At 39.9% G+C, this 144,179-nt stretch overlaps 2 protein-coding genes and 1 pseudogene across 3 annotated transcripts; 2 read left to right on the forward strand and 1 right to left on the reverse strand.

Annotated features, from left to right (window-relative positions):
- The first annotated feature begins 23,576 nt into the window (after positions 1 to 23,576).
- LOC104593820 (mraW methylase family protein) lies at positions 23,577 to 83,293 on the forward strand. Of its 2 annotated transcripts, XM_010253838.3 has the most exons (5): positions 23,577 to 24,232; positions 50,241 to 50,492; positions 63,741 to 63,809; positions 73,382 to 73,574; positions 82,601 to 83,293. In XM_010253838.3, the coding sequence occupies exons 1-5, from the start codon at positions 23,828 to 23,830 to the stop codon at positions 82,996 to 82,998; spliced, it is 1,317 nt and encodes a 438-aa protein (XP_010252140.1). In that variant the 5' UTR covers positions 23,577 to 23,827; the 3' UTR covers positions 82,999 to 83,293. The 2 variants fall into 2 exon arrangements, with proteins under 2 accessions (XP_010252140.1, XP_010252141.1); XM_010253839.3 differs by lacking the exon at positions 50,241 to 50,492.
- An 8,974-nt stretch (positions 83,294 to 92,267) lies between these two features.
- On the forward strand, positions 92,268 to 92,771 carry LOC104593998 (RING-H2 finger protein ATL52-like). Its single transcript, XM_010254120.3, has one exon. The coding sequence runs from the start codon at positions 92,268 to 92,270 to the stop codon at positions 92,769 to 92,771; it is 504 nt and encodes a 167-aa protein (XP_010252422.1).
- Positions 92,772 to 98,644: 5,873 nt separating this feature from the next.
- On the reverse strand, positions 98,645 to 99,167 carry LOC104593997 (metacaspase-9 pseudogene; annotated as a pseudogene).
- Positions 99,168 to 144,179: the final 45,012 nt, after the last annotated feature.

The following is a 144,179-nucleotide window of genomic DNA, read 5'->3' on the forward strand; positions in this document are numbered from 1 at the left end:
TGGAGAGGTTAGCCTCGGTCGACACCTACAAGAAAGCATAAAAGAAAAACAAAAACAGTACATGTTTGGCCCTAGTACAGAAATAGAGATAGTAATAACGTCATACTACTGAGAAGAAATTTCACCACCATTAATTGGCTAACAAATCTTGACAGTGAGCCTTGGGCCTTAGCTCACTACTTGGCTGAAGCAAGAGACGTCCTCTCCTACTTGCATGCACACTTGGGCTGGGTTATGAGGGAACTAAACTTTAAAGCTGGTTGTCTAGCTAAATCTGATGCTTACAGGGATTATTTATTCGGTGATAGCTTTCAGCATATATAACCAACTCTATGAGTGCTTGATCTCTATGTACATAACTCTCTTTTTTATGAATAAAGTCAACTTTTTTTTCAAAAAAATAAAAAATAAAAATCGACGATCATTTTAAGCAGTGCCCCTCCCCCCATAGGGCTTTTGAGATGCACCAGTTCCAAGTAGAAAGATGAGAAATTTCTTTAGTATTAATGAAGTAAAGGGAATTTCTTGGTATCATGTTAAAGACATGGGATATGAGCCGATCCCATATAGTTGGGATATGACATGGATGACGAGGATGATGACTACGAATGAAGTCTATTTTTTATTTATATTGTTTGAACGGATTGAAGTAAAAGGCTTAAAGTCAATATAAATACATTAAGTTAGAACGTGTACAAAAGAAGGCCTGAAAAGGCAAGAAATGGAATCTAACAGTAAATTTTCCTTTTTTTTCCTTCAAAGTACAAGAATGCCACTCTCTACCAACTCTCTCCCTTTTGCTTTTCTTTTCTTTCAAATTACAAGAATGCCAATTTCTTTCCTACCAACTCTCTCTTTTTTTCTTATAAACTATAAGAATGCCACTATCTTTTGTTTTTTTCCTTACAAATTATAAGAATGCCACTCTCTCCTACCAATTCTTTCTCTTTTTCCTTACAAATTACAAGAATGCCATTCTCTCTCTTATCAACTCTCTCTCTCTCTCTCCTTATAAATTACAAGGGAGACCATAGCTTGGCATCTTGGCTGCTAGGGAACCTACAATCAAAGGTAGTCGAGCTTAAGCCAAGCCGAGTTCGAGCTAGATGACACCTCGACCACTAAGGGAGACATCGGCTTAGCACCTTGACAATTGAGGGAGATCCCAGTTCAGCACCTCATCAACTAAGGGAGACCTCAGCTCGACACCTTGCCTGCTAAGGAAACCTCAACTTGACACTTCAGTAGCTGAGGGAGACGTTGGCTCGGCACCTTGGTCATTGAGGGAGATCTCGACTCAACACCTCGACAACTGAGCGAGACCTTAGCTTGGCACCTTGTCAACTAAGAGACCTCAGCTCGACACCTCGCCTAGTAGGGAAACCTCAGCTTGACACTTCAGCAGTTGAGGGAGACTGTGGTTTGGCACCTTGGCAATTAAGGGAGACCTTGGTTGCTAGAGAGACCTCATCTCGACACCTCAGGTGCTAGAGAGACCTGTAATCAATGGTAGCCGAGCTCGAACTTCTGAGCTTTTGACTAGAGCCGAGCTCGAACTCAAGTCTCTAATTCGAATCGAGCTCGAACCTGATAGTTTATGAGCAAACCCCTGCAACGTAGGGCCCCCTTCGCTAGTATTTTTAGATGAAGATATCATGGATGGATTGACTCCATTATTTTCCTACAAGGACAAATTAAATGATTGCTATCCTTTTTAGATTACAAAAATAATGCATGACTTGATATTTTCTTACTTAGACTACATGGAGTTTGCTCTACTTATTAAAATGCAAAAATGTCAAAAGACTGAAACCATCCTGTTGTAGGTAGAGCCCCTGAAATATAGTATATATCGAGAAGAGGCTATTGATACCATTACAATGGCTTTGGACCACTGCTTAACCGATAGAAGATTGCTGCAGAGATCTTTTCATCTTAGGGGGGTGTTTTTCTTTCTCAAAAAGGTATCGATAGAGAATTGGCTCCTAAGACAACCAGGATTTTGTGATTGGCGTAAAGCCAACTTCCTTGACAAGGATGTAGAGAGTGTGCAAATCGATGAAGATATTCAATGGGTGGGTTTTATATTTTGAAATACAATATCCCCTTCATTTTTTTCTTGCTTTGTCACATGTTAGAAAATACAACTAATGTTTTTCCAAAGTTTCTTATTTAAGGCCGTTAAGTTTGTTATCAATCCATCAGAGTTCTTTCTTAAGTTTCAAATTTGTAACATTCTGAAGTGCTTTCCATTCAAAAGTTTTTTGCTTTGCATATTGTGAAAACCATTAATCTAAAAATTAACAAAAGGCAAATGGCTACTAGGAGTTGATGCTTTTACTTCTCATCTAGATCTAAGAATATTCCTCAATTATGTAAAATGCAATATCCAACTCTTATCTTTCTAGCTCATCACTATATTCCAATTGTATGCATGAATAGTGATGGAGGATGATTTGGTCCAACCTACGAAATGATGACACGTGGACCTGATTCGGCACGAACAACAACTCAGCATCATAGCCTGGTAATGGCTAAGTCACAAGCTTATAAAGCAGCTCGCTGAAGAAGGAGCTCGCTACAACACAAGCTCCGGATTCCTCGAACTACCCCGAAGGGGATATTCCAAGGCTACCTTAGCTCGCGAGCTAGGGAAACCAGCTCGCTCAAGCCCCTAAGCAGATAAGTCATTAGAAGGGAAACCCTGAAGTATTCCTAAGCTCGCTACAAAATAACTCGCAACTGAGCAGCGTGGGCGTTTCTCAGGAAGCTTCTATCTGACAGACCGTACTGATCAGACTGCGCCACGTCCCTTGACTGATGGCGCAATCCCTGTCCTTTCAACAGTCTGCACCCACATCTCTCAACAGGCAGAGGTGTGCCTGCCCTTTGGAGACGTGTCACCCATCCGAGCAAGGGGTACGCCGCAATGGCCACCTGTGCAACCCTAGCAGCTAACAGCTGTGGCAGGGGCCCAGTGGCGGTTATGACCGATTTGACAAGAACGCCCCTATAAAAGCCCTTAAGGCAAAAGGGAAAAGGATCTTCAGACTTTTGAATACTTTCCCACTCTCATACTCTAACAGAGTACATCTTTGCTCGCGAGCTAATCTCTCGAGCACAATGATAAAGCGCGACCTACACTCTTAGCTTTCACACTCTTCTTTTCTCTTTCCCCTACGTTCTAACTTAAGCATTAGAGTATTCCCACTGGGTAAACCCCTGGGAATCCTTCTTTTCCATCTTCTCAGGTGCCATCCGTTGCCAGCAAGGAGTCAGTCCCCAGCCAGCTAGGAGTGCCCGGAACGTATCGCATCATTTGGCGCCATTTGTGGGAAAGACTTCAAAAGGCCTCCCCTTAGTTTCTGCAACTACCTTTTAAGACTTAGCACCCATGGCTTCTTCAAGCAATGCCAGACGCAGCATGGAGATGGACATCGCTGGGGAACAACTCCAGGTTCCCGTGGTCTGCATTGGGCAGTTCACTATTCCCCTCTCCGCGGACGGAGTCCCCAACCAGAACGTGCCGCAAATAATGGCACCTTTGAGCGTCCCCCAACCTTTTTCAGTCGGGACGACCTTCACTGAGCGTTCCATCGTCCCTCCAACGACAAGCCAGAGCCAACTCGACAACCTGGTGCAGTCCATCCGGACCATGCAAGCCCAGATGCAGCAGTTTTAGCAATTTCAACTATACCAGCAGCAAGTGTTGCACCAAGTCTCTCAATATAACTCTAAGTAGCAGTTCCCTCAGGTCCCTCCTCGGCACCTGGCCACGTGACAAGCTAGGCCTCACCGCCAAGATGAACACCCTTCTCGCCCATAAGAGGCTTCCCAAAACCCTCCTAAGAGTCAAGCCTCCTCCTGCGGCAAATAGAAAATACCAGCCACTCCGCTCTCGCCGCGGGTAGTCAGGTCGGGAGGATCCCAACTCGCCAGGTCTACATCACCCCAGCAATCAAAGTTCGAAGCTTCGCTTTTGGAGAACCGGTTCAAGATCCTGGCTGCGGACTCTAAGCAGAACCCCTCTGTCCGTAGCCATCACCAACAGCCCGAGTTACTTCCTGCGCAAGCTATCCTTGACAATACGGAGGTGAGCAGCACCAACGCGGAGCCCACCAAGAAGCAAAGGTGCCGCCGTCGAGCTCGCCGAACTGCCACCCACAGCCTGCCCAAACTCAGAGGCAGGGAAGAGGTAAGCTCGAGCGAAGTAAAAGCTCCCCTCCTCTCTGTTCCATCCCCCCTGTCTCCCGAGCTCCTGGCCATTCCAATGCCCAAGGACTTCAAGCTCCCCCCCCCCTCGATAAGTATGACGGGTTGTTCGACCCGAATGATCATGTAGACGCTTTCTAGTCGTAGATGCACCTGGCAAGGGCCAGTGAGTCTTGCATGTGCGTAGCCTTCTCCACCACTTTCAGAGGAGCGGCCCGCATGTGGTAACAGAACCTTGCACCCGGATCGATAAGAAGCTGGGCACAGTTCGCACAAGCCTTCACGTCCCACTTCGTCACCAACAAGCAATGTTTGCGAACTGAGGAAAGCCTTTTCAGTATAGTCCAAAGAGAGGGAGAGTCCATCCGGGGCTAAATCAAGCAGTTCAATGATGCATGCATGCAGATACCGCGCCTAGACCCCGTAGTGCGCCTTGCAGTAGCCAAGAAGGGCGTGACGCACAAGGAATTCAAGTGACACATGGTTGTCAACCAGCCGGCAACCAAAACTGAATTCCTCAAGCTAGCAGACAGGTTCATAGCCACAGAAGAGGAAATCAACCAGAAGGGCGAAAGCGCACCCAAAAAGAGAAAGAGAGAAGGGGAACCTTCCAGCCAAGGAGACAGCCGAAAGAAGAAGGACATAGCTCGAGGGGCAAAGCTGAGTCAGCCATTCCGAGCCCCTGTAGCGGACCGAACTAACTACACCCCACTGAATGCTAAGCGGGCCAAAATCCTAATGGCAATCAAGGAAGCCCCATACGTGAAGTGGCCACCCCGCCTGAGGGGGAATCCTAATGAAAGGAATAAAAATTTATATTGTAGCTTTAACAGAGACCACGGTCATAGTACCGAAAACTGTAAGAATCTCAGCGACGAGATTGAGGAACTCATTCGTCGTGGATATCTAAGGAATTTTGTACAAAATAATAATAATAATAATAATAATAATAATAAAGCAGCTCGGCAAGGGGAGCATAGTAAGGATGTTCACGAGTCCAGCAACAGGCCGGCAGAGCAGTCACAGAGGCAGCCCCCGAAAGAGAGGCCAGTTCGGGGCACCATCCACATGATAGTTGGAGGCTCGATTGTTGTGGGTTGTACCTCGGCGTTAGCCCGAACATCAGTTCATGAAGCTGCCTGAGAAGAACAGAATCCTCCAAAATGGCCGAAGATAGAGGAACCGATCTTCTTCACAGAGGACGATGCGCGTGGGGTCCACTACCCCCACGATGACGCACTCGTGATAAAAGTAAGGATCAATGATTTCGAGGTCAAACACATCCTCGTAGACTCGGGTAGCTCGGTAGATATCCTCTTCAAAGTCGCGTTCGACCAACTTCAGCTGCAGGGAAGTGACTTGAGGCCCACGAATACTCCCCTGGTAGCCTTCAGCGGAGAAGAAGTCAGTTCCCTGGGGAAAATAACAGTACCTGTGGAAGTCGGCACATGGCTTAGCGTAGTAAGGCTCAACCATGACTTCTTAGTGGTCGCAACCCCCTCCCCGTACAATGCCATAATAGGCCGGTCGATCACCCATGCCCTACGGGCGGTGGTTTCCACTTATTATTTGGCAATGAAGTTCCCTACAGACTTCGGAGTGGGGGTAGCGCGGGGCGACCAGCTTGAGTCTCGCAAGTGCTATGTTGCCGCCCTCAAGGGAAAGACCAAGGTGGCCGACAACTCGAACTAGAGTGACCTATGGAGCCAGGTGAAGAATGAGCTGCACCTACAGAAGAAACAGTTGCTATTCCAGGTTCAGCGGAAAACCCAGCTCGAACACTTCAGATCAGAGTTTCAGTCTAGGAGCCCCTGCGATCCGAACTAGTAAGTTTCTTACTTCAAAATTTAGATGTTTTTGCATGGTCCGTGGAAGAGATGCCCGGCATAGACCCTAATCTCATAACTCACAAACTCAATAATGATCCTGTAGTTAGGTCCGTTAGACAAAAGAAACGCAACCTAGCCCCAGAGTGATGGAAAGTAGTCGACGAGGACGTCGGGAAGCTCCACGCAGCCGACTTCATAAGAGAAGTCCATTACCTGAGCTGGGTAGCCAACCCTGTTCTAGTAAAGAAGGCTAACGGCAAGTGGTGCATGTGCGTCAACTACACCGACCTGAACCGGGCCTGCCCAAAAGATTACTTCTCCCTCCCAAGAATCAACCGCTTAGTGGATGCAACATCGGGGCACGAGTTGCTGAGTTTTCTATATGCCTATTTGGGCTATAACCAGATCAGGATGGACCCAGCGGACGAAGAAAAGACTGCCTTCATCACAGAGTTCGGTCTATATTGTTACAAGGTTATGCCCTTCGGATTGAAAAATGTTGGGCCAACCTTTCAAAGGCTTGTAAATAAATTATTTGAGCCATTAATCGGCAGAAAAATAGAGTGTTATGTAGACGACATGGTTGTCAAAACCCAATTCTCACATGAATTAATACAAGACTTACATTCTATCTTTCAAATTCTGTGACGATATAGCATGAAGTTAAATCCAAACAAGTGTGTCTTTGGTGTTACCTCGGGTAAATTCTTAGGGTACATCGTTGACCAGCACGACATTGAGGCCAACCCGGATAAAGTTAAGGCTATCGTAGATATGAGACCATCCCAGAAGTTGAAGGAGGTTTAGAGGTTGAATGGCCGCATAGCCGCCCTGAGCCGCTTTATGTCCAAGTCAGCGGACCGCTGTCTGCCTTTCTTTAAGGCAATTAAAAGCAAAGGGTTCGAGTGGACCCAAGATTGCCAGCTAGCGTTTGACGAGCTCAAGAAATACCTCGCTATTATACCCATCTTAACTTGGCCCGAAGAGGGCAATGTTTTAGAGTTGTACCTCTTGGCAAGTGAAGAAGTGGTCAGCTCGGTACTGATAAAGGAAGTAGATCAGGTGCAACGACCCATCTACTACGTTAGTAAAGTGTTGCAGGGAGCAGAGACAAGATATCCAGAGGTAGAGAAGCTAGCCTACGCACTGGTCATCATAGCTCGAAAGCTCCGCTCGTACTTTCAAGCTCATACTATTATTGCCCTCACCAACAAACCTTTGAGGCAAGTCTTACTTAAGCCCGAGGTCTCTGGTCAACTGACGAAGTGGGCCATTGAGCTCAGCGAGTACGACCTCCAATACAAGCCGCAAACTACTATTAAGGCCCAAACCTTAGTAGATTTCATTGCAGAGTGCACTTTCAGCTCCGAAGTCCCCAGGCCGGTCGAGCACGAGGCCCCCAGTTCGGGCAAGCCCGAAGCTCCCAGGCCAACTGAGTTCGAGCCTCATGAGGTAGCCAGTGTAGCATCTCTCCTAGTTAGGCCAAGCACGAACTAGGATGAGGAGCCCTAGATCCTTCACGTAGATGGCTCCTCGAACCAGTAGGGTTACAGAGTCGGAATAGTTCTGCACGGCCCGAGTGGCACAAAACTAGAGTACGCACTACGCTTCGAGTTCGCAGCGTCCAACAATGAATAAGAGTACGAAGCATTGATAGCAGGGCTAGCTTTAGCTAGAGAAGTAAGAGCCAAGCATATCATCATCTGCAGCGATTCCCAGCTCGTAGTCAACCAAGTCACAGGATATTACGAAGCAAGTGAACCGACCATGATTGCCTACTTAGCCAAAGTAAGAGTGGCTCTGCTCAACTTCCAGTCACTCTTCATCAGACAAATCCTGAGGTCGGAGAACGCTGAGGCCGACGCTCTGTCCCGGTTAGCCAGTGCCAGCGACATCACCATGAGGACCATGTACATAGAGGACCTGCCTCGGCCTAGCATTTTCGGGGGGGCAGGAGAGGTCGCTCCCGTCTTTCAAGCATAGCCAAGCTGGATTGATCCGCTCGCGAGCTTCCTGCTACACGAGACCCTCCCCATGGACCACAATGCCGCCAGAAGGGTAGAGTGTGAGGCGGCCAAATACGTCATGATAGACGGACGACTGTACTGAAGATCCTATATGCTCCCCTACCTGCGCTGCTTGCGACCTACCGAAGCCAAGCTCGCACTCCGCGACACTCATGAGGGTCTGTGCGGTGGACACTTGGGAGGCAGGGCCCTCGACCAAAAAGCACTACGACAGGGGTACTATTGGGCAACAATGAAAGCAGACGCCATTGAGCTCGTTAGAAAATGTGACAAATGCCAGAAGCATGCCAATATCCACCATCAACCCGCTGCCGACCTCAAGTATCTCACCAGCCCATGGCCTTTCGCACAATGGGGCATCGACATACTTGGACCGTTCCCGCCAGCGACAGGCCAGAGGAAATTCTTAGTAGTAGTAGTGGATTACTTCACCAAGTGGGTAGAAGCTGACCCTCTTGTAACAATCATTGCCCGAAACGTCCCAAACTTCTTTTGGAAGAACATTGTGTCATTTAGGGTTACCTCGGGTACTAATTTCTGACAATGGCAAGCAGTTCGAGGACATCAAATTCCAGAACTGGTGCCAAGATATGGGGATACGACATAATTTTACCTCGGTTGCACACCATCAAGCAAATGGTCAAGCAGAGGTCACGAACAGAGCCATCCTCCATTGACTGAAGGCACATTTGGACCGATCTAAAGGATTGTGGGCAGACGAGCTACCCAGTGTTCTATGGGCTTACCGAACCACGGAGAAAACTACCACAGGAGATACTCCCTTCAACCTCACCTACGGCACCAAAGTAGTTATCCCGGTAGAGATCGAAGTACATACGCTGCGACTAAAAAATACAATGACAAGACAAATGAAGATGAGCTACGTATCAACCTCGATCTACTTGACGAAGTAAGGGACCTTGCGTACATCAAGACGCAACTTACCAGCAAAGAGTAGCTCGGTACTATAACGCCAGGGTTAAGAAGCGGAACCTCCGCGTCGGTGACATGGTCCTCCGTAAAGTTATTGTACCTGAGCCTGGCGTTGGCAAGCTCGGGTCTAATTGGGAAGGACCTTATCGAGTGAAACGAGTGCTCGGGGAGGGAACATACGAGCTCGAGACCCTCGAAAGGAAACAAGTACCTCAGGCAGGGAATATTGTCAACTTAAGACGATATTACCTATAACAACTGAGTAGACCATGAGTCACTCCCAGAGCCTAAGGGCCGAAATGCCGAGCTAACGTGACCTCGGCGCAATAAGACCCAGTCGTCTCCATAGCATGGGCAAGCTTCAAGGGCAGACTATAAGTCACCCCTCCCAGCTTATGGGCTAAAACACCAAGCTAACTAAGACTTTGGCATCAAGAAAGACTTAGCCACTTCAGTGATGAAGGCAAAGTATGAAATATCAGAGGCGTAAACAGCTTGGGTTTAAACCCCACGAAACATAGCTCGTCTCAGTGCATTGGTTGAACTAAGGAATAACCGACAAGTGTATGGTTTGGGCACACATGGTAATCACTTCTTCATGCACCATATGATTAAGGGACAGTTTGAGATAGCGACTATCGAGAAGTCTTACTTCGGGTATGTATCTCTAATAGCTCGGGTGTTGAAATTGCCTTGGAAAAAATAAAGAGACCACATCATACTTGGAAGGAAAAAGAAGAAATTTCATTACCATTTAAAAAAAAAAGAGAAGAAAAGAAAGAAAAATAGCAAATGATAAAGCTATAGCTGAGCTAAAACAGCTCGGGAAATTCTGACAGAGTGAAAGGGCACAACCGCCCAACAAACGATCTTTTCAAGACCGGGTTTATGGCACCCGGGAGCCACCAAAAGTCCAGAAAAATGCCGCCAAAGCCTCAAGGATCCGCCTCCTCATCCTTGTCCTCCGAAGAGTCAGGCTCCTCTTCCTCCGCCTGGTCCGCCGTCTCGGGAGACAGACCTTTCATGGTGATGCCGTCAAGGTGGAGCCTAGAGAATTTCTTTCGGACCAACCATCGACAAAGCTTAAACCCAGAGCGGTACGAACTCGAGCCATATTCTACCTGGAGGTCATGATATTCCTGGGAATCTTTGAAGTCCCAGACCGCCTTCTCTCGCTCGGCCTCCACCATATTGTCAAAGTTCTGAGTTTGATCCAATAGAGTAGACTCCAAATCCCGAACCTGTTGGCCAAGGAGCTCCCTCTCCACTGACACCCTTGATGACTCCTCCCTGTAACGTGCGCTCTTTTCAGAGAGCCTAGTGATCTACGCCCTCTGGTCTCGGATGAGCAACTCTTGGGACTCTCTCCCCTTGCGAGTGTGAAGGAGCTCGCCCCGAGTCTGGCCGAGCTCGCCCTGGAGCTTCTGAAGGTTGACCTTCTGGATATGAGCATCGTAGGAATGGACGTGCATTTGAAGGGCCATGGCGTGTATGGCAGTGTTTACCTGCCAACAAGAGACATGAGTCAAAAGACAACAAAAAGGAAATGAGGGCAAAGGAAGATGGAAGGACCACTTACCACCATACAGTGAGAAGCAGCAAGCGCGGCAAGATCCCTAGGCTCCATCGCCTCCCACTTAGTGACCTCCTCGTTGCAGATCACTCTCCGGCTCCTCTTGTGAGCCACGACGAAGTCGTTTACGCCCTCCCACTTCCCCACTGGGAGCCACGGATAGGGAAATGACCGAGAGGAACCCAGAGGGGGTATCTCTTGCGTCGGGAGCTCGCCCTCCTCGAGGCTGGCCCCGCTGGCACCCCCTTCAGATGGAGGCGGCGGGACTTCGGGCGGCAGAGAGGTGAAACCCGGCTCGGCAGACCCGAACTCAGTACCCCCGGAGGGGGGAGTCTAGTCGGGGCACGACCTCTTTACTTTGCGCCTCTGGTTGCTTGACAGAAGGCGACGCGAATCAACACCTGACATGATGGCTGCCAAGAAGAAAACATAAAATGTCAGTTCGGTGAAAACGAAGTACGCGTATATACAACATTGTGATAAGGTACTACGCGACCTAAAGAGGCAACCTACCCGGGCTCAGGCCAGCCTGCACGAGCTTCTCCTCGGTCAAGTAATCCAAATAGGGGAAGCCAACTGATGCCCAGGACAACATCATTTTTTGAGTGTTGGGGTCCAGCTCGACCTTGGAGTCATGGATGGCGCCCCTCCAAGAAGTAGGGAAGGGCCACCCCTCAGGGTTACGAACCAAAAAATAATCCCGCTTCCAGGCAGGAATTTTATTCGGAAGCTCGTATAAGAGCTTATAGCCACGACGGGGAGAGAAGTAGTAGAAACGCCTCTCTGGTGGAGCCCTGGGAGTGGCATTCTTTATACAAAGGATGGTAGAAAAAATGTCGAGATTCAAGGGAATATAGTATTTACAATACAAGGATATAGTCCCAACCATGTTCCGAATGGCGTTGGGATGATGTTGATCGATGGTGACGTTAAAGTGGTTTAGCACCTCCACTATCAAGGAGTGCAGGGGGAGACGCAGGCCAGCCTCGAGCTGCTCCTGGTAGATGACTATCTCATTGGAACCATACTTCCATGGAAAGTTACTGGTGGGAAGACAGTAGATGAGGTCCCTGGTAAGGTGGAAATAGCTAATTAGAGACCTAAGTCTCCCCTCTGTCATGGAGGAAGGACCGAAAGTATCGGGCTCCCTTCCCCGGGAAGTAGAGGCTCCGTCACCGGAGGTCTCCCGGGCCCCCAGGCCTGTTCCCAAGCTCCCCCTGAGCTCGAGGGAGCATCATTATCCTGGTTACCGCCCCGATGACGAGTGTAGTACGGATACCCAGACATGATTGATAGTAATCAAGACTCACCGAAAGGAACTTGACAGATGCGCGACCTTAAAATCCAAAGACAGCAAGATGGCGTGAGGGAAAATGAGACCTAGAGGGCCCTTCTATTTATAGCCTCCACGCCTCCGATTCAACGGCCCAGATTAAGGCAGATCCGATGGTTCACAGGTGTACTGACCGCTCGCCTTCTAAAAATGGAAAAGCGATTGGCTGCACGTCTCCCACGATTGAGGTAATGACGGCTGCACAACATCCGGAGTTAAGAGCCACTACAACACGTTTTCAAAATTCAAAAAGTCAAAAAATCTCCTGATTCCCGCAAACGCATTTAATGTGAGTAGTCAATCAAGTTTGAATTTTGGTCAAATCAGTTCATCATACTTCGTGAATTCCTTGCGCTAAGGCAATGTTTTCGGCCCAAGGAGTGGGGGCAATTGATGGAGGATGATTTGGCCCGACCTACGAAATGATGACACGTGGACCTGACTCAACGCGAGCAACAACTCAGCATCATAGCCTGGTAACAGCTAAGTAACAGGCCTATAAAGTAGCTCGCTATATCGTAGCTCGCTGAAGAAGGAGCTCGCTACAACACAAGCTCCGGGTTCCCCGAGCTACCCCGAAGGGGATATTCCAAGGCTAACTTAGCTCGCGAACTAGGGAAACCAGCTTGCTCAAGCCCCTAAGAAGATAAGTCATTAGAAGGGTAACCCTGAAGTATTCCTAAGCTTGCTACAAAATAGCTCGCAAGTGAGTAGCGCGGGCGTTTCTCAGGAAGCTTCTATCTGATAGACCGTACCGATCAGACATCGTCACGTCCCTTGATTGACGGTGCAGTCCCTGTCCTTTCAACAGTCTGCGCCCACGTCTCTCAGCAGGTGGAGGCAAGCCTACCCTTTGGAGACGTGTCACCCATCCGAGCAAGGGGTACGCCGCAACGGCCACCTACGCAGCCCTGGCAGGTAATGACTGTGGTAGGGGCCCAGTGGCGGTTACGCCCGATCTGACAAGAACGCCCCTATAAAAGCCCTTAAGGTAGAAGGGAAAAGGATCTTCAGACTTTTGAATACTTTCGCACTCTCATACTCTAACAGAGTACATCTTTTCTCGCGAGCTAATCTCTCGAGCATAGTGATAAAGCGTGACCTACACTCTTAGCTTTCACACTCTTCTTTTCTCTTTTCCCTGTGTTCTGACTTAAGCATCGGAGTATTCCCACCGGGTAAACCCCCAAGAATCCTTCTTTTCCATCTTGTCTGGTGTCGTCCGTTGCCAACAAGGAGCCAGTCCCCAGCCAGCTAAGAGTGCCCGAAACGTGCCGCATCAAATACTACTTTATTCACCTAGACAATTTGTTTAGGTTATTCAAATAGTGTACTCTTATTACTACTACAATTTGTTGCAAAGCATAATTTGAACTCTAATCACATTGGTGAATTATTGGATTAGTTCTTTCCTTTCTCCTTCATTAGATGGTTTCTGATGTAATTGTTTCTGGTCACGTATCATTTTTTTTTGGCTAAGTACCTCGTTATCCCGTCTGCTCCCAGGTGGCCGATGACTCAGAGGCTGAAGTGGAGATCCCTAGTGTAATGCAACCCGACTAATCCCTGCAAGAGATGATTTGCTCATCTTTGTAGATGGCAGGAACTGAGGAACCCATTCTCCCTGCAGGAGATGATCGCTCATCTTTATAGACGGCGGGAACTAAGGAACCCATTCTTTCTACAGGAGATGATCGGCTCATCTTTGTAGACGGCGGGAACTGGTTGCCTGCAAGAACTGAATTAGAGAACCCGGGGTGCCTTACCCGGCGGGGACACTCCGATGGCTAAGTCAGCACTTAATAGTCAGCTAAAAATGATATTAGAGAATGGGAGAGATAGAAAGCAGAGATCACCCTTCATTTTCCTCCTTTCGCCGCTGGGGGGTGAGGCCTTTATATATTGGAGTCCTCGTGGGTTTGGTGGAGCAGTTCCTGGATTCCCGCTGTGATGGGACCTGCTTTCGTGTTAGGTGGGGATAAAGCCACCAACCGGTAAGGTTGCCCATTTCCGCCTAAATCAGGGAGTGGATGAGCTAATATAGCCGTTACAAGTCAATCCCGTAAAATGTGGGGTATGGTGGTGAGGTCCTCGGGGTTGTCATGCGGTGGTCGGTTTGACTAAGAAGCGAGCTGCCTGTAAGGTGCCAAGCTACATGATGGCAAGCTGTCTGTAAGGTGCCAGGCTGCATGATGGCGAGCTGCCTAGTGGTGAGCTACAAGTGGCGAGCTGCATGTGGCGAGCTGCCTGGTTGTCATGAGGTGCCCTATGTCATAATGTCATTGCAGGGACAAATCCACCCTCATCATTTGCCCCCCACTCCCGAGCTGAAAGTAATTCGGTGAAGGGAGTAGATTTCTCCTTTTGGCCCGGAGTTTGATGAGCTCGTATCGCTAATTCAGTTACTTAGGCTCTGGAAGCTGCTTGGAAGCGAGTTGCCCGTAAGGTGCCGAGATCTCTGCCAGTTTGGTAATGTAGCCCTTAGGCTCTAGGGGCAACTTATAGTCCACTTTTGTTAATTTTGTCCATGCCGAAGAGGTGATTGTGTCTTAAGTTCCCATGCCAAGGAGGCGATTGGGACTATCTCACCCATGCCGAAGAGGCGAGTGGGTCTTAATTGTCCATGCCGAAGAGGCGACTGAGACTTAGCTTGCCCATGCCGAAGAGGCGACTGGGACTTAGGTGCCCATGTCGAAGAGGTGACTGGGACTTAGCTTGCCCATGCCAAAGAGGCGATTGGACTTAGGTGCCCATGCGGAAGAGGCGATTGGACCTTAAGTGCCCATGCTGAGGAGGCGACTAAGACTAGCTCACCCATGTCGAAAAAGCGACTGGATCTTAAGTGCCCATTCCGAGGAGGCGACTGGATCTTAAGTGCCCATGCCGAGGAGGCGACTAGGACTAGCTCGCCCATGCCAAAGAGGGGATTGGGACTTAGGTGCCCATGCTGAAGAGGCGACTGGGACTTAGTTTGCCCATGCCAAAGAGGCGATTGAGACTTAGGTGCCCATGCCGAAGAGGCGATTAGGACTTAGGTGCCCATGCCGAAGAGGCGAGTGGGACTTAGGTGCCCATGCCGGAGAGGTGAATGGGACTTAGCTCGCCCATGCCGAAGAGGCGACTAGGACTTAGGTTGCCCATGCCGAAGAGGTGACTAGGACTTAGGTGCCCATGCCGAAGAGGCGACTAGGACTTAGCTCACCCATGCCGAAAAGGCGACTAGGACTTGTGAAGTACCGAGTTGCCTGTGAGGTGTCGGGTTGACCAGGTGCCGAGCTGCCTCTAAGGTGCCAGGCTGACCAGGTGCCGAGCTGCTTGTGAGGTGTCGAGCTGACCTGGTGCCAAGCTGCCTGTGAGGAGCTGAGCTGACAAGGTGCCAATCTGCTTGTGAGGTGTCAGGCTGACCAAGTGCCAAGCTGCCTGTGAGGTGACGAGTTGCCTAGGTGCCAAGGTCTCTACCAATTCGGTTCTTTAACCCTTAGGCTCTGGGAGCGACTCGTAATCCACTCTCCTTGACTTTGCCCATGCTGAAGAGGCGACTGGGTCTTAAGCAATATTGTAGCCCTTAGGCTTTGGGAGCGACTCATAGTCCACTCTTGAACTTTGCCCATGCCGAAGAGGCGATTGGGGTCTTATCTAGTGTTGTGGTCCTTAGGCTTTGGGAGCGACTCATAGTCCACTCCTAAACTTTGCCCATGCTGAAGAGGCGACTGGGTCTTATGCGATGAGGAACTCTTTTTATCAATTCATCAGTTCGCGCCTGGGCCAACCGCCAGGTCGGCGCAGGTCGCCAGGCCGCCGGGTAGGCGCCTTGAAGCTATGATTGCACTGCATTAGCTTCGTGATGTCGGTCACCCACTCCTATTAGAAGCTACTAGGAGCTCAACCTTCGGGGGCAGCACTACTAACTTTAGGTTGCCAGCTCGTACGGGAGCCTTGGAAGGCTCGACCAGCAAGGGCGCCCATGTAATCTGTTGGCTGCCAACTCCCGCGGAAGCCATGAAGAGCTCATCTTTGTAGAGGGGACTTCGCAAAGAGGACTGATGAGGTTTTATCTTATTTGAAAGTAGACCTGTTCATGGGCCGGGCCGGGCCGGGCTTGGGCTGGGCTTTGACTCTTTATTAACAGAAAAATGTTAGGTCCGAGCCCGAGCCCGGCCCGACCAACGGGCCTACAACTTGGGCCTGAGCCCGGCCCTGATAAAAAGCCCGAAGCTCTAGCCCGAGCCGAGCCCGAGCCCGAAGCCCGACCTAATAAAAGAAATTCAATTTTTTCCTATTCAAATAGACATTATCTATTTTAATTCAGATGTTTTTTCCCCTATTTAAATGAACAATGGGCCTACAAGTGAATCAACAACCTTCTCAAATCAAAAAATTTATTCAAATGGACATCACATAGGGTTTTTACTTAGGTTTAACTATAGGTTGGGGCAAGTTTACTTAGGTTTAACTATAGGTCGGGCAGAGCCGAGCTTGGGCCGGGATATTTTGGCAAAGCCTGAGCCCGGCTCGAATTTTATGCGAGCCGAACTTTTTGGCCCGAGGTTAAGCCCGCGGGCCAAAAAGCCTGTTCAAGCCCGTCCGGGGGTCGGGTCGGGCTGGGCCGGCCCGTCGGGCCTGAGGGGATGAGAGATCCATCGTATGGACGCCCAAAGATTGCGGAATAAGGGGGGAAATTTCAAAAATTTTTCTCTCCCTTCAACTGGGAATCGCATTCCCTATTTTAGAAAATCATATTTTCAAGGATCATTCTTGAACCATGAACTGAACCAGATCTGAACCAAAAGGAGTAGGAGAGGATTATACCTGATACGGAGAAATAGTATCTCCCAACAAAGGTGTTCACGCCCAAGGAAGGATCCAAAGACTGCTCCCACTGAAGATGTCGCAGTGCAGGATGGAGCAGAATCAGTAGTGTTTTTCTCCAAGAACTCTGTCCTTCGCAAGAATCAGCAGGATGGCACGTGAGCACAACTTCCTTTCAATTCTTTCTCAAAAAACTGATGTCAAGATCAAATCTTGACTTCTCCCACAACTGGAGATTGAATTGGCAAATAGGGCGGCAAGAACAGGAAGGCGGCAAGAGAGTATTCGCAGGGTGCAGAATTCTCTCTTCTTGTGATTTCAGCACTGAAGAAAATCTGATTGTGTGTCTTCTAAAGGCTGCCGCCCCCTCCTTCTTTTGTTAACCTAAAGGCTGCTGCCCCCTCCTTCTTTTGTTAACCTAAAAGATCAGCTCCTAATCCAATTAGGAGCTGCTTATCCAAATCATATTTGCATCAGCCCTCTCTTTAGGTGATAAGGATAAACCCTTATCTTATTTGCAGATTAGATTAGCTTTCTCCTAATATCATTAGGAGGTTTCTAGATCTGAATCACATTCAGATCTGGACTCTCTGAGTGGATAGGGTCAAAACCCTATCCTCTCTACTAATCCATCTCAGAATTCGCCCCATAATTAACTAATTAAATAGCCCAGTTCGAAATGGGCTTTAGGCCCATTAAGCTTATGTGCTCACTTAACCTTCCTAACTGCTGCCCAGTTGGGCTTCCTTGTATGGCATGGGACCCAAGCATTGATCTACACATCAGCCACATGGGTTCGGCCCAGCCTTTGTTACAAGGCCTGGCCGAATACACTGTTATGGACAGTGCACCCCCTGAAACCCATCAAATGGGCTCTATGGGCCCAACACTTACCCTAAGTGGTCCCTGGGCCAAGCCACCTTGTAACACCCAGGGCTGTGGGCAGATGCAAGATTAGCCCATCAGGTATTATCCTCAATGGTCTTACACATAACCTCTCAGCCCATAATGATCATACACTGCCCGACAAGAGAGGACCTCTCCCTTGGCTGCAAGGAACAGTGTTGCACTCTCTACTTCTATGGATCCCGGGAATTAAAACCTTCTTGCAAACATTTTAGAAACCATAATATATATATATTTTTATATCTCATATAAAATATACTTTGCAAAACAAATCTCAATGGTTGAAATCGGCTGCCGGCAGTCTTGGTTTCCATCAGTGAGAGTGCATCCCCGATCATTACCTTTGTCCGACAAAGGGGTTGATCCTATCACTATGATCACCCACTTAGATGAATTCTCAGATTGTTCCAGCATACCCAGGTTTTGACCCCCGCTAAGGATCTCACTGAATGGTACATCAAAGACAGCCCAATCCGACACCTAGTACAGTATCATAATCGAGTCTAGGGGTCGGGTGTAACTTTTCGGTTTTGCCCATCAGTCTCCAAGGTTCAGGGCAATACTAGAAATCTGGTCCAGTTCATAGATTCAATTAATCCTACACTGTATGTGCCTAGGGTCTCACCCTGGCAGTTGAGACAAGCCACCCCAACCGACTTGGTGGCACCACAGTGTCAGCCTTGTCAGGATAGGTCTCCCCAGACCGACCCACTGGTTGTGAACATTCTAAACTAACACAAGTCTCAATAAGTGTCCAGTTTAAGGGTATTACACAGAAACATACCAAGGGAACATGAATCAAATATGCACTTTTATTCATTTACAATAAACTCATAAAGTACATCATTCTGATTGAAGCTAAAGGCATACAAAACTGTCTAACAGGGCCACCCGACCCATGAACAGGTCTATTTGAAAGTAAAGTTGGTAGAACTGCTTAGTTGTTAGCTTCCTGCATAGTCTTTGAGTTCATAAAAAATGAAAATTATAAAGCGAGAGCTTTAGTTTCTAAAAATTGAGGACTTAGCTTTCTGGGAGATGAGGACTTAGCTTTTTGTAGGATGAGAACTTAGTTTTTTGTAGCGTTTCCCACAGAACCATAGAGGGTTCAGTGAATGTCTCGCTGACTACAGGAGGGAGTGGCGCGTTCACTTGTGCAGTCGCTTGGGGCATCGTCAGCGCTGGGACCCTAGCCGCAATAAGCAATATGGTGATCTGACCTATGCAGGCGGACGGGAACTGGGGTTGCCACCCGGAGATGTTCGCTTCGTTGTTTTGTCTAGCGTTGCTGGAGGAAGCCATGGATTTGATTTTGAGCTTGAGATTTTGGAAATAGAAACAAGGGCTTTTAGTAGCGATTTCCCACAGACAACACCAATTGACGTAACCATTTCTGGTTACGTATCATTTTTTTTGGCTAAGTACCTCGTCATCCCGTCTACTCCTAGGTGGCCGATGACTCAGAGGCTGAAGTGAAGCTCCCTAGTGTAGTGCAACCCGGCTACTCCCTACAAGAGATGATCTGCTCATCTTTGTAGACGGTGGGAACTGAGGAACCCATTCTCCCTGTAGGAGATGATCGAATCATCTTTGTAGACAGCGGGAACTGAGGAACCCATTCTTCCTGTAGGAGATGATCGGCCCATCTTTATAGACGGTGGGAACTGGTTGTTTGCAAGAACTAAATCAGAGAACCCGAGGTGGCTTACTCGGCGGGGACACTCTGATGTCTAAGTTAGCACTTAATAGTGAGCTGAAAATGATATTAGAGAATGGGAGAGCTAAAGAGTAGAGATCACCCTTCATTTTCCTCCTTTCACCCCTAGGGGGTGAGGCCTTTATATACTGGAGTCCTCGTAGATTTGGTGGAGCAGTTCCTGGATTCCCGTTGTGATGGGACCTGCTTTTCGTGTTAGGTGGGGATAAAGCCACCAACTAGTAAGGTTGTCCATTTCCGCCTAAATCGGGGAGTGGGTGAGCTAATATAGCCATTACAAGTCAATCCCGTAAAATCCGGGGTATGGTGGTGAGGTCCTCGGGGTTGTCATGCAGTGGTCGGTTTGACTAAGAAGCGAACTGCCTGTAAGGTGCCAGGCTGCATGATGGTGAGCTGTCTGTAAGGTGCCAGGCAGCATGATGGCGAGCTGTTTGTAAGGCGCCAGGCTGCATGATGGCGAGCTGCTTAGTGTCGAGCTACCTGGTTGTCATGAGGTGCTAGGTGTCATAATGTCATTGGAGGGCCAAATCCGTCCTCATTAGTTTCATTGTGTTTTGTATTGATTATTAGAGGCTGAGACTTGAATCTAAAACTTTGGTTTTTTGTTTTTTGTGAAGAATCTAAAATTTTAATTGATTCATGAATATTATTTTTCTATAGATCAACAATTTTTTGCAAGCATTTGAAGTACTTAAATTATGCAATTGTTTCACATAGCAACTAGTCTAACTATAAAGGCCAAACGAGGCCATTACCCAATGTATGTTTGAGCTATTTGGGATCTTAGGAGGGGTGGACTAGATTCATTTTTGGCATTTTTTTTGTAGTGTTTGCTCTCAGACAAAGCCTATGTTCTCAAGATTGTCAACTTGGGACTTTACCACCACACCAGGCATAGAGGTGTAAATCGGGCTGTGCCACCCATGGCTCAGCATGAATTTGGACAGGCCTGGCACGATGGTTTGCGGGCCATGCTAGGCCCGGCATGATCATGCGGGCCATGTTGGGCATGGGGTTTTAGGTCCATGGGCTGGGCTGGCACGACATGACCGAGCGGGCCGTGCCACCCGCGCCCTGCGTGATGGCATGGCCCAACCCGCAGCCAGGCTAGCACGGCCCAACACTACCCATATATATTATTTATATATATTTTATATATTTATATAATATTATATAAATTATAATTATATAATAATATATAGTATATAATATATTAAATAAATAAATAAATAATTTTTTAAGTTTTGTTATACTAATTTATTTAATTATTGTATATATAAGCAATTGTATACATCAAAATTAATATAAAATTAAAATTTTAAGTTTTTATCAAATTTTTTAAATAAATAGTTTTGGCCCAACTGACCTGGCCCAAGGCTTGGCCATGGGCCAGCTGGGCCGACCCCCCAAGTTATCCCAAAGGAGGGCGGCACGGCTTGGCACAACCTGCACTTTGTATAGACCGCCCACGGGCGGACCGTTTTACACCTCTAACCATGCAATGACCCCTTGCAACTAGCTTGACTCTACTAGTATTTTGTAGTTTACATTGAGCACCAATCTACTCATTTTCAAGGTTGCAATTACCAATTTCAAGAAGACGAACATGAAGCAAATGAAAATTGGTTGAGGCACTTGGTAACATCATTGCTTGGTAATAGAAAGAAAGCTTTTATGTAAACCAATGGATGAATCTATTGAAGGGACACTGATTCAACCTTATGGGTATTGATGATTGATGCATATCAGTCTTGGAGCCATGCATAAACTAAACAGGATCAATCAATTCTTCTAAATCCATTTTCCAATGACAAAATTGAGCTAGGAAGAAGTGAATTGTTCACAAACATGCATGATCCAACACACAAATACAAAAATACAATTTGAGTCACCTATGGCTATATATACGAACCAAAATAACAACTATATTTAAATCAAAAGTAGCCAAGGTACTTACCTTATGGCAAGAAAACCAAAGCAAGCCAATGGGGGCGTGCGACAGTAATCGAAGACTTTGGTGAGCTTATTGCGTTCAGAAAAAAAATATCTACAAGAAATAAGGAGATGAAATCAAATTGCCGGTAGTAATTGACGGAATCAACAACCGGTGGTAGAAAATATGAGAAGGGAGAGGAAATAACTGCCACTGAATAAAAAGAAAAAGAAAAATATACGTGTGGAGAGTGAGAGATGATTAACCAGAATTTTTGATCGAAGGCATTGTAGATTCAGAGAGGAGAAGTTTGGCTACTAACGGATAGGTTAAAAACATCTGTTTAGTTTTTTTTTGGATATGGTTGCTATACGATATGGCTTTGATATCATAGACGGACCCGTTTTAGAAATAAGGGTAACATACAAAAACCTTTTCTAAAGTTTTTGACAATCACAAAAATCTCCCTTATAGTTTCATTTTAATAAATACCTCTCTTAAACTTTTGAGGAATTCGATAAATACCTCATTTCCGTTACCTTCCGAAACAGAAAATCGTTAAAGTTACAAAATTACCCTTGATTAATTGTCAGAGTGTAAACCGCACCCGTTCACAACCTACAATGCTATATTATCATATGTTCATGACTCTATATATCGGTCCAATTAAAACGCGGCACAGCACAAAACGATTCCTCTACTGTCTGTTCTCTCTCCCAAAGTCATCTGCCTGTGTTTTGCAACTGAAAACCCCTCTCGAAGGTGTCTTTGAGAGGAGCAAAGAAGTCATCTGCGTCTGTTTGGTTCAGTGCAAATAATAGATGGGAGGCTATTACAGACACCATTTGTCATGTGAGGACAAAAAAACAATTTCAGCTATTTCATCCTTTCGATTTCTTTCTCACAATCCATCCCAACTAATGACATTGCTTTGCTTCTTTTGATTCAACCCTTCTCTCTAGAAGTTCTGCCCTATCACGTAGCGTGACAGAGGCCTAATGTTGAGCAAATACAGTAATATATATACATATATATATATATATATATTGAGTTTCCTATAATGTGTTTATTATAGCCATGGACCCCTTAACAGTTATTAGACTCTTCTTACGATTGAGGCTGAAACGAAAACAGAAAAATTAAAGTCAACTTGTTTGAGGGTCAAAGAGAAAATTATCAAGGTTCAATTTTAATTTCGAGGAGAAATAACACTGCATCTGCATGGCTGCATGTAGACTTTGAAGACTGACATTGAAAACAACACCCAAGAAAATGTGTTTTTAGTTATAGTTGAGTTTTCCAACTCTTCTGGTTTTCAAGTAAGCTCATGTCACAACAACCCATAATTAATATTTTAATTATCAAAAATAAGAAAATGAATTCAATTTCATCCTGATTATATACTAGTAGTTAGGTATTTAAAAAAAAGAGAAAAACAACAGGAATGCCCATGGTGTTGTAGGAATGGATATACTGTGACTGTGAGATGGGAGAAACTTCAAAGTTCAAACTTCTACTGTTCTAAACTTGAAAAATCTCAACTTAGTTTGTAGTTTGTACTAAAGTGATTGTACTATAGGATCTACGATTTTATAACCTGGGAGAACAGGGTCAGTTGCTGGTTGTTTTCACACTGGGTTGGTTGTTAGGGAATAGAGATATGGAAAAAGACTAGAAAAAACAAGATTTTTTTCCTCTGCAATTTTCCTTTTCATCTTTTTATTTGGTTCTTTTTCATTGAATCACAGGGAAAAAGATGTTTTTTTTTTTTCCTTCCTCACTATAGAAGATAGCGATGAGTCAATACTCTTTGTTGTGTCAGAGAGAGAGAGAGCTCGTCATCACCCATCTCAATTCAATCCATAAGCAAATAATGTATAAAATCCCAAACCCAGAGGAGAGAGAGAGGACCCAAACCAAGAGGTCTTCGTGGTGTGAATGGAGAGAACTAAAAGACTGAAAGTGTGATTGCGTGGGAAACGTGTATTTAAAGGATGTTTGTCCACTTAAAACGGGATTACTTCAGTAATTTTGTAAAGGGTAAAATGGGTATTTAAAAAAATAGTGCCTCAATTTTATGTTTTTCATCAAAAAAGATAACAAAAAGGAGATATTTATTGATTTTCTCAAAAGTTTAGGAAAGATATTTATTAAAATGAAATCATAGGAAAGGTTTTTATAATTGTAAGAAAATTCAGAGGTGGTTTTTGTATTTTACCCTAGAAACAATAAAGTAAGTTTACAACAAAAAAAAGAACCGTCCCAATTCCTGCAGGCTTCTGAAGTTTTATAAACGGGTCATAGCTCATAGGTCGGGACGGGTTGTAATTTTGTAAATGAGTCGTGTATCCCGCTTTGCCTCCAAATAAAAATCAGTGGAACTGTGATAAGATCTTTGATGCGCCTGTTTTCTTCTTTCTCCTAAAAAAACACATTCTAGTTCAGAGATCCAGCCAATCCACCGGCGGCCATGTGCCTACGCCGGAGAACTCGTCCTTTGGACCGTTGTGTTCGTCTTATCTTGTACTATTGAACAAAGGGATCCATAAATTGGCATGGCGGTGGCAACAAGTCTCCTTCTTGTCTCATTATGCCGTTCCCGTTGCTCGTTAACCCCACAACCATCATCAGCGAAATTGAAATACACTCCAAATCTCTTTTCCCGGGGCCTTGCTCACTGTAAAGTTAGTGTGTTTTGCAGTAACAAAAGCACTGAGAAGAAGGAGAAGAAGAAAAAGAATGGAAGGCTAGAACAGACTTCGAGGTCTGCTTCTGCGGAAGCAGTGGTGAAGAGAAGGACCCGTTCGGATAGGGAGTTCGATATGGAGCTTGTGGAGCACTACGGCATTTCTGGGGCCCACACCCCCGTTATGCTGGGTGAGGTCTTGGAGGTTTTTGCTGCTTCAACTCTACGTTCCTTTGTTGATTGCACCCTTGGAGCTGCCGGTCACTCTTCTGCGGTATTCACTTTCTCTAAAATCCAAATCCACCTCTTTCGCTTTGCTAGCACTATGCTAATCACTTCACTATTATCTTCGTTTCGTTTGATCACATTACTTGGGTATCCTCCAGTATACAAGCTCTTAAGAACCAACATTTGGGTTTCTTTCTTTTCTTTTCTTTTTCTATGTATAACCTGTAAACCTGTTATGCACAGATGGTCATGTGAAAATGCATGATCCTGTGGAAATTGAGAGACACTCGTTACAAGCCTTTTTGTTACTACAATAGTAAGTAATCTTATTTCCTGTTGCCAAATATGGAATTGAGAGAAACCAATCATTTATTATTTTGATCTCTGTATATAATATGTAAATCTTGTTCCCTTTGTTAACTGTAGAAATTGAGAGCAAAAATAAAAAAAAGGAAATTAAGAACAACCCATCACATAATTGTAACTAATTATGTAGAACTATATGACCCATCATGTGGAGGAAATTGAGAGAGACCCATCACTTGATGCTCTTTCTCCTATTATATTATATTGGAAATTTCCTCCCTCTTGTTAAATGTGGAAATTGAGAGAAACTAATTGTTTGATATACTAACGTATGACTGGCATTTGGAGTTAATTGAGAGAAACCCATTGTTTGATACTTTGATTTTTCTTCAGCTAATAACATGTGAAGCTATGACATCATAATATTAGTACTGCTTTTTGACTGGTTATGGGACCCTGACCTGGTTGGTTGAGTTGAGCATCCTTCTGATGGCCTTGCAGTTGCAGGTGAACTAGTTTTTCATGTTTTTGATCATTTGAATAAGTTATTTTTTTGGAATCCTGGAAGGCTGGATTGGCAATGTGGAATTCATGGTATCTTTGTACTTTCTAAATTGTTTGATGACAATGTTGAATTGATCCTTTCTGTTGTTTATGGCCAAATTATTTCTCTTAGTGACCAGGCTTCTATGCAAATTGAACACAGTAAGGCTAGATGGAGAAACACTTGGTTCTAAGATGATTTTAATGCTGCATTGCTTTGTGAGAGAGAAGAAAGGAGATCAGGATGAATAGTGAGTAGTGGGAGGAGTGTTCAGCCTATGGATAGTCTAGTGCATTGGTAGAGTATTAATATTGAAGCTGATTTTTTGGAACAATGCATGGAAGCTGGGATGCTAGCTTGGCAATTTTCCTTTTACATATTTAGGCATTCCTATAGAGGCTAAAGCTTTGGCATCTTCCACTTGCCATCCTGTCTTGGAGACACTTGAAAAAACATTAGTGCGGTGGAAATGTAGGTAGTTATCTTTTTGGTGAGGTGACCACTCTTTTTTAGGAGTGCTCTTTCTGGAATTCCTGTTTATTATTTATTACTGATATGTTTTGGAAATTATAGTTTCAGTGGTTGATCAAATTGAAAATATTCAGTAGATTTCTTTGGAATGGTGATTGGAAGAGTACAAAGCTTCATTTAATGTGTTGAGATAGGGTTTGCAGGCCTAAAAGGTGGAGAGATGAGGTTAAGAACTAGAGAGATGAGTACAACTATTAGGCCCATTAAGTGACAAGTATCCACAAAATAATAGCCAAGGTTCTTTCCTTGAAGATTAAACTGGTAAAATTCTCATTGGTAATGGATGTGTGGAGGAGTTGAGGAGGGCAAAGTATAAAGGATTTGTGTGCAAGCTGAATATACAAAAACCCTATGACTTCTTGGAACTTCCTTGCTGATATTTATGAAAATTTATGGATTTGGGGAGAAATGGTGAAATTGGGTTGGTTTCTTAAAATCTCACCACTATTCTATTTTAGTTAATGGGGCGGTAAAAAATTCTTTCAGAAAGCAAAGATTTAAGGCAATGGGATCTCCTTTCACCTTTTCTCTTTACCCTAATAGCTGATGTTTTTAGTAGTCTTATTTCCAAGGCTGATAGGGAGGGAAAGATTAATGTCTTAGCTACTCACCTTCAATTTTCAGCTGATATAATAATTTTTTTATGAAGGGGGAGACCATAGATTGGTAGGGAATCTAAAAGAGTTGGTGAATAAGCTCAAATTTGTTTTAAACTTGAAAATCAATTTTGATAAAAGTTGCATTGCAGGGATTAATTTGGAAGACAGTGAATTAGACTCTAGTGGCCTCTCCTAAGTGTTCTATCACCAATTGGCCTTTGATATACTTGGGCCTCCCTTTAGGAGCAAACTACAAAGAGAGTAGATTTTGGAACCTAGTCTTAGAGAGGTGCATGAAGAGATTAGAGTGTGGAAGAGGAATTGCATTTCATTGGGAGGTATAATTACTTTGGTAAAACCTATATTTGTAAGTTTGCTGATAGTATTTGCCGATTTACTATCTCTTAGTGTTTAAAATTTCACAAAAGGAAGCAAAAAGATAGATAAAAGTCACGAGGTATTTCTTGTAGGAGCCGTGGGAAGGGAAGAAAGATGATCTAGTCAGATGGGAGATGGTGTGTAGGAGTAAACAGGAGGGTGAATTGGGTATTGGCAATATAGTAAGATGAATATTGCTTTGCTAGGGAAATGGCTATGGAGATGGCTGTTTGAGAGGGAGAGGCTATGGCATGAGGTGGTTGCCAGCATACACGGTAGGTTGGTTATTGGTTGAAATGCAGGTATATCATATCAGGCTAATTTGGCATCTCCATGGTATCATCCTTCACTTTCTCAGTTTTATCAAGTATGGTGTATGTTGAAGGGACTAAGTTAGGTTTTGGGAGGATGTCTAGGTTGGCTCTCCTCTCATGGATCTCTTTCCTTCTCTGCACTTTATTTCCTTGTCTGAAAACAAGTGTATGTCCAAGTTCTTTTGCCACCTGTGGTGAAACTGAAAAATAAGAGGAAAATAGAGAAGAGAGAGTGGAGAACAAGAGAGGAAGAAGAAAGAAGAGAACAGGGAGATGAGTTGAATAGTGTTGAGTCACTTGTTCCGACTCGCCCATTTGGTTTTATATAATTGTTTAAAAAATGATAAAATTACATACTACCCCCATTACAATAAATACTTAAAGCAGTAAGTATTACTACACTCCCCAACAAGTGGAGCATAGATATCAATCATGTTCAACTTGTCCAATATAGTGCCAATTTACTTTTTACTAAATCTTTTGTCAAAACATCAACAGGTTGATCTTCAGTCCTAACATATGGAAAGCAAATCTCATTCATGTCAATCTTCTCCCTTATGAAATGCTTATCAACTTCCACATGTTTAATTCGGTCATGTTGCATAGGGTTATGAGCAATGTTTATAGCTGCTTTGTTATCACAATACAACTTCATTTGCTCATTGGATTCTATATCAAGTTCTTGTAGAAACCTTTTCACCCAAAACAGCTCTAATATCCCATTGGAAATCGAGCGAAATTCAGCTTCTCCACAAGACCGGGCTACTGCATTTTGTTTTTAATTAAATTACCTCCAAACAGAGTACAATAACCTGATGTAGACCTGTGATCATCAATTGGCCCTGTGCAATTTGCATTTGTGTAAGCCTCAAGTTGTAGGTTACCATGATCAGAGAATAAGAGGCTTCTCCCAGGTGAAGCTTTCAAGTATCTTAGAATTCTTTCAACTGCTTCAAGATTCGGAACTTGAGGGCATGCATATATTGACTTATTACCCCCAATGCATAAGCAATATTTGGTCCCATCAGAGACAAGTAGATTAGCCTGCCAACTAATCTACAAAAACATACATCGATCTTCCAAGAGATCTCCACCCTTCTCATTAAGTTGATGATTGAGATCAATTGGAGTGTCCACAGGTTTGGCACCTAGTTTCCATGTTTCCTCTAGAAGATCAAGAGTATAATTCCTCTGGTACAAAAATATTCCCCTCTTGGGCCTCGTCACCTCAATGCCTAAGAAATATTTGAGGTCTCCCAGATCCTTAATCTCAAATTCAGTGGCTAGAATTTTGACGGTAGTGAGGGCAGTCTTGGACCTTTAGGTATTGGAGGCGTTTTCAGATATGAAGATGGCTTCATTAGGGCTCTTTTCTCAAGCCCTATTGGAGTGGATGACTCATTGAGAGCTGAAATTTATGCTGTGTTGGAAGGAGTTCAGAAGGCCAAGGATTAAATATTTCCAAGCTAATAATTGAAGGGGAATCTAAGCTTGTTATTGGATGGCTTCAAAATGAGGAGGAGATGGGCTGGTGGGATTACATAAATGAAAAAAGGAAATTCAGGCTCCTGACTCAAGGCATGGAAATTCAGCCGCATTGGACTAAGAGAGATGCTAATTGTTTGGCTGATGTCTTGGGGGAGATAAAAGAGTTTCTCTCCCCTCCTCTCTTTGTAATTTCTTTATTTTTATTTAATGAATCTCATTCAGTTATTGATCCAAAAAAAAAAATCACTGGCTAGAAATATCTTCAACTGGTGATCACCTGTTACAGCTAAATCATTAACATAGACAATGAGTGTAGAAGTAATACCATTTTCAAGTTTAACAAATAAAGTATGATATTCTTGGCTCTGTTTAGTAACAAAATCTCTTGATAGTTGTACTAGATCTATCAAACCATGCTCTTGGTGACAGTTTTAAGCCATAAATAAACTTCTTTAACCTACAAATGTTCCCAGAAAGAATCACAACACCATGAGGAGGCAGCATATACACTTCTTCTTTCAATTCCCCATGTAGACAAACATTTTTAACATCTAAATGGTGCAAGGGCCAATACTTAAGCAGCAAAAGCTGACAAAACTCTAATGGAATTCATTTTAGCTATTGGAGCAAAGGTCTAAGTGTAGTCTATGCCATAAGTTTAAGTATACCATTTTAGCTACTGGGCCTTATATGTTATATCCTTTCATAGAACCATCGGAGGGCTTCATTAAACTAAACTTTGATGGAAGCAATGAAATCCAGGCCCATCTGGTGTGGGAGGTGTCTTTAGAAACATGGAAGGACATATTATTGCTATTATTCAGGATCAATTGGCCATGGGGACTCTACAAGGGTAGTGCCTTATGTTCATGAACTACAACAGGCAAGGGAAATTAAATCTAATTATAGAAGGTGACTTCAAGGTTGTAATTGGGTGGCTGAAAAATAGTGAGAAATCTGTATGGGGCTAGGGGGTGCAAATGGATTGGATCATGATCCAATCTGATCCGAATCCAATCATATTTTTGCCGGAGTCGGATAACCCTTTGTTGGATTTTCTGATCGGATAATGGGATCCGATTGAAAATTGGATCAAATTTGTATCACCCCCTATCCGATGCCAATCTGAAAGGACCCAATGTATACATTACTTATTTATTTATAAAAACATTTATATTGCACTTTTTGTAATTTTTTTTATAAAAAGACATGTATATATTAGTATATATGGTGAAAATAGTTGAAAAAAAGCATTTATATTTTTTGTTTTCCTTTATATAATCTGTTATGTTTTTATTAATAATTTATTACAATTTTCAGAATTTAAATCGGATTGGATCAGATGTGGATATCTGATATCCTTCACGGGTCTAGGACTGGATCAGATCTTCGGATCGGATCATATCTAGGATATGTGCTATTGGATTGGATTCAGATTTACCCTGATTTGGATCTGATCCGATCCATTTGCATCCCTAATGCGGCTATAGAAATGAAGTTAAACAGATCAAATGGCTGGTGAGGAAAATGAATATTAAAATACAATGGATCTACACATGGGCTCACTAATATTTTAGCAAAGCAAAGGGTTAACAGAAATCAACTGTATTGGGCTTGCTTATAATTTGTATGTCTATGTAGTGGTAGGGTAGTAATTGCTACCCCACCCAAGGGTTGATTGTAATGCGCTATAATATTTCTGATATCTATTAATAAAATGTTCAGTTATTTAACAAAGAAAAAAGCTTTAGAATGATTTGGAGATTGAGAAGCTGCTTAGACTCTTAATGTGCAGAGCTGCAGACCTTCCCAAGAATAAGAGGATAAAAGATGCTGGAGGTGGGCAAAGTATGGAGTGTTAGCTCTGTCAAATCATTCTACAGCTAGCTGATGAAATATGTGGTTTCTGATTTCCCTTGGAGAGGGAGGTATTGTTACCCCATGTCCCATCAAAAACAAATTTCTTGTGTGGTCTGCTGTGCTGGGGAAAACTCTTATAAAGGAGAGTCTCTGATGTGCAAGGGCATTAACCTCAACTCTCTGGAGTGCATTCTTTACAGCTCCCACTGAGTCTGCTCACCTCCTATTCATTGACTGTTGTTTTCCTAGAAGTATATTTGACTTTTTCTGCAGCTTAGTGAACTTTTGTTGGTACTATCTCAGTCTGGTTAAGGGAGCATGTTAGGAGTTGGAAGCTGCAGGGTCTGAGCAGGTAGAAGGTTCTCGTGGAGCACATTCCTCCAGTGGTGATGTGGGTGGTTTGGAAGTAAAGGAATGGCTGAATATTTGATGACATTGATGACAAAGATAAATCTGTGTCTGTTTATTACTGCTGGCTGCAGCCCATGATCTGTTTAAAGTAATTTCCCACTTTAAGTATTTTGAGCATCCAACACTCTCGGTTAAAGCTGTTTCATTAATGTTTATAGTAAAACATTAATGAAATTACCTTTTCTCAAAAGATAAAGGTTGTAGTCGTATGAGACTACTGACAGCCCAAGCTGTGGTGTATAATCAACAGGAAATTAAGAGGATGAGAGGAGGAAGAGAATAAGATTTCGAAGGAAGGATTTCAGAAAAGAAGAGGATGCTTAATCTGCCGCCCCCCTCTTTCTATTTATATTAATTCTGAAGTAAGGATAAGACTGCTTACATGGCAAAATTAAAATCCTAATAAAAGACAACAATTAAAGTCATAATAAAAGACTAAAAGACTAAAGTCCTAATAAAAGACTAACAACTAATTGTGGACTGATACTTAAATAACTAGTAGTTGTATACGAGTACAATAGAAAGAGGTGGGGACCGCATCAGTGGTTTCTACACTCCTCCTCAAGTTGGGAATAGATGTTTGTCATTCCCAACTTGCATAGATCTTCTTCTAACTTCTTTGAAACTGCCTTGGTGAGAAGATCAGCAAGCTGCATGTTGGAGCTGATATATAGAAGATAGACTTCTTGAGATGCAACCGTTTCCCTAATAAAATATCGATCGACTTCAATGTGCTTAGTTCTGTCATGTTGTAATGGCTTATGAGCTATATTAATAGCAACCTGATTATCACAATACAACATTAGAGGTTTTTCATAGGTAATACCCAATTCATCAAACAATGATTTCAACCATAGTATGTCAGCCACACCATTTGCCATGGACCGATATTCAGCTTCAACACTGGAATGAGAAACAACACTTTGTTTCTTACTCCTCCAAGAAACAAGGTTACCTCTTACAAAGGCACAATATCTAGAGGTAGATCTTCTATCATCAACACAACCGGCCCAATCTGCATCTGTGTAAATTTCTATCTTCATGTGATTATTATCCTTAAATAGTACACCTCTGCCTGGCACCTCTTTAAATATGCCAATATCCTCTCAACAGCAAATAGGTGGGTAGTTTTGGGAGAATGCATATACTGACTAACAACACTGACTGCATAGCTGATGTCTGGTCGTGCAAGACAAAGATATAGTAGTTTACCAATTAATCTTTGGAACATAGCTTTATCTTCAAGAGGCTCTCCACCTTCTGCACTAATCTTGTGATTCTGTTCAATAGGTGTATCAGCTGGTTTAACACCCAACTTTCCTGTTTCTTCTAACAAATCAAGGACATACTTCCTTTGAGAAACAAAGATTCCATGCTTGGACCGAGCTACCTCAATACCCAAGAAATATCGTAGCTCTCACAGGTCCTTTACCACAAATTCTTGATGGAGAAGTTTCTTAAGAGACTCAATTTCGCTGTTATCACTCCCCGTTATTACAATGTCATCCACATATATAGCAAGTAGAGTCAAGGAAGCATCCACTTTCTTAATAAACAAAGTGTGATCTGATTGAGCCTGCACATAGCCAAACTTTTCAAGGGCTTGTCTGAATCTATCAAACCAAGCTTAGGGGGATCGTTTTAGTCCATACAAAGATTTATTCAACCGACAAACCTTCTTACCTATCTCTGTACTATAAAAGCTAGGAGGTAGTTGCATTTACACTTCTTCTTGCAAGTCTCCATTGAGGAAGGCATTTTTAACATCCATTTGGAATAAGGGCCAAGAGTAACTGGCTACAAGAGATAATAACACTTTGATAGTGGTCATTTTTGCTATTGGTGCAAAAGTCTCCAAGTAATCTATACCATAAGTTTGAGTAAATCCCTTTGCAACTAACCGGGCCTTATACCTTTCAATGAAACCATTAGCATTATGTTTCACAGTAAAAACCCATCTACATCCAACTGGTTTCTTCCCTTTGGGTTGATCAACTAGCTCCCAGGTATTGTTTCTCAAAAGGGCATTCATTTCTACTTTCATTGCATCTTTCCACTCAGGAATGGTTAGGGCTTCCTGTACTGTTCTGGGAATGGGAATATCAATGATTGATGCAAGAAAGGACGTATAAGAGGGAGACAGGTGATCATAGGACAAGAGTTGTGAGATACAATGGGCTGTGGATGAAGTGCAACGGCGTTTGCCTTTACGGATTGCAATGGGAAGGTCAAGGTCATTCAATGGAAGTGAGGGCTCATAAGATGGAGAAGGCTCATCTGTAATGGGAGCTGGAAGAGATGTAGTACCTGGATTTGGATCTTCAGAAGGAATTGGGGCTGGCCTGGACTGCTGATGATCGAAATCAACCTGCCTCCATCATCTGTGATAAACTCTCAAATCCCGACATTTTTGACAACCCTCCCCATTACACCCCTCTTCACTCAATGGAACAGGTAAAGGGACTTCTGTGTTAATCCCAACCATACTACTCTCCCCCTGAGAAGAAACCCTAGAGTAATAAGGTACATCTTCAAAGAAAGTAACATCTATGGATACAAATCTCTTTCTTGAAACAGGTTCGTAGCAGCAATATCCCTTTTGAGTTTGTGCATAACCAAGGAAAATACATTTTGAGGTTTTAGGGTCAAATTTGGAATAGCGAGGGCTAAGAGTTTGCACGAAGCAGGTACAACCAAAGGTTTTAAGGGGGACAAAAAACAACTCTTTATCAGGATATAAAAGAGTGAATGGGGGTTTCATGTCAAGAACCCGTGAAGGAATTCGGTTGATGAGAAACACAGTTGTGAGAATGGCATCTCCTTAGAAATGTATAGGCACATTGGAGATGAATATGATACTTCTAGCTACTTCCAATATGTGCCTATTCTTTCTCTCAGCCACCTCATTCCGCTGAGGGGTATGAGGGCAGGTATTCTGATGGATAATCCAATGGTCAAGAAAGTAAGAGGCTAGTGATGTTTTAAAGTATTCTCTCGCATTATCGGATCTGAAAATTTTGATTTTTACCCCAAACTGGGTTAAAATCATCTGATGAAAGGTTTGGGTTAGGGTAGGGACCTCATCTCGAGAACGCATCAAGTAAACCCAAGAAAACCGGGTGTAGTCATCAACAAACAGAAAGAAGTATTTGTATCCCCCCATAGCAGTGATGTGATATGGTCCCCAAACATCGGTATGCACAATGTCTAAAAGAACACTACTTCTCTTATTACTTAATGAATAGGTTGTTCTACAATGCTATGCAAGCTCACAACTTTCACACTTTAAACTAGACATCTAGATAGATTCAAATAAACTAGGAAACAAGCTTTTCAAAGACCTAAAGGATAAATGACCCAATCGGCTATGCCAAAGCATGACTTGACCAATAGACTAAGAAACAAAAGACCCTCTAACTTCACTACCGTCCTACTGTGAACTTCCTCCAAGCAAATAGGTTCCATTTGTCTCATGGCCAGTCCCAATCACCTTTCTTGTCTCCAAGTCCTGAAAAACACATCGATCAGGAAAAAAAGGTTACTGAGCAATTTTGGTTTTTAGTAATGCTGCTAACTGAAAGTAAATTGGTGCTAAGTTTAGGAACATGCAGAACAGAGGACAGGGAAATGGCACTAGACAACTTGATGTCTCCCTTGCCAGAAATGGGAACAAGTGATCCATCAGCAATAGGCACCTTGTCTTTACCAGAGGATAAGTGATAGGTAGTAAATAGTGAAGGCAAACCAGTCATATGAGATCAGATGCACCTGAGTCTATTACCCAACAATGTTCAGTGTTACCTGGAGCTGAAGCATGATAAACTGAGGCTTGTGTACCTGAATGAGCAAATGCTAAGGTGGGAGGAGTTGATGTTGTAACTGGTTGAGATGATGATGCTGAATTACCAACCTCCTTTTCCAATTGAGTCAAGGCAGCTCGGTCAACAACTAGAGTGTCTAGTGGTGCTGCTCTTGTGCCTGATGAGGTTGCACAATCAGTAGTAATAGCTGTATTAGCATTCCCCTTTTTGTTCCTGAGTTTTACGGGAACTAGATGAGGATGTAGCTTCCACAGGTTTCTTTGGTATGCTTAGGTTTCTTGCAATGTTCACATATTAGGTCCTTCTTGTCTTCCTTCTTCATATTTCTCTCCTTATCCCCCCCAAACTTGGGTTTAGTTGCTGCCAAGGCTGATTCAAGTGGCGAATATTGTAACATAACTTTCCTTCTACTTTCTTCACTGTGCACTAAAGAGTAAGCTTGTGATAGAGTCACATTGTCTCTTTGTTAGACAGTTTTGTATGCCCTTAGCTTCAATCATTTTGATGTACTTTTGTTATTTAGTGGAAATAAATAAAGTGCATGTTTGATTCATGTTGTTTGGTTTAATTCTGTGTAAAACCCTAAAACTGGACATTTGTAGAGACTCATGTTAGTTTTAAATGTTCACAGCCGTTGGATAAGTCTGGGGAGATTTATCCTGCCAAGGCTGATACTGGTGTGCCACCAAGTGTTGGGATGGCCTGTCTCAGCCATCAGGGTAAGACCCGAGGCACATACAGCATGGGATTACTTGAATCCTTGAACCGGACCAGATTTCCAGTCTTGCCCTGGACCTTGGAGATAGATGGGCAAAACTGGAAAGTTACACCTGACCCCTAGACTCGATTATGACACTTCACTAGGTGCTGGATCAGGCTGCCTTTGATATGCCAATCAGTGAGATCCTTAGTGGGGATCAAAACCTGGGTATGTTGGGGCAGTTTGAGAATTCATCTGAGTGGGTGGTCATAGTGACAGAATCAACCACTTTGTCGGACAAAGGGTAATGATCGGGAATGCACTCTCTCTGATGGAAACCAAACTGCCGGCAGTTGATTTCAATCGTTGGAATTTTGTTTTTGCAAAATTAATATATTTACATATATATGTACGGTTTCAAAATGTTTGCAAATGGTTTTAATTCCCAGGATCCATGTGAGAGGAGAGTGCGGCACTGTTCCTTGCAGCCGAGGGAGAGGTCCTCTCTTGTCGGGCAGTGCTTGATCATTAAGGGCTGAGAGGTTAAGTGTAAGACCATTTAGGATAATACCTGATGGGCTAATCTTGCACCTGCCCACAGTCCCTGGGTTTTTATAAGATGGCTTGGCCCAGGGACCACTTAATGTAAGTGTTGGGCCCATAGGGTTCATACGATGGACTCAAGGGGTTCATTGAGATTTTCAGTGAATTTGGCTGGGCCTTGTATTAAAGGCTGGGCCGAACCCATGTGGCTGGTGTGTAGATCAATGCTTGGGTCCCACGCCATACAAAGAAGCCCAACTGGGCAGCAGATTGGAAACTAATTAAACACTAAATACTTAATGGGCCAAAAGCCCATTTCGAGGTGGGCTGATATGATCACCCATCCATGGGGCGAATTTGAGATTGAAGTTAGCAAAAAGGATTGGGCTCTTAGCCTTATCCACTCTTAGAGACCAAATTCAAATCAGGTTTGAATCTGGTAACCTCCTGATAAGAACAGGAGTAAGCTAACTCTATCTGGGAAAGGGATTAAGATTATCCCCTATCCAAATACTGATTTGGATTGGGATAACTCCTAATTAGGAGATTTCTTAATCAAGAAGAAAAGAGAGGAGATTTTCGAATGAACCAAGAGAGGGAAATCAGATTTCGATCCAAGAGGTTCTGGTAAGCAAGAAAGGTTCCTGCGAATTGAGATTAGATCTCATTCTCTCCAGAAAAGAAAACAGTTCAGCCTTTTCGTTTCTGGAAATCTCCTCCTGCCGCCGCCATCTGCATTGTTGCAAGATTTGATCTTTGCAGAAAAGAAAGTCAAGAAACCAGTTCTTGACATCAGTCTTGCAAGAAAGACTGAAAGAATTCAGTGTTTAGTACATCCAGGGGATTCTTGTGAAGGATCCAGTGTGTAGGACGCACCCTGCTGGTTCTGTTCCATCCACAGCTGTGTCATCTTCAGCAGGGACAGATCTTGGAGCATTCTTTGGGCGTGAACACCAACTTTGGGAGATACTGCTTCTCCGGATCAGGTATAATCCTCCCATTTATCTTTTGGTACAGATCTGGTTTGATTAGGGTTCAAGTAGATCCTTGAATATTGTATTCTAAATTCAGGGAATATGATTCCCAGTTGGGAGAAGGTAGGAAATTTTTGAAATTCGCCCCACCCATTCCGCAACCTTTATGGCGTCCATTAGATGGATCCTACCATTCTTTCAGTGGTATCAGAGCCAGGTTCGAATCTTGAACCAAAAGAAAATCAGATCTGACCCTGCGCAGATGGATAGAAGGTGTTCTTTCAAGATTTGCGCAGATTGTTTTCTTTTTTTCTTCAAGAAACTGTTTCTTGTTAAGGGCGATTGATCTGAAATTAATTTCTATTAAATCCAAAATTTATTTGGAATTGTTCTTTATTTATTTTGATTTAATGGACTGTTCAAACCTGGAGATCGCAGTGCAGTTTTAGCGCAGATGGTCTGCGCACCCTTTTTCTTTTCTATTTATTTATTTCATTCAATTCGGTCTGTAAATAATTTTTTTTTATTTTTAGACTGAATGTATAGGATTTGATCAAGAATGTAATTAATAGAAATAGGATTTCTGTTATTTTTCTTGATTAAAGAAGATGGAAGAAGATGGCGGCGCTGGAGATTTGCAGATGGAGAAATCGTTTTCTGCGATTTGCAGTTTATGAAACTGCAACCCTTGTGATTAACCTCTGTTTTGCAGGTGGTGCGAACAGTCCATAATTGTTTTGTGTTTGCTAGAAATCAAAACTATTAATTTCAGATCATTCAATAATTAATTCTTGAATTGAAAATCAGTTTTGGACCATTTCGGACTAGATTGGACGAAAACTGTTTGGACCAAATCTGGGTTTCGAAAGGGGCTGTTCTCAGTCCAATTGTCTCACACTTTTGTTCCAAATCTGATGTTCAATTACAGGGATTAATTCGGCCCACCTGTAAAGCCCAGTTTTAAAGGGTTAAAACTGCAAAAGCCCATTATTGTGAGATAAGCTGTATGGGCCGAACTGCTATCTGCGATTCAGCCCATACACCTAGTGGACATTAATCGTTAATGACTTGGTTTTTAAATGGGCCGTTGAATGGGCTTTACAGCAATTAATTGATTGGATCAATTCCTCCTTTACATGTGATGTTTGGATGTTTGATGTGCTGCGACCATGGGGCATAAGTACTTGGCCCGTGATGACTCGTTAGTGGCTCTTGCGCACACCATGGCTGAATGCACATCATTGCCATGGTGTCCCTGAAGGTCATTGGATGACCCCCTCTTTGCCTGGTGGGCCCCACAACCCTGAAAAGGGATGCGTACGGAACCCCTAGCCGATGAAGGCCCACCAGAAATCTGACTTTATGAAAGTCAGTGGGAGCCACTTTGGTTTGACCTAAATTAGAACTAGGCCGTGATTTTGTTCCCTCCAGCAAATATGAATGCAAGTGATAGGGAGATCCATATGATGGACTCTCTAAAGGCCTTCCGTCATTAGCACAATGATGGGTCCATCAGTAATGAGGAAACACACCATAAAATTGGGCTATCCATTTGCTGTTGGATCTGTTAGAGTGTTTCATAAGATGATAGGGGCGTTATAGACCGATGTGGGAGGGGCTTCACCAGAAAATGGGAACTCTCTCACGGTACCTTGGCGTAACCTGAATATGATGGGTGTGCACTCACTGACAGAAGGGTTTACCTGAAAACGGCTCTGAACCTTGTCTGACAGAGGCCAAAGGGAAACTCATTTGATGAGTGGATATGATCTGTCACAGAAAGGTGGTGGGGTTATGCAGCTGAAACAGTTGGCTTCACGCACCCCATGTGATTTCCCACATTTCTAGAGACATTTCGTCGTCTCCGTCACTGAGATAGGAGGGAAATCTCAGAGATGAACAAATGGGAATGGAACATAGATTAAAAGCCATATCTATGTAGGTGAACATGAATCAAACTAAGGTTGTGGACTAATGATTTTGCTGTTTTATCAGAAAATGGCAAACGGTCAATTTGCAAAGCTTCTAGACGATAACAAGCTTAAGGGCCCAAACTACGCCGACTGGTACAGAAATCTTATGCTGGTCCTAACTTCTGAAAAGTTAGACAAGGTAGTGAAAAATCCTGCCCCGGAACGTCCGGGTGATAGGGCTTCTGAGGCCCGTAGGAGGGACTACCAAGATTGGGAGGATAAGAACTCCCTAGCCCGCTGCTTTGTCATTGCCTCATTAGACAACTCAATACAGAGGCAGTTCGATCAGATCGAACTTGCCAAGGACATATTGGACAGTCTAAGGACAATGTATGAGGAGCAGAACCGTTCTACTCGACAGAAGGTCCTGAAATTGTTCATGACCGCGCAGATGACCAAAGGGCAGAAAGTTCATGACCATTGTCTTCGGATGATGGGATACATCAACGAACTTGAAGCTCTTGGATCCGGGCTAGATCTTGGCACGCAAGTGGATGCCATCCTAAATTCTTTGCCCTCTTCCTTCAATGCGTTCACTATGAACTACAATATGAATAAGCTGAATGTCAGCGTCCAGGAACTCAGCAATATGTTGCAGAGGGCCGAGGATTTACTCAAGAAGGATGAGCCTGTGGTTATGCTTGCTGAAGCTAACAAATCGGGCAAGAGAAAGAGAAAGGCAAAGAAGCCCCAGAAGAAGACTACCAAACCCAAGAAGCAGAAGAAGAACAAGGCATCTGATGTCTGTCACTTCTGCAAGCAGACCGGCCACTGGAAGAGGAACTGTCCTACCTACCTGGAATCTAAGAAAGGTAATATCGAAACTTGTGTCATAGAAACTAATATGTTAGTTACTTCTGTGTCCTGGTGTGTTGACTCCGGGGCTTCAACTCATGCGTGTAACTCACTGCAGGGGTTCAAAGTTAGCAGAAGGCTGAGTGAAGGTGAAGTGACACTGTTCTTGGGAACAACTGCAAGTGTTGCAGCTGCGGCAATAGGAACCGTAGAATTAGTTTTTAAGTGATCAATCTCATGCCACAAGGATTTCAAGGTGAAAATATAAACCGAGACTGGCTTCTCTCCTTGCTTAAGGTTATTCACCTTATATTTTAGCTCATAGGCCCTAGCAACATTGAAGGGTTGGGAGTAGGTTTCTTTCATGATATCCCAAATTTCTTTAGCTGTTTTTGCCCATAAATAATTTCGGCTGATATGTGGTTGCATGGAGTTACACAACCATGTCATAACCAAATAGTTCTCCTAAACCCATTTGGTATATATTTGGTCCTCCTTGGCTGGTTCCTTGACATCTCCCAGTAAATAACTTAGCTTTCCTCTACCCCTAGTAGCCATCATGGCTGATTGGGCCCCCTCTAGGTAGTTTGACCCATCAAATTTTACAGTGGTAATCTGAAAACTGTTCTCAGATATGCTACCAGCACCACCAGCCCCTAAATAGTGTTCCCCTTGGCTCTTAAACTCCATTCTTTTTCAAGAAAAGATTAACAAATGCCTTTTGTATCACTGAGACTGGGTAATTACACCTAGAATTTGCTATCAGCCGAACCTACTTTATCCTTCTAGGTCGGCAATCCACCCCAAAAAGATAACCTTCCAAGTACAACTTAGAGTGCACGGTGAGAGTGCAAGGCTGAAACTAACTGCAGCCCTAGAATTGGCGACAATCAAGAAACTAGAATCTTGTACCTAGAACCAGTCAAAGGTTAAGAAACAAGCCAAGAACACAACCAGTTCAGCAGCATCTCTTAAAGTAACCAAAAAACTATTCATTTAATGTATCAAGAACAGTTCAGGAGGAAAACACTTTCAGTCGAACCTTCGAAATAACCAGAAAAGGTAATCCTTTTAATAGAAAAGATTGACTTACTTCAGCAAAACTCTGGCCGCAACCTTCAAAGATAAGTCTGAACCCTAATCTTGAGGGTTCTTCCTTCTGACTCTTCCTAATTGCTGATCATCCTCTGATGCTTCACCAACAATCTCCAAGACTCTGCCGATGATCCCTTTTGCTGGAAATTATCCAACCCTAGGAAATTCTTATGTAGCCGGCCATGTTAGACTATCATAAGATTTCCTAGGTTGGCTCTGATACCATGTAGTTGTATGAGACTACTGACAGCCCAAGCTGTGGTGTATAATCAACAAGAAATTAAGAGGATGAGAGGAGAGAATGAGAGAGTAGAAAGCTTTATGTGCTGATTCGGCCAAGCTTCTTGTGAAAGGAAGAGGAGAAAGTTGGGGGTTTTGGCAATAGACAGAGGAAAGGGAAGAAAAGGAGAAGACGGTCGACTAGGATAATGATGCATAACCCTAGCCGCCAGCCCCTCATTCTATTTATAATTAACTTAAATATGGGATATTACAAAGATGCCCCTAAGTAGGGAGGCAACTCAACTAAGTACTTACAATTCTTTTAAAAATAAAAGACTAATGGGCCCAAGGCCCAACAACTTCTTAATTTAAAAGAAAACAAACTAAACGTAAATCGGCCCAACATAAATCAGCCCACTCAACACTCCCCCTCAAGTTGGGAATATATGTCACACATTCCCAACTTGCGTAAATCATGTTCCAGCTTATTCTTCGCAACACCTTTTGTGAGAACATTAGCAAGCTACAGATCAGAAGAAATGTATGGAAGACAAACTTCTTCAGAAGTTACCCTTTCTTTGATAAAACGTCTATCTACTTCAATGTGCTTAGTTCGGTCATGCTAGACTGGATTATGGGCAATATTGATTGCTGCCTGGTTATCGCAATATAGCATCATAGATTCTTCTGCCTGTACACCGATTTCTTCTAATAGAGAACGGATCCAGAGAAGTTCTGAAACTTCATGTGCTATGGCCCTATATTCCGCTTCTGCACTTGATCTTGCCACAACTGTTTGTTTTTTACTCTTCCATGAGACTAGGTTACCCCCAACTAGGGTGCACACTCCTGAAGTTGATCTTCTGTCATCAAGGCATCCTGCCCAATCCGCATCTGTATAGGTCTCTAGCTTCAGTTGTCCATGATCAGTAAACAATATGCCTCTGCCTGGATGTCCCTTCAAATATGCAAGGATCCTGTCAACTGCCTTCTAGTGCTGATCTCGTGGAGCATGCATGTATTGACTCACTACACTTACTGCATAGGAGATGTCCGGTCTTGTCATACACAAGTATAGTAGCCGACCCACAAGTCTTTGGTATCTCCCAAGGTCCTTCACTAGTTCACCTTCTGATGCATTGATTCTATGGTTCTGATCAATGGGGGTGCTAGCTGCCTTTGTTCCAAGCTTCCTTGTCTCTTGGAGAAGGTCCAAGACATACTTCCTTTGAGAGATAAAAATTCCATGTTTCGATCTTGCAACTTCGATGCCTAAGAAGTATCTTAGTTCTCCAAGATCCTTAATCTCAAATTCCTTATGCAGGTTCCTCTTCAGACTATCAATCTCACTCAAATCATTCCCAGTGACAACAATGTCATCCACATAAACAATTAGGATTGACACCAAAGATCCCCTGCGCTTCACAAACAAGGTGTGATCACATTGAGTTTGAGTGTAGCCAAAAACAATCAAGGCCTTTCTGAATCTATCAAACCATGCTCTAGGAGATTGTTTCAAGCCATATAGTGACTTCTTCAGCTTGCATACCTTTCCCTTTTTAGCATTATAAAAACCAGCTGAAAGATCCATATACACCTCTTCTTGCAGATCCCCATTTAGGAAAGCATTCTTTACATCCACTTGAAACAAGGGCCAAGAGTATGAGGCAACAACAGAAAGGAGTATCCGAGCAGAGGTCATCTTTGCAACTGGCGCAAATGTCTCTAGATAATCAATGCCATAGGTCTATGTGTACCCTTTTGCAACAAGTATTGCCTTGTACCTCTCTATACTTCCATCTGCCTTATACTTTACTGTGTAACCCATCTGCATCCAATTGTCTCCTTGCCTTCTGGTAGGTCCACAATTTCCCATGTTTGATTCTTAATCAAAGCCTCCATCTCTTCCTGCATAGTTGTCTTCCACTCAGGTTTGGAGAGAGCCTCACTAACACCCTTGGGTATAGACACTGAATCAAGAGAAGAGAGAAAAGCACGGTAGGAAGGAGAAAGTCCACTGTAGGATAAGTACTGTGAGATACAATGAGCAGTGCACTTTCTCTTCCCTTTCCTAAGAGCAATAGGGAGATCAAGGTTATCTGTAATAGTGTTAGTAGGATTAATGGAACGCAAAGGAGGTGGCAAGGTGGGTGACATCGGGTGGTGGTCAAGCATAGGAGTAGACATAGGAACTGGAACTGGGAGAGGGATAGACTGCTGACTAACTTCCCCAAAACACTCCCCTTGAGAAGGATCCTTTGAGAAGAAGTATGTAGATTAAAAAAAGGTAACATCCATAGTAACATACCGGTTCCCAGAGATTGGATCATAGCAGCGGTACCCTTTCTGATTCTCTGCATATCCAAGGAAAACACATTTCTTTGCCTTGGGATCAAGCTTCGAACAGTAAGGGCCAAGAATATGTGCAAAGCAGACGCATCCAAACACCCTTAGAGGAATATGAAACATCTCCCCCTGAGGAAAAAGAAGGCTGAATGGGGTCCTGAATCCGAGTACACGAGAGGGCACTCTGTTAATCAGATATACTGCCGTGAGAACTGCATCACCCCAAAAACGAATCGGAACTGTGGCTGTGATCGTCATGCTTCTTGCCGTCTCAACGATGTGTCTGTTCTTCCTCTCTGCAACACCATTCTACTGTGGACTATAGGGGCAACTGCTCTGATGGACAACACCATACTCCAATAGATATGAAGCAAGATGTCTCTTAAAATATTCCCTAGCATTGTCAAATCTGAACATCTTTATTCTTGTCCCAAACTGTGTTAGTACCATCTGGTGGAATTGCTTCACCAAGGATGGTACTTCATCGCGTGATTTCATCAGGTAAATCCAGGAATATCGAGAGAAATCATCCACAAACAGGAGAAAATAGCGATAGCCGCCCATAGAGGGAACATGATAAGGGCCCCACACATCCGAATGAATAACATCAAAGGGAGAAGAACATCTTTTATTACTAGGTTTAAAAGGGTGTCTACAATGCTTTCCAAGTTCACAACCCTCACACTTTAAACATGACAGATTCACAGACTTAAACAGTTTTGGAAACAAACAACTCAAAGAAGAAAAGGATAAATGACCCAGATGGTTGTGCCAAAGCATAATCTGACCCATAGATTTTGACTCACTATCTCTGCAAACATGATGGCTTTGGTGAAGAGGGAGAGCATCCAGGAGGTAGATTCCATTCACTTCACGACCACTCCCAATCATCCTCTTTGAATCCAGATCCTGCAAAATACAGCGTCTAGGAGAAAAAATTACTGAGCAGTTCAGATTCTTAGTCAGACTACTAACAAATAACAAATTAGTGCTCAATCTAGGAACATGGAGGACAGAGGGTAAGCAAATAGAATCATTGATCTTGACAGATCCCTTCCCAGCAATAGGAACATGGGATCCATCAGCTGTGGAGACCCTATCTCTGTCAGAACAGAGCTGATAAGAAGAGAAAATAGTGGAGCAATGGGTCATATGCTTTGAGGCTTCAGAGTTTATAATCCAAGGAGATCTCTCCTTACTTGAAGCAAAAACATAGTTTGCAGTGACATGTGAACTACCTGTGTGGGCAAAGGAGGTAGAGTGGGCTCCACCTGTGCTACCTGTACCTTGTTGTCCGCTTGCGGCTGAACTGGAACTAGCTGTATCCCTCTGATTCAGAAGTAATCCAAACCTCTCAAGCTCGGCCCTTACTGCAGCAGCTGCAACGGACTCCAAAGCAGCTATAGTAGGGGGGGCCGGAGTATCACCGGTAACTGCCATGTGCACATTTCCTTTCTTATTCTTCAATCTGGTCGGCACAAGATGTGGGTGAAGCTTCCAACAAGTGTCTCTTGTATGCTTAGGCTTCTTATAGTAGTCACAGACCAAGTCCTTTTTGTCTTCCTTTTTGTTTTCATTGCCATTCTGTTTAGATTTCACAACACTTACCATATAATTTTCCTGCACCCACCGGGAGTTGTCAGTTTCGGGTTTCACCTCTTCACCAGTAATATACCCCAATTTTCCACGAGCCCCAATGGCCATCTTTGCAGATTGGGACCATTCCAAGTAGTTTGTACCATCCAACCAAACTGTAGTAATGGTCCCAACTCCAAAGGGGTCTCCAGCACCTCCTCCCACTGGTCCCATTTCATTCCCGGGTTTATATTCAACTCTGTGTCCCTCCATATGTCTCAAAAGAGGTACAAAAAACAACCAAAAAATGCAGCAAGAACAAACAGAATACCTTCTGGAACCAACGACACTCCTTTGGTGTCTTGGACTTTCTTCCCATGAAAGATTCCTTTTCAGTGGGATGGGAGAAGAGAGAGAAAAAGCAACCGCCCTCTCTAGAAGCCTCCAAACCACATGGAACTTGAATCGCCCCTTACAAAAAACCCAGAGGAACCCTAAAAAATTAGGGCGCCACTACCTAGGTCAAAATTGAAGAGTCCAACAAAATCAAGACTCTTCCCCTTTCTCCAGTTTTTCTTGATTCTGATGAGAAACCCTAGACCAGCTACAAGGCATACAGATCCATCAAGAAAATCCAAAAATTGGGCTTACCTGAGAGCTTCAATCAGCTTCTTAAATCTCCATGCAGTTGGCCGATCTAGGGCTGCAGGAGTGAATCTCTTCAAGAACCTTCAACCTGCTCTGATACCAAGTAGAAAGCTTTATGTGCTGATTCGGCCAAGCTTCTTGTGAAAGGAAGAGGAGAAAGTTGGGGGTTTCAGCAATAGACAGAGGAAAGGGAAGAAAAGGAGAAGAAGGTCGACTAGGATAGTGATGCATAACCCTAGCCGCCAGCCCCTCATTCTATTTATAATTAACTTAAATATGGGATATTACAAAGATGCCCCTAGTAGGGTGGCAACTCAACTAAGTACTTACAATTCTTTTAAAAATAAAAGACTAATGGGCCCAAGGCCCAACAACTTCTTAATTTAAAAGTCAACAAACTAAACATAAATCGGTCCAACATAAATCAGCCCACTGAACAGAGAGGAGGAAGAGAAAAGAAGAGAAGAAGATTTCGAAGGAAGGATTTCAAAAAAGAAGAGGATGCTTAATATGCCGCCCCCCTCTTTCTATTTATATTAATTCTGAAGTAAGGATAAGACTGCTTACATGGCAAAATTAAAATCCTAATAAAAGACAACAATTAAAGTCATAATAAAAGACTAAAAGACTAAAGTCCTAGTAAAAGACTAACAACTAATTGTGGACTGATACTTAAATTACTAGTAGTTGTATACGAGTACAATAGAAAGAGGTGGGGACCACATCAGTGGTTTCTACAAAGGTTTTCTAAAGAGAAGAGGCTAGGTGCAAGTGGATTAAATAATGAGACGGAAGCTCCAAATTCTTTTCAATACTTACTAGTGGAAATAAAACAAATAATCCATCCAATCTTTTAATTGGTAGTTCATGGAGCCAATATCAAAACTGGAGGAGATATGCACTCTAGGACCACTCATCCCTGGCTCGAAGGCTGATTGTGGAGGGACTTGAATGTGGAATATGCATCTTGGTTGGAGAGACCCTTTGCGGAAGAAGAGATCAAGAAAGTTATTTTGGGTTAGAAGAATATTAAGATCTAGATTTAACAAATTCACCATGGGCTTCTACTAGGTGTATCAGGATATTGTCAAAGAGAACTCACTAGGTATCTTTGAAGATTTCCACTATAATGGCATTATCAACAAGAACATGGTTCTACATTTGTACTCTTATTCTTAAGAAGACCAGGGAGCTTGCAAGGATCTTAGAGTGTGGGATTAAAAACTGTCCTTTGGAGTAGGGCTGCAAGTTGGGCTGGGCTAGGTTGGGTTAAGGCCAACCGTAAGTTCTAAACTCCCAACCCTAATCTTAATCCAACCTGACCTACCCAATCCTAACCGTAACTAAATTCCTTCAACCCTAACCCAACCCAACCCGAAGTCAACTTCAGGTTGGGCCCAACCCAACCTTCTTCCTATCCCTTAAAATCTCGCAGAACTTTTCAATCTCAGATCTTAACTCAATTTTCAGTACATATATTAATCCTATGTTTTATTAGTGTTTGTTTGTTGATGTTTTTATTGGTTCTTTTAGTACAAAATTTAGAAAAAATAAGTGTTTGAAATGACTATAGTTTATTATGACTTATGATAGATCTTTTATGGGCAGCAACTAGCAGAAAGGAAATGAAGAATAAAGTATTCCAAAAACATAAAATATGTTATTAAGGTATTAATCTTTCCAAATAGGATTAAGTGATTATCTTAAAAGAAAGACATGATAGTATGTGGTGGGGGCTATACAACTATCATGCATATAAACAAATCAATGTATGATATATCACATATGCAACATATATTTATATATGACATGTACTATAGAGTCGGGTTCAGGTTGGATTGAGTTGCCCGAGGGGCAATGATTTAAAAGGCATGCCTAAGCGCATAGGCGAGGGCATTGAGGCGCATTCTAGGGTAGGCACCTTGCCTAGGTCATAGGCACAATGCTTTCAAAAGGCGCATGCCTGGTGTGCCTAGTGCGCCTTGTGCCTCAGCCTAGGCGTGCGCCTTGTGCCTCAGCCTAGGTGTGCACCTTTTGAAAATTTGACGCTTTTTCCTTTTTTTGAGTCTAGCAGTTGGGCTTGTTTGGGCTTTTTTTGGACTTGTTTGGGCTTGCCTCGAGGGGTGTGGCACAAAGGAGGCTCGTAGAATTAGGAATGTAATGTGTCACAATAGCTACTTGAAGTAATGTAATTGAGAAAAAGAGAGATTGTGGGTTTTATATGCTTGAAAATGTTTTATATGTTTGATTTCATTTTTAAATTCTCATGTGAATATGCTTTACATATTATGTTTATGTATTTTAATTTTAGATAATAGGTTTTTTAAAACATTTATTTTAAAATTTAAGTTTATATTTTTATTAATATTATGATTTATATATTTTTTTTTTATTTTTTTGAATTTTTTAGCATTTTTTGATTTTTTTTTTAAATTTTTGCGTGTTGCTTAAATAGGCGCGTGCCTCGTCTTGTGCCTTGTGCCTTGTGCCTTAGGTGCTAATTGACCCCTACGCCTTTTTTATTGCCTTGCGCTTTTAAAACACTGCCGAGGGGTCAACCCTAACCTAGCCCGAAGTAAAGTCGGGTTCATGAATTCCAACTCTAACCCTAACCCAAGCATCAAGCCGACTTTTTCAGGTTGGGTTAGGGTTAGGTTCAGGCTAACCCGGCCCAAGTTGTAGTTTACATTGGACTACTTGTGCTCCCTTTGGATGGAAACCCAAGAATGGAAGGCTTTTGGAAGCCTGTGGTGGAGAGGTTTGCTAAGAAATTGGTATTATGGGAAAGGAATTTTATCTCTCTAGGTGAAAGGATTATTCTAGTTCAGTCCAAAATGGTTAATTTACCTGTTTACTTTCTCTCTACCTTCTGTATGCCAGTAAAAGTGGCAAGGCTATTAGAGAAATAAATGAGGGATTCTGTTTGGGAATTGAGGGAGAAAGATCATTTGATAAAATGGGAATTAGTATGTCTAAGAAACATGGTAGGCTAGGGATTGTTGGGAATTTGATTCACAAAAATACAGCTTTACTAGGCAATTGGTTGTGACGTTGGGTGCTTGAAAGAGACAGGTTATGGCATAAGGTCATTGTAAGTATTTCATGGTGCTATGGACAATAGTTGGGACAAAAAGGTGGCCTCCTACTTCTTCAGCATCCCCTTGGAAATCAATTCATGATGTACTCCCTACCTTCCTACATCTTACTAGATATGATGTGGGGTGTGGGGAAAAAGTCCTTTTCTAGGAGGATCTATAGTTAAGCAAGTTACAACAGGAAGCTATGGTTAAACAAGTTACAACACAGCCCAAAACATATGTTCCCTTCCCACCCCTTGCTTAGCAAGTTCATCCGCAAATGAGTTGGCACTTCTCTTTATCCATTGAAGCTGAATCTCTACACCCTGAGTTAACCATTTGAACTCCCTATTTTTCATTAGCATATTTCCATATTCTGTTTGTTTCCTTTATGCAACATTCTATAATCACTTTAGAATCTCCTTCAACAACTAACTTTTGTAAAGTCAATTCCTTATCCTTCTTTAACTCTTTCAGTACTGCCATGATCTCAGCTCTAAGAGAATCCCCCACCCCAATAACTTACCTTTCCTCCTCTCTGAAAGTTCCTCCAATACCTAAAGGTCCCAAATTACCTTCACTACTCCCATCAAAGTTCAATTTAATAAGTCTAGGAGCTGGTGTAGACCAAAGGGGGCTAGTTTTCATTTGAATTGGTGCTGAATTGGCCACTTCCTTCAAATTTCTAACCAACATATCTATAGAGATATCTTCAAACATCTCTTGCAATTTTACCCATTGCACGACCTAATAGTTACAGCTTCAATTATAGCCTCTTTACTTATTCCCTTTTCGGAAAAAAAATCTGAGTTCCTTTCTTCCCAGATCGTCCAGAAAATGGCAGCCTGTATACATCTCCACATTACTCTGCCCCTCTTTAACCACCTAACAAAGGAAGAAGCAAATAAACCTTGTATACTTGATGGGAGAATAGAATCCACCTGCAACCAAACAAAGAGAAGAACCAATCCCAAATAGCAGAAACAAAGGTGCAGGAGATTAACAAGTGGTAACAGCTCTCAAGTTTCACCATTGGCAAAGGAAACACCTATTAGGGGATAAGAACCAAGTAGATCTTTTCCTTTGAAGCAAATAACAAGTATTGCACCTTTATTCCTGGGCAAAAAGCATCTGGGGTGTATTATTATAGTGATTCAAGAAACAAAGCTGTTAGAAGTTGACCTCAAATGGGAAAAAAAAAAGCATCTAGGGTGCTGAAAACAAAGAATTGAATTTACGATTCTTCTTGGGGAACACCAAGTAGAATATTGATCATCTGGGATGTGGATTGTCTAGAGGAAATAATTAGAAATTTCACCATCTCCCTTAAGATGGGGAATCTGAACAATATTTTTGAGTGGGTTCTATTGATTAAAAAAATAATAAATAGAGTACTCATAAAAAAACAGTCAATAGATTCTAACAAATGTTTATGATCTGTTGAATATATTAGTTTTTAATCACTTGGGTATTTTTCTAATTTCATTATCTTCCACTAGCAGGCATTTTCTTCTTGTTCTTCTTCCTCCCTTTCTTCATCTTATCTCATCCTAATCCTCCCCTACTTGGTAACAAGGCAGATCTATTCTCTTGATATCTTCTGCTGTTGAATGTTTGAGCTGAAGTCCCTGCTGACATTAGCAGGCCATACAATGATGTTAGGTTTTTATTTATTTATTTTCATGGTTGGGTTTTTAACTTGTAGTCAACTCTATATAGTTGGGGCAAGGCTTAGATGATGATGATGTTTTTATATTGCCCCTTTATTTCTTTGTTGTTTCATTTCCACTCTCATTCTTTAATTTTGACAATTAATTATAATTTCTCTTTCATTTTGTAATGAGAAACCTCCAGATAATTCAAGCCCATTCTGAATTGCAACTATACATTGGATTAGATGTTGATTCCATGGCACATGAAATGGCTCAAGCTCAGATAAATGCCATCTTAAATGCTAATTCATGCCGCTCAGGTTCAAATTTAAAAGCATATACACTCCTGAGAAATTTTAAAGACATCAAGTCTGTTCTTCATGGAGTTGATGGAGAACTCTTGATCCATGGAGTTGATGGAATCTTAATGGACTTGGGAATGTCATCCATGCAGGTTTGTCTTCTAAACTACCTTGTTCATTTGTTTGCCAAGCCCATGACTTCATGACATACTAGTAAAGGTGAACATGCAATGCAGATTGCATTTAAGGAGAAAGAAGATTTATAGAAGAAACCCGTATAATTTTCTATATGTAGAGAGACCGAGTCGAATGGGCCCAAGTGATTTATGTTTTGTTATTATTGTTTCTTACTTGTGCTTGGTTGATAATGGGCCTACTAATTCTTTTTTGCTTCTTTTAAGTATCATTATGAGCTGGCCGCTCACTTAAGCAGAATTGTAACTATCTCTAATTAAGTGGGATTAATAAAATTTTAGAGATTAAGGATAGAAGACATTGAGCTTCTTTCTCCTTCTCCCTTCTCCATCTTCTTCTTTTCTTTTCTTGCTGTACCTCTTCTATCTTCTCTTTTCCTTGCTGAAAATTGAGATTATTTGCAAGTTTATTGGACTGATTCACATCTTGGTATCAGAGAACCTTGTCCTTTCTTTTCTTTTTTTTATTCTTTTTTCCTCATACGTCCTTTGAATATAAGAGTGTATGGAGAGATGAGTTGCTGATTATTTAGAGAACATTTGTGTCTAGTTGGTAGAGGGTTTGGAGAGATAGAATTTGGTTGTAGATTGCCAAGAAAGTGAGGTTGCTGTTTTTTTTTTCCCAAAATCCTAGTCGACTAGAGAGTTCACAGTTACAGGTTAAAGAGATAGTTTTAGTGTGGCATTCAGAGCTTGGGGGGTTTCTTTTGATCTCTAGAAGTGGGCAACTGAAGTTGGAAAGAGTTTGGGAAGCTCTATTAGGAGCAGTTACTCTTTTCCCTTTTCTCCCATTTAGCCGGGTATAGTGAAACCCTAATTTTGGGACCTATTGGTATTGGATTGACCCTAGTTATGTCCATAGAAACAAAAAAAAAACTTTTTTTTGGATTTTCGTTTGGTCAATGGAGCAATCTGGAAGTGAGATGAAGCAGACCCCAGTGTTCGGGCTTGGTCCGAAAGTTTCCATTTTGGCTGGAGTGGTAACAATTATGCTAGATTGAGCAAATTACTTACCTTGGGCACAAATCATAAGGATTTGTGCTTGTAGTAGAGGTAAACTGGGGTATCTTTCAGGCAACAAGAAGAAATCGGCAGAGACTGGTCCTACATATGAAAAATGGATGTAGGAGAATTACATGGTGATTGGATGGTTAGTCAACTCTATGCAACTTCATATAAGTTAGCATTATCTCTAGATGACTTTTGCTAAGGAAATTTGGGACAGTGTTATAAAAACATATTCTCAGAAATTGAATGCTGCAAGAGCCTATAAGCTGAAGAATGATGTGAACAATTTGAGACATGGGAGAAGAGTATAGCTGTTTACTACTCTATGTTGAAGTCATTGTGGCAGGAGATTGATGTAATGGAGACAGTTGTATGGGAGAGCACCAGGGATGCAGAGACATTCAGAAAACTAGTAGAAAGAAACAGGGTGTTTGAGTTTCTCACAAGACTCAACCCTAAGTTTGACATTACAAAGCAGATTATTTTGGCCAGAGATGAAGTAACCCTTGCTCAGGCATATTTTATGGTGAGTAGTGAAGAGAGTAGGCAGTATGTACAATTATAGGGATCACCTCCAAAGCATTTTGCACATGCTTCGATAAAGCCAAAGGGGCCGACTAAGAAGAAAGAGGTGATGTGTGAATATTCTAAGAAATTGAAACATACTAAGGACACCTGTTGGAAACTACATCCAGATCTTTTCCCTGAAAGGTTTCAAAACAACAACAACAACAACAACAATTCAAAGAAGAATGGTTAGATTGGGAAGCTTAAGAATGCGAATGTTGCAATTGTACCTAAAGGCAGAAATAAAAACAATGAAGAGAAGTCTGCTATGTAGCAGTTCGTGGTCATAAAGGCAGAATTTGAAAGGTATGGGAGACTAATTAATCACTTGGAGACTACAGTTGCAACATCTAACTCCTCAAGCAGTAACTCTTCATCTGTGTTTGCTTACTGTATTTGTGCTTTTGCAAATCATACTACTATTTCAGGTAACCGTAAAATCCCTTGGATTATTGATTTTGGAGCATCGGACCATATGACTGACATATCTAACTGGTTTTGTTCATATCAGCTCCTTTCTAGTAGAGAGAAGATATCCCTTGCTAATGGGTTTCTTGCTCTCATCTCTAGCAAAGGAGATATCAAAGCCCTTGACTCCCTTGTTTTACCCTCTATTCTTCATGTTTCAAAACATAACACCAATCTTTTATTTATTAGTAACTTAACTAAATCTATGAATCGCAACATAACCTTCTTTCCTACTCATTATGTTTTTTAGGACCTGAAATCTCAGAAGATGATTGGGAGTGGTCATGAGGCGAATGGAATATACTTGCTGGATACACTTAATGGAAGTCTTGGACCACCTCATGGAGTAGCTTTAGAGTTTATTTCTTCAGTCTGATTGATAGAATCATGAAATGTCATTTATGTTTTGGTCATTTGTCCTTTGCTTTGAGTTGTTTGTTTCTAGAAATGTTTAAGGGAGTCTCTTTGTCTAGTCTTCATTGTGAGTCATGTGAACTTGCAAAACATTGTAGACATTTTTATTCAGTGAGTAATAAAAGATTAATTTTTCTTTTTCATATTGTGCACTCTGATTTATGGGAGCCATATCATATATCTGCGAAGGGGGGTTACAAGTATTTAGATGTGATTTAGACCAATAAAAAATAGTAGAATAATATATATTATAGCAAAAGAAGTAGAGAAGAAGAAGATAGCAAGAAGAATATGGAAGAATGGAGAAGAAAGGAGAAAGGAGTTTGATAATCTCTTATTTTCCCCACACTAATTTTTTATTAATCTTACTTAAGTTACATAATTTACAAGTCTGCCCTTAAGTGGGCGTCCACCTCATCATCATACTTAGAAAACATAAACAAGAGTTAAAGGCCCATAAAGAAAAGGCCCATTACGAACAAATAACAAGAAAGAACTAATAAATAAGACACTAATGGGTTAGAGCCCATTCAGCCAAGTCTCTCTACACTCCCCCTCAAGCTGAGCATAGATATCAATCATGCCTAGCTTGCTTATATAGCGAACTAGATTTACTTTAAGAACACATTTTGTCAAAACATTAACCAATTGTTCTTCAGAAGCAACAAATGGTAGACAAACTTCTCCTGAAGCAACTCTCTCTTGTATAAAGTGCCTGTCAACTTCTATGTGCTTAGTTTTGTCATGTTGAACAAGATTATGTGCAATGTTGATAGTGGCTTGGTTGTCACAATATAACATCATTGGCTTCTCATAGTCTATACCCAGTTCTTCTAAAAGTGATCTCAACCACAAAAGTTCTAAAACTCCACATGCCATTGCCTTGTACTCTACTTCAGCTGAGGATCTAGCCACTACAGACTGCTTCTTACTATGATACAATGTTCTCTATTACCATAGCATAGTAACCTGAAGTGGACCTCCTATCATCAATACATCCAGCCCAATCAACATCAGTGTATGCTTCCAGCTTCATGTGTCCATGCTTAGCAAACAAGATACCTTTCTCTGGAGTCCCTTTTAGATAGCACCAGTGTTTTAAAAGCCGTGGGAGGCGTACGCCTAGAGGTGTGCCTCCAAGCGAGGCGCTCCCAAAACATCCTGAGGCGTATGCTAGAGGCGTTGACACCTCTGAGACATATGCCTCTTGCACTTTTTTCATGAGGCGTGCTAGAGGCGTACACTTTATGTGCCTCGTGCACATCTTATATAAAAAGACAGAAAAAAAGAAAAAAAGAAAAAAAAGGAAAGGAAAGGAAAGGAAAAGAAAGGGAAGGGAAAGAAAAAGAAAGAGAAGAAAAAAAGAGAAAAGGAAAGAAAAGAAAAGGTAAGGGAAGGGAAGAAAAGATAAGGGGAAAGAAAGTGGTTTTCCCCTTGCCCTTTCGGCTAGGGAGCGAAGCCCCCCATACCCCCCCCCCCTTTCAACTAATGTTAATGCATCTTTATTCTTCTTAATATAAAAGATTTTTATTAAAAATAAAGTAAAAATGAGATCCCCCCTTACTCTTCATCCTCCTCCTAACCCCCCCTCCTCTTAAGGAGGCTTACACCTCCTTGTGTTCGGGAGGCTTGTGCCTCTTGCGTTCTGAACTACGCCTCACACCTCTAGGTAGTGGAACACCTCGCGTCACGCCTCCGCATTTTAAAACATTGGAGAGCACAGAACCCTCTCAGCCGCTGCTAAATGTATATCTCTAGGAGAATGCCTAAACTAGCTAATTACACTAACTGCATAGGAAATATCTAGTCGATTCATGCAAAGGTATAATAATTTCCCAACCATTGGAACACTCCTCTATCAGTCAACAGTTCACCATCAGTAGTTGATAGCTTATGATTTAGGTCTATAGGAGTTACATGTATAGAAATAGAGGCAAGGAAGGAATAGTAGGAAGGGGAAAGAAGGTTGTAGGACATGTGTTTGGAAATGCAATGAGCTGTACATTTCCGTTTGCCTTTGCAAAGAGCAATAGGGAGATCAAGGTCAGGGAAGGTATCCAAAGTGGTAGAAGAGGGCTGACCTGCTACCTCAGTGGTGATAGGAGGTGCAAGAGGCTCATCTGAAGATGTGGAAACAACTTGCATGTCTCTGAGTTTCTATCTCTGGTACCACCTTTGGATAATAGGATGGGAAGAAAATGTGGGAGGAAGAGCCAATAGAGGACTCAATTAGTGGAGACTCAATAGAAGATTCAATGGGAATTGGAAGAGGGATAGATGGTGACAACGCAAACAACTCCTCTGAATGTTCCCCCTTAGGAAAAGTACCAAAGAAAGGAACAAACTCTGCAAATGTGACATCTCTAGAAACAAGGCTGCCACGAACCGGATCAAAACAGCAATACCCCTTTTGTGTGGAGACATATCCCAAGAAGACACACTTGTATGCTTTAGGCTCAAACTTATGTCTTTGATGGTTGTGAACATCAACATAGCAAGCGCACCCAAATACTCAGAGAGGAAGAGAGAAGAGATCCTCATTTGGAAATAGGAAGGCTAAAGGGAGTTTTAATCTCCAGAACATGGGAAGGCATTTGGTTTATCAAGTATGTAGCTATAAGGACAACATCCCCCCAAAACTTAACAAGAACATGGGAAGCAAAAAGGAGGCTCCTCGCAATTTCAACCACATGTCGGTTCTTCCTTTCTGCTACTCCATTATGTTGTGGAGTGTAGGAACAAGAACTCTGATGAATAACTCCAAAGGTATCAAAGTAGGAGGAAAGACTTTTCAAAATATTCCTTTGCATTATCAGATCGAAATATTTTGATCCAAGTGTTAAATTGTGTAAGAATAAGTTCACGAAATTTTTGTACAATATTTGGCACTTCATCCTAGGATTTCATTAGGTAAATCCATGTGTAACGAGAGAAATCATCAATAAAAATGATGAAATATTTGTAACCCCCCATAGCAAGTAAATGATATGACCCCCACACATCAGAGTGCACAATATGGAAATGAGAAATTGATCTTTTATTACTCAATGAAATAGATTGTCTACAATGTTTTGCAAGTTCACATGACTCACAATGAAGACTCGATAAGGATATCCCTTAAACATTTTTGGAAACAAATGACTCAAAGTTGAAAAAGACAAATGACCAAATCTCAAATGACATATCATGACTCTATCAACTGACTTTGATGAAATAGACTCCAAGGTTACTCCACTAGGTGATCTAGGACTTTGAGATTTGGTCATTTGTCTTTTTCAACTTTGAGTCATTTGTTTCAAAAAATGTTTAAGGGAATATCCTTAATGACATATCATGACTATCAACTGACTTTGATGAAATAGACTCCAAGGTTACTCCACTAGGTGATCCAGGACTTTGATCAGAGACATCCAACAAATATATCCCACTTGCCTCATGGCCACTCCCAATTGTCCTCTGAGATTTCAGGTCCTGAAAAACACAATAAGTAGGAAAGAAGGTTATGCTGCAATTCATTGATTTTGTTAAGTTACTAACAGATAAAATGTTAGTGAGTTTAGGAACATGAAAGACAAAGGATAATACAAAGGAGTTAGGGGCTTTAATATTCCCCTTGCCAGAGATGGGAGCAAAAGACCCATCGACAAGAGAAATCTTTTCTCTACTGGAGAGGAGTTGGTATGAACAAAAAAAGGTTAGGTATGCTAGTCATATGGTTTGATGCATCAGAATCCATAATCCAAGGAATTCTACGATTACCTGAAGCTATAGCATGATTTGCAGAAACACATGAGTAAAAGCGGATGAAGAGGGGTTGCCTGAGGAGGAAGTTGCAACAGTAGTCTCCAAGTGATTAATCAACCTCCCATATCTCTCAAACTCTGCCTTCTCTGCTGCCAACTGCTTCACAACAGATGTTTTTTCACCTTCAGATGCTGTAGCAACATTTGCATTCTTGGGCTTTCTAGACTGACCATCTTTTTTAAAGTTGTTGTTCCGAAACCTCTTTGGAAGAAGATCTAGATGAAGTTTCCAACAAGTATCCTTAGTACGTTTCGGTTTCTTGCAATATTCACATATCACCTCTTTCTTCTCATTTACCCCCTTTGGTTTTATTCCAACATCTGCAAAATGTTTTGAAGGTGGTGGAGTCTGTAGTTGTACATGTCTCTTGCTCTCTTCACTGCTCACCATAGAGTATGCCTGAGCAAGTGTTACTTCATCCTTGGCTAGAATATTCTGCCTCGTAATATCAAATTCTGGGTTAAGTCTTATAAGGAATTCAAACACCCTGTTTCTTTCCACAAATTTCCTAAATGTTTCTGCATCTTTGGTGCTTTCCCATACAACTGTTTCCATAACATCAATCTCCTGCCATAGTGACTTCAACATCGAATAGTAGACAGCTACACTCTTCTTCCCCTGTTTCAAAATTTTCACATCATTCTTCAGTTTGTAGGCCCTTGCAACATTCAATTTCTGAGAGTATGTTTCTGTAACACTATCCCAAATCTCCTTAGATGAAGTCATCCAAAGATAGTGTTGACTTATGTGGGGTTGCATAGAATTTACCAACCACCCAATAGTTGTGTAGTTATCCTACATCCATTTTTCATATGTAGGATCAGTCTTTTCCGGTTTCACCTTACTGCCCGTAAGAAATCCTAGTTTACCTCTACTACAAACATGAATTTTTATAGATTGTGGCCAAGCTAAGTAATTTGTTCCGTCAAGTTTAATTGTAGTCACCCCTGTCAGAATGGAATCTACGAGACCAACCCCCGACATCGGGATCTGCTTCATCTCACTTCCAGATTGTTCCATCAATCAAACGAAAATAAAAAAACAATGTTTTCATCCTTTATAGACCTAGCTGAGGTCAGTCCAGTATTTAAAAAACTCAAAACTAGGGTTTCATTGTACTTGGCCTTCGGGGAGAAAGAGAGAAGATGTAGCTGCTCAAACCAGAGCTATCCAAACCACTTCCAACTACAACCGTCCACTTTGGAGATAAAAAGGAACCATCCAAGCCTTGAGTGCCACACCCAAACAGTCTCTTTATCCTGTAATTGGAAACTCTATAGTCGGCTAGGGTTTTGGGTAAAAATTCTGCAGTCCCACTTTCTTGGCAATCTACAGTCAGATTCTGACTATCCAAACCCTCTACCAACTAGGCAAATGGGCGTCCACCTCATCAGCATACTTAGAAAACATAAACAAGAGTTAAAGGCCCATAAAGAAAAGGCCCATTAAGAACAAATAACAACAAAGAACTAATAAATAAGACACTAATGGGTTAGGGCCCATTTGACCTAGTCTCTTTACATATTTTAACCTTTTCATTGATGATTTCTCTCGCTATACTTAGATTTACCTTATGAGATCCCGGGATGAAGTACCAACTATTGTGTAGAAATTTCATGAACTCATTCTTTCCCATTTTGATACTCGGATCAAGATATTCCACTCTAATAATGCTAAGGAATATTTTGAGAAGAACCTTTCATTCTACTTTGATACTTTTGGGGTAATTCATCAGAGTTATTGTTCCTATACTCCACAACAGAATGGAGTGGCAGAAAGGAAAAATCGTCATGTGGTTGGGGTAATTCATCTCATGTTCCTATTAATTTCTAACAGCTACATACTTGATAAACCGTATGCTTTCCCAGGTTTTGGATTTCAAAACCCCCTTTAGCCTTTTCTTTCCTAATGAGTATCTCTTCTCCCCCCTTGAGTTTTTGGATGCATTTGCTATGTTCATGTTCACAGCCACTAGAGACATAAATTTGAGTGAAAAGCACACAAGTGTGTCTTCCTAGGATATGCCTCTACATAGAAGGGATATTGTTGTTTTGATCCAGTCCGTGGCACCCGATTTGTTTATAGGAATATCACATTTGCAGAGTCTATCCTTTTCTTTGGCACTTCTCCTGAGGGGGAGCATTCAGAGGAATTGTTTTCTCTGTCCCCAGTTGTTCCTCTTCCAGTTCCTCTTGACTCCTCTGTTGAGTCTACTTTTTGTTGGTTCTCCTCCCATTGAGTCTCCTTCACGTGTTCCAACTCCCCTCCTCCTCATGTTCATCCTTCCACATTCATTTCTCATCCTATTCTCCAAAGGTGGTACCAAAGACAAAGACTCAAGTATGAACAAGTTGTTTCCCCTCCTTTAGTTGAGTCTCTGCCACCTCCCATTACTCTTGAGGTAATAGGTCAGCCCTCCTCTACCCCTTCTGATACCTTCCCAAACCTTGATTTTCCTATTGCCCTTCGCAAAGGCAAACGGAAGTGTACAGTTCATTGCATCTCCAAACACCTGACCTATAGCCTTCTTTCTCAACCTATTATTCCTTTCTTGCCTCTATTTCTACATATGTAGTCCCTAGGTCTATCCTAGAAGCTTTATCTAAACATGAATGGAGGGATGCTATGGTGACTAGACTAGATGCTTTGCATAAGAACAATACCTGGGATATTGTGGACTTGCCTAAGGGGAAGGAACCAATTGGTTGTAAATGTGTGTTCACTATCAAGTATCATTCTAATGGTACTATTAAGAGGTTCAAAACTCGGTTGGTTACTAAAGTTTGAGTTTTTCTATCTTTGGCTACTATTTTTGATTGGCCACTTCATCAATTTGATGTTAAAAATACCTTCTTGAATGGATACTTACGTGAAGAAGTTTATGTCTCTACCTCTAGGGGTGTATGGGAAGGAAATGCAAGGCAACATGTATAAATTAAGGAAGTCTCTTTATGGCCTTAAATAGTCTCTTAGAGCAAGGTAAGGTGTATAAATTCAGGGCTGCCCTTGTTGCCTTTGGTTACACACAAGCTCAGTCTGGTCATATTTTATTTGTTAAGAGGAGAGATTCCTTGGTGACCTTTTTGATTGTTTATGTTGATGACATTGTGGTTGCTAGTGATGATACTCAGGAAATGGCTAACCTCAAAAGGTTTTTTAACACTGAATTTGAAATTAAAGACTTGGGTGAACTTAGATATTTCCTAGGCATTGAAGTTGCTCAGTCTAAGGATGGTATTTACATTTCTCAATGCAAGTATGTCCTTGATCTACTTGTAGAAATTGGCAAACTTGGTGCTAAACTAGCTTCCACTCCTATAGATTTGAATCACAAGCTCTCAGCTACTGATGGTGAATTGTTGACTAATAGGGTAGTGTTTCAAAGATTGCTTGGGAAGTTGTTATGGCAAATATTTCCTATGCACTGAGTATCATTAGATAGTTCATACATTCCCCCAGAGATACACATTTAGTAACTGTAGAGAGGCTTTTGTATTATCTGAAAGATACTCTAGGGAAGGGTGTCTTGTTTGCCAAGCATGGACACATGACGTTGGAAGCATACATTGATGCTGACTAGGCTGGATGTATTGATGATAGGAGATCCACCTCAAGATACTGTGTTATGGTGGCAGGGAACATTGTTTCATGGAGAAGTAAGAAGCAGTCTATAGTGGCTAGATCCTCAGTTGAGGCAGAGTACAAGGCAATGACACATGGAGTTTTAGAACTATTATGGCTTAGATCACTTTTGGGAGAATTGGGTATTGATTGTGAAAAGCCAATGATGCTATGTTGCGATAACCATGCAGCTATCAACATTGTACATATCCGGTCCAGCATGATAGGACTAAGCACATAGAGGTTGATAGACATTTTATACGGGAGAGAGTTGCTTCATTGGTCTGTTTGCCATTTATTGCTTTTGAAGAACAACTGGTTGATGTTTTGACAAAAGGTGTTCTAAAAGGGAAGTTGATACATTATATAAGTTGGTAATGATTGATATCTATGCTTAGATTGAGGGGGAGTGTAAAGAGATTGGGCCAAATGGGCCCAAGTGATTTATATTTTGTTATTATTGTTTCTTACTTGTGCTTGGTTGATAATGGGCCTACTAATCCTTTTTTGTTTCTTTTGAGTATCATTCTGAGCTGGCCGCCCACTTAAGGGAAGAATTATAACTATCTATAATTAAGTGGGATTAATAAATGTTTAGAGAGTAAGGAGAGAAGACATTGAACTTTTTTCTCCTTCCCCCTTCTTCCCCATCTTCTTCTTTTTTTTTTCTTGCTGTTCCTCTTCTATCTTCTCCTGTTTTCCTTGCTGAAAACTGAGATTATTTGCAAGTTTATTGGACTGAATCACATCTCTATATAACAATAACTGAAATTCTTGTACTAATGTGACATCTGGTCAGACACTATATGCACCTGATTTGAAAGCAGATCCTGCATGAACTTTTTGTACATTATAGCATAGGCAGTTCTAGAAGAAAAATATGTAAATGGTATTGCCTAAAAATTCATACTATTAAATGTGAGCAAGGATTAGCTGAACACAATGGCTATTCAGTGGGCTGTGGAACCAATGATAATGTTCCATGCCAGTAATAAAATACTTGGGACTTGCACCTTTCACAGTGGGGCCCATGAATTTATTACTGGCATGGAACATTATCATTGGTTCCACAGCCCGCTGAATAGCTATCACGTTCTGCTAATCCGAATTCATTAAATGTTAGGACAAAAAGTATGGAATTTTGGTGGTTTACAAGGTAATGGTGAGCTCAGTAACATGTTATCCATGAGTGCATAGAAAGTCACAGGTGGCATTTAAATAGGATTGTGTTTGTTTCTTTGTAGATATTAGCAATAGTTAATATCAACAATATTTTATTAAATAAGAGTTTTAAATGTTAAATTATGAATTCTAAACTATATTTTATTAATTTATGAATAATTAAAAAATATTTTATGAAGGAAAATAAGAAGGAAGGAATCATCTATATTCTACAATGATAAAGTCAAATGTAAAACAGGTTTAAATGTTGAGATGGTTATATAAATGTATGGAGGATATTTGGGTATTTCCCTTGTATTGGACTTGTAGGGTATTATTCATGTTATTGTATTTTTGTATTGGCAGTTATGTCATTCATGCTATTTTCTCATAATGAATAAAATATTGGAAAAGAGGGTTGTGGTACATATATGCCCAACCCTTCCCTTTTCTCTATTTCTTGTTTTTTTTTTTCTTCACTCTCAAACCCTAAACAAATAGTCTAATTATCCTTAAGTAATCAACTTGGTATTAGAGCAACATCCAATCAAACTGAAGTTCTATTGTTGGATGGCATATTGATGTTGTCCATACAGATTGGTTGTGTCAACCATTGTACCTGGTGCCCACCCAAGGTATGACACATTATACTAGGTGATAGTGTGTGATTTACAGAGTTTTTTTATCATTTTTCTATGAAAGTCTCATATGCAACAAATGAAGATTAGTACTTTTTCAATAATTTTTCTAAGAAATGGCAGGAAATCGTTTTGGCAATTAGACAGCCCTAAATCTCAATTGGAGTGGATTTTTTTTTTTTTTTTAATGAGGATTGGTTTGTTTATCCCCTAGCATATTTTTCTACAACCCAGAATTGGTTTGGTATTTTTTGGAGTGGCAGAAAATTTTCTGTGACATTTTCTTCCTCACCTATTTATCATCCAACTGGTTTTTCTCCTCTTTTGGACTTTCTTTGCACCAGCCTCCCAGGATTGGTTGGATGTATGGTGGTTGTGTTTTCCATCTGGTGAGGGTTTAACTGAATTTGTTTATGGCATTGGTGGGTTTTCCACTTTTTTTCTCTTTCCATACAAGTATTTTGGAGGTATTCTATATTTTGGTTGTTTATGGAAATTGTTTCTATTGATCGGCTGATTAGTTGATTTCCTGGACTTGGTTTGGCAGACCCTGTGATTATTTTTTTATCAGTTTCAGTGACTGTAATCAGTTAATATCCTTTACCGTGCTTGGAGCTGTGTGTTCTAAAGTTGTCTTCCTAGGATGTTTCTAGAAGTGTCAACACTATCATCAACATTGGAGAATACTCAGATTCTGTTTATTGGTTGTGAAGCATGATGAAACAATTATCTTGAGTGGTCTTAGTTGGTTAAGATGTTTTTTGATAGTAAAAATGTAAAATTGAAATTTAATTAAAAGAAAAAAATATATTACAAGAAAATGACCAGAATGCACAAGAAAGAAAGAAAAAAGCACCACTTTACCACCAACAAATCAACTCCAAACCGTTTAAATGCAATGTACTTGGTTGGGCACTTATGACTACTTGATAGTTTTCTAAAGTTTGTCTTAAGTATCTGATATTTCCATAGGTTTTGTATTTTATAATGTTCCTGTGGACTTCCACAATTCCCACCAATTAACTCTACCCCCATGGGTTCCTTTCCATGCTTATTCCAATGTTTTAAATTTTCTATTATCTCTATTATCCTGCTTTTCATTTCTTCTTATTTTATTTCATTGATATGGCTGCAAATTTTTCTGTGTATATTTACCAAGTGTTGGAGCATCATCATGTTATTTTACTAGTAATTCTAACTTAAGATTTATAAATTATTTTCAAGCAGATGTCGATATTCTTATCTTAATAGGGTACCTGGAATTTTTATTTTATTTTGTTTTATTTATTTCGATCAGAAATAAAGAAAGGAACTCATTCATTAATAAATTAAAAGAGTTACAACAAGAGGTTGTGGATACAAAAGAAAAGAAATACACTACAATCTCAACCCACCACCCTTTTTACAATTGATCCTGAAATTTCTCTATCTTTAGAATTTATTTTGAAAACCTTATCATTTGGGCAATCTTGAAATATGGACCAGATTTTTGGTCTTCTTTAATGCTTTTTGTTTTCTATGATAGGTAAATAATGCAGAAAGAGGGTTCAGTATTCTCAATGATGGACCTCTGGATATGCGGATGAACTTTCAGGTGACAACTCCTGTCCTGTAACTGTATTTATCTTCTTTCTCAAAATGTTAACAAATGGTGGAGAAGCATCTCTAAAATATTTACAACTATGACATAATATAGTTTTTAAAGTTTTCTAGAAATATAAATTTAGTGCTGTTGACATTTAATATATTTTTGATCAGCAAAGAAAGAAATTCATTAATTAATTAAAACATAGTACAACTGTTGGAACATTCCACCAGTCTTAGATACAATAGATTACAGTTTTGCCTAAAGTAGATCTATCAACTCCTTGTTTTGCTAATACAGCTGTCATCCCTTATGCAGATTCTTCTCACCTAGATGAATGAAGAATTAAACCTCTTTGCTAGGAGGTCATTTCCCTGAAAGCATGTCTTCCAAGGTGCCAAAGTGACTTGCTTGGTCCAGGAAATGACTAGTTTGTGAATCTCTTTCTCAACTTCCAAGTCTCTAACATCCAGCTGTTTTGCTAGTCTCAAGACTCGTAAGTTGTAACAGGGCCATTATTTCAGCCTTAAATAAGTTGGTAACGGATCCGGATCCCGTCCACTCGCCTTGATCTGATCCAAAACCACACCTGCCAGAAGATCCAAAAAAGATCCTTCGTCTTTCTCTTCCAAACTATTTAAATTTTGAAAAGATGCTGACCTCATCCTCGAGCTAGACCAGACCGCCTTTTTACCCTGATTGTCCGATCTGAGGTCCATCCTACAGCTCTGAAGCTTTCTTCCTTTTCCTTCCCCTGACCAGCTTCCACCCATCTTCTTCCTCATCTCCAGTGCCGGTCTGTGCACCAAGCACTTCCAGAGTGGCCAGGAACTCCTCTGACAACTAACCATCGGCTCCGGTTCTTTTCTGACTGCCTTTGAGGTCTTCCTCAATGGAAAACCCGACCAAAGCTTGTTGTATTGTTCTTGGCTTAACCTGCACTGCTTCGGCAAAATTGGCCGGAACAGACATCCTTTCCGGCTTTATCTCTGGCCAAATGGTGATCACATACATTGCGCTCCTGGCCACTTACATTGACTGTCAGAGGGGGTGGGGGGAACACCACTTGATACGAAAGAACTCAACACTGCCCTTGTCAGCATCTGCATTCTCTGCTTCCAGAAAATCTCTGCAAAGGTCCCCTATTCCTCTGGCAAGTTTGTTACTCCAGAGGTGTAAAGGTAGCCCATATACTCTTACCCACACAGAACCAGGTAAGTCCTTGGGGGATTTCCTGGTTCCAGTCAAATCCGTCCAAGGTTCTAGGTGCAGTAGCACTCCTTTGAAACACATAGAGCCAGAGTTTACCACTCTTCTGGCGTCTTCCGAAGAAGGGAGAAGAAAGAGCCAGAAGTCGTTGTCAAGCCTTCTCACCTCCATCCTTTTTGAACATCCCCATGTTTTTGAAGCCCACTGACGTACTTCCTCCACCCTTAAATCTTTTTGGTCGAAACATCCAACTAGGCATGCTTCAAAAAAATTCTTCCGCCTTTCTACACCTCTAGCTTTGACCTCCAGGAAAAGGTGTCAATGATTAGCTTTGGTACACACCTTCCCTTCTGATAGCCAAGTCACCTGGGAACCTTTCTGTCAGCAGAAAAAGGGTTCCTCTTCTATCACCCAACCAGTCCCCTCTCTTCTCTTGCAAGAAACCTTTTTGGTCTCTGTTTGTAGAACCTAGACCATGTCTTTTGCTGCCGAAAGGGGCCAATACGTCTTAGTTATTGGGCCCTGTTGGAATAATGTTAAAATAACTTAGTTGCAGATGTTAGGGCCTGTTTGGCTAATTAAAGTGTTTTTTTATTTCGTTTTTTTATTTCTGTTATGTCTGTTATTGTACTCAGGGTTACAAGGGTCTTTTCCCTTGTTATTTCTGTCGCCCTATATATAGTAAAATAAACACTGGCGCCGCCAGTACTGTTACATTGCAAACCTTCTCTCTTCTCTCCTCTCCTCTCCTCTCTTCTCTTCTTCTTCTCTTCTTCTTCTCTTCTCTTCTCTTCTCTTCCACTTATCTCTGGCCGGCTACACTGTCAAGATGGTATCAGAGCGGGAATGCTGATTAAAAGAGAGCAGATCGATCAACCCTACTGTCAAGAGAAGATCGATCAACCCAAAGAACAGATCGAACAGACTAGCAGAAAAGAAATCTGATTCTGAACTACAGAATAGCTACAACTGGTACAGTTCTCCCTATTTTTTCTCTTCTTTACTCTCCTTGGTCATGTGCCGAGTGAAAACCCTATGAATCTGGGGTGGCTGAATGCTGTCGAACCTATGTAACCCTAGTTTTCTTGGATCGTGTGATCCTGTTCATGTGTTAAGACAACTGTAGGTCAATGCTGACCTGTCTTCTCAATGGTTTGAGTTGACTATAAGTAAGAAGGATCTCTCCTACTGATTAGTGGCTGTTAGACATTCTGGAATTCTGGTAGGTGGGGACTGATAAAACTATACAGGCCTGAAATCTGCCGAATATTACCTCAGTTTTTGTCCGGAATTTGGTACTGTTTGTGCTCAATCTGGGTGGTAAACCCGAGTGTGTGGGTGTGAACTGAGTGGAGCATTGTTTTGTGGAGTAAGGAGGGGTCCTAAGTCCGGTGTTTGGGACTGATTAACTGCTTGACCATGTCGACTGAGAATTCTGCTACTTCAGAGATCTCAGGGAGCCACAATGGAGTGAGTGGGGGAATGGATATGAGCTTTCCCATGGCTGTCATTCCCTTTGATGGTCTGAATTACCTTGAGTGGTCTAGGGGGATAAAACTCTACATCACTGCTAGGGGGCGAATAGGATACATCAATGGGAGAGTAAAGGAACCGAAGTATGGAAGTGCTGAGCATGATAGGTGGAACCAAGAGAACAGTATGGTGATGTCTTGGCTATTGGTTTCAATGCTGCCACGAGTAAGGAAGACTTTTATGTGGGCTGAAACTGCTTGTGAGATATGGGAACAAGCGAAGTCCACTTATTCAGAACAGAGACACTATGCCAAGATATATCAACTACAAGCTGAATCTTCTACTTGCAAGCAGGGGGAGAGGAGTCTCTCGATGTACTATTCTGATTTGACATCAATATGGAAAGAACTTGATCACTATCAGAATGTGAATTGAAAGTGTGATGAAGATGCAAAGGCCTATAAGTCACTTGTATCACAGCAACACGTGTTTGCCTTCCTCCTAGGGCTGAATTCGTCATATGAGTCCATCAGGGTACAGATCTTGGGTAGTAAAGACTTGCCATCAGTCTAGGAGGTGTATGCCTTGGTGCAGTCAGAAGAAAGCAGAAGAAGTGTGATGAATGGTGTAGAAGGGGAGTCAGTTGCCCTAGCGGTTCGGGGAAATTTAGATACAAATGTCGGAGGTGGCTTTAAAAGGGGTGACACTCAGAAAAAATCAGAAAATAAAAGCAAGCTTTGGTGCACTCACTGCCAGAAGACACGACACACTAAAGATACATGCTGGGATCTCCATGGAAAACCTAAATGGGCACAGGATTTGGGTAAGAAGTCAGCACCGGATCAGGGCAAGAAACCAGGCCAGCAGAATCAAAAAAGGTATAACTCAGCTAATATGGCATTGACAGAGACTAGTCCTTCCGTAACTCAGGAGAGACATCACGGTTCTGACCCTAAGGAAGATATTATCAACTCCTTCCGTGAACATTTGGAATTGTATGGTAGGACTCTCCGCTGGGTGGATTCTGTGCTTACTCCTTCTACCTCATTTGCGTCTACATCAGGTAATGCCACAGCCTTCCATGTGTCATCTCATACTACTGATTCACCTTGGATTATTGACTCTGGAGCCTCAAATCACATGACCGGTAAGTTAAATTTGTTCCAGACATATAACCTTCTCTCTGGGAGAGATAAGGTAAGACTGGCTGATGGTTCTTTTTCTACCATAGCTGGCCAAGGCACCATATCTCTCCCACTTGGCCTTACTCTTCCTAATGTCCTGCATGTTCCGAAATTACCTATTAATTTGCTGTCCATTAGTAATATTACTCATTCTTTGAACTGCTCAGTCACCTTTTTTCCGTCTTCGTGTGTGTTTCAGGATTTGACCTCGGGGAAGACGATTGGTAGAGGAAGCATGGTGGATGGTCTCTATGTGCTGGAGAATAATGTTGGTCTAGTGGCGACTGAGTCCACAAGTTCGTCGAGTGAGAGTCAGGCCTATTTATGGCATAGTCGTTTAGGTCATCTTTCTTTTGAGTTGTTAAAAGTTATGTTCCCAAAGTTGTTTGAGTCCTTGTTAGTGAGTCAGTTACAATGTCAAACTTGTCAGTTGAGTAAGCATTGTAGAAGTTCTTTACCTTTAAGAAATAAAAGATCTGAATTTCCATTTCATATTGTTTATTCTGATGTTTGGGGCCCTGTTACTCTACCTACTGCGGTTGGCTATAAGTATTTTGTTACTTTGATTGATGATTATTCTCGATACACTTGGGTTTACCCTATGCGATCTCAAGATGAAGTGCCACAAATTGTGAAAGATTTTCAACGCATGGTGTTCACTCAGTTCCAAACGGAAATTCATATTTTCCAGTCGGACAATGCAAAGGAATATTTCCATAGTGATCTCACGAAGTTCTTTGCTTTGAGTGGGTCACTTCAGCAAAGCTCTTGTGCCAGGACACCCCAACAAAATGGTGTGGCTGAACGAAAAAACCGTCACCTTCTCGAAGTTGCTCGTGGCTTGCTGATTCATATGAATGTGCCAAAACAATTCTGGATAGATGCAGTAGTGTGTGCGACATATATCATCAATCGCATGCCCTCACGACTACTAGAGTATAAGGCCCCACATCAGCTCTTGTTCCCTACAGCCCCGCTGTCCACCATTCCGATGCGTGTTTTTGGGTGTCGTTGTTTTGTCCACAACCTGTCACCTACTCATGGTAAACTTGACCCTCGGGCTATTCCTTGTGTTTTTCTTGGTTACCCTTCATCTCAAAAGGGGTATCGTTGCAATGATCCCATTGCCCGCAAGTACTATGTTTCCATTGATGTCTCATTCTTTGAGAGTCAACCATTCTTCTCGGTTTCTCCTCAGGGGGAGAGTAGGGTTGAGGAGAAACAAGCGACAACTCAAATTCAACTACCTCCTTTACCCGATCCTCCTCCGTTCCGGGTTTTTCATCGTCGCCATAAGAGCCAGCAAAGTTCAAGAGCCGTGGAGCCAGACACTATGCAACCAACATCATCGGATTCACCCGAGGCAGATCCGTCTCATCAGCCAGGTACACTTGCTCCCATTGCTCCTTTAAATGTTGATTCACCTGTCCCCAATGATCTTAATATTCCTATTGCTAAGAGAAAGGGTGTTAGATCTTGTACCACTAATCATCCTATCTCTAACTTTGTGTCCTATGAGCATGTTTCACCTTCGTACCGTGCCTTTCTCTCTTCTGTGGATAGTGTCCTCATCCCTAAGACCATGGCAGAAGCTTTGTCAAAACCTGAATGGACAGATGCAATGCAGGAAGAAATTGATGCCTTACACAAAAATGGCATGTGGGAGTTGGTAGATCTTTCTGAGGGTAAGGAACCAGTGGGGTGCAAGTGGGTGCTCACAGTGAAACACAAAGCTGATGGAACTGTTGAAAGGTACAAAGGCTAGACTAGTAGCAAGAGGCTTCACATAGGTATATGGAGTGGACTATGCAGAGACTTTTGCTCCAGTAGCGAAGATGAACTCTATCCGGATTCTCCTTTCCTTGGCAGCAAGTCTTGACTGGGATCTTCACCAATTGGACATCAAGAATGCCTTCTTGAATGGTGACTTGGAAGAGGAGGTGTACATGACCCAACCCCCAGGGTTCTGTGCCAAAGGCAGTGAACAAAAGGTGTGCAGGTTAAAAAAGTCCCTATATGGTTTGAAACAATCACCTCGGGCTTGGTTTAGTAAGTTCCATTTAGTAGTCCAACAGATGGGATTCAAACAATGCCAGTCAGATCATACCCTGTTTGTAAAAAGAGGTAAAGGTAAAATTACAGCTCTTATTGTGTATGTGGATGACATAGTGATCACAGGAGATTGGGAGGCTGAAATCCAGAGACTAAAAAAATTCTTAGCCACTAAATTTGAGGTGAAGGATCTAGGCCCCTTACGATACTTTCTTGGAATTGAAGTTGCCCGCTCTCACAAGGGCATCTTTATTTCCCAACGGAAGTATGTACTAGATCTACTAGAAGATATAGGCAAATTGGGGGTAAAAGCATTTGATTCACCTATTGAACCAATACACCATCTGGGAGACAGTTAGGGAGAATTTTTGAAAGATGTAAAGATGTTCTAGAGACTCATGGGGAGACTTCTGTATTTGTCTATGACCAGGCCTGATATTGCCTATGCAGTGGGTGTCCTTAGTCAATTCATGCACAGCCCGAGGACAACTCACTTTGAGGCTGCAGAGAGGATCTTGAGATATCTCAAGAAGTTTCCTGGAGCTGGTTTGTTGTTCCAAAAACACAGTCACTTAAAAGTGGAAGTATATACTGATGCAGATTGGGCAGGAGCAGTCAATGACCGAAAGTCTACCAGTGGTTATTGTGCCTTTGTAGGAGGAAACCTTGTCACATGGAGAAGCAAAAAACAAAGTGTGGTGGTTAGATCCAGTGCTGAAGCAGAGTATAGAGCGATGGCTCATGGGGTTGCGGAAATCATGTGGATAAGAAATCTGTTAGGTGAACTGGGTTTCGCAGTAAGCAATCCTATGTCACTCTACTGTGACAATAAAGCTGCCATCAATATTGCTGCTAATCCAGTTCTGCGTGATAGGACGAAACACATTGAAGTGGACAAGCATTTTATTAGAGAGAAACTTGAAAGTGGAGAAGTGTGCACACCATATGTCAGCTTGGAAGAGCAACTTGCAGATATCTTCACCAAAGGTCTTCACCATGTGCGGCACAAAGATTTGTATGACAAGTTGGGCATGATTGACATTTATGCTTCAACTTGAGGGGGAGTGTTGGAATAATGTTAAAATAACTTAGTTGCAGATGTTAGGGCCTGTTTGGCTAATTAAAGTGTTTTTTTATTTCTGTTGTCTGTTATTGTACTCAAGGGCACAAGGGTCTTTTCCCTTGTTATTTTTGTCGCCCTATATATAGTAAAATAAACACTGGCGCCGCCAATACTGTTACATTGCAAACCTTCTCTCTTCTCTCCTCTCTTCTCTTCTCTTCTTCTTCTCTTCTCTCCTCTCTTCTCTTCTCTTCTTCTTCTCTTCTCTTCTCTTCTCTTCCACTTATCTCTGGCCGGCTACACGGTCAAGACAATACACCTTTTAAGTTATTAGCCAGCTAGGACTACTAACAGAGGGCGTAAGTCAACCACTATGCCATATTGTAATTGCTCGTCACAATTATATGCATTTTGATTCTTAAGCAAACTTTATCTTCTTAGGATATTTGTCGATAAATGCTAAAATTGATTATTAAAATTTATACTAATAAAGATTAATACAAATTATATTGATTTTCTGAAAGCTAAGGTATGTACATATAGATTTTAGTTCTCTCATTTTTTAATAGTTAAATTGTGTCCCGATATCTCAGACTTTATATAAACCATTAAAAGCATGACTTTTTATGTGTAAATAACTTATTAAAAGTCATATTAAACTTATATTTGTTGTTATTAATGTATATTTTTTAAGATTTATTTGAATTTGCTAGTGTATCCACGCGTATCTTGATTTTTCATTTGTATCTATATGTATCCAAAGTGTATCTCAATATGTCCCTTAAAATTGCTTTTCCGATACACCTTGCATTTCCAATACTTTGAACCTTGGATTCTCATAAATCCCCCTCAAAAATATCTATTTACACTCTTCGGCAGAAAGACATTTTCTCCCCTTTTTAGTGTTGTGGCTTCCTCAAATCATGAGCCTATCCTTCTTTTAATCGCTTGAGATTCATTATCTCACACCTAAAATAAGGCAATCTAAGGAGATCTATAAAAGTCCATTTTAACTTGATTTAGATTCAAAAGTAACTTAATTTGGGAAGGTTTAGAAACATTTTTCTGCTCCTAGATTGAACTATTTAGGGTTTAGGACCAATCCTAGACAGGGAAATAGATGAAAAGAACTCCTGAGTAACACTTACAAGACGGGAAATCTAAAACTCAAATTCTGCACTCCAATTGACAGGCTGGACTCCTGAGCAAAACCTCCTATCCAATCAATGAGTGCTTGAAAGACAAGAAATAATCTCAAGCAAGCAACATTGGAAAGCAATAAGAAGCAGGTTTATATCACCTGGGAGCAGTAGTTGAAATGAAAAGCATTTTAAGGGACCTGACTCACAAGTTTCAGATATGTTGATGAGCAAGAAGAAGCAAGTTTTTCATATGTTCGCAAAGAGAAGCTAAGGAATTCCTGCCCAAACCTGGCAGCGAGAATTTTCCCAACTCTACAGCTAGATTTTGCAGTGGAGATGGAAGGAGAGAAATGGGGACGGGGGGGGAGGGGGGGGTGCAGGGCTGGATGTCACTCTCAGTGTGTTAACATGCTTTAGTTTAAGGAATGCACATTTTAAAAATGTGAAGAATAACTAAGGACAAAAGTGTCTTTTGTCCAATTTAAAGGCCCAACCTAACGGAAAGTGAATATACGAAACATTAGTGGTACTTTAAGTAGGTTTTTAAACCTTAGGGGTACTTTTAAGTAATTGTAGATAGTTCAGGGGTACTTTAAGTAATTAACCCCATCTATTTACACTCTTCGACAGAAAGACATTTTTCCCATTTTCTCCCCTTTTAATATTGTAGCTTCCTCAAATCATGAGGCTATCCTTCTTTTAATCACACAAGATTCATTATCTCATTCCTAAAGTAAGACAATCTAAGGAGATCTATAAAAATCCATTTTAATTTGATTTAGATTCAAAAGTAACTTAATTTGGGAAGGTTTAGGAACCTTTTTCTGATCCTATGTTGAATTAATTGGGGTTTAGGACTGATCCTAGGTGGCTTGAAGTGAAGCAAAAGCAGAAACACCTTTCCTAAATCTGCAATTCACAGATTAGAAAACAGGGCCCATGTGCTGTATGGCTGCACAAGTTGATATATGGCAGTCTTTACAAACTTACAGCTGTAGGGCCCATCAAGATCATATGAAAACATGAATTTACTGATGTGGAACTTTCTTCTAGTGTTTTTCCTGTTCAATCCCTCCAGATCCTCTGCTCAGTTGACTGGCTCTTTCTGCTTGATTTTGTATCCCTCAAATCCAAGTTAGCAAACCCTCAAAGACTCTTAATCAGCCAGGGGTCAAAATGGGTTATCTACATTGATGTGAATTAATGTTCAAGTCCAGTAGTTTTAAGAGAGAACTTCCATCTTTTTGTCAATCCCAAGGTGAAAGGTTCCAATATAGAGGGGATTTGCTCAGGTTCTATGGCCCTAGATGCATACCCTGGGCCTTTCCATTCTTTGAACAACTTCACATGCTATTAGTGTATTGTAATATGCCTGAAACTTTGACTAGCCAACTGTATGTTCATGTAGTTTCCACAGATTTTTCCACTATTTAACTGATTGGAACAGATTCATAACAGGGAAGTTTGAAAGCAGAAGACATCTTGAATTCTTGGCCAGAGGCTGAAGTTGGACGGATTTTGCGGGATTATGGTGAAGAGAGCAACTGGCATTGTCTTCAGACAAAGATTGTGAATGCTCGTTTATGTGGTGGATTGCATTCCACTGGTGAATTGGTAGATCTTGTTCGGAGTATGACACCAAAGTCGGCAGGTAAGTTTTATCCACCTTCAACCCCAACTTTTATTACTATCTACTAAAAAAATTAAAAACCTAAGGAAACCTATTTTTATTACCCTTGAAGCTTCTAATTTGTACCAATTATGACTCTGAAATGGATTATTCATTCATTGGATTTAGGTCACCAAGAACTCACGTCTAAAGTCTAAATAAAATGTAAAAATAGGCAAGGTGAACTAATATCCACTCAATCAGAATCTCCATTTGAATATTGTATGCTCTGTGAAATGTAATATCAAACCACTAATGGAAATCATATTTTTGGAACCAGAAATTTGAGAACATGTTTTTGGTTTCAGTTTTGAAAATAAGGAAAGCACTGCATAGCCAAATATGTGTTTTTGTTTTAAGAAAATATTTTTTTGAAGGTTAAATTATTTAAACTTCCCCTGCAGTTTCTGACAATTGCTTTAACCTCCCCTGAACTTTGACCTTTGCAAAAACCTCCCTCCACCTCCACATTTAGGGTAAACCATGCTTACCGATCCCTTCTGCTAATTGAGTAGACAACAAAATACCTCCTCCACTCTTATTCTTGTTTCCCTTCCTCTTCTTCTCTGTTGCCGGCAGCTGAAACAGTCACTGCCCCCTCCCTTTCTTTTCCCATTTATTCAGTTGACAACCACAACAGCATTGCAAGAGAGGAAAGTCCTGTCGAAGTTGAGGTGATAGAGGCCTCTTATGAAGGGGAAGATGAGCATGACGATATTTTGTCAATGAAGAGGGATTCCTCTGATTTTGATCTCCAAGATCAGGTAGCTAACAAAGAGGATACAAAGCAATCAATAAACAAAGAGATGACATCTCTTCTCATTCAATGGATAATGAGAGTAGTAATCAATCTGAGAGCGAATCGTATAAGATGTCGAAGTGGTACCGAGATGATTGAAAGAAGACATGTTAGTGATTTAGGGATTGCAAAGGCAAAGTTCTGGGAATTGCCAAAGCTTAAGTGCTCATGCTCCAATTTTGAAACAAGCAACATCCTTAGGAGGATGACTAATCAATTATCCTCATTAAGGACACATTCTTTTGAAAATTTAAATCATTTAATTGGGGTTCCAAGTTTTCAAAATCTTCTCACTTTCTAATCATAATCTCTCTTTCTCTCTCTTGATTGTTAAGTGGGTTTTCTAGGCAAAGAAGAAGAAGAATCAGGTTGAGAAGAGACAGAGCATATAGGCATGGTAGTTGTGGTGTATCTATTTGCTTCTTTTCTTAATTATACTTGGTTTAGTTGCTACTTCCTAGGCAGAGCCAAGGGGCAGCAAAACATGCATACCTACTTGAAGATTTACAGGGAGCCCATCTAGCCACTAGTCTGTATTACTTCTTTTCTTTCACCTCCAACAACTCACATAAAGAGGCCAGACAAGAGGAAAAATATTCGAGTATCCATGTGAAGAAGCAACAACAGCTCTCTTAGTCTAAATCTATACCAAGATAAAGATAAAGAGCTCTCCTATCTATTTTTTGAAATTTGAAATTTGAATGTATTTGTCTCCTTTTCTATCTTTAGTTGATTACAGTAAAGGGGTTTCTATTTATTTTTATTATATTTATTTTCTCCACTATGATCATCATCATCCAACCCTTATCCCAATTCCCAACTATATGGAGTTGGTTACATGAATCTTGTTTTGCCATTCCATTCTGTTTGAAGCCATATCTATTGTTAAACTATTGCCACTTGAATCTTTTTTTTTTCCTACTACTTGCAGTAAACCACTTCTTATAGGTGTTGTTGATGGTCTTCTATTTATGTAACCAAACTATCTAAGTCTACTTTTATTTTCCACTCATCCATCTTAGCATACACATTTATGACACTCATTTTTTTGACTGCCTAAGTTATGAATTATTGAACCAAGGCACTAGAAAAGGTCACATTGAGCTATCTCTTGGTCTTCAATCCTAAGTTACCATGATTTGCACTGTTATTTTTAATAAATTTATATATCATATATTCCGTTTTAGTCCAACTTATTTTAAAACCTCTTGTTTATAAGGCATTTGTCCATAAGCTTAACTTTGCATTTAATCCTTAATTAGTTTCATCAATTAAAATTATGTCATTTGAAAACAACATGCACCAAGGGACCTCCACTTTAATATGTTTAATCAATTCATCTATGATTAGTTCAAATAAATAAGGGCCAAGTGCTGAGTCTAGGTGAATACCCATCGTAATTGTAAAATCTAATGTCTCTCCTATAGGTGTTCTAACATTAGTTGTTGCTCCTCATACATATCCTTAATTATTTCTACATACCTATTTGGAACCCTTTCTCTTCCAAGAGCCACTATATTCCATTATATTTTCCCTCTAGGAACTCTATCATAAGCTTTCTCTAGATCAATTGAACACCATATGAAGATCTCTCTTTTCTGCTATGAACTTTTCTATAATTGTCTCAAAAGTAAGACAAATTCCATGGCTGATCTCCCTGGCATAAGCCTAAATTGGTTCTCTAATATATTTGTTTCATGTTGTACTCTTTGCCCAATTATCCTCTCCTAGACTTTCATAGTATGGCTCATGAGTTTGATCTACCAATAGATATTACAACTTAGTATATCACCTTTGTTCTTAAATATATGCACCATACTACTCTGCTTTCATTCATTAGGCATCTTCTTTTCTTTCATTAATTAAACCTACTTCTCTCATACCTTTCCACATTTTTATTGAAATCCCATCCAATCCTAATGTCTTTCCTTTTTTTTTCTTTTCTTATTTAACACTTCCTTCACTTTGCTAGTTTCAATTTTACGAAGGTGCATTTATTTTTAACATTATTAGTATTATTACTCTCTCCTCCATCAGCGCCCTCTACATGTTCATTTAATAATTTTTCAAAACAGCCTTTCCATCTTTGCTTGATTTCTTCAGCTTTTATGAAGACTCTTAGATCTTCCTCTTTAATGCACATAACATGGTTTAAATTTGTCTTTTCTTTCTCCTATCTTTACTAGACTTTAAATTCCTTTTACTCCCTCCTTAGTGCCTAATTTATGATAAAGCTCATCATATGCCCTAATTTATATTTTTCCTAGTTATTTTCCATCTTTGTAATAAGCTTGTTTTTTGATTATATTTTGAATCTCTTCATTCCACCAACGAGTTTTTTAGCATTTTTCCATTGTCCTTTAGATTCCCCTAAGACATCCTTTTTACTTTCTTTATGTAGTTTGCCATTTTAAGCCATATATCATTGGTCTTTCCATCAAAATTCCATTTTCCTTTTACTTTCAACCTATCTCCAAATTGAACTGATTTTCCTCCTTTTAGGTTTTCTCACCTAATTCTTGGACACTTATTTTCTACCCTTTTTCTCCTTCATTTCCTAATATGCACATCCACCACCACTAATCTATGTTGTTTGGTTAAGCTTTCCCTTAAAATAATTTTGCAATCCTTACACATCATTTATTTTGTTTCCTTAGTAAAAAAAATTCTATTTGACTTATGTTTGATCTACTTTTAAAAGTTATTATGTGTTCATTCTTCTTTTTGAAAAATGTGTTTAGAATTGTCATATCGTAAGCTATTGCAAATTCTAGGATTGTATCTCCTATTTCATTCCTCTCTTCAAACTAAAATATTCCATTCACCATATTATATCCTACACTTTTTCCCCACATGCCAATTTAAGTTCCCTCCTATAAAAATCTTTCTTAATTAGGAATTTCTTAGCATAGTTGTCAAGGCGACACCTAGGTAACAAGACGCCCTTGGAGGCTTGCCTTGCCTAGTCGCCTAGCAGTTTTGTGCACTAGGTTATAAATTACTTTTATATTTTTAATGTTTTGACATTATAATTATAAAATAAACATTATTAAACTAGAATATTCATTTTGTGTGTTTATATACTAATTTCTTATTATTATTTTCTTATTTTGTTAGGGTTTAATCAATGCAGCATTGCTAACTGTTGTATTGAACCCATGGTTCACAGTATCGATACACCTCTGTGTATTGGTAGAGGTGTATCGGTACTTATAACGATACTTTCCCTATTTTTTTATTTCTTTGGTTTTCAATTTCATTTTTAAATATATTATTTAAAAAAAGGGTCCTCGAAAACACCTGTAAACAGGTATCGGGACCCCAAAGGTACAATCAATACACCCGATATGGGGCATATCATATTGAAATTTTGATCCTTGATTGAACCCTCAAAAATTTCAAAACCTGAACCTATAAGCAAAGGAAGAACTTAAAATTGTCTAATCAACACATTTTCTTCCTACCATGTCTTCTTCTTCCACCTTTTCTTTTCTTCTTTGCTATAACAAAAGTAGGGATTCAGCCCCTATATTTTTTGAATTTTCTTTACTTTGTTCTTTTTCTTCTCATAAAATGTTGATTTTCTAGACTTAAACATGAAATTTATACTTTTCTTATGAAAATTATGAATCATTATTAAGGAAATATGGCTATGGAACCTAGGGAACTACCCTAGGATATATGATTTTACATAAAAAAATTCATCGCCTAGGCAACTAGGCGACTAGGCACCCCCCTGTCGCCTAGCCTCGCCTTGGTGCATTGAAAACTATGTTTCTTAGATTAATCCTTTTATGTTTTCCCAGAATTTCCTTTTAATGTGTACTTCTAAACCCACTTGAGGTGCATAAGCATTAATTATGTTAATGATTTTCTCACTTAAAACAAGCCTAATGATTTCTTGTACGAGTGGCTATTAATATTTTATACTTTTCATTGATGATTACTCTAGATATACATGGCTATACCTAATGAAGAGTAGAGATGAAGTTCTTGCCATTGTTCAAAACTTCTTCAAGATGGGGGAAACACAATTTGAAAAGCACATTAAGATAATAAGGTTTGACAGTGTTGAGTATTTTGAAAAGCATCTACGACTAATCCTTGAAGGAAAGGGAGCAATTCATCAAAGCTCATGTTCTCATACTCCGCAATAGAATGGTGTAGCAGAGAGAAAAAATAGACATGTGTTGAAGCAGCAGTATATCTCAATAACAAACTTCCTTCATTAACCCTTTCTCTTCAATCCCCTCATCAACTTTTGTTCCCTAAAGATCCCATTTTGGGGGCTTAAATCCATCAAATGCATATTTTTGGGCTACTTTCCTGTCCAAAAGGGGTACAAGTGCTTTGATCCCCACTCTAGTCGACAGTATGTATCTGAGGGTGTTACATTCCTTGAGTCTATCGCGTATTTCTAGTCCTCTCGTCCTCTTTTGGGGGAGATTGTTAGTGAAGATCGGACTCCCTTTTGTTTTCTTGTTCCTACTTCTATGGATATTCCTGGCCCATCTTCATCTTTTCCCACTTGTAGTAACAGTGTTCATACTTCTCCCATTCCTCTGCAGCGGCCTTGGCAACAGTGCTTCATAAGGTGCAGAAGGAAGGATACTCCTGAGGCTGAATGTCCACAACAATCTAATCACCCGCCTCCAGGTAATTCTGAAAGCAACCATGAACTTCCTATTCATATTGTTATTGAGCCTTAATATCTCACAATCTGACCTTGACCTTCCCATTGCAATTAGAAAAGGAAAAAGAAAATGCACTGCCTACCCCATCACTATGTTTCTTGTGATTCTCTTTCACTTTCCTATTATGCCTATATTTCTGCTATCTCCTTTGTTTCTGTTACGCGCAATGTTTTAGATGTAGTGCAGTCACCTCATTGGAAGGATACTATTAACCAAGAGATAGAAGCCCTCTTAAAAAAACACACCTGGGAGCTCATTCCTCTTCCTGAAAGCAAAGTCCCAGTGGACTACAAGTGGATGTATACTATTAAACTTTGGGCTGATGGATCAATTGAAAGATAAAGGTTAGGTTGGTGGCAAAAGGATGCACCCAAACATATGGGATTGACTATCAAGAGACCTTTCCTATTGTAGCCAAAATGAATTCTATTTGAGTCACTACGTCTCTTGCTACTCATTATTCATGGCCTCTTTACCAAATGGATGTGAAAATGCCTTCTTAAATGGAGACCTTCCCTAATGGATCTACCCCCAGGGGTAAGCTTCCTTAATGGTAAGGAGAAGGTTTGCCGTCTAAAAAAATCCCTTAATGGGCTTAAGCAGTCCCCTAGAGTTTGGTTTGATAGATTCAGGAAATTTGTTCTCAAAATTGGGTTTACACAATCACAAGCAAACTATACTTTGCTCATAAGAAGGGTTAATGGCCTAGTAACCTTCTTGATAGTGTATGTTGATGATATTGTTGTCATTGGAGATGATCACTCTGGGATAAACCAACTAATGTCATTTCTTGCTTTTGAATTTGAGATCAAAGATCTTGGGAATCTCAAAATACTTTCTTGAATCAAAATGGCAAGGTCAAAGGGAGGTATATTCATCTCGTAGAGGAAGTATGCTCTTGATCTCCTTCATGAAGTTAGGAAATTGGGGTGCAAGCCAGTTGAAACTCCTACTGACTCCAATCATAAACTAAGTGTTGATGATGGAGGTATTCTTCTAAACAAGGGTGTCTACCATAGACTTGTTGGTTGACTTATTTACCTGTGCCTGACTCGACCTTATATATCCTATGTTGTAAGCATGGTGAGCCAGTATATGCACAGTCCCAGAACTTCACATATAGGGGTGGATTCGAGCCAAGCTGAGCCGAATAGTTAGCTATTCGAGCTTGGCTCGCCAAGGTATTACGATGCTCGAGCTCAATTCGAGCTAGAACCTTGAGCTCAAGCTCGACTTGAGAAAAATGTTTTATAAAAATAAAATATATAGTATATTTTATTTGGTATTTAAAAAATTAAGAATTATAATAATTAGTTATTATTATATATAAAAATAAAAATATTATATATATAATATTTTTATTATATATATTATTTTCTATAATTTATTATATATATTATTATTATTATTATTTAGCTATTTGAGCTCGGCTTGCGAGCCTCATGAGCCGAGCTTTTCACGAGCTGAGCTCGAGTAGCTAGTGAAGAGCTTGGCTCATGGCCAACCCTATTCACATATGCTAGTTGTCAATAGGATTCTTGCCTACATAAAGGGATGTTCAAGAAAAGGAATGTTGTACTCTAACTAGGGACATCTCAAGGTTGAGGCTTATACTGATGCTGATTGGGTAGGTTCTGTGGATGATAGAAGATCCACCTCCGGTTATTGCACCTTGGTAGGAGGTAATGTTGTGTCTTGGAGAAGCAAAAAAACAATTTGTTGCTGCCTGATCTAGCACTGAAGTTGAATATAGAGCTATGGCTCATGGTGTATCAGAACTAGTATGGTTGAAAACTTGTTATCGGAGATTGGGATCAAAGCTGAAGCCCAGTGAAACTATGCTGTGATAACCAAGCTGCTATAAGCATTGCTCATAAACCTATTCAATGTGATCACACAAAGCATATTGAGCTTGACAGACACTTCATTAGAGAAAAGGCAGCCAATGGAGAAATATGTGTGCCTTTTGTCAAGTCAGAAGACCAACTTGCTGATTGCCTCACTAAGGGTCTCAACAAGCCAAAACTTGACAGAAATCTAAGCAAGCTGGGCATGATAGATATCTATGCTCAGCTTGAGGGGGAGTGTTGAGAATATGTATTTGGCTTAGGGTTATTGTTGCCATTTCATTTTATTTGTATTTTGGGTGCCCATATAGGGACATAAATGTAATTATTGTCTTTATTATAAATTGAAATGTTCTGATTATGAACAGTAACACACCCTCTTCCATCTCTTTCCTCTGATTCTTCACTGGTTTCTACTACTGAACCAGTCACAGGACTCTTCTTGTCTTCTCCATCACCAAGAATCCAGCTTCCCTTCTACTAATTTTCATTATTTTTTGTTTTATTTATCTTTGTAATTTTATATTATTTTTTGTAATTTTCTTTAATGCAATATCCATATTGGTTAGGTTCCTAACATCAAAGTAAAGGAAGGGATCAATAAGTATAGTTTACCCTAAATGTGGAGGGAAGTTTTTCAGAGGTCAAAGTTCAGGGGAGGTTTAAGTAATTTACCCTATTCAAAACAGTTTGTGGGGCCCAGTTTTCTTGAAATCACAACATAATAGACAATTCATGTTGGAAAACACCCCCTGGGCTAGAAGACTCGGTCTAACTGTTTGTTTCTCCCTTACTCTGCCTCTCCCATGCTTCTGTCTCTTGTATTTTTTAGGGTCTTACACGTTTAGGATTGATTAGGGCTCTTGTCATTCGACTTGTGTTTAAAATTACAACCCTTCCTGGGATCAAATCCCACTGCCACCAGGGTTGGGGGGTTAAGGGCGGGGCCACAGGGGATGGGCTACCCCCCATTGTAGCCCCATGAAACCAAAAAAATAAAAATAAAAACTACAACCCTTCCTGGTCTTCCTGGTAGTTGCAGCAGCTTAAATAGGTTGAATGGTTTGAGGCTTAACTGTGGTTCGACCCTCATTTGACCAAAGGGTGATTCCTATTTGAGAACTGGAAAGACCTAAAGCAGTTAGGTTGGTTCAACTGGGTGGTCTGGTCTCGTTTCCTTTTTTTTTATGATTAATGAATGATTTTATTAAAAGATTAGGAGCATAAAAGATGCACAAAGAAAGTTCCCAAAGTGAGGCACGAGATGCAGCCTCAGATTAAAACAAAGAATTACAGTTTAGCCCAAAACATCCGATTCCTATGCAACCCTTGTTTAGCTAGTGAGTCTGCTAACCCATTTGCTGATCTTCTTTCCCATTGGAATTGGACTGACATGTTTGTAGTTAACCATTTGAATCTTCGTAAAGCCCCCTTATAGGACCAGGCAGCTGTTTCTGGTTCTTTTAACCACTGGATCACCAGCTTGGAATCACCTTTGGTTAAAAGCTGTTCATAATTCAGTTCCTTGGCAAATTCAGCTCCTTGTAACACTGCTTGAATTTCTGCATTTACTGAATCCCCTACTCTTATACGACCAGAATATAAAGTGATAATTAACCGCTCTGTATTTCTGAACACTCCCCCAAATGAATTTCTGATGAATTGCAGGTAGACAGGGTTGGATAAAGACAGCCACACGGGTCTTTCAAGCTTTGAGGATAGCAGTTAATGATGAACTCCAGACACTGAAAGATGCACTTAATGCTTGTTTTGACTGCCTTTCTTCTGGAGGCAGGCTTGCGGTCATCTCTTTTCATAGCTTGGAGGACAGGATAGTCAAACAGACTTTTCTTGATATAATCAATAGGGAGGATGAGGATAGGGACAAGAGATACGAAGGTACACAGAGGAATGGTAATGAAAATGAAGAAGCATGGATTAAACAGATAATTAAGGGAAAAAATGGGACTATACTGACAAAGAGACCATTGACACCTTCCGAAATGGAGGAGAGATTGAATCGGAGGAGCAGAAGTGCAAAGCTCAGAGTTATTCAGAAGTTATAAAATCACAAATCATAGCAGCTAACAGCTCACCAAGAAGGCATTTCATCTGGCAAGGAGAGATCCAATGGTCAAATTACCTTGGCTTCTGTTGCTGGTATTATTTACAGGAATTTAGTCGCCCAAAATACTTTTCTATCATCACTCTTATGAAAAGCTGTCATCCATTTTGCCAATTATTCATGAAACCCAAGGATCGCCGTCAATTCTGAGGCTGCTTTGTATATCTTCCATTCTGCATGAGTGAAATTCTATTGAGGCATCCCCTACTCTAATTTATTTAGCCTTTTTTTGTGCATATCTGTGTACTAACAGAATCTTCACGCATAACATTTCACCAAATTTGTCGTTTTTTCTCAAAGAATGAAAAGCCATCAAAACAGGCAGGTTGCGATTAAGAAAATGCATATATTAGCTGCAACAACTGGAAGGGATACAAATACATTATTCAGAAATTGGTGTACCTGCAGACTCTTCACACATTGCATTCCTCATAGACTTGCTATTGTATCTGTTAAGAATCAGAAGTAATTCAAGATGCAGTGTGTAATCATGGGTATACAGAGACATTAACTGAACGAATTCAGTGACAAAATGCAATAATGTATCTTTAAGAATCTTAAGTAATTCAAGATGCAGTGTGCAATCATGGGTATACAGAGACATTAATTGAAGGAATTCAGTGACGAAATGCAATAATGTATTTCCCATTTATGGGGACTGGAAGAGAAAATGCAGATTACAATGCCACCACCATTATTCTGAAATATTGAACCAAAACTCAAGACTAATTTCTTTTTAGTTCATGACGAAGCATCTTGCTAAACTATGGGAAGTATCTAAGATAATCTACTTCCATAAGATGTCAACAGGATTTTTTTTTTTTTGGATAATTATGTCAACAGGAATAGTTTGATCAAAGAAGTAAATGATTGAGTAAAATGTAGAAAAAAATGTTGCGCGAGTGTAAATGTGTAATAACCAAGGTTAGGAATTTCTTGCTAATTGAACTGAACCGGGTCTCTGTTCTAGGAGAATGGAAATAAAAACTATAAAAAAATAGCACCTAGACCTGCAAATAAACAATGGATAACCTGAGCCATGAGTTGGTCATTTTTTTTTTATTGTTACATGTTTTGTAAGATCTGTCATGTGGTGACTTTTTTTTTTAATTCTTTTGCTTTTTGTTTGGTTGAATCTAAGTAACTGTAGTCTTAACTTTGAATTGTTGACCAAGGAGGTTCTCATTGTACTTGGCTCCATTTGGAAGTACAAATAAAAATATGTAGAATGCAAAATCCTGTATTTTGTATAATTTTATATATCTATGTACATATTGAATTTGCACTCCTTTCAAACTTAGCCTAAACAAGGATTTGAAATCGGATTCAGTCAGTGCAAAGTCTGTTCGAACACCCATGATAGAGCCTTGCATTGGGAATATCTCCGCATGAAATAAAGCACAGAAGTGAGAAAATGTGGCATGAAATTTGTACCTTTCACTTTACGTGTAACATTGAACATGCTGGCTTTCTGCTGCAGGTTTTCCAGACTTGCCATAGGATGCAACTCGTATTTTCTACAATACTAATCTGATTTGCACGTTTTTGTTTTTCTTTTTTTTTTGCAATTGAAAACCTTTGGCCACACAGTTGTTCCCTCCTATCTTCGCACAGGTTTCCCGGAGTTTTGGTACTGGTCTTTTGCTGTTTTGCAGGTTCCTTTCCCGTCTATGTTCCTTTTACACACTCTGTCTTCTACTGAATCTAGTTATGGCAGATGATGAAATCATTCGGGATTTTGTCCAAGTTGTTGCTCCCGGCTCCCGACTCCCGAGTACTGCCGATCAAGATGATATTCTGCCAAGTGAGGAGTGGTGACGAAGTCTTATTTTCACAGTTCTCACTGACCGCACCGTCAAGATATCGGGCCTGAAAGATATGCTTTCCAAGGCTGGATTGACCAATCAGCAATCTCTGATTTTACACATAACTCATACATTTTTAAATTTCCTAGCAGTTTATGATCGAGATCGGGTTTGGGATGGGGGGCCCTGGTTGTTTAAAGATGATTTAATAGTCATGCATAAGGGGGATTCGAACAAGCAGCCTGATATTTATGGGTTCTCAGGGCCCGTTTTGTTCACAGTTGGAATTGCTCATTTGGGCTGATTTGGAATTAGAATTAGAATCGAAACGATTCTAATTCTGATTCTGAAGGGAGGGGTGTGAGCGTCGGGAAATTGCTCATTTGGGCTGATTTGGAATTACAACCTATCATTCAAAGGAAATGGAGGTAGTGGGTCCTCTATGGATTAAGCATGAAATCATTTTAGTCCAAAGGTGATTTCAAACCCAAAGCATCCGTTGAATCAGTCTAGGTAAGACTTGGATGAGAGAAGAAAGGGATTAGGCACTCCTCTCCCATTTCAATTGGTGGGATCACATGGAATGTGAACTACCTAACAACTTCATTCAATAACCAAATGAAAGCCATATATACATGATATAGCATGAAACAATGTAAAAAAATAGAATTTTTTTTTTGTTTTTTTTGGCTCTAACAACCCCTGAACCAGGGCACAAGATGTTTAAAGGCCTAAGAATGATATGAAAACAACGTAAAAAGATAGGATTTGGCTCTAATAACCCATATAGACTTTGCAAAAAGGCCAATTTTGACCCCAAAGAATAAGAAAAGGTCATTTTTGTCCCTAGACTTTGGTGAAAAGGCCAATTGTAGGCAAAAACAAATGACATTTGCAACGACGTTGATGTTTTCGATTGAGACCAAATAAAAATTTCAAAAATCTTGATGTTGTACTTACTAGTGGGTCTCACACATTAATCCTACCCATTAGAAACAAGTACACGTCACCACCTAATTGAAAAAAAAAAGAAACAATTGAACCATTTTTCAACTCCAAATTTTGATAAAAACTCTTTGTGAACGGGATCAGGACTCTAATTGTCTTCTTCACCTCCGATTGCCATTTGATCTCACTCCGATCGTTTTCTTCACCTCCGACTGCCGTTCAAGCTCGCTCCGGTCAGAAGCGAGCTCCTTTGACACTGATCTTTTAGGTCTTTGCGTTCACAAAGATAAAGAATAACCCATCCGTTGTTTCCATTAAAGAAAAAAGAGAGAAAAGCATGCTTGTAATCAACACTTTAATTTGTTCGATACATGAAGAATATTGGTTTAGAAGTTTTGTCTTTTTTTTTTATTATTTGCATCAAATGCAGGCGGTGAAACCATTTTTTTATTGATTATTTTGTTTTTCTTATTTTTTTTATGAAATAGCAAGCAAAATGGGTATGAATGTGTCTGTGGAATTATGATGGTTTGTTTACTGGTGGAAAATTTGGGAACAGTAACAACGGATTGTTGTAGGTTGGGGGTAAAGTGAAGCTTATAGAAAAAATAGATGTAAACAAAATCTCATATTGGACACTATTAATTATGGTAGAATACTAGATATTTGAAAGACGAGGTTAGTAAAATATACTATAAGGTACCCAATTTAGGGTTAATTAATGGTTTGAGGGAAGTGTTTGATTGAGATATGTACGCGAATGCCATCCTTGATGGCATCACATATTGACGATTGAAAACCTGCGGGCCGATAAACGAGCCGAAGCATTCCTGAACCAATTCCGTGAAACGTTCACAGGGTCCCTACACTTGTCCAATATCCACTCTGAGTGGTGTTGACATGTTTTGGGTCTATCGTACGGGCCCAAGGATAGCAAACTGTATGATGTATTAGACCCAGCATATAATGCAGCAAGGTGCATTGGCAAAGAAGTTGGTAAGGGACCCTTAATGCACAACTTGTTAAGCTTCCATTACTCGACTCCATTGATTCACCTTGTTGATCCTGCATTGTTATTGTGGAATCAGAAAAAAAAAAAAAATTGCGTAATGGTGGTGTCTATGTTTTATCTAAACATGTAATATCTTGTGCCCATGCCCGTTAGTTGCTCAATTGCTCCATTACTCCTGCAGAAAAAAAAAAATTCTAGGGTGCCTATTCACAAGCCATGAATTATCATTCTTGACCTTGACTATTGATATGTCTCATAATTCATGCATAATATTTAGATGGATTATTTAGGTCTCATCTAGTTTGCAGGAATAAGGGTTTGGAATTGGAATCGAAGGCCATTCCAATTCTAATAATTTGGTTGAGCAGAATCGAAATCTTATTCCCATTCTTGGTGAAATTGTTTCCCATTGAGAGAATGGCCATTCTCCCTCCCTCTCCCTTGAGAATAAAATCCCATTCCAGATTATTCTAATTCCATTTCAATTCTTATCTAAACCAAACAGAGTATGGGAGTAGACCATTCTGATTTCAATTCTGATTCTGACTACAAACCAAACAGACCCTTAATTATTCATGCCATATAACATGAAATGTTCATTAACATTTTGGGATGGTTGCTGTATTGACCTGACTACATTTGATAATAAATCACAAGCGGTTGAATTGAATGACCGACTTATTGGTAATAAATTAAATAATTAAATAATCAAAATATTTGAAGATATAGTAATCAACCCAATAGTTCACAACCTCCTTAAGACATTAAGCAATAAGCCATTCAGTTAAGCCACTTCTATTGTGATTGATAATTGGTTATGTCACATAGTATAGGCTGCAATATGGGTGGGAGCCAACTCAAGTTGGGCACTTTTCTACCTATTCCTTTTGCACAGAGTGGGTTGGGTTCTAGGATTTGAGTTACTTCAGTTTGAAATATCTTGCCTATTCTTGGATCATGTTGAGCTTGGGTTTATGCCACCAGAAGCCTGAGCCAGCCAGTCCAACCTTTTCAAGGGGGGCTCCACATGGACAGCTTATATGTTGAGCTTGGATCTCTTACCCACAAATTCTTCCAACATTTCTACCAACAGACACTTCAGGTGCACATTGGGAATATCTCCCTTGCCACTCATGGAAAGATATTCCCAATACATGGCAGCAGTATCTCATGAGTAAGGATATAGAAAATGTGTGGGTAGGAGATCCGGAGTGTTACAAGTTACGTTTAATGAAATTCTGGAGATCCATAATCCATTGTCAGTTAGTCGTTTGAAAGGCTGTCTACTTTAACCTCTTTAGATGGTTTATCCAGAGTGATTCAAATCCAGTTTGGATCTCTTACCCGGAATGGGATCTACTCCTCACAAATGAGTGCTTCACAGGAACATCCACCATGCATTGGGAACATCTCCCATGAATAATAACTAATAAATATGGAAGATGTTCCCAATGCATGGTAAGATGTGTGTGTGAAGTGGGTGTGAGGCGCTCTGTGTGAGGAGCAGATCCTGTCTCCTCTTACCCATGCCTCATTATAGCTGTACATTAAGAACATCTCCTATATTTGTATGTTACTATTCATGGGGAGATTCTCAATATTACAGATGTAGTGTCATGTGGGTAGGTGTGAGTAAGATTCTTGTGGGTAGGAAATCTGAATTGCTTCAAATCATCTATTCCAGCTTACCTGAATCTTCAACTCAACCCTCCCAAGCGGATCCATAAATTTATGTTGGGCTTGGGTTTGAGATCCTTTATTGCTTGCCTTTGGCAACCTGCTCCACATTTGTGTAATGGGCTGTGTGTTTACTAGCTAAGTTTGGAGTTTCTCGGCAGGCTTGTTTAACAAAAGTAACATTTCTGACCATCGATGTTTAGAGTTAAAACATCAAATTGATGTTTAAGTAACAGAAGTAATTTGCATTGATCAATTCAAAACATTTCTGATTATCTAACATAACAAAACATATTTTAACATCATTTTCTACTGATCAACCCCAAGCGTTTTATGAGGAAACGCCAATGGTATCAAACACAACCAAAGGTTGTCCCGTGCCATTGGTGTTTCGTCCACCACTGTTTTCAGCTGAAATATCATTTATATCTAAAACACAAATACCACGGTTTGCACTTGAATTTTGTTTTTGTGAGAAATATGTGTTTTCATTCATCTCAGCACCATGTCATCACCACATGAGAGTGTAGAGTCTTAAGACTTTACCTCCCAAAACAACAAACATCATACTGATTTTTCTTGAAACATTCCCTAATTTATCTTTCAAGTAGAAACATTTCATGACTGTTTTCACTCAAAATAGTCTTAACCAAATAGAAAATTTACCATTAAACTCAAAATGCATAGGTGGTGCTGATGTCGTAGCATTTCAAGTAGAAATTGATGCTACTCGATTCGAGGTAGTGCACGAATCGAGGTCATAGTCAGATAATCATTGCCAACTAGGCGGAGCCAAGATGGAAGGATGAAGCCATGCAATGAGATCTGAAACCAAGAAAAGGTTAAAGGCTCGATGAGTTATCCACAGGTAGATACTCCAACGCTCAAGTCAGTAGAAAGTAGTGGGCGGTTGGGCCGAGCAGTTGGAGAACGATGTTGGTTCGAGCAGAATCACAGTATGGGAGTCAAAATTTGGATCCTTTACCTTGAGCGAGAGGTACCTTTTTATAGTCGATGATCCGTGTCCTGATCGGATGAGGCTTCTGGGCTTGTCAGGATGAGGTTACCCGCTGAGATCTTCGAGATAAGACCTAATCCCTAGCGGTGCCGACATGGCTGAAGAGATAAGGTGGGTCGCGAAGGTGATGCGGTGCTAACATAGCTGAAGAGATAAGGAGGCCACGTAGGCGACACGTGGCATCCGGAGCCAGCTCAACCATAATCCGAACACCACTCCCCCAGTTCTGAAGTCGAGGAGTGCAGTGCACAGCCGCGGTGTGGCGTGGATGAGTTTCTGTTCTCAGCTGAGGAATTTGAAGTTGAAGTTTGGTTAAGCGTTTGATTTGGACCGTACGGCTCAAGGTTGGACTGGTTTTTCTAGACAAACCGATTGGTTCAACGCAAATCTCGTTTCTGAAACTGGTTGCTAGAGATGTCGTTTCGCTTCTGGCCACTATGGTCTTATCACTGGCTACGTCACACAAATGGGACATCAAATAGTTGGATGTTCACAATGTTTTTCTAAATGGTTTTATTCAGGAATATATATATATATATATATATATATATATATATATATATATATGAGAAACAAACTCGTGGTTTTGAGGATCATACACGTTCAGATTATGTTTGCAAGTTAAATAAAGCCCTTTATGGTCTTCGTCAAGCCCCTCGTGCTTGGTTTTCTTGACTCAGTAATCAATTACATGATCTTGGTTTCAGAGGCTCTCAATGTGATCTTTCTCTCTTCATCTATAACAAAAATAATATTTCTCTATATATTTTAATATATGTTGATGATATTATTATTACTGGATCTTCTGCTTCTCATGTTTCTCAACTTATTATTGATTTGTCTCGAAGTTTCTCTATTAAGGATCTTGGATCTCTTCATTACTTTCTTGGTGTAGAGGTTCATTGAGACAAGAACAGATTATTTCTCTCTCAACGGCGCTACATTCTAGATCTTCTATAGAAGACCAACCTTGCAGCTTCCAAACCTTTGACCACACCTATGGTGCCTACATCCAGGTTGTCAAAATTCTAGGGCGAGCCTCTACCTGACCCCACTCAATATCGCAGCATTGTTGGTGCCTTACAATATGTCACCCTGACTCGGCCAGATGTGGCATTTGCTGTGAACAAGGCATGCCAGTTTCTTCAAACTCCCATTGATGATCATTGGACGACATTGAAATGAATTGTGTGTTATCTCAAAGGTACCATTGATTTTGGGATACTCTTTGCTGCTAATTCTCCTGGATCTTTAGTTGCATTTTTAGATGCTAACTGGGTAGGCTGCCTTGATGACCGTTGGTCTACTGGCGGCTATGGTATTTTCCTTGGTTCTCACTTGATCTCCTAGAGCGCTAAGAAACAGTCCACCATTGCTTGTTCCAGAACTGAAGCTGAGTTTCACTTCTTAGCTAATACCATAACTGAAGTGTTATGGTTTCAGTCTCTCTTACGGGATTTGGGTGTTCATCAGTCCTCTCCACCTATTCTCTACTGTGATAACATTGGTGCTACGTATCTGGCTGCGCACCCAATTTTTCATGCTCAAACAAAGCACATTGAAGTGGATTTTCATTTTTTGTGCGACCATATTCTTCGCAAAAACATGGAGGTCCAACATATTCCTACTAATGATCAGTTGGCTGATATATTTACCAAACACCTTTCTCCAGTTAGATTTGACTTCTTAATTATAGTCCAAGCTTCATGTGCTTCCGGCCTAGTTTCGCTTGAGGGTATTAAGGAAAGCTCTAAAAATGGTGACTCTACAATAATGCAAAGTTACCAAAGGAGGCTCTCACTTAAGTTTAATAGTTACCAATGGAGGCTCTTACTCAAATTTAGAAATTACCAATGGAGTCTCTCACTCAAGTTTAGCAGTTACCAATATTGGAGGCTATCACTTAAGTTTAGCAGTTACTAGTGGAGGTTCTCACTCAAGTTTAGAAATAGCTAAATTAGGAAGAGAACCATTTAGGAAATATTGTACATAGGCAACTGCTCTCCTTGATTTCCATTATTATTTTATCCGTTTGTGTATATATACTTTACCCAAAACATCTTGGTTGACATATACAAGTAATACAAATTCTTTCATTCTTTAAAATTGCTCTTAGTCTTTCTTTAACTGCTACAACTCATCCCCATATGTTTCCATTAACTGTTTCCATATGTGCTATGTGCCTATGTCAGTTAAGGATGGGGAGGAGGTCAGGGAGTTTTGCCAGGGTGCAAACAGTCATTTCATGTGCCTTGTATCGATATGTGGCCCTTTTCTCACGCCAATTTCCCTTTATGTCGCACTGCCATCACTGTTTCCTCCGGCCGGCTTCCACCCTAAACAGGTTGCCGGAGTTTGGTGGATGGAGACTGATAGATACTTGTAATAAATAATAATGGTGGGTGTAGTCCTTACTCTCAAGTTATATAAAGTAACTTCCATGTTTATTTATATTTAGGTGCTTCTTTCGCCTTAGAAATTAAACTGATTTTATACACATCAGATCTATATATCCATGCAGGCCTTGTGAAATTTTATATATATCGAGTGGAGCATATTAAATAACTAGAAGCAATTGAGCCTCAAGTGGCGTACTCATGGCCCACCAATTCATCGACCCCAGTTCCCAAATAATACACATATACACCTATTCCAAATTCTGTTTGTGTAGAGTGCAGACAGCACAAACCCTTTGCAATTCAACACCAACCTCGCCTGTATTTTGAAGGCGGTTTCCTGTCTTCCAGCTGATGGATGAGAACCGTCCCCGACCCCAAGAAATTGATTTTTATCTTTCTCCGGCTACTCTTGCCATCGTTGGTATTCTATCGGCCATCCTCGTGCTCACAATTTACCATTGCATTACCGTCGGTTGGTGCAATCAGCGGCAGACTACTTCAGCAGGCTCAGAACGGCGACGAGAGGTTTTCCGTGCAGAACAAGAAGAGACGACTAATAGCGTAGGGAGTCGTATGATACAAATCATCCCGGCTCAAAGGTATACCAAAGAGGTGAGGGAAGACGGGACGTGTGCGGTGTGCCTATGCGAATTCATGGAGGGTGAGGAGGTTCGGATATTGCCTCAGTGTATGCATTCATTTCATGTACCCTGTATCGACATGTGGCTCTACTCCCATTCAAATTGTCCACTCTGTCGCAACCACATAGTGCGGCCTCAGCTGGAATCCGAGATATTACCACTGCCGGATGCACAGAGGGTGCCGGATTTTGGTGAACGGTCTACAGCATTATGACAATGGTGGCATGGTGCGTGTGTCGACGGTCAACCTACCTTATCTCTCTTTTTCTCTCTCCCTATAATGTTTCTATTATTTATTTGTTTATAATTTGGCATTTGGTGAGACTGAGAGGTGCAAGAAATCAGATAATGATGTCTGCATGTAAGACAGACACAAGCTGATGTTAACGTTACAATACGCAGAGGATGTGATTGGATTGCAGGGGTGGAAGTGGGAAAGGGCGCAGATTCCATGGTTCAGTTTCAGTGGATGATGGAACGACTAGTCCCTCTGCCTCTGGTCTCCTCGTTATCCATGGAGTCTGCCATTACTTGTTTTTCAGAGCTCAATAATTAATGGAGGATTTTTTTGGGGTAAACAATTAATTAGAGGAACTCAGGAATTCTTTTCCGTCCCGTCGCTGTAATCCAAACGGGGACTTACTTTCTTTGAAATTTCTGATTGGTTGGGTTGTTAGTTAGCCGGTCAGGGCCATAATGTTCCTTGCCTAATGGTGTATTTAATTTATCAAAAGGGAGGCAATCCTTCATATCACATTCTTTCATCTCATCATGAGATACACCTTAATGTATGTTATAAGCAGTTGAATAGCAAATATTTAAATAAGTAAATATATGACCAATCAACTGGAATTCTCCGATATTTATTTGCATTTGAATATGGCGAATGTTTGTTTAAAATCGATTCGTATTGTCTACCCATTACATGGAGTGGACCATATATAGGCCCGCTACGAATCATTTGGTATGGGAGGTGCACAAAGGGAGATCTTCCGTATGGTGCCAGTGGGCCGTATTTTGTGACTAAACAATGTGTTTGAATAATTTGCTCCCCACGAAATTTGTTTCCGCAAAGATTGTAGTCCGGATCTTCTGCCCATGCAACATTGCAGTTCCACATCGAGAACATCTCATATCATATTATGTAGGGAAAGACATGGCAGAGTTATGGTGGGAATGAGATCTAGAATTTAAGTTAAAAGTCAGCAAAGCAGGAGGGGAGGGGATTTTGGGAATGAAACACCTCAGCTTCCTTTTTTTTCCTGTTAGTGAGCGTGCAATAATAATAGTACTAGGCCAGACCTTGATTGATCATCGTTGGAGGAGGGGAGGGGATCCCCTTTTAATACTACATGCGTATACATATAGTGGTTTTCATCCCTTACAATTGTGATGAGAATTCTGTATTTTTGTTCTCAGTTAAGTTTAGTTAAGACAAAGGTTCAAAGTAACAACATGTATTCGCCCGGATCGGCTGATATGTATTGTTTTTGGAGCTCCTTAATATGTCCCTATAGAGGGTGCATCAGAGTTTTGACTGGTTCAGGGTGTGGAGGAGCCTTAAATTGGCCTCTCTGGACTAGTTTTAAAAAAAAATAAAAAAAAGTAAAAAAATACTATTGATATCGCCCGATATGCTCCTATCAGTGTATCGGGCATATCGATATTTAGAACCTTGATTAAGACCACTCATCCATGTGGGGATTTTGTAGTTTAAGAATGGCAACGGTGTGGGGATCATATTCCCCGTCCCTGCCCCCGATTCTGAAATTAATCCCATTTCTGTTCTTGATCCTTGCTGAGATAAAATTTGTCCTCCATCCCTGATCTTCGATGGGGATGGGTTCCTTGCGAGAACCCGAATCCCCGAAATTTTTTTAGATAATAATATTTTTTTGAAAAAGAAATTTACTTAAGTAAATAAAAATTGTAAATTATAAATAATGTTTTAAATATATTTTGATATATATAAATAATATATATTTACTATAAATTACATTTAATATATATATATATATATAATAAGGGTCGAGGTGGGGCAAGGACCTCAATCCCAATCCCTGACCCCATCGGGTTGGAGAAGTCTAGTCCCCATCGGGGATGGAAAAAATTGCCGCCTCTTATGTAATTGATTTGAACGAAGCAACATGTGTGGAAATGTCCGAGTGAAAGTAAGCTCTTTTGAATCAATTTTTCTTTCCTTGTTTCTTTCTTCATTTTATACTGTTTTAGGTTCGGGCTTTTGATTGGATCCATTTAAATTTTGAGAAAAGCACAACCCGAACCCGTTCAACTTGCACCCATAATGGTAACAGTAGGTTTGGCCACTCTTAGCAGCAGGTTATAGATCATTAAAAAAAGGAAGAATATATGTTTAAAAATGGAACAATTGCAGGTTTGGCCACTCTTAGATTCCAACTCTTCATATATTGGTGATTGTACAATCACACTTAACAGTAGGTTTGATTGGGGGGTTGACCCTCAAGAAACCCACACATATGGGCTATGGCGGCATATATAGGAATGGGATGCATGCCTCATACAACCGAAGATGGCCTTTTGATCTATCTCAATTATAATGTTCTCAAAAACTTTATAGAGCTTTCAACAAATCACTTTGGCTCCATGCTTTTGCTTCACGTCAATGTATATTTTGAATGCTTTGATGATCAATTATAAGTTCCTTATTTAATTAATTAGTACTACTTTTTTCAGTTTTCTTTTACTGTTTCAAGGTATGGGGCTCTAGAATTTTCTTCTTCTTCTTAATAAAAGCCTGCCTTCTGATATAGCGGAACCTGATATTTGTCAGTATATTCGTTTCAATAGCTAATATGTCCATATAGAACTGGACTTTCCTCCTCACAAAATTTGGTCCTCACACCCACCACACTGCCCTCACAGTGGCATATGATAACATCTTTGTAATTGGATGTTTATATTCATGGAGAGATGTTTTCAATGTACATCAGAACCAATTTTTTGTGGAAATCTCAACTTATCCACATGAAACAAAGTCGATATATTTGCATACAAAATACAAGGTTTTACACTCTATATATTTGCATAAAAATAGATTTCTATTTCAATAATGATATGTGATTGTTTAATATTTCTAAATCCCAAAACCACCCTTAATTTATTGGACAAAGTCGGCTATGCATAAAGAAATAACTTGCTTTGCCTTGTCCATTTTTATCATTTCAAAATGTCATCCTTTCACATATACAAAACTTAAAAGCGCATTTTAATAAATTAATTATTTCATCAATTCAATCAATAGAAAAGGGGACAAAGTGCTAAATTCTGAAAGTCCAAGGGCTCTTGTCGTAAACGAAAGTTCATGAAACTATTCCTAAAGTATACATTGATAATATGCAATTTACCCCTTTTTTTAGTACAAGGGAAATATCAATCCTCAAATTTTAAGAAAGAAGCATCATTATCTTTTTTAAGCCATTTGAACTCTATTAATTATTTTAATAGAATAGTTAATCTAGATTCGTTCAATAAATCCATTGCTACCAAATTGAATTCGTTGAATTAAATTACTACAGAAAAGGCACAGAATAATTTTTATCAACTGAATTATATTAATTATTAAAGAACAAAAAAGAAAGTAACCAACAAAAAAATGATTAAATACGTTGGATAGCATTGAGAGTTCAATCAACATCAACCAGCTCACATGAAAATAGCGACAAATATATAAATTAAAAACAACCAAAGCAATCAAATAAAGATAATTTATAAATAACAGTGATTAGTATAGATATCCGTGATCCATGATAAGTCATCCCAACAAATCAATCATTTTTTTATTGGGTCCCAGCAGCACTGAATGGTCAATGGATCCTGCAATTTTTTTCAAAAGGGAAAAAAAAAGAATGTATCGTGCAATAGAAATGGTGAATGGTGAATGGATCTGCCTCTCTTCCAATGGATGAAGAACATTTGGTAACTTCAACCGCATATCGCATTACTTGTCAATGTTTACAAAGAAAAAACTTACACATATCAAGAATTTAAGATTTAGAAGTGATGAGGCTTCCAAATTATATCACGATACGTGGCTTCCAAGTGATATCTCGGTGTTGAGCAAGTAGATCACCTCGGCAAATCGGCTTGTAGCACCTCGATAGGGTTGACCTAAGGTACCTTGGTTTGGCCGACCTAAAGGACCTCCGAGCAAGGAGCGACCTACCTCAGGGACTGACCGAGCCAACAAAGGTACTATCGGTGACCTACAATGCATGCTCGCTAACTTATCACATAGATTCGTTGACAAATCGAGTTCTCTGGAATATTAATGAGTTGACCATTAGGTCGGCCTACCTGCATCATGCGTGTCAGAGTCAATCGGACAGACTTTAGCCCTTTGCATAGATTACATAACCGACGTCATTACTCTCTCCCAACTTAATGAAAACGATTCTATGAGAATCTGGGACCCGTTACAGAAGGTCTCTAATCACTCACACCTATATAAAACCACAATTCCACTCAGAGAAGGTATGCACAATTAAGCTCCCGCACTCTCTAATCTTTTAAGCATCTCAAAGAACTCTTCGCTAATTTAAGCATAGGAGTGCCCACCCTAGGTAAAAGCAACTTAGGCACTCTAACTCTCTCTCTTGCAAAACTATACAACTTGGCTAGACCTAGCTCGGCCATCAACAGAGGAAAATTCTAGTTCGGCATCCGAGTCACCTGCCAAGTGCGAGCACCAGATCGCACACCATCAATTGGCGCCATCTGTGGGAGTCACTACAAAAGGCTAAGTTCTCACCACTCAACACTTTTTAACAACATCCATGGCTTCTTCAAGCAACCAATTAACCAACACAATAACAACAATATGGTCACCGGAGGACACGACCAACTCGGACTAATCCCATAAGTTCCTTCAGTGACAATTGGACAAATTAACGTATCTTGACTCCACCAGGCATCCCTCTTACCCTAAACCCGACCTATCCACCACTTCAGATGAATGCGCCTCCTCCAGTGGTCAAGCCCTCCGTGGCTCTTGCTGGAGTTGATGTGCACTAGTTCTATGACTTGGTGCAATGTGTCTGAGGGATGAGCAATCAAATGAGGGCTCGTGAAGATAGGTTTGCCACCCTAATTGGGGAGCAACAACAATAACAACAACAACAATAGACTCACTAACAGAACCAGTGAACACAGTAGTAGTGGCTACAACAATGTCAAAATTTCGAGCTGAACCTTAACCTAGCTCCTGATCGGGTTCCTAGTTAGGTTCCTAACCAGGTTCCAAACCAAAACCTAAACCATACCCCAATGGAAAGTCAAGCTACTACACCTATTGGAACTGAAGTCGCTAGTTCATCCGAGGGATCCAGAAGGAGGCATCGCAAATGTACCCATCATGCCTCAAAGAAGAGTCAGCTTGCTCCGTCTGTGAGTGAGGTGGACAAAAGAAATGAAAACAAGGAAGCTAGCCAGCTTGGCAACTTGTCTGGGCAGCCAATATCTCGTACCTCGCCATTAGCCCCCAAGATACTAACAGCTCCGCGGCTTAAAGACTTCAGGGCCCCCAGCCTCGAATCCTACAACGGAACAACTAACCCTGTGGACCATGTTGACAGTTTCTAGACCTTAGCATTTGTATGGGGCCAATGATGCAAGCTTGTGCATGGATTTCCCAACAACTCTTCGAGACACAACTCGGTTGTAGTACTTAGGATTGGCCCCTAGTTCCACAAAAAGTTGGGATCAGTTCACCAATCTATTTATCACTCACTTCTCCACTAGTAAAAGGTTTCCTAAATCTACAACCTACCTACTGAACGTCATGTAGCAACCAAATGAGACACTCCGTGAGTATATCAAAAGATTCAATCTGAAACGTCTCCAAATTCCCAACCTCAACCCGACGGTACAGCTAACCGCGACAGTGAACGGTGTCCACCACCCTGACTTGCACTAGGAGATCGAACTGAACCCTCCAACACCTATGGAGAACTTCCTCGCCGAAGCAGATAAGTTCACCAAGGCGGAAGAAGCACTGGGATCCCGGTTAGAGCTATCCGAGAAAAGGAAGCGAGGTTGCTGCTTTAAGCCTTATTCCTTCAAAACATCTCTTGCCATGGTCACCAGCTCTCTGTTACTAAGTTTGGTCTTGTGCTCCTTCAACACCATCTGAACAACATTACTAAACGCTCCATATGCCATGTCTTCGTCGTCAGTCGGATTCATGTCTGTAGATGTCTCGTTCACCTGGCAACCACTGAGAAGAATGCCTGCATTTGGGTCCAGAGACCCCACTACACTGCTCTGAAGCTTTTGTAGGCGGAACTTGATGCTTGCATCACCGTCGAAGACTTGGCACAGGTGGGTGCCAATGTCTAGTAAGTCGATGTCGGTGAGTGAAGTCAGGTGTTGCAGGATTGAGTCTAGAGGGATGATCTTGGGGCGGTGGGCTGGCGGTGCGCCGTTGGCAACAGAAGGCCCGATTTGCTCTTTCTCCTTGTCGATGGTTGCCATTGTGGTAGGAGTCTGAGATGATGGTGAAGCTTGCTCCCTTTGGCAAGAGATTCACAAGGTGTCAGAAATCGACATCTGTTGTGGAGTTGTAGTCAGTCATGTTTGTTACGTTAGCTACAAATCTCAGGTTGACTCGATATCTGGTCCTATATCCATATTTGGAGGATTTAGGTTATTAAAATGGCCCAAAGTCAATGCAGTTGGGAGTTTGACTTTAGTCTAGGCACCTTTAGCAAAGAAGACAATACCTTAGGTTGATCCCACCACCGGTGATGGTAGTTTATTGCCGGCGGTAATGGTTGTTAAGTTGCGGTCGGGTGGATGGGGGGAGAAAGAGGGAGAAGAGACCTCCGATCGCCGGTAATGGTTGTTGGATGCTGGTATCCGGTGATGATGCCTGCCATCCAAAATGATTAGGGTTAGTTTTCATGGAAAAAGAAGAGATGCAAAGAAGACAATACCTGATGTTGATTTGTCCGTTAGTGATGGTTGTTTGTCGCCGACGGTAATGGATGTTAAGTTGCTGCTGGGTGGATAGGGGGAGAGAGAGGGAGAAAAGAATGAGTCACTCCCTTGTGACACTCAAGGGAGAGGAGAGGAGGGTACTCGAAAAATGGGTTTTGCTTAACTAAGGGCGTGATATAGACCTGTTCATGGGTCGGGGACGGTCTTGAACATGAGTTTTAGCCTACAGGCTTGACCTCGGGCCTAAAAGCCCCATTCAATTTTTTTCGGGCCAGGCTCGGGATTTGTCAAAAAATCCTGGCCTGACTTTTATATAGTTTAAACCTTAAATTCCTAAAGCGCCTAACCCTTTACCATTTCCCTGTTTTCAACAATGTTCTATCTTCTCACTTTTATTCTCATTCTTAGTTTCTCACTCTCAAACTCTCAGAACCAGCGAACCCAAGTGCACTGTTTTCACTTTGCAAACTCAGTTACCGATGACCAATTCCACCACAACTAGGTTCTCTCTCTCCGGCGGTTAGCTCTCTCTCTCTCCGATTGGCACTGTTTTCATCTTCTATCTTCTCACTTTCTCAGTTTTCATTCTCACTCTCAGACTCCCAGGAACCGGCGAACTCAGGCACCATTCTCACTCTTAGAGGCAAACTCAGGCACTGATGCCACCAGTTAACTAGGTCGTCTCTCTCTCTCTCTCTCTCTCCCTCTCTCTCTCTCCCTCTCTCCCTCTCTGGTTAAGTTTGCCCTTAATCATCTTCATCTTTAAGTCGGGCTTTGGGCTTTTTATGAGAGATAGGCTTGGGCCCAAGTTGTAAGCCCATTGGTCAGGCTGGGCTCAGGCTGGGCTCGGGCTCAGGCTCAGGCATGAAAAATTTCTGTTAGTGAAGAGCAAAAGCCCAGCCCGAGCCCAACCCGGCCATGAACAGGTCTAGGCGTGAAGCATCCCTCGAATGTTTCAACTATTTACACGAATTGGAGGACGCGCGCCCTCCAATTGCACAAATGGTGCCTTGACTGAGGGTGCTTGGACTGAAGCCAAACTCTTTGAAAGCATGGTGGAGATTGGAGAGCAGCTAGGAATAGGTAGGTTCGTCTTGGTTGGACCATGCATGCATTGAAACACGATTCTGCCCATGTGTTTTTTTTTGTCTTGAATAGCGAACAAACTCAGCATCTATCCTTGGGAGTGAAATAGGTACAGTAGGATCATTAAGTGGGAAGACAAGGGTATGTTTGTCACTAAGGCTGCATTTGGTTGCAATGCAAATGCAAATATGTACATTACATATTTACCCATTTTTTCGGTTCATGAATGCAAACACGGTTCACATTTTAAACCATTTTTGCATTCATCTTGTTTTTTTGAAATCAGTGCAAAAGTGTGGGCCTGTCATTAAATGCTCCAACTATCTTATACACCAATGCATTAACTTTGGTCAAAATGTTAATTATCAAAAGAATACAAAATTGTATCCAAAAAATAAGTACAGTAATGCTCTCTTCTCAGAGTACAAAACTATCAGAAAATATAATTTTACTCTAATAATCATTACTTTTTTATGTCTCAAACAAACACTCACAAATGTCAACTGGGGTACATAAATACCCCGGTTTGGCATTTCTATCGCAAACAAACGAAATCTAAAGAAAAGTTTGCCTTGCTTGAGGATGTAAATGGGTAGTAGGATCATAGGAAGTGTATGTAGTAGGTTTTGGGCTAGGCTTCGCGAATTGGAGTAAGAACGATAGAGGAGAGGGTGATGAAGCGGCGTTGCCGCGTGGATCCATGGTGGTGGCAAAAGTTGCGCATTTTAACACATCAGGAGCAGCTTCAGTTAGAATCAGCTGCCTTGGCGTCTCCCTCCCTCTCCTCCTCCCCTTTAAGCCGCCCAGCTTGCCTGGGTGGATGCATTGGGAACATCTCCCGTGAATAATAACAAATAAGTACGAGATATGTTCCTAATACATGATAGGATGTGTCTGTGAGGCGCTAGTTGTGAGGAGCAGATCCGGTCTTGCTTGCCTACCTGCTTCTCTCTCCCTTTCTAGTTTTGTGCAAATGTATTGAAAACCAGGAGCATTGAATCGATTCGTCAAAATGAAAAATTATGAATCAGACAAATCAGTTTCCATTTAAGGCATAAACGAGAACAAAAAAAAGGGAAATTCCCGATAGGTACCTTGTACTTTAGGCTGAGTTCCAATTTAGTACCCTGTAAATGGACTGTTAGTTATGTATATCATGTGACCTCATGTGCGATTTAAGACTTTTGAAAATGCCAAAATTACCCTTGAAAACAAAACACTGTTCATCATCTTCTTTCTCAAGAAAATGAAACAGAACCTAAGCCAAGCTCTTCAATTACACCATTCTTTAAGACACAAAGGATGTGCTCATCGTTACAGGGAAGCAGTGCCGAGATTATTCTGTTCTTGAAGACTTGGGTGAATTTGCATATGACTTAGTGGGGTTTTAGGGATCAGGTTCCATCTCATACCAAACCGCACTAGTGATAGTGTTAGTGGAGGGCTGTATTTTTTCTTGTGATAGCTGCATTTGATTTCATGCAAGGCCTATGAATCTCATTCCTCTGCCGCTACGGGCATCGTCCTTTTCATTGCATTTGTCGGCCTTCAATCTCAACAAGGCATTGGCCTCGTCGGGTTGAGTTCTTCCACCTTGGTGACCCTCACGGCTTTGCAGTCACTGATAATAGGTGGAGTGTGATGTACACCTATAGCAGGTAATGGTGGGCCATTGAGCCTTTTGTAGTTTACACAATTCACCGAATGGCTACGATTCACCGACAATATTCTCCCACCTGAAAGTTCACCACAGAAAAAAACTAGCGGTTCTAACTGAAGTAGCATATATTCGTCTTTCTCGGGTCCATATTCTACCTAAATTTGCGATTATAGCTCGGCGTCTTCCGTCCACATCCAATATGGCCACCACCACCATACTCTTGCCTTCTGCTTTCACTACAACTCCTTTGATTTCAAGAACCAAAACCCTCCCGATACGAAACGCTTCTACTGCTACAGGTGTACATCACACTCAACCTATTATCAATGAGTATGAGAATGGAAAGATGCAAAGCCCCACATTCTGGCTTGGCACAATGTGAGTTAAGAAATAAATAAAGGATAGAAAGACTAAATAAATTGAGAATGGTTTGATGGAATGGAGAACCGTTAGAACCCTGCATATTTATAGATGAAGAAGTACATTTTGAGTACAATACATAGTTGGAGAGAGTCAGATAACATTGAACTCAATCAGATAGAGTTTATCTTAGGTTTGAACTCTATCTGATAGGATCTACCTAGTTAGTTGAGTTCTATCTTAATCTAGATAGAGTTACATTTGTGGATGGAGATCTATCTGATGACATGGGAGCATTTGATGATGTGGCAGTAGAGTTATCCTCAATACGCCTCCTCAAGCGAATGGGCACTGGGAGCACATGTAGCTTGTGCATAATGGATGAAAACCGAGGGAAAGCCAACAATTTGGTGAAGATGTCAGCTAGCTAATGCAATGACTGAATGTGGTGAAGTTGGAGAGACTTCTTGAGAATATGATCCCATAGGAAGTGAAAATCAACTTCTATATGATGAGTCTGAGAATGAAAGATCGGATGAGCAACAAGATAACATGCTCTGACATTATCACAGTAAAGTGATGGAGTAGATGGAAATCGGATTCTGAGATCCTATAAGAGAGACTGCAACCAAATTAATTCGGTAGCAGTATTTGCAAGAGACCTGAACTTTGCTTTTGTACTTGATCTAGCAACAATCTGCTGCTTCTTATCACTCCAGCTCACTAGATGAGAACCAAGATAAACATAGTAGCCACTAGTGGACCGGCAGTCATCAGGGCACTCGCCCCAATCAGCATCAGAGAAAGCCATGAGACTGGAGGAGGACTAAGAGGAGAAGAATAAAGTGTGGTCTAGGGTATATTTGAGATATCAAAGAATATGCTTAACTGCCATCCAATGTTCATCTATGGGATTATGTAAGAACTGACAAGCCTTGTTGACTACAAAACTAATGTCAGGGCGAGTGAAAGTGAGATACTACAGCCCTTCCACAATACTCCTTTATTGAGACGAGTCAGAGAGAGGAGGCCCATGAAGTCTAGAAAGCTTAGCATTCACCGCCATAGAGTAGAGAGAGGTTTCACACCATCAAGACCAGCACGATGAAGAAGATCAATAATATACCAACATTAATAGAGATAAAGTCCACTGTGATCCCTATAAGCTTCAATACCCAAAAAATAGTGGAGGTCACCAAGGTCCTTGAGTTGAAACATTCGACTTAGTTTGGTAATAATAAATTTGATAATATCTAAGGAAGTGCTAGTGAGTATAACATGTTCCACATACAATAACAAGTATATATGGTGAGCACCATGAGGATAAATAAAAAGAGAGGGATCACAGCTAGAGGTACGAAATCCCAGTTCAACCAGCTTAGAGCTAAGGTGTGAGAACCAAGCTCGAGGAGCCTGTCGAAGCTCATAGAGGTCTTTGGACAACTTGCACACATGATTGGGCCAATCTGCATCCTCAAAACCCTTAGGATGGTGCATATAAATGTTCTCAGTGACAAGACCATTGAGAAAGGCATTATTGAAGTCCAGTTTTCGAATAACCCACTAATGGGAAACTGCAAGAGAAAGGATAGTACGAATAGTGGTGGGTTTAATAACTGGGCTAACAATGCCAAAAAAATCCACACCCAGGATTTGTGTAAAACCTTGAGCAACAAGCCGATCTTTATAGCGATCCACAGATCCATCGGGTTTCTGTTTGATCTTATACACCCATTTAGAACCAACCACATTCATTGAAGAATGATATGGAACGAGATTCCAAGTCTTGTTTTGAACAAGAGCCTGAAACTCTTTGGACATTGCATCAGACCAATGATGATGTTTAGAGACTTGGGAATAAATGTTGGGTTCAGATTCAGTAGCAGCAATAGAAGCAGTATAGCAAAGGGGAAGAGGGTACCAAGTAGCCACAGAGGCTTCAAAGTGCATGGACCTGGTAACCATAGTATGAGTGCGCCGAACTGGAGTAGGAACAAGTTGCGTGGAGTCCAACAGATCCTGAACCAACCGAGTCTAAGGTCGGGTGCGGGGAAGTTCATCTAAAGCCGAAGTAGGGCCAGCACTTTCAACAACATTATTGTTGGTATTTGATCTAGGTACATCAGTCCCAGAAGGCGTCTGAGATGATGATGAAGCTGTAGGAACATATTCTGGCTGCCAAGGTACACACACTGGAAGCAGATTGACCTCAGTAGAATTGGGTTATGGAGATGATATTGGTTGTGGCAAGCTAGGAAACAGGTTTTCATCAAAAATAACATGGCGGCAAATGTAGAGCCGACCTATCTTGATAGCATAGCAGCGATAACCCTTGTGAGAGGAGTTGTACCCCAAAAATATGCAGAGAGAGGATCTGTAGTCCATTTTATGTCTATAGTACGGTCGTAGGAAAGGATAACATGTGTAGCCAAAGGCGCAAAGCAGAGAATAATCTGGTGTGTGCTGAAATAAAATTTCATATGGTGACTTGCCTTGAAGAGTCTGAGAAGGGATGCAGTTAATCAAGAAAACCAGAGTTTTAGCTGTATCAAACCAAAAATTCTGGGGAAGAGAGGCGGTGGCCAGTAAGGTAAGGGTGGACTCTATCACATGGCGATGCTTCCTTTCAACCATGTCGTTTCGTTCATGAGTGTGAGGGCAGGTGACACGGTGTCCGATGCCTTGAGAATCAAGATACAGTGAAAGTCTTCGATATTCCCCTCCCCAATCAGATTGGACATTTAATTTTTTTTGTCAAATAAAAGTTCAACATGCCATTTAAATTTGAGAAAAATATCAAATACATCAGATTTTTGTCGCATAGAAAAAATCCAAGAAAATTTAGAAAAGGCATCAACAAATAACACATAATATTTAAAACCACTATTTGACTCAACCGGGGCTGGCCCCCATACATCTAAATAGATCAGTTCTAAAGGATGATTGTAAGACGACGATGAACTAGGGAGGGGAAGATGATGACTTTTTCCTAACTGATAAGCATGCCAAACTTTAAAATTAAACGAACCATTGTAGGGAAGATCAAACTGAGATAGCACTTGCCGAACTACTTTAATTGAAGCATGCCCAAGCCGATGATGCCAAACTCGAACTGATGCTCTCTCGCCAATAAATGCAGTATTGCTAAAGGACGAAGAAATGGATGCTGAAGTAGGAAATTGATAGAGTCCACCTTTACTGGGCCCGTAGAGTAGAACTCTCCCTGTATTGTCCTTCAAGAGAAAATACGAAGGATGAAATTCAAAGACAACATTGTTATCTTTGGTAAATTTGCTAACAGAAAGCAGATTCTTTGTAATGGAGGGAATATGATAAATATCCTCAAGATAAAATTTATTGTCATTATGAGAAATAACAGAAGAACCAAGATTTTTTATTTCTAAACCAGCACCATTACCAACTTTCACCTAGTCAGACCCTCCATAGTCTGATCGAATCTGCAGATTGTCCAGATCGGATGATGGTGTGTTGCTCCAGAGTCCGGATACCAAGTCGGATCAAATTGTAATGAAGAACTAGTGTGAAAAGCAGCAGTTGAATCCGGAGTAGGGTTTTGGGTAGGTTGTCGATTAGGACAAAGATAGGAGATATCAAACTGACGTCTACATTTCCAAACACCATGGCCATGGATGTTGCATAATTGACAGATAATAGTACTACGTTCACGACCGCATCTGGGACCATCATTTTGGTTCCCGCGACCGCCTCTGCTTCTTCTGTACTGTGAGTTATTGTGCGACTACTAGGAGTTTTGTGAGTTATTTTTATTGTTCAAAACAAAATTGGCAGAAACTCCATCATCAGATTTAACAACATGATTTTCCTTAAGCCAAGACTCATGATTAAGTAATTGGCCAACAACATCAGCAATTCTTAGTCTATCAAAATCAGGTCTATTAGCAATAGCAGTAATAATGGACTCATATTCATATTCGAGTCCACTCAAAATACACATAACAAGATCTCCAAGAAACAGGTTCAGAGATAGTAGAAAGGTTGTCAGCAAAACCTTTAGCCTTTTGTGTGTATTTAGAAATAAAAAGGGCACCTTTCTTGATACTCTAGAGTTGTCTCTTCAATTGCAAAACTTTGGAGCAAGAGTGGGAAGCAAATGACTCCTTCAATGCACTTCAAACTTCAGAGGATGGGGACATACCTATGACCTGAGTGAGTATACCCTTAGTAAGGGATGAAACGGTCCAGTTGATTACTAGTTGATCCAGCTGATACCAATGGTCAAATGCTGGGTTGATAATCTTTCAGGATGGATCCTCAGGATCATCAATTTCTTCAGGAGCAGGGGTTTTCCCTTCCACTATACCCATGAGTTTGTGAGTATGGAGAATGGGAAGAAGCTGCACATGCCATAGGAGGTAGTTGTCGCTGTTCAACTTGATGGGGAGATAGTGGGAGACATTTGGAATTGATCCTGGCATACCAGTTGTAGATGTTGGTGTCAATGACCCTAGGTTGTTGATCTCTTCTGTCGACCTGTTGAATGAAGCCATGAGAATATGGCTCTGATACCAAGTTAAGAAATAAATAAAGGATAGAAAGACTAAATAAATTGAGAATGGTTCGATGGAATGGAGAACCATTCGAACCTTGTATATTTATAGATGAAGTACAGTTTGAGTACAATACATAGTTGGAGAGAGTCAAATAACATTGAACTCTATCAGATAGAGTTTATCTTAGGTTTGAACTCTATTTGATAGGATCTATCTAGTAGTTGAGTTCTATCTTAATCTAGATAAAGTTACATCTGTGGATGGAGATCTATCTGATGACATGGCAGCATCTAATGATGTGGCAGTAGGGTTATCCTCAATAGTGGGCTTCCTAGTAATGTACTATGGGCTGATGAAGGAAATCAGGGGCAGGTGATGGAGGTGATGTTGGTTTCATGGCCACTCTCAGTGACACCAACTACAAATATTTCAAGCAGGTTATGGAGTTCCATAAAATCAAGAGCACTGCCAGGGCTGTAAATTTCAAAGGGTTCAACAAAAGTGAGGTCTAGGTAGTCTTGATTACGTTGCTCTACATGGATGTGTTGACTTGGTATGTTGCTCCGCCAGGTTCCACCTCCTTCGTAATCAAGATTCCACCACAACTAGAGCAAGAATGCGAACTTTGGCAACCACAGCCCGAAATTGCACATTTTTGCGGAGCGTCTTGTCTACATCATTCTTTCTGCAGTTCATCAGAAATGTGATGTTCTGCTATTTGCTCTGTTGGTTTACATCTCTGGTATGTTGTTGTATATGGGTTCTTTGAGTCTTGAGGTTGTTGCACCGACTGTCATTGTCAAACTGGCTCCGCCAGGTTCTCTTCCCCCAATTTTCCCTTCGAATATTGATGAGTGCTGAGATGCATTTAACTTGAAGGCCATTTGTTACACAGTTGTTGCTTTATTAACAGAAGGTTGATAAAGAGAATTAGATGCCACTTGAAGGGCATTTGTGTCTTTTCCCATGACACTTAACGACTGGTTAATAGTAGGTACTAGATTGTCTCATTTTGAAAGTTCGGGTATTAAATTGTCACATTTTAAAGTTCGGGTACTAAATTAGCACTCGGCCTAAAGTACAGGGTACCTATCAGGAATATTCCCGAAAAAAATAGTATAGAAAAATGTAAATAAATGAAATGTTTTATTACACGAAACGATGATGGATAAAAGAGGGAATAGATCCTACAATTGAAAAAGAAGAAACGCATGCAGCAAGCAATGATTAACATGGTGTTTGGTAGCGTGGGAGCTTTTTGGGACCAATTTTCAAGAAAAAAGGCCCATGCTTCCAAGACCCGCTTTTCACAAAAAAAATGCTTCTGCCATGTAGGCAGTGAGCAACATTATGCTGTTTGGTAAGGTGATTTTCATTACCGTTTTTCATGTATGTGCTGACAGGTAAGCACCACATAGGATACACATCGGTCAACCGTTGGGGGAAACAGTTCACCGATGCATTCATGCATTAGTGGGGTCCCGAATTTCGAGGCATGTCCTTTTTTTAATAATCGGCTGAACCAAACAATGAGATACATGGGCGTTTGTTCAAACGCCTATGTGGATCCAATGTGCCACCACTTTTTGAAAAACAGCCACGGTTCCATAAAAAAACAAGTAAGTTAGGGGATTGCATAACAGTGGTGGTAATTGGTAATTATCCATAAAAAATGAGACTAAGCAATTAAGGTGGTGTTCGACATCGTGTTCATCTCATTTCGGTCTCGTCCATGAGATGAACACCCATTCTGCCGGCTACGGACGGCCCCGTTCACACCCCAATTTCTCATCCATGGCAAAATCTCATGATTAGGGACCCATCCACACTTGATTTTTTATCCCCTACTTCACACTTTCCCTGAAAGGTTGAAACTCTATTGTTTGTTTCACATTTTAATATTTTTGTCATTAAAATATTAATTATTTTACTTAATTTTTTATTTTTTTAATTTTAATGTTTTATCAATAAAATAATATTTAAAATATATTTTTAAAATATTTAATTATTTTACTATTGTTTTTATAAAAAAATAATATTTATTGGTTAATATTAATTCATTGATGTCATTAAAATATTTAATTATTTTACTTTGTAGATTAAGGTTTTTGAATCGCCATTGACCCGGATGGTCGAACTGTTTGGCCTAGGAACCGTCCAGGCAAGCGGTTCCGTTTTACCCCAAACCTGGTTTTTGGAAAAAAACCGTTGAAAAAGTCAACAACCTGTTGACCCGAGTGGTCGAACCATCAACCTGTCGACCCGTTCAACGGTTTTTTACCATTTTATTTTTAATTTGTTTGTCAAAACGGGTCATCCATTTGAACCGGACAGTCGGACCATCGACTTGGAAATCGGTGGCCAGAACGGTTCCATTTCTAGGTCATTTTTTAAAATGTTGGTGTAGATCATTCATAAATGTATATGAGATACATGGAATAAAAAAGTGGTGTGGATTGGTCCATACCACACCTATAGAATGCCACTGTGGGTGTGAATTGGTCCAGTCCACACAATTTGTCCATAATTCAGAACAGTTATGAACTGTGGTGTGGTATGAATTAATCCCTACCATAGGTGTGGTCCATCAATCTTTCATTCACACTATATCACCCCCTAAGAGTTTAAAACCCAACTTCAAAGTCCATAATTTGATTCATAAATAACCTAGCTAAAGACCATTTGATAACAAATCAAAACACTGAAATCAATGAGAGTGGGAGAATGAAGAGGAAAATAATAAAAAGGTTCTGCTTCATTCCTAACTCCTAAGACTGAGATTATTGCATTACGTGTGCCAAAGTACCAGGCTGGCGACATAAAAACGATGACAGCATTCGCAAAAGTCGATCTGTTGTAGCATAGTGCACCAGATTATCGACACCAAAGCGACGGCGGCGACGGAAGAAATCGGCGACGTCTTCAGCTTCAAGCAATGGGTGGCCACTAGGCATTGGCTGATGGCCATGGACAATGGTGGTAGTCTGTAGGGCTGTTCATAAGAAGGCCCAACCTGACCAAACCGACCAACCCAGTCCAACCCAATCCGAGTCGGCCGGGTTATCTTCAGTACCGGTTGGTTTCGGATTGTAAAACATCATAAATTGATGGTTTGGGTCCGTTTTGGTTTTCTTGTGTGAAAACCGAAACCGACCCGAACTGAACCGACTTAGTAGTTAGTAGTTAGTTCCTACTTCCTATTTAGTAGTTACAACCTACTTAGTTCCTACTTAATTAAGTTGTCTCTATCCTAATTATAACCTAATTTAATTTCTAGTCTTCTAGTTAGAAATAACATTAATGGCAAGTATTGTAAGACAACTAGACAATGAATTTTTTTGGAAACGTTTAAAGAAAAGAATCAAAAGATCCTAATTTCTATGGTCTTTTACACTAAATAGGCAACCAATTATAATTAGAATTAGGTGTCCTTTTTTACTTAGATTAGAAGGTTTCTTGAAATATACTTATTTCAGTCTTCTTTCTCTAATACAGTTTGACTTTCTATTTTCTTGATAACTTCTATTCTAAGTTTCTAACTTGGTCTGCCCCCATTATTGCAGTTGAGTTTCTGTCAAGCATGGTTGAACTTAGAGCCAAAACCGACCCAAACCGACCCAACCCGACTCAAACCGATCAGGTCAGTTGACACTGGGTCGGTTTCGGTTTCAAGTTAAGGTAACCCGACCAGGTCGGGTCGGATGAAAAAGCTAGTAAACCGACCCAACCCGACCCATGAACAGCCCTAATAGTCTGGTAGATAAAAGAAAATTGACGAGGTCAAGTTTTTAGTGTATAAAAAAAAGGTGTTTTTATTTTGCCATGTGTATTGACGTGGAAGCCTCAAGTGGGACCCAATGGATGGCCTCGAGCTTTGATATCGCTCCCCCCAGCGTTCAGCTGTGATAAATCAACGGTCAAAAGTCTGTTTTGCAGGGTTCAGTCTAGCTTGAATCAAGGGTCGAGACAAAAAAAAGGAAATCTAATACCTGGAGAGGAAAAGGGACAAAACTCTTTTCCATGGGATTCATCTGATTTGTTTTGTAAGTTTCACTGGATTGTAGATTCAGAGTGGGCCCAACCAACCAACAGGAACAAGAACCGGAGTAAGGGACCAAAATGGGCGGTGCCGTGCCGTGGGCGGCCCGCGCAAAGTGCGGGCCGTGCCGTACTGGCCCAGGGGGTCGTATCTCACTTCCTGGTGAAAATTTTTGGAGTCAGTCTGACATGGCCCATGGCCCAGATTCCTGCGGGCCCATATCGTGTTGCGGGCTGGACTGACCTGTGGGTCGAGTCTTGGGTCAAGTCGGGCCATGCAATGGGCCAAAGTTATTTATTTAAAATAATTGACAAAAAACTTAAAAATTTTAATTTTATATGAATTTTTTATATACAATAATTAAATAAATTAGTATAATAAAATTAAAAAAATTATTTATTTTGTTAATATATTATATACTATATATTATTATATAATCATAATTTATATAATATTATATATATATATATATATATATTCTGCGGGCCGTGTTGGGCTGGATCGTGCCGGCCCGTGGACTTAAAACCCCAGGCCCAACACGGCCCGCATGATCGTGCCGAGCTTGGCATGGCCCACAAACTGTCGTACAAGGCCGGTCCAAATTCGTGCCGAGCCACGGGCAGCATGACCCGATTTGCACCTCTAATTTTGATGAAAAAACATTTATAAGCTCAAATTTTATAAAAGTTATTTTAATTTAATTTATATAATACAGAATATTTAACTATCATTAATATTATTTAATATCCAAATCCCTGTGAACCTGAACCAAACGAATAAGATTCGATTCAAATCATAAACTTAGTTTAGCCTCAGGTATATACAACTCGACTCGATTCCTTTGCAACCGGTAATTTATGTGTTCTCCTCAATTTGCAATATTTGAGCTTGAACCTTCTTTATGCGAATTATGTTCTGATCGTTTTTTTTCCTTTTCTAAGGTTAAATTTGGGAGTGCTTAAGCACTTATTTTGAGCCGACGCCATAATATTTATATGCGTTTGGGAAATAAATTTAAAATAAGTGTTTATTTTTTGAATAAGCATTATTTGAGAAGTTTAAATTTTGGACTTATTTTTAAATATTTATTTAATAAGTGTTTATTTCCTTTTTGGATTATCTTGGTCCATCACATCATTTTAAAAGTGTCTATAATACCCATATTTAAAATAAGTATTTTTTCACCAAACACTCATAAATACTTATTAAAATAAATACTTATTTTTAATCACTCATTTTTCAAATAAACAGTTTCAAAATTGGTCTTATTCTTTTTATCAAATTCCATATGATAAAATTAGATCTTTTATACAAAACCTAATGAATTTGATTTAGATATAATATTTTAATATTTTTTCCTTCTCTTTGGGGGTGTCATAAACTCTTATCCCTCTGAGTAGGGGTGACAATTTTTAGCCAAGATTGGAAAGCCTGCCCATATGTGGCTAAGAAATTTCTTGGTTGGAGCAGCTAAAAGCAACTCAGTTCACGTCGTTCAAAAAAATCCATGAAGAGAAAAGCTTAAGCCAAAATAAGAACATAATACTAATTATGTGAATAAATTCAAATCAATTGCTTTTCTGGCAATGGTTTACTCTCATATAACCTATGTCTACACTCTTTTTCCTTTTATAAGAAAATATCCTAGTTCAACTTGTTACTCTTTATTATAAATCAATCAAGTCTCTACAAAATAAAATAGGGTAAAATACAAAAACCTTCTCTGAAGTTTCTGATAATCATAAAAGCCTCCTCTATAGTTTTACTTTAACAAAAACATTTCTTTTATTTTTGAAAAATTCGACAAATACCTCCCTTCTATCAATAACTAAGACGGAAAACGTTAAAAAGTTGTTTTTTTTCAAAATTCCTATTTTACCCTTTTACGAATTGATGTGAATCTGTTTTTACTAAAATAGCGTTGCACTCCCCCTCGAATCTTTCCTCTTCTTTAATTTCCCTTTGATTCTTTAATTTCCTCTGCTTCTCTACTCCTCGCCCCAGCTGTCCCCAGAGAACACTGTCACCAATACTGTAACTAAAGGCGAGCTTGCAGTAGACGTAATAGCCCTTCCCTCTGCGTACCGATCAGAGCCTAGCCCAATTGCTGCCACCCATCACTTCCTCTTCTCGTGTGCCCCAACTTCCCTCTCAGCTCATCTGGGAGGTGGTGTCAAGGGAATGGTGGGCTTCAGTCGCAACCAAATTGGGTTACCGTCACAGCTTGCAACAGCGTTTAATTTCGATCGAAAGTTCGCTATCAGTTTGCCATCATCAACCTCATTGGACAGAGTTGTTTTCTTTGGCAATGGGCCTTATACGGTGGTTCCAAGCATCGACCTATCGGAGACACTTCAATTAGAGAAGAATCTTGTACAGTTGGATGTGGGTGCTTCGAGACTAGGGTTTAGTTCTTCACTCTTGACCCGACAAACGACATGCTCCGACTTCAACCTCCATTCGATTCGCAGAGGCTTCTCATAGTTTTTGTTTTTTCTCTCTGGTCTATTAGGATTTGTATTAACAATCCTGCATTGTTTTTCTAGACTAACTACGTGAATTTTAATTTACAGACGTGTGAATGAAATTTTACTTTTTCCATCAAAAGAGATGGATGGATTCGATAATTCAGAGGCACATTCCCAAATAACAGTATTACACCAAAAAATCTTGGAAATTCATTTTTAATCGGATATTCAAACCTCAACTAGAAACGACAAGAAAGGTAATTGGAAAACTTACTCTGTTTTGCTTGCAATAGTCGACATCTATCCAGTCCGTCCATATCACTTCCGATTCGGATGGTGTCCAACCCGAAACCGGTCCATTGACACCCCTTATTCAGTAGGCCAGTACCGACTTGGTATGATGGCGGAGATCAATGGTGTTACCAATTTGGTAAATGCATGCTCAAATGGGTCAATATTCAATAGCATCATTTTTGCTAGGGGTGTCAACTGGACTGGATTTGGTCCAATCCGATCCAGTCCAATGTGAGTCCATTATAAATGGACTAGGTCCAATTCAATCCAATGAATGCTTTGGACCAATTTGGACCAGTCCAATTCAATGTCTGGACCGTCTAATCTGTTAAAATTCATTTTGATTAGATTAGTTTCAACCCAAACCTGGTCCTTTGACACATATTCTTATATTATATCAATGTACTAGATATTGGCTTAATCCAATATAAATTTGTTAGACGGACCAGGTCCAATCCAATCTAATAAATATTTTGGACCGAATTGGTCCAATCCAATATGTCTTATTGATCCATCCAATCCGCCCAAATTGATTTTGGATTGGACGGGTCCAAAACTGGTCCATTGACACCCTTAATTTTTGCTACTTATATATCTTTGGAGCAAGGTTCAAAATATTGATATACCTGTAGAGGTGTATAGGCAGTATCAATAACTTTTTTTTTTTTTTAAATGTTTCTTAGTTTTTCTTTTTTTTCAAATCCAATTCCGAGGGGATGGTTTAAGGTCTGTCCACCCCCTAAATCGGTCAAAACCCGATGCATCATCTGCAAGAGCGTATCAGCCGACAGTCCGATACATATCAATACTTTAAAACTTGCTTTGGAGTGGTTTCATCTTTTTTTTTATTTTTTTTTATTTTTTGATACCTAATGGCAAATCATTAGAATTGCTTAGGAACCATTACAATCATCAAGTAAATCAAAAGAAATGAAAGGAGGTGGCAAGGCCACTATGAGGTCTAGAAATGGAAAGAGAGTGATTATGATTCCTTCTAATATGAGCAGTTGGGCAGTGGGAGACACATCTTATCAGTTATTTGCCATCGGCAAGGATAATAGAAATCCACCAAGGTGGAAAAGAGTTTCCACCAATAAAGAAGATATCAATCACTTGCAATGCATCTCCTTGGAAAAAGAATGTAGTTTAGATTTAATTCCAGGACTAACTTGAGGGATTCAAGTAGAGCCCTAGCCTCACTTTCCACCAAAGAGCAAATCGGAAGGGGAACAACCCTAGCTACCACCAAGGACCACCCACCATGATCCCTAATTACAATATCTATACCCCTACTATTAAAGATTACACCATCAAAGTTAACTTTCAGCTAATTAAACTTGGCTTGAATGGGCTTCAATAGAATTCAGGGTTGGGTCAAAATCAGCATTTTCCATTACCACTTTACAAACGGGCCTTCCAAATAATCCAAATAATAATAGAGCAACAAACTAGAATTTAAAGGTTTTAAGTAGAAGTGAGGTTGTCTGCCTACGCCCATAATTCCAACCATTTTATAAGATTTCGAAGTGTTTCAGACTTCCTCTTGTATTGCATCATTGGCCTAGGTTTACATTTTCTATCTAAGCCCATCTTAGCTAGGACTTGAAGCAGGACCATATATAACAGTCCAAGCTTAGGCCCAAAACTTCTTGGCCCAACAGGCCAGCTTGGTCTGGATCAAAATCACACCTAGGTTTGATAGTTAAACCAATAATCTAACGAAATACAATTTCATGTTTTCTATCAATTAAAAAGCACTTTTTATCTCCAAATTTACTCTAGGTGGAGGAGCCAAGTTATAATTTTATTAACCATTATCAAAAAGGAAGAAAAAAGATTACATGGGATGATATAGCCTACTTTGCCCCAAGTCCAAGATACAAATGTCTTTCCCTTAAGCAAGGTTCAAAGTATTAATACATATCAATCCGTATCAATCGATACATATCGTACCAGGAGCTTCTCGATACGTCTCTACAGGGATTGTATTGGATCAGACCATGGTTCAGAGGGTAATTGAAACTTAAACCGACCCCTCTGAACCAATTTAAAAATAAAAAATAAAAAAACATAAAAAAAAACACCAACACAGACCGCCTGTGTCGATACTTTGAACCTTGCCCTTAATAACTCAACCTTACCTCTTACAAAGAAAAACAAAAAGTAAAAACTGCAAGGAGGTACTAAGCCACTAAACATCACCAAACAAGACAAGCTAAATAAAAGAATCAATATAATATTAACCAATTCCGAGGCAGGGATTACATATATGATCTTTTCTAATAAAATTTAGTAGTCTAATAGGGAAGGAATTTCTTAATTCCCTAAGGCTTAGTTTGGAAAAAGTACAAATACAAATATATACAGTGCAAAGCCTTGTATTTTGCATTATTTTATATGTATTTATACTGTACATATTTGTATTTGTACTCTTTCCAAACTAAGCCTAAATAACAATAAATCTCTCTTCTTCTACACTCAAATTTGTAAGAAATCAGCACACCAATTTCCTTCTCTTAGTGTATGCATAAACTTTTAACTTGTATGGTAGCAAAAAAATATGTACTATTTTTCTCATGACATATGTTATACTCCAATAATAGCACCCATCATAATTTCAACAAACAAAGAGCTATCACTGTCAACTTCAACTTCTTTAATACCCTGGTTGAAACAAAGATTCAAGCATCATAGAGAGCCATAAGTTCAGCTTGCATTGATGATACATGACTAGTAATTTGAAAAAGAAAAACATGGACTACTATCATAAGTTGTTAAAATCATGGTTTTTAAAATTGGACCAGACCGGATGGTCGGACTGAAAAAATTGGTCGGAACCGATTAGGTGACCGGTTCAGTTTAAACTCAGAACCGTTATTTCCCCAAAAATCATTGATTTGATTAGTAAACCGCTGAACCAGGTGGTAGAACTATTTGAACCGTTCAACGGGTTGGTCGGTTTTTATTTTTTTAATTTTTTAATTTTTTGGTCAAAACGGATCATCTGTTCAATTCGAATGGTCGGACTGTTTGACCTAAAAACCGGACCCCTGACCAATTCATTGTCCAATTCAATTTTAAAAACCTTGATTAAAATACCTCCTCCCTCAAGGCCTGAGTTACCATGGCTTGTGGAATTAGATTTTGGCCCAACACAATGAAGCGCTATCAGTTATGTAGTCATAAGGCTTGAAGAGTGCAATTGTTAGTTCATTGCATATCTTCATTCTGGTACAATTCTGCAAGTGTTTGACAAAAATATTTATGTATTGAAAATGACAGCATTGATGAATTTCAAGATATCTTGGCATTCAAAACAAAGCAAGTTTTGAATAAAAAATGGATGCAAACTTCTGTACTCAAAACTAGATGGATTTCAAACTACAAATTCATATTCATACCCATTACGACTATAAATCCTTTGGCAAGAGTATACTATTATCATTGCAAAATTAAAACAATTGTAATTTTATGAACCAAGCATTTGTATTTGCATTGATCGAGCATATTTGTATTTACAATATTCTCAAATGAAACTTGAAAGTTTTTTATGAGAAAAAAAATAATGACTTAAAGATAATCCCATCTCAACTGCTCTAATTTATGTTCAAAATTTAGGGCTCCTGTCTAATGGTGCCAATGTTAATTAGGCTAGTCCAAAGGTAGAGCTGCGAAAAGGTTCGGTTTGGCTATAGCTAAATCCAAATCTTATTCGTTAAGATATGATCCATATTAGGTTATATTTGGATGTTAGAATATCATTAATGAAACAAACTAAAATTGATCAAAATATATCATTGCTAAGTTGGAATCTTTTCGATTATTTGGTGTTTCTGGAAGGTCAGGTGTAAGTTCATCATTCAAGGAATAAAGATCCACCCCCCTGCTGCAATCGAAGTGATTAATAATCAACTAGAGGAGCTGACAGAGCTAAATCGAAGAAGAGAGAGATCGGCGACACCAACCCAGTCACAGCTACTGTTGATCACCCCATAGGTTCGTCTCTATTAGAGGTGTAAAATGTGCCATGCTTATGGGTAGTTTGTGCAAAGTGTGGGTTGTGCCGTATTGGTCCGTAGGCTGTCTCATGCTGTGTCACCCTTCCCTGTGATAACTTAGAAGGTCAGCTCTGCATGGCCTATGGTCAAAGCCCATGTCATGTCGTGTCGTGCTATATCGCAGGTCGGGTTGATTTGTGGATCAGGCCAAAATTATTTATTTAAAAAATTGAAAAAAATTAAAATTTTAATTTTATATGAATTTTGATATATACAATTACTTATATATAAAATAATTAAATAAATTAGTATAATAAAATTAAAAACAATTATTTATTTTATTAATATAATATATAATATATATTATTATATAATTATAGTTTTTATATATATATAATATAGGTCGTTTTGGCACACGGGCCACAAGCAGCATGGCCCACTCGGTTATACCATGCCTGCCCGGGCCGTGAACCTAAAACCCCATACCCATGGCACGGACCATCATGTTGGCCTAACATGGCCCATCTGCCGTGATGCAGTGCCGGGCCGGGCCGTTACACCATTTGTCAAAATTAATAAATGTGGATGGTGCACTGGGCCATGGTAAGTCTTAGGTTGGAAATTGTAATTCGGGATCATTGCGGTGCCTTCCTCTTTGGCAGAGCCATTCCTACAGAACTATATATCAAACCCGGAGCTTTCTGAGGCTCCAGCTGCCAGAGCAGGCCTTCAAATCTAGACTTCTCTCACATTTGGCTTGAAGGAGACGCAGAGATGGTTAATTTTATTCTGTTGGACAGCAGTTTGGATGTCCCTTGACATAGCCGACTGCAGAAACCTTTTGTCATCCTTTTCTCAGCTACATCCAACGTACAGGAAACATTCTCTCACTCTATAGCTAAATTTGGCTGTACTATCACCCGACCAATGTCTTGGTCTCTCCCTCCTCAATTTATCAGGCCTGTAGATTTGATGCAATGAAGTTGCTGGGCTTATTCAAAAAAAAAAAAAAAGTGTCCTATAAGACAGGGATCGGATAGGGGGTGGATTCATATTCATCATGGTTTTTAAAATCGACCCAGAGACCGAATTGGTCAGGGGTCCAGTTACTGGGTCGAATGGTCCGACTGTTTAAGTCGAATGGTTGACTTGTTTTGACAAAAAAAAAATAATAATAAAATTAAAAAAAATAAAAAATGGTCAAAATCGTTCAAATGATTAATCGCATAGGTCAACGATTTACTGATTAAAATCAACGATTTTTTAAAAAAATGGACCGATTCCCAATTTTTCCGGTCCGACCGTCTGATCTGGTCCGATTTTAAAAACCATGGTATTCATTAATCCAATTATAAACGGAAGAATCACACCCTACCCTTGGCCATGTACTTGGCCTCTATGTCCTGGTGTGGATTATCCCTATTGTATCTTCTATAATTTTGATCGGAGATATATAATTGAATTGATGCAGTTGTACTTCAAAAATAAATAAATAAACAACCTTGGCCATATTCAAATTCAATTTAAAACAAATGGATGATATTTGCAATTCTAATAAAAGTAAGTATATGCTTTTTGCATATAATTAACTGGGTGCACATTTGTTTATTGTTGTTTAACACACTCTATTAGGTGTCGTATGATGCACCGGAAGTGAAAACGCCCCGTAGAAACAAGAAATCTCAAAAAAGTTGTTTTTTAACAAAATTACTTTCATTTATATAATAAACTAAAAAGGTACAATTGGGATTTACTAAAGGTGGCGTTTCGTAAATCTGAAATCTGAAGTTTGAAAAGTTAAAAAGATATTAAGTGTCTGAAATTTGAAAAGAGGTATAGATGCTTTTCTACTTTTTAGAGGATCTGAATAGATAATGCTGTTTGTGTTGGATCAATTTTACAAGATCTGAAATTATTTCATTTTACTATTTTACCCCTGAAACAAGCTATTTTGTAATCCTGGATGTAGTTAGCACTATTTCATATAAAATAACTTACCAAATTCAAATTAATATCGAAATTATAAAAAAAATAATTATTCACTAATAAAAATATATTAAAATGACTAAAATGTAATAAAAATTCAAATAATCAATAAAATTAATAATTAATTAATTATTTATTAATAATATTGAATTAACACAAATAAAAATAATAAAATAAATAGTAATTGATAATAATTACTAATTATAAATAACACAATAAAAACTAGTAAAATAATTAATCACTAATAAAAAATATTAAGATAATTAATAACTAGTAAAAATAATTAATAATTAATAATAATAATAATTATTATTATTATTACTCAATCGTCACTGCTGCAAGTTGCAACGGTAGTTGGTGGGAAGATAGGAGAGAGAGAGAGAGTCGCTGCTAAGAGATATAGTGGCGGTGGTATGAAGACGAGACTTGCAGCAACGGTGGCGGGAAGACATGAGAAAGAGAGAGAGAGAGAGAGAGAGTTGCAACGGCGGTGACAAAAAGACAGGGGGAGAGAGAGAGAGAGAGAGGTAGCGCACGTCATTTTCGAAAGATTGAAAGGGTAATTTCGACAATCCACTGGCTCTGAAATGCGTCTGAGTGCGTTAAGAATCGGCCCACGTGCTATGGTTTTCAGATCTGAAAACAAGATTTAGATATATTTTCAGATGCATCACCAGACACGTATGATGTCTAAAAACAAGTTTTTCAGACACCAAACATCTAAAAAGTGTTAACAAACACGCCCTAAATTAGCACAACCAAATAATAGATGTTGATTGATTAAGTAAAATCGAAATGCCTACAAATGACCACAGTATCAAATATATAGGTAGTGATGAGGTTGCGTGTATGAGGATTAATTTAAGATATGACCCATCTCGCCGATGATACTTTCATACTTGGGATCAATTTCAAGTTAGCATGGCAATTCAATACTTCTAAAACTCACCCAATTCTTGCCCAATCCGATTTGCTTCTAGACCGGGCCCAGGCCTCGGACATAATGTACCCAAATGCTTAGGTTGATTTGATTGGAGCCCAGTTGCTACCCTTGGCTAGCTATAGTAGGTACATCCTTTTCGCTACAGATTTCTTACCAACTCAATTCTACAATCCTCTCTACTAACCCAATAAAACAATGTCACCTGTCTCTAAACGTTTTTTTTTAGTCTTTAACTTTGCAAATAACACTGACGGTGTTATTACCCCTATGTATTCCTTAAAAAAATATGCATGATTCTGCCTCTCTCTTCTCTGCTTGATGTTATATTTGGCCCATGGTATGACTATGTACAAGGATAAAACTGAAGTGAAGAAGGGTGTTCTTGACCTAATTGTGAGCTTAATGGAATGACAATGGCATTCCAAGAATTACTCAATGGAAAAGACAAATCACCATCAAAGATCGATTAAGGGAGGTTCTGGTCTGAAAGTGAGCAGAACAAGTCTCATAATAGAACTGTTATAGTTTGGATTCTAGGCTTAGAATCAGTTGTCTACTAGCCCCCATATATATACCATGGTAGATTTCCATTCAAAGAGGAGTGAAGTTTGGGATGACCGGCAATGGACTAGTTTGCTTTGTTTCAGTTGCAGAAAACAGAGCAGTAGTATGTATACTCGATGAAGGGGATGCCTACCTTTTCTAACCTGTTCAAAACAAGTTGTTAACAAGATTGATGCAGATTCAACATGGATTGGAGCTGGGATTTCTATACATCTTGAATAAGAGATTGCCTTATATTTGAAGGGTTTTGAGAGGTTTAGAGGGCATTTGAGATGGGATCATCCTAATCACAATATTATATATATATATATATATATATATATAATGAGATGATTGCAGTGAGAAAAATTATGTCATTAGGTGACAAAACTTCGTTGTCTGGTGAATATAGAAAATTCCGGCAATACCAAAAAGGAGAGGGTGAGAGGAATTACAAAGAAATCCTGCACAGGAAAAAAAATGAATTTTTTAAGAAAAGATGTGTAACAGAAGGGCAATAGTAGCTGTTAACTATCTGCACAAGTTAGGATTCTAAAACATGTTTAGAAACAGGTGGCATTGTTTTATTGGGCTAGTAGAGAGGATTGTAGAATTGAATTAGCAGGAAATCCGGACTGAATCCTTTTAGCATATCACGCTGAAATGGTGAAATATGACTATGTAAAAAGAAGTCTTATGTCAGTGCCACCAAAGATAAATGAGTCTATACAAATGCTTTACTGTTGTTTTTTTTTTGCGGGTCATAAAAATTAAATTTAACTATAAAATATTAATTTATATTTTTATTTACATAATTATTAAATTTAAATAAAAATGCGAACGATTTGAAGGCCATAACCCAGGTATATATGGTCTGACGTCTGAATTTGTTAGATATTAAAATTTGGATATAATAGGTGCTTCGAGGCTGAGGAATGTTGGTATTCATAACCTTGCATTTCATGTATATAAAGCTGAGGAATGCTGGATATCTCTGGGTCGCAACAGAGTTTCAGTTGCAGTCGAGTTGAGTTCTCTTATTACCTATCTGCAATAAGCACAAAGCTTGAATATAGGATCTCCGGCCTGCCCATTTGTAATTTGGAAGTTGGAGCTACAAGAGATTTTATTATTATTATTATTATTATTATTATTATTATTTTCAATTAAAACCTGAAAAGGTAGGATATGATTGGAATTTGGAATTTAATTAGTTATTAATATGATTTAATTAAGCCAAATTGGCTTAGCCAATCACCTGATATTGAATGGAAATCCCACTTTCCCTAGAGCACTGGAAAAAATTCTACAGACGTCAGACACTCTTACGATACGTTCGGTTCACAATTGGAATCAAAATTGGAATTGGAATGGGAATAGTTTATTTGGTGCAGCTTAAAACCTGTAGCCCGTTTCTTTTTTCCCTTCTTCGCAAGTTTTACTTCACTTTACTTCATGTTTTGGGCCCGTTCAATTTTGATAAGTAATCTATTCGGGTAATTAAATGTAATTATTTGGGCAAGTTTTTCTTGGGAAACACTTATCCGGGTAAGTGTATTTACCCATGTAAATAAGGCAATGATCATTTTGGCCATAGAAATTCAATATTAAAATCATGGTTTTTAAAACTGACCCGGTGATCAAATCGGTCAAAGGTTCGGTTACCGGATCGTTTGAACTGAACGTTCGGCCTGTTCTGACAGAAAAATAAAAAAAAAAATTCAAAAAAATAAAAAACGATCAAAACCTTTCGAACGGTTAACCGCCTGGTTCAGCAGTTTGCTGGCCAAAATCAACGATTTTGGGGGAAAATCTGGTTTTGGGGGAAAACGGAACTGGTCAGGTGATCGGTTCCCGGTTTTTCTAGTCCGATTGTTTGGCCTGGTCCGGTTTTGAAAACCATGATTAAAATGGACATTTTTGTTCCATTCAAGTGTTGACAACTTTTCCTCTATGTAAGAAAGTTATTTATCCACCTAGGAGATGGGTATCACTTTCTTGGGTAAGTGATACCTAAGAAAACAAACTTTTCCTGATCCCAACATAAATCTAAAAAAAAAAACATGAGATTCTTAGTCAATGGAAACCAAAATCCCATTGACCAACTTTCCCCTCTCTCAAAATCCAAAAAAAAGAACACCCCCTTAATTACTTCATCCGCATCTCACATTATAAAACAAAGTAAAACCTAGCTGTAGCCGAAATAAATCAAAATTTGCAATCAATTCATTTGCATTCCCATACTTTAGTACTAGTGCAAAACTGCAAATCAAATTGCAATTAAAGCAAACAAGACATATTTAAATTAAGATGATAATTAAATTGATAACTTAGGCAAGAAAGGGAAAACACCCATATAATTATATATTTCTGAAATCTCCACCCCGTAATAAACCAGATCAACATGGAATCCAATACAGATTATATACAGTTCATTAAACAAGGTTGAGCTTTGAGGTGGAGCAAAGTTGATTGGTATAAGCAAGAATAGTAAGGGTGGTTAATGGTCCATAGTCCATTGAAAAAAGTATACTGTTGGATGTAGAGGGTGGTTCAGCTAACAATAGCGTGGTCCCAACTCCCAAATAAATCAATTTTAACTCAACTTTGGAATCCTCTTATGAAGACGAGGAACAGGCAAAAGTAGTTGGCATAAAGAATAGAGATGAATGAGAGATGTTTTTGATTCTTTATTCTTGTGTATATACCGTAAATTTATAATGGGGGTGGGGGACCAAGGTGGCATTCAGAAGTGTATAAATATCGTGGACGGGACTGTTTTGATATTGTTTACGATAAGATATGGTGTTTTGCTATGTGTAGACGGTCCATGTCCATAAAATAGTGTGGAAAGGGATGAACAACATCTCAATTTATCGTCCACAGTATTTTCTCGTGGATGATTTACACTCCACACTATGGTATAGATAGTTTGTGGGAAGGTTTCAGTGTAATGCACCTGCATTACATTGGTCCAATTACTCTCATTTTATTTGATCTTTTAATAATTTTTAAATTTTAAATTTTCTATATTTTATCAATAAAAAATAAATTTTAATGTTAATTCTAGCACAAACCCGACGGTTGTCCTTCTCAACTCTTTTTTTATTATTTAAATATTAATTTTTAATATTTTTATCAATAAAATAATATTTAAAATATTAAATTTTTATTTATTTTAATATTTAAAATAATATTTTTAATTATTTAAAAATGCAATTATTGTCTACATATTAATACCTTTTTTCTATTTATTTACTATATAAAATGCAAAAATTTAGACATTTATGATCGACTATGTAGATCTCCTATCAAATATATATGAGATATATGAAATCAAAAAGTGTAGTGTAGATTGGTATTATAGAACGCCATCATAGGTGTGGATTAATCTGGTTCACACAATCTATCCACAATTCAAAACAATTATGGACTGTGGTGTGATGTGGATTGATTCATTTCACAAAATGTAGTGTAGATTAATTCACACCCACCAATTTCTCTATTGAAGACCCCCCAAGTGAATAACAGTCATTTATCCATTAATTAGAGTCCAAATTAAAATTGAAGCAAACAGGTTTCCTAATCGGTCAAATTAATAGGGAGCTTCCCAACATGGAAGCTAGATTAATCTTCTAGCCAATGCACATTGTGACTGTTCATCTTCATCATAGAAACCATCTCGATTGGCTTTATATGTATCCTGCATTCCACGCCAAGCCAGCTCTATTACAGCTGTGTATTTTAGAGTGTTGTTTGTTTAACAACAATCCTTTTGTATTTTTTTCATGAATTTTACATTTGTAATTAAATAATGGGTTTGGCTGGTTTACTTCCTTTTTCCTTTTTCTTGTGCTTCGTTCTCGTGGATAGTGAGATGTGAAAAGCATGCAATGATGGATAAGCAATTAATTAATAATCGTTACATCGTTGAATAAAACCGCTTGTAGCTGGCGTCTTCAGGTTCGTGTGTTTTTATTTTTCCAATAGTTAGGCATGTCTATTACTCAACTATTACTCAACTATTTTCCAATAGTTAGGCATGTCTAAGTCCTGTATGCTAAAGTAAAGTTTAGGAATATTTAAAAATAAGTGATTATTGAATAAGTGTTTATTTTAATAAGTATTTAGTAAAAAATAAAAAATCACTTCTTTTTAACATGGGTAGTATAGATATTTTTAATAGGACGTGGGGGGTTAAAATAGGCTAGAAAGGAAATAAACACTTAAAAATAAGACCAAAATTTGGGTTTCTCAAATAAGTGTTTATTCTTAAAATAAAACATTTGTTTCGGATTTATTTCCCAAACACAAATAAGTGCTTGTTAGAAATAAGCACATTTTTTTTTCATTGTCTCATATTCAATTGAACAACCATTACATGCATCCATCCTTAATCTTTTTTTTTTTTTTTTTCTGTGAATACCAACTTATCTTCTTCCTAAACGTTGGGGTTTTACAATCTTGAATCAAGCTTTGCATCCAGGTTAAAGTCATTATAAATGTGGTATTCTTTAAATGAGGGTTAAAGTTATCTTTTAAAATAAAAAAAAAATGCTTATTGGAGAAAAAGACCATCAAACACTCAATATGAAATAAAGTGCTTATTTTTTAAAATAAACACTTGAAAAAACTTGCTATCAAACACAAATAAGTACTTATTTAAAGAAGCACTCCCAAATTTGGCCAAAAACAGCTTAAAAGCAAAATTGATATATTACATAATGTTTGGATGGCACCTTATATTTAGACCCATAAATCATATGTTGCTTTTTTTAAGGCTGAAATAAGATCTAGACGGGCTTAGGCGATGATGAACTAAGATCCAGATGGGCTTGGTCTCCATCTCCACTCTTATCTAATATTGTGGACATATACAATAGATGTGGCTGATAATGATAATGGTGTGGGCTTTAGTCTACGTTAAACATTCAAGCAAAGCCAACGCGTCAAAACTCAAATGGACAGGAACTGCTCATTTTGGAGTTATAAGTCTTATCTTATCTAAACTAGTTATCTTACATACCTGGTGAGTGGTGGTGCCGTGTGTGACGTGGTGGAGATCAGACTTCAGAGTGAGGCCTAAAGCTCAGCCACGTCACCCATGGCATGACCCATGCTTAAACATCCCATGATTATATCGATCATGGTTTTTAAAACCAATCTGATGACCAAACTGGTCAGGGGTTCAGTTACTGGTTTGAACGGTCTGATTCTGATAAAAAAATAAAAAAATTGAAAAATTGAAAAACAGTTAAAATCGTTCAAACGATTAATTGGCCAGTTCAACAGTTTACTGACCAAAATCAACATTTTGGGAAAAAAGCGGTTTTGGGGAACAGACCGGTTCCGGTTTTCCCGGTCCGACCGTCCCGTTCGATCCGGTTTTGAAAACCATGATATCGATAACGTGGCTATGCTCACCGTATGAGAGTCCTAATCTCCTTAGTTAAAAGACCGAAAGTGAAGGGTGATGTCCTGACTTTCAGTTGAGCTTGGACCATTCCCATTCGACTCTAGAGCCTAGAGTCTAGACCAGGCTGGACCAACTGTGATATATAACTTCTTTAAATGGAAAAGAAATTCTGCAAATCTTCCATTGGCATATATTCCTCGGCAAAGGGAACTGTATAAAAATGGATGAGGTCGTGACTCAGAGAGAGAGAGAAAGAAAGATTTCACTAGAACGGTTAAATGGCTCAATCATGAAGATGGCATAGGTTCTTCCATTCTAACGCTTTAAATAGCAAACGGGCCCGTCTTTTGTTGTTGTTGCTTGATTGCTTCTGCGGTGATGAAACAATGTATTTTAGAGTGTAGTCTGTCTGTGTAGAGAAGAGATTCTTTATGTGGGCCATGATGGGCCATCATCAGTCGTATGAAAACAAATAGAGAGGCCCACCTGTCTCAACGTAACCACGTTGGGTGTCTAAGTCGAACCATGACAAGTTCCTCTGTCATGCTACGTCCATTTTATATTTTTATCTTTTGTGTGGAGAATCAGAAAATGTTTTGTTAGAGATGTAGTGTGGGTCCCACCCCACCTGTTGTATTTTTCGATAAGCCCGTAGTCCATTTGATGGCATGAGGCATCAGCATCAACATACGTCTCAAGGGGGCCCCAAAGGCCCACTCGTGCCAAGTTTCAAGATTCAACAATGCAATTGCACAAACTTTACTCGATAAGCGGGGGGTCAAAAAGGTTGAGACTTGGAGCGACCGATGCATCCTTGTCTGAGAGCCCAGGTTAGGCTTAGGCCCACCTGAAATTGCCCATTCAAACTACTTTTTTGTTTGATGAGAGGAAAGAATCAGTATTTGATAGTAATGCTTTGTCACTCATCTATCATCCACTTGGCTCGTATCTTAAGGGGTTGTTTGCTTTTACCATACCACGCATGGCCCCTGATGGTGCGTGATTTGGTGCTCTTTGTTTGCAGATAGCTCAGACACCGGGCTGCTGATGAGGTCATTTGGGTGAGATGCAAGAAACAACATCAGAGTGTCTAAGTTGCTTTATTCGGGGTGGGCACTCCGATGCTTAAGTCAGTGAAAAGTATTTTAGAGAGTTAGAATGCAAGAAAACTTGAGTGGCGAGAGCTAAATCGTGCATACCTTTCTTGAAAAATGGGGACGCCTTTATATAGGTGCGGATTGCCATGGGTTTCACATAGTGCGTCCCAGATCACTTGCTCGTCTGGTTCAAAGGTGATTTCGTGCTTGGAATCGAACTCTGCATAAAGCGTTAATGCTTATCCAGTTGCCTCTGAAGTGGACGGGACAAGAGTCAATTTCGTCAACACGGCCCAGAGGAGTCAGAGACGATAGCCCACTCGTGAAATAGGTCACAAGCCACATCGTGCAGGTTGCTAACTGGGTCATGGTCAAATTGGTGGAGGCAGGTCGCCTTTTATGTCGACCTATACTCTTCAAGGCATTCAAAGGTCGGCCTGCCAAGGTGGGATAAAGGAGGCCGAGGCAGGTGCAACGTGTCCAAGATGCGCTTAAGGTTGATACTTACATGGTGTTGAGATGTCATTTGATAGTTCTGTAATACCACATGTCGTTCGGTCATTGTAGGGCCAAATCACCCCTTATCAGCCCCATCTCAGCATCTCTACTCTCCGATGCCTTCTGATAGTGTTGTTTTAAGTGAACATTCCTAAAAGACTGTAATCCGTCTACACGCTCCAAATTAGTTTGGATCTCAAAAAGGACTCCTTCATTCTTCTCTCCATCACCCTTTGTTTATTTATTTATTCATCTAAAAAATTTGATGAACACTGCTACATATACAAAACAATCTCATTCTTGTAGAATTTGTGATACAAAATTAGCTACTAAATGGACTGCTTGGTTGCCTAATCTGGATACATTAAATCCACCACTGTAGATTTTGTATTGCCCATTAGATAGAGTGAAAAAATAAAAGAAGAAATTGAGAAGAGGGAACTAGATTCATTAGTGACAGATAACCAACGCTTCTCTCTAGCAAACATAGACAATAGTCCACCGAGATTTTTAATGGCTCCCATAGTTATCAAACAGCCTCCCCCTATAGAATAGAAGAAACCTCGATCAGATCTAATAATAAGATTATAAGAACAAGAGGGCTCCCCTTTGGAAGCAAAGGAGTTAAAAAAACCCTAGCACATAAGGTCTTACAATGTATTGGTATGGGTCACATCAATTTAGATATTGTGGGTTGTGCTAATTACAAATCAAACCCAAGTCTCCTAAATCAAATAAAAAATTCAACCAAAATTTATCATGTGTATTGTAGGCCAAACAAAACATGTAGGTATGGTTGTTCCATACTCATCACACGGTGGTTATTAACTTAGTTTAGCTTAGAAAGCTGAATGACGTATATAGATGATGTGCACCGGAGGATTAAACAAGTAGCCAATCCAAAATGTTGCTTACTTGGTGGACGGTTTGGACTACCATATCATCCTTCCACATGTCAAAATAGATAACCTTCCTATTGGAGTAGAAAAGTGTTGGACCTAATTATAAAAGAAGAATGGGAAGATTATAAAAACCATCCATGTGTTTTTTCTGATGGAATATGTTAATATAATATAATAAAATTTTCAAAATCTCAAATTTATCCTTAACCAACCTCATTAAAATGAACATTTACTAAAATACCTTAAAAATAACATATTTACTACTCTTTAGTTCACTTCAATAACCATTTTCCCTTATGCTCCCCTAAAATAGTACTAGAGCAGGTACAGTGAAGAATAAAGTTGAAATTTTAAATTTTGCATATTAATATCTTAATATTAATAAAGCCATTTTAGTAACTTTAAAGTCTTGATCACTAAAAAGCAAAGTGGTATTTGTACCTTTTTTCCAAAATTATAGGTTGCGTTGTGATACAAATGCAGAACCGGGGTATTTTTGCACCCCGGTTCAGATCTTTGTATGTTTGAATGTCTTTTCTGACATTTTCATAGTGTGAGGAGAGTGCATTACTATACCTATTTTTTGGGGACAAATTTGTATTTTTTGGATCTCGAATTGACCGAATGGGAGAGAGACCACCATACAGCCTTTTTCATCAATTTAAAACAAACAGGAAGAGAACAAAAACGAATTAGAATTGAGAATCCACTTTGCATCCTTAAACCGAAAAATGGGTATTTATGCAGAATACATAAATAAGACAACAACATAAATGGTCAAATTACCAAGACAATTTTAGTGGATTCAACACCAAATAATAAAATCTTTAACCTAGCCAAATGGGATATGGTATGTTTGGACAAGACCAAAGGAGGATTAGGAATAAAAAAAATTAACAATTGTCAATCAGGCAAATCTTATGAAACTGGGATAGAAGATAATAATAATAATAAGGTTTTATACTTCACATAATTGTATTTGTACTGGTTGCAAACTGCGCATAGGGAAGGTTTTTTGTTATATATGGTCAAAACATAGGGAAGGTTTATAGTATTGTCAGGAAATCCAAGCGATACTTTTATGGTTTTCCTACAAAGAAAAGAAAATTTTCATGTAGGGTTAAGAATGTTTTTTTTATCTTCAAATTTTTAATAGAAAAATGCTAGTTTCTCTTAAATAAGAATGTGAATTATATGGTATAATTATATAAAATTACTCAAAAATTTACTGGGAATTTTAGAGATGTGGGTAGACATGGACAATCGTAAGTCCAAAGCACGAGTTTAAAAAGATAAAAACAGCCCAATGCTCCTATCTATATCATCATGAACGAGGGTATATTTCAGTCTTTTCAGTAGGCATGAGCGAAGTTCAACAAAATGGGGATGTGCAAAATACAACCACTAAAAATTGAGGAAAGATAAAGCGTTTTTTTAATAAGAGATATTGGTTTTGGGGACAATATTGTTACCCAACCAACGGATTGGGCCTCTATAAATTTCTACTTATCCCAAATTTGAAACAATTAGAACCACTGGTAGATTGGTCCAACTATTGTACAATATAATAGTGAGCAAAGTGCTTGGAAAAAGACAAATAGAATTAGCCATGATTCCAAAGAAAGTAATATATTTAAGATTTAATATTCCACATGCAATCACCACATTTCTAAAGAATGTTATGCTATGTGCATTGTACATATATATTTTTTATTTCAGAGGCCACCCCATCTTTCATGAGATACAAAAATTAATGCAATTAGTTATCTATCAAAAGTTTTTAGAAGGTCGATTCAATTGCTTTAAAAGAATGATAGTCTAGCGTAAGAACGATTGTCCAATCAAAGTGAGCAGATAGACCAACATAAGAGCTCCAAAATGAGTAGTCTTCAAATAAAATGATCTTATTAGAGGTAAGGTTACCCTTCTTAAAACTGTTGTGGCTAATCTTCAAGTATCAGATGAGCATATTTGGCATTCAGGAGGAGATAACAAAATAAATGATCAAATTACAAAGAGGGTTCAAAACTAAATAATAAAATCTTTGCCCTAGCCAAATGGGATATGGTATTTACGGACAACACCAAAGGAGGGCTAGGAATAATAATCTCTTTTTAAATTCCAAAATTTATTCTAAGTGGAAGGGTGGCCATCTTAAAATTTTATTAACCAATATCAAACATAATATTAAAAGATACAGGGGAGGAAGTAATCCGTTTTGCCCCAAAACCCAAGAAAAATAAGCTCTCCCTAAACCACTCAGTCCCACCTAAACAATCAAAAAGAAAAAAAAAAAAAAAAAAAAACATTTAAGAGACTCTCAACACATAAAGGCTGCAGATAGCATCTTCAAAAACTAAAATTCTGAGCTGACCTGGAAGTTGCAAGAAAATCTATGGGTCTATTTGCTTCTCTAAAGATGTGATTAACAAAATACGATAGCTCAGAACCTAACTGTTAACTCCTTAGGCTATGTTTGGTTTGAAGGAAGAGGTAAGGAAAGGAAGAGAAATATAGGGAAACCTTTACAAACCTTGTATAGATTTTCTTGTCTTTCCCTTCCTTTGCCCTACTTTTTCTTTCAAACCAAACACAGCCTTAACTTAAATAGTTTGATATTATATCCTCCAATGGCATAATAGCCCTAAAATTGAAAATGTTCACAATGATGCAATTATCACTTTTAATTTCAACATTGAAAAGATAATGATCATAGCATAACTTCAATCCATCATGGAGGGCATTAAATTCTACTTGAATAGAAGTGCATTGACCATAAGTCACAGACAACCCTATTAGAATCTACCATTGATGTCCCGAATAATACCACCACCACCACCTCTGAGGCTTGGATTTCCCCTAGAAGCACCATTAGTGTTTAATTTGAATTATACAACCGGAGGAAACTAGTTAATTCATTTGTAGGATCTAGTAGAAAGAGGCTTGGCTTGGGGGGAATAGAGAGGGTGATTGCCCATCTTCTGTTGTGGTCCCTTTTGGAGGGGGTGTCACATTATTAAGATCAAATAACCAACATCTAATGCATGGGATAATCTTACTCACTGAGGAGGATTTACCCTCAAAAATCCTACATCTTTTTAGTTCACACCTCCCAAAGTAACACCGAGGGGCGAGGGTAGAGTTTTTCTTCTTTTTCTTTTTTCAAAAAAACCCATTATACAACCATACATAGGCTATTTCATTGATTCAAATCATTCGAAAGTACAGGTAAGAGAAAATCAGGAATTGACGACCAAGTTAATGGTCGAGAAAAATTACAAGCATGTTGAACTAAAGTGTACGCTTCTCTGTTTCCACTTTCCTATACGAGGGGATGTAGGAGACAAAGTAGTGATCAAAGTCGAGCAAAAGACTCGCAGTCGGCGATAACTGAGCGTAAGCGCCTAGGGACCTCAAAGTTAGGGTCCTACCTACAAGATAGTAGTGATCTTTTGCACGTCACCTTCTACATGCACATGACTAAGCTATAAATCTCGAGCAAGACGAAGACCTTCCTAAAAAGCTCTAGCTTCAGCGACAACACCACTGCTCTAGGACATAAAAAGGCAACATTTTGGTCCTGCCGGACCACCACACCAGCTCCAAAGCAAGCGATGCTTAAAGCACCATCAATATTAATCTTTATAAAGGGTGAGGAAGGAGGTATCCAGTTGGTTCATTGTTGGGGAAGTAAGATTTTGTACGGATTGTAAAGAAACTTTAGTTGTTCTGTCCAATTTGAGTCTTGTGAGCTCAATTGATTTGAGAGTGACCTGCAATAATAATATGACAAAATTCCTGATCAGTATTTGGCTCGAGTGATAATTTGGTCCCCGAACTTTAAAATACAACAATTTAGTATCTGAACTTTCAAAATGTGATAATCTAGTACTCGAACATTTAAAATGTGACAATCCAGTACTTTCCGTTAATCAGCCATTAATTGACATTTGAAAAGTTAAAAATGCTCTAAGAATGTCGTCTAATTCTCTTTATCAATCATCCAAACATTGACAATAAAATGAACAGTCCCAAATTCTAAATTCTTCTAAACAATCATCAACTTTTTTGAATAGAAGAGGTTAGGATTTGGCACTGCTCAGTTCTTTTGTCAACGTTTGGATGGTTGATAAAGAGAATTAGATGGCATCCGAAGGATATTTTTAACCTTTCAAATGTTACTTAACGGCTGATTAACCAACTGGTTAATGGCAGGTACTGGATTGTTACATTTTAAAATTTTTGATACTGAATTGTTATATTTTGAAAATCCGAGTACTAAATTATCGCATTTTAAAGTTCAGGCCAGATTATTGGAAATTTTCCCTAATAACATTTGTGGAAGAGATAGCCTTACCTTCCATAACCCTCTTGCAATAAGCCTTCCCCATGCCAAAGGATAATAGAACATTTAGAAAAGAAGAGATAAATCCTCCTTTCGGGTCCCACAGTCAACACCCCACCAATGTGACATCCAATCCATGATGGGTGACCATCAAACACCAATGTCACACGATCCAATCCAAACCATATTGCTTTCATTATTTCACAAAGAAGAAGATATGATCCAAATCTTCAATCCCATTACCACAACACCTACAGATGTTATCTATCTTTTTGTTGAACCTTGCCAAAGTTTGTAAGAAAGCGCTCTAGTAATACATGTTCAAATGAAAACCTGGATTTGAGGGGTTAAAATCTGGCAACGCTAAAGGTTTTTACTACATAGGTTCCACCAATCTAGAGTACAATCTCTAATGTGCTGAGAAGGGTGTAATGAAATTTAAGATATGTGCACGATGCCAACACTTGAATGCTAGCACACCCAAGGAAAACAAGTGATCAAAAGTCTTTTTGCTAGGAATCTCACAACGTCTGACTTTGAGGCCAATGAGATTCGCTTATATTTGACTGAACTATCCACTAGGATTGCAAAAGTTAGAAAGTGCCACATAATAATCTCATGACCCAAGTAGTAAAACAAAATTATCTTAGAGGTGAAAACTTCCTAAACCATAAAGCCCCAAAATCAAGCTCTTGAGCATGCGGGAAAATAAATGCTGAGAAAATTAACGTGAATAAAGAGATTGTTTGGAAGATTGGAAATGGAACCATGTGCAGTTTCTGGAATATGATGTGTGGGTAGGAAATAAGGCACTTAAGGATGGAATGGCGATCAAAAAGTTGGGGATTATATATGCAGTGTTTGGTATGCCTTTCGTTTATTTGATAAAGGGTGTTATGTCATCGCCATGTGGGCATATGTCCCATCATGCTATTTTGTATGTCTATTTATCTTATAAATGTTTGTCTTAATTTATATGCAGGAGGAAGCTTCATTTTAACGTTTCCCCAAACACAAAGGTGTTTATTTACTATTCCGCTTATGTGCCACCTAATGATGCCTAACAGCGTCTAACTGTCAACAAATATTAGAAAAACGTTTATCAGCCAATTTTTCTTAATTTTGAAGACAAATCAAGTACAAACATTTACTTAATAAACACTCACATAACCAAACATATACATAGAAAATAAATGTGAAGAACAACGTTTGGAATCAAAGAAAGTTAAGTGAGAAACATTCCTCCGAAAATCATCCATCAAATCATAGCAATCTATGTTCCTATAAATAGGAAGGAAGATAGTAATGTGGAGGCTTTACTTAAAAGGGTAATTCAATATTAAATCAGCACATAACCTCATAAAGGAAAATTCCATCGTGGATCCAATTACCCTTGGAATATGAAGTTGATGTGCCTGAATAAAAAAAAGACAAAATATCGAGGCTCTTAGTCTTGAATAAAATCACAATCAAGAAAAAAAATAAAATCATTTGAAAGAGGATCGAACATTGACCTAACCTGACCCTTCTGCGGTCAAGATGAAGATACAGACCACATTCTAGTCAAATGCCAAGTAGCATCCTTTGTTTGGAGACTAGCTGAGCAAAATTGGGATCTCCTATGATGTTGATAGCATTTATGGGTTGGAGACGATTGGCCCCCCAAGGCAATTACTAGGGGTGTTCACGGGTCGGATTGGATCGGTTTATTGGGGTCTTCCCAACCGACCCGACCTGGTCGGGTTACTTGAGGTGGAAACCGAAACTGACCCACTGATAGGCCAAACCGACCTAGTCGGTTTGAGTCGGGTTGCGTCGGTTTGGGTCGGTTTCGGTTTTGCTCCTGTACAAAAGGACACCTAATTGAATTCTAATTGTAATTGCCTAATGGGTTGCCTATTTGGTGTAAAAGATTATAGAAAGTTAGAAACTATGATAGATTGCCTATTCTAATTGTAATTGCCTAATGGGCCTTCTAATTCTAGTAGAAGACTAGTTATAGTTAAATAGGAAACTACTCAAACTAGGAACTACCGAACTAGTTTCGGGTCGGGTTGGTTTCGATTTTCACACAAGAAAACCGAAACCGACCTGATATATCAGTTTATATATTTGCCCAACCCGAAACTGACCGGTACTGATGATTGGCCCCCCAAGGCCCCAACAACCGAATTTTTAAAAACAAAAATTATGATAAAAGCAATGAGGTTCATGACGAATACATCACCACCAAAATGGAAAGCAGGTAATATGGATTGGATGACCCCCTGAATCAAACTCCATAAAAATAAACTTTGATGCAACAATTACAATTGTTGAAATGCGAAACTTGTCCTCCAAGTTATCTCCTTGTTTAATTGCGCTAGCTTTTATCGTGATTGTGATGGTGATGAAGGTAGGGGTGAGCAAAAAAACCAAAAAACCGAATTGACAGAAAAAATCGATCGAAATCGAACTAAAAAATCGGTTATTGAACTGGTCGATTTGGTTTCGATTAACCATTTAAAAAATTGGCGGTTAACCAAATCGACTGATATATATATAATATTATATTATTATTATTTTTTTGAAATTCGAATAAAAGAGTTCGATAGTCTGTTTCAACCTTTCTCTTTGAAATTTCAACCTTTTTCAGTAGTGCTAGACTGCTAGTCTAACAGTCTCCAATACTCTCCATCACCCACCGGTTCTCTTTTATCTTTTCCCCAAACTGGCAGTCTGGCATTTTCTCTTTTGTCTCATTCAGTCTCTCGGTTTTCTACTTTTCTCTTTGGTCTCTCTCACTCTCTCACTTCTCTACTTTTCCCTTATTCTTTGTCTCTCATTTCTCTTATTCCCCAATCCTCACTCCAGACATCCGTGTGGCCCGCGTCAACCACCAAAACGACAGCACCAGCGACAATGCCAGCCGTCGCCTCACTGGCAAGCAAGCACCAACGGTCCAACGCCAACCACCAGCACGGAAGCACCAAGCTCGTCGAACAAACTTCTGTCTCTCTTCTCTCTCTCTCTCACCTCTCTACATCTCTGCCAAGCACCACCTCTCAAGTCTCAAGCTCTCACTTCAAGCGACAGTAGACACTCGGCAGCAACCACTGGCACCAACCAGTGCCGACACCGACAACAACCACCATCTTCATGAAAAATCCACCATCTTCATGAAGAATCCGGCACCGACAACAACCATTGTCCACCAATAGTTTTATTTTTTTTTTAAGTGCATAAAAAACCAAAAAACGAAAGCGCAGTTAACCGATTTGCATCGGTTCGATTTCAGTTTGGATATTTAAAAAACCGACCAAGTCGATTCGGTTTGAAAAAATACCCCATGGTTCGGTTAACCAAACCGCGAGCACCCCTAGATGAAGGAGACTCCCTCTTGGTGGTTAACATGCTACAAGGCAAAGTTAGTGTTCCTTGGACATGTAGATCCATGCTGGAAGAGTACATTTAGATATCCAACTGCTGCCAAAGCAATGATCTAATATAGACACACGTTCAGGGAAGAAAAGAATGTTGTTGATTGGCTCACAACAAATGATTGATTAGAGATCAAGAGTCTGGCAACGTTTCATGAGAATGTTTTTATTGTTCCTGGTGTTCTTGTAGAGCAAGAATGCATTTGATACAAGAAAATGAAAGAAATAAGCTATTCTCGTGTTTCTTTAGGAGTGGTAAAACGACACTCTCAAAGAACATGTTCCCAGAGAGCGCACGGTTCTCACAATGTTAATGCATATTAATGAACATGTGCCATCGATTCCCGTGTGAGAGAAGGGGTATGTTTGGTATTTCATACGAAATGATAGAAACAAGCCATAAACAACCCACCTTTCATTCATTTGACACTTCCTCATTGCCACTGCGCATCTTAGAGGAGGGAACTCCCTTGGCTCCTACTACGTCAACAACCAGACGGTGAGCAAACAGTACAAAGCTCCAATGACATTTTCGACAAGATTCACGTAAACAAGTATGTGTATTCCTTCTCGTTTTACCTGGTTTACTTGTCATTGCTTTGGCTAGATTCACCCAAAACTAATCTCTGACAACAACCATCTCTAACAGATGCCGAATTTCGATCATCTAAATTCATTTGTTCATATTATTATTTTTTTTACTTTGTTGGATATATTGAAATGTGGGGTTTCTATTATATCAATTGAGTGGGGTTTCTTCTCATCTGAATTTGTTATCCAAATGTCATTTCTGTTTCTATAGAACAAAAATGCGTTCTCAAAAAACATTTTTCCAAACACCTCTATTACTCCCGAAGAATAAAAAATAAAATTCTTATTCTAGCACAAGAATTTCTAAAAGAACAAGAACAGGTGGGAACATTGTCAAATAGGGCTTAGATATTTGATTTGTCTTGATGCTGCCAATAGGGTGCTCCCTCGTTGGGTTTGATCCTCTTAGTGGGATAACTTTGGCTTGGCCAAACAACTTATGTTGTTGAGAGTGTTAGTATATAGTTAGCATTGATGCTACAGATACAACACTGTTGATGTGTGGGTTGGAAGCATCGTTTCTGAGAAAACGGTCTCTTTTTTTTTTGTTTGGAAACATTGCTGCCAGGTAAGATGTTTCCTGGAGGAGTAACAACAACATTTTTTGTTTGGTACCAATGCTCTAGGAAACGTTTTTTAGTACTGGTACCTATTATCCAATAACATGTCATGTCCTTGTCACTGCCACCTCATGTCCCTATTGGCAGCAACGAGCTGCAGCTCTAGGAAACGTCAAATTCGGTGTTGCTCTAAGCCATGCCTTCCCGTTTCCCAATTTCCAAGGCATGCCTCGAAGTACCATTTTTTATGGAAACTGGTTCCAAACAAAGACGTTTCCTAGAGCACCGTTTTTTCCAACATGGCACTGATATGTCGTCGTTTTCTGGAGAAACGACATCGAAGCCAAACAGACACTTATGAACTATACACACTCCCCATTCACGTCCATGTCTATCTTTTTGGTCAAAAGGAGATAGGGGCAATTACTATTTTACTCTACTCTCATGATAATGTGGCATTATCAAGAATATTTAGGGATGGCAATTTTCTCATCCCCAACGGGTACCCGGGTTCCCCGACTCGACAAGATCGGGTAGTACTTTGGCGGGGTCAAGGTCGAGGATGGGGCTATCATTGAATCCCCAATCGGGTTCGGTGATAGGGATGGGAAATGCAACCCCCGCCCCACCCCAGTCCTGATTATTATATATATAATATTATATATTATTTATATAATATTATTATATTATATATTATTCATTTATTTGATTAATAAATAGCATTATAACAATTAACAATTTCAATTCATAATTAATTAAAAAATAAAAGGCAAAAACTAAAAAACTCTCAAGAGTCGAGAGTCTCTTGACTCTCTTCTCTTCTAGGCTACCACTGGAGTGACTTGACAGAGGACAAAGAAAGACTCAAAGAAGAAAGAACAGACTACAAAGGTAAACCCTAGTTCTTCCTTCGTCTATCATCACCGATCGCCATCACCATCACCGTCGCCCATCGGATGTTGGACGTCAGTACTCAAAACCCTAGTTCTTCGGCTTCCTTTTTCGTCTATCAACACTGCAGGCCCGCAACTCGCAGCAATCCCCTCTCTCTCTCTCTCTGCTTTCAATTTCTGATTTTTTGTGCTTTTGATTTCTTATTTTTGAAATCTCAAACAAATTACAGATATAAATCTGAATCTACTTTAGTACATATCTGAATTTACTTGCAAGTTTTAAGTCTCTCTCATTTAGATTTGAAGAGAAACTTTGCAAGTTCCTGGAAAACTCACAAGTCACAACTTGGTAAATATAGACTCATTTCTGATTTATTGATTAATGAAAAGAGATAGCTACTAAAAAATTCTTCAAATCTCTTTATCCATGCAAATTTTGTGTTGCCGATGAATACAAGTAAAACAGAAGTGTACAAAATTTGCAGCAAGTATGGGTTCAAATCATAGTCTAAATGTGAATGGGATGCAAATTTTGTATATAGGTTGGGATTTGCACTAAAGACAAATGGAGACTTTATTTGAAATTTAAATTGTTTTTTTTTTGTTTGGGGGAATAGAATTGGAAGTAAAATGATATGTTTCAAGTTCAGCTGGTGGCTACTGGCTTTCGTGTAATTGAGGATTCGGGTCTTCGATGGGGAATTCATCCTCGTCGTGGTCGGGGATGGAGGAGAATTCCTTTCCCCGATAGGGATCGGGGACGGGGATGGGGGATGATTTGGGGGTCGGGGTTGGGGATGGAGAATGTAATCCCCGCACCGAACCTGCCTCGTTGCCATTCCTAAGAATGTTCTCAACAACATAGGCTATTGGCACCAACAGCCAAAGTTTTTTGCCTCTCATTGTATAAAAAAATGGAATAAAAACGATTTAAAAGCATTGATCTACGATGGGGTTTTGCTCGTGGGAAGTTCTACCTCCACTCTGGAAGGACCAACCTCGGCTTCCTCGACCTCGGCACTCTCAAATTCCCTGACCTCAGACTCATAGTTAGAGCCACTAGAACTGGAAGAAGAACTAGAAGAAGAAGAAGAAGAGGAATGGGAAGACGGGGAAGACATCTTACCAAACTTGAAGCCGCGGAATTAGAGTGAAAGCCAAGCAACGCCAACAACCCCTTGTCGAGTTGTCTAAGCAATTCCTCTTGCGAATGGAGAAGGAGAAATGCCCTTCCTCCCATTCTTATAACCCCTAGAAGCGCAAATCGAAGCTAGATCAATGGTGGAGATCAAGTGCTGCTTTGACGAAGCTCGGGAAGACCAATCGATGCAACTGTCACCACATGCGAGGCCTTGGGAACCGAAGCGACGTTCTTGACAAGCAACAATAAAGGCATTAACTACGCTGGTCCGCCTTGAAGCGCCGGTCCAACCAAATCTGTGGACCTCCACGGTCCAACCAACCACTTGGGTCTCCTCAAGATGCCCAACGACGGACACTGACCAAAGGAGCCCACGTTGCATCCCAACCGAGCACTCCACTCTTCAACTTCGAAGCTAGGGGGAGTGATATTCGGATTTTGAAGTTAGAATTCTTGAAGTTTCGTAGCAGACGATCAAAGAGCTCCTCAGCCACAACCCACAATTGTGCGGATCCCGAATTTTGACAAGCACTGAGGAATACTAAGTAGACCGGATGCTCAACCAGATTTCAACTTGGAGTTCCTCAGCCGAGAAACAAAGCACCTTTTCGCGCTATACTTTGGCCGAGCACTTCATTCCTCGACTTTAGAACTGGGGGAGTGGTGTTCAAGTCATGGTTGAGTTGGCTTTATGCAACACGTGGCCGCCCAGTCATCACCCTCACCCCGGCCACGTTGGCATGGCTCGACCAGCTCCGCGGCATACAGTGACTCCGCGGTTGTGACCGCGCTACGCTATTACCGTAGCCCCCCCATCTTATCCACTCAGCCACATCAGCTATACGTCACATAAGCATGACCAAGGATAGGAGGAGGGATGAGGACAACTCCACTGGAGAATAGGACTCTATCCCAAAAACCTCGGTGATTAACCTCATCTTGACGACTTTGGGAGCCTAATCCGAGTAGGACACGGATCTCTGTCTATAAAAAGGTATCTTTCGCTCAAGGTAAGGGATTCCAATTTCTAGCACCCATACTGTTACTCTGCTCGGACCAACACCCTTATTGCTCGGCCCAACCGTCCACCACTTCCTACTGACTTGAACATCAAAGTATCTACTCGGGGATAACTCCTCGGGTCTCTGACATCCATTCTTGATCGTAGGTCTTGAAGCGTGGCTCCGTCCTAACCACCTCAGCTCCGCCTTGTTTACAAGAACTATCTGACTACCTTCCTCGGTTCATGCAGTACCGAGGATCGAGCAGCATCAACAACCAAAATTTTTCTGAGTTTTGCTCCAGCCTGGCAAGCCAAAATAAACTATTTATTTAATTCATCACCAAAATAAATTAAACTATATTATAATTATTTATTCATTCACCATGTACATTTAAGCAACACTACATTAAATTGAATATTAAACATCATGACTGTGTTTGCTGGCTGTGAAATCGATGATAATGCCCCACTCCAGTCATAAAATTGATATAGATATGACCCACCACCATTTAATCCATGGCTGGTGTGAGGATGTTATGGTTCTACGGCCCATTAGAGAGCCATTGTATTCAATTCTGGATTTGTTATTCACACGGCACTCTTCACGCCAATCTCACAGCATGTTCCAGTTGCATCTCCCATACTTGGATGTTATTCATCGAGAGATATATTCAATGCATTGTGGGATGGTCTGTGAAGGTGGCGTGAGCACTTTATGAGAAGTAAATCCCCATTTCCTGTAAGTAAAAATTCTGTGCATACAGAATCCAACCACATACTGGGAATATCTCCTATTCAAGTATTTTAAGTATATTGTTTTTTCTTTTTTTTTGATAAATAATGTTCATTTATATTAAATATATGAGGAGATATTTCCAATATGTGACAGGATAAATTTGATGACTTAGAATTTCAAGTAGGACATGGGATCTGATGCTAAGAACACGTAGCAGGTGGCAAATTTATGACCCATACATTTTTGAGAAAGCTCAAATGCGAAATTCATTCACCATTACTCAGTCAGAAGGTCAGATACAATAGTATGTAGCCTAGAAAAAAAAAGATTTCATGACCAAGCACATATATGAACCGGTCCATGTGGCCCCATTTTTACATAATTTCTGCTTAGAAGATTTTAGACTAATCTGTTACAAGTTAAAAGAGTTAGTGGCAGAAGAAAAAGGACTTTTATGGAAGTAAAAAAATGGTTTTAATGATGGATATGACACTATACAGACGACCCCATAATATAGTTGGGACAAAGCGATGGTGATTCATCATCTTTGGGCCAAAATACCAGCTTGTTAAGAATGTTTTGACCTTCCCAGATAAATGCATTTAAATGAACGGTGGACAAGGTTTCTTTTTTTTTTTTTTATGCCCAAATCTGATGATTTATGCTGTGTTTGGTAAGATAAGAAAATAATAGAGAATCCTTCAATCGTTGACAACTTTCCCCCAAATTCCTTCCTGTTTGTTTATTATTTTCTATCAATCTAAAAGTTGTTTGATTAAATCGATTCATAATTGGTTATTTGGTTATGATTAAGAAAATGGATAGCTGGCAAGTTAGGCCCAGACAAACTCCGGATATTCTACAAACAAGACGTGTGAGTTGTGACGCTCCCAAGCCCAATATCTTCCATGTGAGACAAAAGGCCCACCCAGAACTCCACTCCGTCTGCTTAAGCTTTAAACAGTTTAAACCACGTTTAGCAATTTGCAATATCTTCTAGATTGTCAATTTGTCAATTCCCATTTCCCAGAATTTAAGACCATTCTCCCAGGTCCCAGCTAATTCTCTCTTAGGCCTCACACATAAAAAATAAGCCCATTAAATATAGGCTTCGAGATCACCGATTATTTTACCAAGCCCGAGATAAAATTTTCATACGACATAGGCGAATCAGCTTCATGTATATCTCTACTTCTCTACTCTACTCTCAGGAGAGGAGAAAGGAGAGAACAGGATTTGCTGGGATGCATGACGTCATAGTCATTTAAATCAACAGCGTGAATTCTTGTGGTATTGCTTATTTTATTTTTAAAGACTAAGGCGGTGTTTGACATGGATGCCTTTGCTCAAAAACACGGTGATACATCAGCGATATATTTAAAAAATTGGTGCTCCATAAAGCATGATATATTTGGAACTGTTTTTTCATGAAAAAGGTATTTCAAACCATGTTTTGAAAATCGAAAAGGTGTGATTTAGGAAAACATAAATTTGATGTTTTTTCAATTTGGAATTCGTTGTTGATAATAAGGATATGATGTGGCAATGATGTGGACTTTCTATTATGGGTACCAGTTGTCAAAATAGATATAAAGCATTGGTATTAAATAAAAGGTGATGGTTTTGTCTTAAAAAATGTCCTATTTGAAAGCAACGTTTTCAAACAGTTAAAAGAACATCATTTTTTCAGTGTTTATTTGGCATCAATATCGTTGCTCCAAAAAATAGCAATACATTAGCACTATATCAGAAAAATGGTGCTCTAAAAAATATTTATTTATTTGGAGCCGTTTTTTCATAAAAAAAATGGTGTTCAAACCACATTTTAGAAACCAAGAAAGTATAATTTGAAGTAATATAGAATTTGATATTTCCTTAAGCTACAATTCATTAATACCAATAAAAAGTAAGATAGCAATGATGTGGCACTGGAACATATAGTCCAGAAAACTTTGCTGAAACATATAGTCCAGAAAACTTTGCTGTATACGTAGCATCGATGACAAAACATATACTAAAAATTGGAGTTTCGAACAAGATTTTAATTAGGCATTAGCTCGCAATAGAAGCTTTCACGATGATGATGATGAAGATGATCCATTGGGCATCAGCTGTGGGGTTTTTCTTTATTGTTTTT

Source organism: Nelumbo nucifera, chromosome 5 (genome assembly GCF_055504915.1).
Source record: "Nelumbo nucifera cultivar China Antique chromosome 5, China Antique-T2T, whole genome shotgun sequence".
In the NCBI taxonomy this organism is placed as follows: Eukaryota; Viridiplantae; Streptophyta; class Magnoliopsida; order Proteales; family Nelumbonaceae; genus Nelumbo; species Nelumbo nucifera.

What these genes read in the sequence shown, in the direction of transcription:
- LOC104593820 (XM_010253838.3), top strand. Translation starts at nt 23,828, where the DNA reads ATGGCGGTGGCAACAAGTCTCCTTCTTGTCTCATTATGCCGTTCCCGT. An exon ending in ATATGCGGATGAACTTTCAG is followed by an intron (nt 63,810 to 73,381) that starts GTGACAACTCCT and finishes GATTCATAACAG; the next exon opens with GGAAGTTTGAAAGCAGAAGA. An exon ending in TATGACACCAAAGTCGGCAG is followed by an intron (nt 73,575 to 82,600) that starts GTAAGTTTTATC and finishes GATGAATTGCAG; the next exon opens with GTAGACAGGGTTGGATAAAG.
- LOC104593998 (XM_010254120.3), top strand. Translation starts at nt 92,268, where the DNA reads ATGGATGAGAACCGTCCCCGACCCCAAGAAATTGATTTTTATCTTTCT.